At 35.8% G+C, this 143,631-nt stretch overlaps 14 protein-coding genes and 1 pseudogene across 20 annotated transcripts in view; 10 read left to right on the forward strand and 5 right to left on the reverse strand.

The window, feature by feature from the left end:
- The window catches only part of LOC119984462 (probable protein phosphatase 2C 63), a 4,495-nt gene extending 2,549 nt beyond the window's left edge, over positions 1-1,946 (reverse strand). The window contains exons 1-2 of the mRNA XM_038828418.1: positions 1,528-1,946; positions 326-699 (exon numbers count right to left, since the gene is read on the reverse strand). Of these exons, the coding sequence (XP_038684346.1) occupies positions 326-699; positions 1,528-1,786 (633 nt within the window). The 5' untranslated portion in view covers positions 1,787-1,946. The remainder of the gene's footprint in view (positions 1-325; positions 700-1,527) is intronic.
- Positions 1,947-12,403: 10,457 nt separating this feature from the next.
- LOC119983425 (probable E3 ubiquitin-protein ligase RHY1A) lies at positions 12,404-13,166 on the reverse strand (the record flags this gene model as incomplete). The annotated part of the gene is made up of 3 exons (XM_038827111.1): positions 12,404-12,750; positions 12,814-12,836; positions 13,051-13,166. Coding segments are annotated over 3 exons (486 nt in total), but the record flags the coding sequence as incomplete, so codon positions are not given.
- Positions 13,167-22,078: 8,912 nt separating this feature from the next.
- On the forward strand, positions 22,079-29,066 carry LOC119984871 (probable prolyl 4-hydroxylase 9). Its single transcript, XM_038829010.1, has 8 exons — positions 22,079-22,368; positions 22,452-22,580; positions 23,902-24,059; positions 25,375-25,477; positions 26,212-26,307; positions 27,336-27,401; positions 27,490-27,609; positions 28,639-29,066. Exons 1-8 carry the CDS (start codon positions 22,258-22,260, stop codon positions 28,723-28,725), a joined length of 870 nt encoding a protein of 289 aa, XP_038684938.1. The 5' UTR covers positions 22,079-22,257; the 3' UTR covers positions 28,726-29,066.
- Positions 29,067-32,480: 3,414 nt separating this feature from the next.
- Positions 32,481-37,709, forward strand: LOC119983784. Of its 2 annotated transcripts, none has more exons than XM_038827509.1 (5): positions 32,481-32,738; positions 34,761-34,919; positions 35,025-35,197; positions 35,278-37,336; positions 37,434-37,709. In XM_038827509.1, the coding sequence occupies exons 1-5, from the start codon at positions 32,607-32,609 to the stop codon at positions 37,488-37,490; spliced, it is 2,580 nt and encodes an 859-aa protein (XP_038683437.1). In that variant the 5' UTR covers positions 32,481-32,606; the 3' UTR covers positions 37,491-37,709. The 2 variants fall into 2 exon arrangements, with proteins under 2 accessions (XP_038683437.1, XP_038683438.1); XM_038827510.1 differs by having other exon boundaries at positions 32,607-32,738; positions 34,756-34,919.
- A 3,726-nt stretch (positions 37,710-41,435) lies between these two features.
- Positions 41,436-44,222, forward strand: LOC119984775. 2 transcript variants are annotated; one of them, XM_038828884.1, is made up of 3 exons: positions 41,436-41,605; positions 42,245-42,300; positions 43,359-44,222. In XM_038828884.1, exons 1-3 carry the CDS (start codon positions 41,484-41,486, stop codon positions 43,517-43,519), a joined length of 339 nt encoding a protein of 112 aa, XP_038684812.1. In that variant the 5' UTR covers positions 41,436-41,483; the 3' UTR covers positions 43,520-44,222. The 2 variants fall into 2 exon arrangements, with proteins under 2 accessions (XP_038684812.1, XP_038684811.1); XM_038828883.1 differs by having other exon boundaries at positions 42,245-44,222.
- Positions 44,223-45,388: 1,166 nt separating this feature from the next.
- On the forward strand, positions 45,389-50,718 carry LOC119983426 (ATP-dependent DNA helicase pif1-like). Its single transcript, XM_038827112.1, has 3 exons — positions 45,389-45,641; positions 45,729-46,219; positions 50,677-50,718. The coding sequence occupies exons 1-3, from the start codon at positions 45,389-45,391 to the stop codon at positions 50,716-50,718; spliced, it is 786 nt and encodes a 261-aa protein (XP_038683040.1).
- Positions 50,719-54,994: 4,276 nt separating this feature from the next.
- On the forward strand, positions 54,995-58,753 carry LOC119984625. 2 transcript variants are annotated; one of them, XR_005464942.1, is made up of 5 exons: positions 54,995-55,621; positions 56,864-57,092; positions 57,193-57,230; positions 57,904-58,028; positions 58,145-58,155. XR_005464942.1 is itself a non-coding variant. In XM_038828664.1 (4 exons), the coding sequence occupies exons 1-4, from the start codon at positions 55,019-55,021 to the stop codon at positions 58,229-58,231; spliced, it is 1,044 nt and encodes a 347-aa protein (XP_038684592.1). In that variant the 5' UTR covers positions 55,006-55,018; the 3' UTR covers positions 58,232-58,753. The 2 variants fall into 2 exon arrangements, 1 of the variants encoding a protein (XP_038684592.1); XM_038828664.1 differs by lacking the exon at positions 57,193-57,230 and having other exon boundaries at positions 55,006-55,621; positions 58,145-58,753.
- A 1,852-nt stretch (positions 58,754-60,605) lies between these two features.
- On the reverse strand, positions 60,606-66,002 carry LOC119983535 (ATP-dependent Clp protease proteolytic subunit-related protein 1, chloroplastic). Its single transcript, XM_038827198.1, has 9 exons — positions 65,686-66,002; positions 63,639-63,754; positions 63,273-63,470; positions 63,054-63,158; positions 62,851-62,913; positions 62,433-62,544; positions 61,316-61,377; positions 61,033-61,215; positions 60,606-60,945 (listed from the first exon to the last, which is right to left on the reverse strand). The coding sequence occupies exons 1-9, from the start codon at positions 65,924-65,926 to the stop codon at positions 60,856-60,858; spliced, it is 1,170 nt and encodes a 389-aa protein (XP_038683126.1). The 5' UTR covers positions 65,927-66,002; the 3' UTR covers positions 60,606-60,855.
- A 6,340-nt stretch (positions 66,003-72,342) lies between these two features.
- Positions 72,343-73,430, forward strand: LOC119983686 (zinc finger protein ZAT10-like). Its single transcript, XM_038827377.1, has one exon. The coding sequence runs from the start codon at positions 72,350-72,352 to the stop codon at positions 73,229-73,231; it is 882 nt and encodes a 293-aa protein (XP_038683305.1). The 5' UTR covers positions 72,343-72,349; the 3' UTR covers positions 73,232-73,430.
- Positions 73,431-93,078: 19,648 nt separating this feature from the next.
- Positions 93,079-94,647, forward strand: LOC119983427 (annotated as a pseudogene).
- Positions 94,648-95,075: 428 nt separating this feature from the next.
- LOC119984815 (QWRF motif-containing protein 2-like) lies at positions 95,076-104,642 on the reverse strand. 3 transcript variants are annotated; one of them, XM_038828932.1, is made up of 6 exons: positions 103,009-104,641; positions 99,553-99,672; positions 97,721-97,837; positions 97,540-97,629; positions 95,623-95,730; positions 95,076-95,534 (listed from the first exon to the last, which is right to left on the reverse strand). In XM_038828932.1, the coding sequence occupies exons 1-6, from the start codon at positions 104,368-104,370 to the stop codon at positions 95,454-95,456; spliced, it is 1,878 nt and encodes a 625-aa protein (XP_038684860.1). In that variant the 5' UTR covers positions 104,371-104,641; the 3' UTR covers positions 95,076-95,453. The 3 variants fall into 3 exon arrangements, with proteins under 3 accessions (XP_038684860.1, XP_038684859.1, XP_038684862.1); XM_038828931.1 differs by having other exon boundaries at positions 97,712-97,837; XM_038828934.1 differs by lacking the exons at positions 95,076-95,534; positions 95,623-95,730; positions 97,540-97,629 and adding an exon at positions 99,334-99,418 and having other exon boundaries at positions 103,009-104,642.
- An 8,391-nt stretch (positions 104,643-113,033) lies between these two features.
- LOC119984620 (40S ribosomal protein S29) lies at positions 113,034-114,889 on the reverse strand. Its single transcript, XM_038828651.1, has 3 exons — positions 114,728-114,889; positions 113,359-113,458; positions 113,034-113,235 (listed from the first exon to the last, which is right to left on the reverse strand). The coding sequence occupies exons 1-3, from the start codon at positions 114,787-114,789 to the stop codon at positions 113,227-113,229; spliced, it is 171 nt and encodes a 56-aa protein (XP_038684579.1). The 5' UTR covers positions 114,790-114,889; the 3' UTR covers positions 113,034-113,226.
- A 158-nt stretch (positions 114,890-115,047) lies between these two features.
- On the forward strand, positions 115,048-118,506 carry LOC119984481 (interferon-related developmental regulator 1-like). Of its 2 annotated transcripts, none has more exons than XM_038828462.1 (14): positions 115,048-115,359; positions 115,454-115,574; positions 115,676-115,759; positions 115,858-115,940; positions 116,026-116,132; positions 116,213-116,344; positions 116,565-116,665; positions 116,757-117,066; positions 117,157-117,231; positions 117,323-117,376; positions 117,475-117,564; positions 117,677-117,769; positions 118,028-118,108; positions 118,322-118,506. In XM_038828462.1, the coding sequence occupies exons 1-14, from the start codon at positions 115,314-115,316 to the stop codon at positions 118,358-118,360; spliced, it is 1,416 nt and encodes a 471-aa protein (XP_038684390.1). In that variant the 5' UTR covers positions 115,048-115,313; the 3' UTR covers positions 118,361-118,506. The 2 variants fall into 2 exon arrangements, with proteins under 2 accessions (XP_038684390.1, XP_038684391.1); XM_038828463.1 differs by having other exon boundaries at positions 115,679-115,759.
- A 16,579-nt stretch (positions 118,507-135,085) lies between these two features.
- On the forward strand, positions 135,086-135,931 carry LOC119983429 (B3 domain-containing protein At2g24670-like). The gene is made up of 2 exons (XM_038827113.1): positions 135,086-135,307; positions 135,590-135,931. Exons 1-2 carry the CDS (start codon positions 135,086-135,088, stop codon positions 135,929-135,931), a joined length of 564 nt encoding a protein of 187 aa, XP_038683041.1.
- Positions 135,932-141,718: 5,787 nt separating this feature from the next.
- LOC119983837 (ubiquitin carboxyl-terminal hydrolase 14-like) overlaps positions 141,719-143,631 on the forward strand; it is a 2,286-nt gene continuing 373 nt past the window's right edge. Inside the window, exons 1-4 of the mRNA XM_038827566.1 lie at positions 141,719-141,850; positions 141,914-142,062; positions 143,232-143,357; positions 143,472-143,631. The exon at positions 143,472-143,631 is cut by the window's right edge and continues 373 nt beyond it. Of these exons, the coding sequence (XP_038683494.1) occupies positions 141,812-141,850; positions 141,914-142,062; positions 143,232-143,357; positions 143,472-143,631 (474 nt within the window). The 5' untranslated portion in view covers positions 141,719-141,811. The remainder of the gene's footprint in view (positions 141,851-141,913; positions 142,063-143,231; positions 143,358-143,471) is intronic.

Raw genomic sequence — 143,631 nt, forward strand, 5'->3', positions numbered from 1 at the left:
AAAACTGCAGTTTTTCGTACAGGTCAAAAAAAATTGTGCTTCATATAACATAGATAATACTCTCGCACGACACATGCGTCCAACTGTGGCACGTATTTGAAATAAAGGGGAAGAAGCATCAAAAGTCAATACGTTATGCAGCTCCATAAGAACGCAACAAGAAAAGAAACGAGATAGAGAGAAAGGCAACCAAAGGACACCTGAACCCAAAAATTTTATTAATACTGAAATAACAGACATCCAATAATGAAAAACTCTAAGCCATAATAATTAACCAAAAAATATCAGGTACAATACCAAATAAGGAATTAAAGGCCTATCATACCTGGATTATGCCTTTGATCCTCCAAACTCCCCGAGTATACATCACAATATGTGAATCATCTGGGTGAAGTGCTTCGACCTCCTTCCTCACCTCCTCAACTGCAACATTATGATCTGTTGACAAGCGCTCTGCCACCACTGGCTTTTTCTTATCCTCCGAAGCTTTTCGACCAAGAACAACCCTTGAGTCCCCAAGATTAGCCACGTATAGAACATCATTTGAAATTGCACCAACTAGACAACATGATCCCGCTGAAGCAATTTGTGGCTTTATAGGCAATGATTGTTTTACCAATCGATAGAATTCCTCTTCAGTGGCTTTGAATGCATTTTTTATCACATCAGCAGATAATCCACCTTGCTCTGTAGCAAATTCTACAATCAAAAGAAACAATTAGGATAAAACAAAATATTGCTCCTTAAAGTCCCCTTCTGCAGCTAGTGGCACTATGATTGTGCACTGAATTGCCCAATTTTCTATAGGACTACATTAAGATAGTGATACTATGTTGAAACAAGATACGAATGCATATCCTAAAAAATATTTCAATGTATATCACAACACATTAAAATGCCTTTAAAATCCAACTTATTAACTCAGATAATTTCCATCATGCTAAATTGAGTCACTGTATCCAGAGTTTAAACGTAAACAACTCCAGTACACAAGGCTCCCTTAATGAGCAAGGTCGGGGACAGACAAGATGTATGCAAGTCTTACCCCACATAATATGTGGAGAGGCTGTTTCCGGGAATTGAGCAAGGTCGGGGACAGACAAGATGTACGCAGGTCTTACCCCACATAATATGTGGAGAGGCTGTTTCCGGGAATTGAACATGAAACCTCTAGGTAACTCTACCACTGTACCACAAGTTCACATGTACTATCATCAATACAATAAATCATAAATTCAAATCAGATTAAATGTCTTATCCTTTCCAGGGAAAGGCAAGAATTCTAACTAAACCCAGCAATACAGGTAGTAGAAGAAATAAAGCAAACCCTAGCCCTAAACTTGTTAACTAAAAAAACGGTGTAGAATATCAAGGAGAAGATCTAATTGTGATAGATGCCCGTAGAATTACTTTCCATAAACTTTCAATCTCTATAACTCAGAGACCAATACTCCAATTCTGATACATATATACACACATAAACAAACAGATTGCCTCAAAGGGTTTAAGAGAAGGTAAGAGAATTACTATGCATAAAAGGAAATAAATGCTTGTTAACAAATATGGAGGCTTCCGGACCACCATGACCGTCATAAACCCCAACATAAGTTGCAGAGGGAGACGCGAAGACTTGACTCTGATCTTCTAGAGACAAATTGGCCTGCACCACCGCGATAGAGTAATCGCCCGAAGCATGCGGCTTCAATTCAGAGTGCCAGAGCAGCCCATCGCCGCCGCCTCGCCTTCCCAAGCATCGTTCCAACGGCCGGTAACAGGATCGCAACATGATTATTCTCGAACTTGTTCGGGTTTTGCTTCTTCTTCTGTATGTAGATGTTGGTTTGGTTGTTTTGGAAGCGTGGATGGTTTGATTGATTCTTAATTGTTTGGGTGCCGAGAAAAAAACTCGCAAAGTGGGAAAGAAGGAGGGGGATGCCGCGTTAAACAACAGAGACCCTGCATATCAGATATCACTTTGTACTCTACGCGTTCAAAACACGTATCCGCAAACTTATGTTTTTCTAATTACAATTGAATCCCTAGACTCTAATCTTATTACAATGAAAGACCCAACAAATTTCCATAATCAGTTTTGTGATATGGTAGCAATACACATCCCTTACAAATTCAGCCATAATTAGGTATAACATGTAATTAGACAACGTAATAATGAAAGTCATTGTAATTAGACAATGACTCAATGTAATTAGATAACATAATATGTAATTAGATAACGTAATACTGTTATGGTCGGTTATAGAAGAAATTGTTAGGGATATATAGGGTTTTCGTTTGTGATATACCCAAGGTTGTCCAAATCCCGATGTAGATCAACATATATATTCGGATCCCTTAAAAATCGCAAATCTATCATAATCGTACGATTTTACCGATTTCACTGATCTTAGTTAAGTGGAATGGTTATCACTTTATCAACTATAAACAAAAGGCTGATGGACAAATGGGCTTTTATGGGTTATGGACAAATGGGATCAATTACAATTTACAAGTCTCTCTGGCCGCCACGCCTTCATTATCCATCTCGAGTTTAGTAACCTAGGTCAATTCTTTAGCCCTCTTTGTTCTCCAGCGAATCGCGACCAGCAACTTGAAGTCTTGAACAATTCTTTCGTGATCTAGACCAACAACTAGAGCCCTACTGAATTACTTCCTTCCCGATGAGCAAGAGCAATACTTGATTTTCGCGACTTTGTTCATTTGTGTTGGTGGTTTATTGTTTTCGTAGTTCCACAACCTTGTTCAAATAATCATAGTACTAAAATTATGAATCGTTTCTATTTAGTGAGCAACAACGCATGAATGGAATGGTAAGTGCAATTGTGCAAGTCTGTGCTTTCTTTGGTGGGCACCGGGCACACAGCAAGAGGTGCTGGGTTTGTGGGTTTGCCACGCAAAACACAAGAGTTTCTTATTTTCTTATAACTATATTAACCATTAAAATTTTTATTGTCCAGTTTAAGTAAATTTGAACTTTGGGCATTAACGAAAGAAAAGGAAAGTTTGTTTCCATTAAAATTTTTATTGTCCAGTTTAAGTAAATTTAGATTTTGGATATTAGGGAAAGAAAAGAGAAGTTTGTTTCCATATTGACTATAGAAGATGAAAGTATATTGACTATGCCTATGAGCATGATTTTGTAAAATTGCGTGTCGTGTATCTATAAGATATTTGTATCAAATAGATGGTTTTGTGATGGTAGTAATTTATCAACTTGTTATTTTATCCCTGAAAAATGGATATTAGATGTTTATAGTACTAATGCTTGAAATGCTTGTCATGTTTAAGAGGGAATCTTGATTTAGAATAATTACTTTGTCTTTTCTTAATTTTTTATGCAGAATAATAAGTTAATAACTATGAACAGCAATGACAGTACTCCTTCTGAATGCTCCAGAAAAAAGAACAGATGTAGGATGGGGAGCATGGTATCGATGTAGAGAATAATGCGAGAGTAATAAAGTGCAAGTGTTGTGGAAATGTCCCTACGGGTGGTGTGTTTAGATTCAAGAATCATTTGGCAGAGAATCATTCCAATGTGGAGGCATGTCTTCAAGTACCAGATGAAGTTAAACATAAATTTACGAATCAGGTGACAGTTAGTGCTGAAGTATCGTGAAGCAGGAAGAGGTCATTTCGTGATATGGTAGATGATTCGGGTGACGAAAAGGAAGATTCAAGGTCGAAGAAACAAAAGTAAAAAGGCATTATGGAGGGGTATTTTGAAAAATCTACAAAATAAACTACCATAAATCAAGCATTAAAAAAGATATGAGGGAAGACTATTGCAAACAAATTGCTCGATTCTTCTATACTAGTGCCATTCCTTTTCATCATGTGAAGAATCCAGAGTTTGCAAAAATGCTTGAGATGGTTATGGAATTAGACTCAAGCCACCTTCTTATCATAAAGTTAGGGAAAAGTGTCTAAAAGTAGAGGTTATAAGAACTATGAAAATTCTTGAGGAATACAAAAGAGAGTGGAAAAACACTGATTGCACAGTAATGTCAGATGGATGGACCGATAGAAAGAGGAGATCAATATGCAACTTCTTTGTGGAATACCATGTTCTTATCGTATGTAGATACTTTTGAGATTTCAAAAACATCTGAAAAAGTATTTGAGATGCTAGATAAGGTTATTGAAAAAGGGAAGAAATTGTTGTCCAAGTGATAACTGACAATGCTACTAACTATAAGGCGGTGGGTGAGAAATTGATGGAGAAAAGGAATAGGCTTTATTGGACATCGTGTGCTGCTCATTGCATTGATTTAATGTTGAAGGATTTGGAGAAGAAAATTGAGGTGCATTAGGTCACCATTATTGCTAAAGGCCAAAAGATCACAGTATTTATTTATGGAAGGACAATGCTTATAAGTTGGCTGAGAGAGTTCACTAAAGAAGAGATTTGATTAGGCCTACAACTACAAGATTTGGGATTGCATACTTGATATTAGGATGCCTTAATGAGCATAAAGTGTCTTGATGATCATGTTTTCTTCTAAAAATGGAGATTTAGCAGTTTGCTTGAACAAAATAGAGGAAAACAATTAATGGAAGCAATAATCTTGGATAATCAATTATGAAAAAGATATCATTACTTGTCTCAAGGCTACATATACACTTGAAAAAGTGCTTCGAATGATAGATTTAGATCAACCAGCAATGGGGTTTATTTATAAAAAATGAAGCAAGCAAAATAAAAGATCCAATCTAATTTCAATGATATTCGAAAGAGGTAACTACTATACCGTCTATACAATTATACTTTATAAAGAATGTATTTTATTTGTAATTATTCATTTTGCTTCATTTATATAATTATGAACCTTTCCCCAACATTACATGATATTGCATATTACTTGAATCCTCAATTTCATTATAGTCCTCATTTTAAAGTTGATGCAAACATTAAAATTGGACTACATAATTGCCACCAAAAATTCGTACCTGACACTATGGAAAGGGTGAAGATAGATTTGCAAAAGGATTATTTGGTATTGAATCTACCATATTATCAATGAATAAAAAAAGATCCATGTCAGTATATATATTTTCTTTATTTATACCATAATTTACAAGAAAAGAAATTTATTATTTATATTTTACATGCAATGTAGCTAACTGGTGGGATTCTTATAGTGATAAATATCCTGAATTGAAAAGATTTGTTGTTAGAATCATGAGCTTGACATGTAGCTCTTCAGGGTGTGAGCGTAATTGGAGTGTGTTTGAGATGGTAGTGTAGACTGTGTAGATTTTATTGTTAGAAATATTTTGTTGCATTTTACTGTTTTCAGAGTTGCTAACTTTACAAACTTATGTAGATATCAAAAGAAGATGAATGACTTGATTTTTGTAATGTATAGTTGAAAGAAAGGGAAGCAAAGAGCAATAAGGATAAAACTAAAATTTCTTACTTTGAAGATATACCCACAAGATCCATTCCAAGAGGATCAAGTGCTTCCCCAAAATAGAACGTTGCTAGAAATTCTTGATAATAAAGCAACTGATGGAGATTCATGAATAGGTAATGAGAGTGAAGAGAAAATGGTTAATATGGATGCCACATTGTCCACATTAAGTTTAACCACACTACTAGTTTTATCATGTAAACTTTATGGGTTTGAGAAAAATGAACTAAGAAATGTGTTTCACTACAAAAATGTGAGTTATTTACGACACTTTATCCGTGGTGGTTATAAGAAAGCGTCGACACTACTATCATTTCACGACGCTTTTTTAAAAAAGCGTCATTACTATGTTTCACATTTGTGATGCTTTACATAAGCGTCGTTAAAATGTTAAAATAACTGTGTTTTCATTCACAGCATCGTCGATGTCAAATAATTTCGCGCCAATCAAATGGCGCGAATTAAATGGTGGCGCATTTTTAAAAGCATCGTTAAATGTACGGCGTTTTATACAAAAACCGCCATTATATACTTTCTAATTAGCGACGTTAAGAACAAGCGTCGTTAATTGGATATATAACGGCGCTTATCAACTAAAGCGTCGGGAAATGAATCTCCCTTTTTTTAAATAAGGATTCAAATCTTTATTAGGATTGACATACTTATATATTCAAGTAGAAATCAATATGAAGCAATTAGTATACTATATATATATATATATATATATATACACACACTAAGCAATTAGTATAGTATTAATTAATATGAAACAACTAAGCATAAGTTAGGGTTTCAAAATTTCTTAGTTTAGGATTTAGGATATAGTACTATATATTAATAATGAATATCATTTTAAGAATAATGTAAACTTTTACTTGAACATATATGATTAATGGAAACGAAAAAAATTTAGTGTTTGGGATTTTAGTGTTAGGGCTTGATAGGGTTTATGGTTTGGGGTTTGGGGCTTAGGGTTTCATATGAACATATATATATATTAATAGAATGAGTATCATTTTAAGAATAATGTAAACTTTTACTTGAACATATATAATTAATGGAAACTAAAAAAATTTAGTGTTTGGGGTTTTAGTGTTAGGGCTTGATAGGGTCTAAGGTTTGGGGTTTGGGGCTTAGGATTTCATATGAACAGGGACGACACTTATTGATAAAAGTGCCGAAAGTACGTGTAATTTCACGGTGCTTTGTTATGAAAGCGTCGTAAATGTTAAAATTCATCGGCGGTTATAAGACGCCATAAATTTATTGATATCAAAACGACATCGTTTTGAATAAAGATGTAGGCAAATCCCTAAGTTCACATCAAAACGTAGCACGAGTAAACAGACACTTTACTGTACTCCGTCTTCCACCCCACAACACTCCCTCTTCCACCCCACCGCGCTCCCTCTTCCACCACTGCACTCCTTGTTCCACCACTTGCATTATGTCGACACAAGCACACACTTCACTGGACGATTCTTGAACTAATTCGACCACAAACACCGTGAACTTTCTGCAGAGGTTGATTCTGGTACTTCATAAGGTATGAATTCCTATTGTTTTTCTCGATGACAATCACCGACCAGTTGGAGATAAGCATCCGAAGTTTGTTTCGCATCAGGGGGTGATAGTAAGAATATGCTTATTACACCTATATCAAAAGCATCTTGGCGAGGTGTTGAGAAAGAGAAGAAGGAGCGTATGATTGAGAATGTAAAGGCAAGTAGAAATATTAACTAAAATTTTTTGTCCATGTGCAATTAAATTAAGTTCTTCTTCTCACTATGTACTTATATTTGTTGGGCTTTGTGTATTGCTTATTTTTATTTAGGAGAAGTTTGGCATAGGTGATGAGACAGGAAGAGAGAAGCAGATGTTGGCATCAATGGGAAAAAATGAAGGGACTTCCGTTATAGGTTGAAGAAGGACTTCTATGATAAATACGAAACTAATGAGCAAAGATTGGCAGCTCAACCACCTATCGTCAGTGAAAGTGATTGGAATTGGATGGTGAAAGAATATTGGGGGAAGGAAAAAGTCCAGGTGATATTTATTCTCATTGGTTTGTGTTTGTCAAGTATATTTTTATATCTTACATTGGTTTAATGGTAACTTATTTATGCAGGAGATGTGTCAAAAAAATAAGGAAAACTGAGAAGTTCAACAAATGCTCCATCGCACCAGTCGAAAATCATTTGCATCGATTGAGCATGAAGAGGTAAAGTATATATGCATTTCTAAGTTTAAAGTATTGAATATTGATTAAGTACACAATATAATGTATAACGACTAACATGAATTGTTTTTCTATTGTTATTAGACGAAAAAGAGGGGAGTTCGACCTAGTCGCAGAGCTTGGCTATGTGAAGAAAGATGGATCATATTCAAATGCATTCACGCAACAAAAAACTATATGATTTATTTTTGTTAGTCTTATTGTCTAATATTTTTATTGACTTGTAAACTATTGATGCCTGTGTTTTTATATAGGAAGAGATGCGTAATCTGATCGTTGAACGAGAAGAGGGATTGAACTCCTTAGAAGACGAACACATCTTCACCCAAGTTCTCGGGCCTGATAGACCTGGACGTGTGCGTTGTCGAGGACATGGAGTTACACCATCTTCTGAAGGTTTTACTAGTAGGTCTGGATCCTCTCAAGTTGTCTAAGAAGCAAAACGAGCTGTCGAGATTGCACAAAGAGAAGCTGAAACGGCAAGAAAAGAACTAGAAGACTATAAGAGGATGTCAGATGAGAAAGCGAGAAAAACGGAGGAAGATGTGGCTAGGCTTACGCAGGCTTTGCTGAGATTTACAGAAAGGGGCAATGGTGACAACCTTTAACGTGGTAAGTTTAATGAAAAAAAAAAAAAATATATATATATATATATACACACACTTAATAACTATATTGCAAGAAATCTTGTCTACATTGATAAATTTGTTTTGAATGAGCTGTTTGTTTATACTTGCAACTTGCAACTTGCAAAGTAGAAGTTCACTGGTGTTAGTTAAGACTCCCATTTTGATGAGAAATATTATTCTTTTCCTTTTCTCTGATCAAGGGAATTTGGTTTCTTTATATCAACAAATCTGGCTTCACTTTCTTGTACTGCATATGTGACATTTAGAGATGCTTATTATGCGCTACAAATTGGAATCTTGCTCAGTGTAAGTGTATTTTATGCTCCTGAACAATGTGTCGGTGCTTTTCATAGTGATGGAAAATGCATTTGTCATGCATGTGATAGTCCCAGTATGATTCGTTGATTTCATTTTAAATTTGAGAAATAGCTAGATGTGTGCCTTGTCCTTGTAAAAAGAAACCAAAATGAATTTGTTCTTCTTGAACTTCCTCCTAATCGAATGATCCAAGTGCTAACAAATGAAGATCAACTGTTCATATCCTGGCGAAGTAGAATGGGGAGAAAACAACTTTGGTTACGTTTCCTCTGTAGAATAAGAAACTTGTCATACTGTTTTCTTGAGAATGAGTTGATAAATGTTCAGGTAGTGTCTGTGTCATTTTATTCCTTGGCAATTGTTCTCTCTTTGTGAATTGCTAGGTTAAGTTAAAGGTGCCAACTCTTTAAGACTTGAAATATTGCTCTTTGTAACAACTTGAGGTTGCTTTGACACTAGTAATGGCATAAAGATTTAACGAGACATTGGATATCTAGTTCATTATTGGTCCAATGTTTCATGGCTACTTCTACATTTTGGGGAATCTTTTCACTTCTGCAAATTCCACTGTTCATTTGATACATGGAGTTCTTGCTTTCTAAGCAAAAGTTCTCTTTGGCTTTGAAGAAATCCCAAATGTTGCAAAATTGTAGGAATAACTTGATTGCTGTAGAGGATTCTTAACTCTTTAAGTTGCAACTCGTTGTTTGGAATAAACTTGATCTTCTTGTTTGCCTTCTCATTTGTTAACTTCAGGAATTTTTATTTTTTCATGCAGGGAAAGGGTGTTGGTGTTGCCGTTGCTGTTGCTGTGCACTGAGTTTGGCAAGACAATGAAGGTTTTGATTGCTCCTAAGCTAAATTTGTTATTAATGGAACCCTTTTGTTTTGTCTTTAGATTAGTTGGATTGAGTACAAGCCATGTACTTTCTATATATATTTTGGTGCGGATAGTGGAAGTGTTTGATTATCTAAAACTATGATAATTATTTTCTAAAATATGGCAGCATTAGTCCACTTTTATTTCTGCAGGGCATTTTCATTTCTGTTATGCATTTGTTTTTCTGAATGGGGTGTGCATAAATAAGCTACTCTACTTACAGGGGCATTTATATACGACGCTTTCCTAAATGCCGTAAATATTTGATTTATTATATTTTTTAAAAAAATTATATATAAAACGGCGCTACTAAAGTGCCGGCTATTATATAAATTATTTAATATTAAAAGTTTATTGTGGTTACAAAGGCGCGGGTATATATAAGGTATTACATTTTTGGCGCTTTAAAAGCGTCGTAACATTCTATTTTCACGGTGCTTCCCTATACGTGAAAGCATTAATCCTATGGTTGAGATACCGATGCTTGTTCTCGATTTTACAGCGCTTAATTAAGCGCCGTGAAATTAGAACTAAAGCGACGTTACATAAAAAGCATCCCTATGTTATTAACGACACATGTTTTAACAACATTTGTCCGACGTTTTATAAAGCACCCAAAAATACTTTTTACAACGCTTTTAAAGCGCCGGTAAAAACATCACTATTGTAGTGTTTGTTGATCTTAATGAATGTGTTGATAAAAGGGATGGATGAAAATACTGAAAAAGGATAACAATGAAAAAGATTACAGTCTTGAAGTACAAGGAGTCGTTAGGGTGGACATGGGAGACGAATGCAAATGATCTTTTTTTAATATTATGTGTACTTGGACTTTTGATAGAATACTGATGGACAGTGACATGACATGTTTTATTATGTTAGTTTTTATTGGGAATGACTGATATGTTTTGTTAGGATTTACTAGTCCACAATTTCATTGTTTTTTTTGGATAAATGATATTGAATGACTGATATTTTATTTTTATCTTGAAATTCCTTTTTTGATGGATGTTTTTTTGGGTAAATGACATTGAATTATTGATGGATTTATATCAAATATTGTAATGAATTACAGTTGTCATATTTTAGGTACGTTGGTTTTAATTTGTGAGATATGTTTAGCTTGCAATCTTTTTCGGATAGGGAAATACATGATGTGAATAAATTTTTTTGTAAGAGACTTACTAAGGAGGATAATATATAGACATTTATTTTTAAAATTTTGTAAAACTTACAATTTTACGATTTGATTTTATAATTTGATCTTGTCGATCTCTCATCGATCTTGGGTAAGGTCTCGATTTTGACAACCTTGGATATGCATTGTTTTTGCTCCCATAAATTTTTGAGTGTTTCACTTTCAATTAAGTCCGCTTTTAAGAATTTTGGAAATATTATTAATAAAATTATTTTAACGTTGTTAATATAATTATAAATTTGTTTTTTAAAACATAACCAAATTCGTAAAAACAATTAGTATGAAATATGAACATCCAATGAAATTTAAGTAATGATATTTTTTTTGTTATTTTTAAGATGAATTTAAAATCTAACCATTTGAAATCACTTATATTTCGAAAATGTTAAATATCCCAACAAATTTTGTCTCCAATCTTCCCAAATCTATGTGGCATTGTCACCTAAGATGCTAACATGGATAACCATGCTTACAGGTCACATATTTGAAATTCAAATATTCCCTCTTCTCTCACACTTCTATTCTTTTTAAAAATTTGAAAATCAAATAATCCCTCTCGTATTTCCCTCCTCTCATTTTTTTTATGCACAAACTAATGTAATTTCTAGACAGACCTGCAATTACACTTTTTTCAAACCAATGTAATTTCCCTAATAGGCCAAATACAAGTTTGGAAGAAAATAGTCTACAAACCAATCAAGAATAACAAGATAGATACATTGTCTCAAAAGCATATTCATTCAAATGGTATTCACACATTATTATATTTTCTTCAAAAAATTACATCGTTTTTAAAACAGTGTAATTTGCTCGGGTCGTCGGATTTCGGTTGCTTCTAGTCGAAAAATCAATGGATAAGGACCACCTCAACGCGTGGAGTCCAAATATGAGGTTTTTTGTCAGAGGTAGCTGGATCGACGCAATTTGTATTGCGGTAACCTCCTCCTTTGGATGCTTCTTTTTGACAATACAAGCGGTGATGAGTGGTGTGGAGGGTCGAGAAATGATCGTGGTGTTCAGTGGGTCGACAGCTCCGATCGATGGCCAGACAGAAGAGCTCCGGTTGGTGACAGTGGTGTTGTGAGAGTGGGAGGGAGAAAAGGAGAGAGGAGAAAGAAAGAGAGGAGAGAGAGAGGTGGGAGTGTTTATATAGACACTAAAGCTTAGATAGCATGCTAATGTGGAATGCTACATGGGATTGAGACAAATTTTACTGGGCTATTTAGCAGGATTGCTTATATTTTATAGTTATCGATTTTCCAGAAGTTAGATAACAGAAGTGATATAGATCTTAGTAAAAAAAAACATCTCAGTCATCCCAATAGTGGATGTGTCACTATCTAGTTCAATCATCAGGTTTTGTGAACCCCTACACTTACATCAATCAAGGGACAAGATCTACTACTAACGGATAGGTTTGATTTAATCTGGCATTTGGTGGTTGTGAAGACAGTCACTGTGAAAATGCATTTGTTGAATTCATCGCATAGCACCTGTATTATATATGAACATAACATAGAAACAACCACAAGAACAATGACTCACTGTCAATTGTTTAAAAGGGTTCTTACACGAAAAAATATTGCATACTATGCCAGTGGAAATGATGAAACAAACCTTGTATTGTACAAAGGTTAAAAAGTTACAAAAAGTACAAGAAAAAACTTCCAAGCAAGGATTGGTATGTCTCTCTCTACTACTTCGTGATTATGTGTGGACGACTATATCTCTTCGACAATACGGGCAATCCCCACAAGTCAGGACCCATGGATCCAAGCAGGCATAGTGGAACCTATGTCCACAGGGTAGGCGTATTAGCTCATCTCCTTCCATGAAACTTTCCAGACATATACTACAATCCCATGATGTCCAAGATGCTTCCCTTTCAACTTCCTTCTCCATACTATTAAATATCTCCACGTCTAAATAGTCCATGGCCTCGCTACTTAGACCAGGTGGTTTCTTCTTATATGATTCCCCAAAAAAGAGGAATCTTTCTGCTTGAAATGTCAAGTCAAAAAGAGGACCTCGAGCAGGCGAACCTAGTTCAGTTCCTCAGTCCCCCACACTAGCAAGACTCGGCTCATCGCCAAACATTTGCTCCCTTCTAGACACACCTGATGAAGCCCTGCTGCTTCGCCTAAGCATGACAATAAGAACAAATCACTGTCTCAAAATCAACCCAAGTCAACGAGTAACAAAGGTGACTATAAAATTGGTATCAACAAATATAAAAATTAGAATATATAATGAGTAACAAAGCAGAAAAATACGACACTATAAGGCAACTATATTCATGGAGCAGCCCGTTAAGAGCATAAATGGACAAAGCTTAATAAGTATAAAGCACAAACCTGTTTCTAGAAACAGAGACCCCTCTCAATCTCTCAAGAAGCCTAGCTCTTGCGAGCAGCACAGCACCAGGAAGCCTATCATTTCCATTCAACCCTGGCCTGTTTGTGTGCTTAAGCTATCAATGTTGATGTTGTTGCTTGTCTTGATCAAACCGAATGGATGTACGCTCCTGGGTATGCAAAATACAATATCAATAAAAACATTTAGGAATAAAACAAGACGAGAAATTGATGTACATCTCTTGTAGGGAAATCAGAATATCATTTCTAGAAGGATTTTTTTAAATTAGAATAGATTTCATAGAAGAAACAGCCAGAAATAAAGAATGACTGTAAGCATAAACCTAGGAAGCACAGACACTCATGACACTTGCACGACACCTGCCCGACACGTGTCGGCCACTTGTCACCGTGTCATGCAATTCCTTTTTCATTTAATATTTAAAAATTATTTTCAGACACACGGTGCAAGCGTGTTCGACACTTCAAAACAAAAATATTCAACTTTAAATGGTAAACTTTGAAGTTGATCATTCCTAACCCTATTAAAAATAGACAATGATCACTCATAACCCTTTTAAATGATCATTTTTTGATGATCAAATGATGGAGAATATTGAAGAAAATCCAATTGAAGATTTAGATGCATGAAATTAATAATTATTTTTGGATCTTATGATTATTATGATGTTATAGTATTTTGATTTAATGATTTATAGTTGGATATTTATATGAATTAAATTTAACAATATATTTATTAAATATTTATTTGTCGTGTCCTTAACGTGTCATATCCTTAGCATTTTGAGAATTATCGTGGCGGCGTATCCGTGCAGTGTCGTGTCTGACACTCGTGTCCGTGCTTCACAGGCATAAACAAAAAAAATATATGCGTCATATGGCAAAATTGCATTTTCAAGACCCCCAGTCACAAACTTGCCTCTAGTCATTTTTTCGAAGGTAGAAATCAAGTTTCAGTTAAGAGTCTGATTCAAGAAATCCATAGCCATTCTAACCAGGAAGAGAAATTGATACACTCAGTGCAGGCAAAGAACTAATTTGCCCACTAACAACACCACCATAACTACTTAGGCAACCAACATTGATTACAGTCAACAATACATGACATCCGATTTTCATTCAGGCGCTTCTATGTACAAGCCACATTTGCACTATGAAGTTATTCCTTATCAACAAAGAACCATGCTGCGAGCATGCAGAAGCTTGAGTAATTTTATTCCCAAGAACAAATAACCAAAGCCTACATCAAGGGGCTCCATTTGGTACCTTTCCCATAAAAAGAGAATGAACCTTACTAAACATAAATACCAACATTTTTAGAGTTTTATATCTAAACAGTCAGGGTTTTAAGATAAGAAATGGACCAATATCAATATAAACAATAGTCCAAGCTCGGTTGACAATCGACTGGATTGGGCATATGTAGCGAAGGTTCGATTCTAATGAGAAGTATATTTCAAGACAATAAATTAGGGTTGTCAAATGGTCGGTTATCATAGCGGAATTTGCCCCGGCCGAAATTTCAGTTTTATGTCATTAGGAAAACCGACCATTAAATTATTTTTCTTAGGTAAAACCGACATTCGGTTTTCGGTTGGTTACGTTCGGTCTTCAGTTTTCCACCATCAAAAAAAAGCAAACAAACCCTCCTTACTGTAATTATCAGCAACACCGAACGACTAGCGAAATTAACATTTCATATCCACAATTCTATCACCAATCAGCAAAACACAAAAACAAAAGTAAACGATTTCAAATTTTCATCAGCCATAAAAAGATAGAAATAAATCCATACATTCACATGAGAAATTTGATCAATCGCCATTGCTTTAGTCATGTCATCCCTTTTGCTGCTGCTTGAGAACCCCTCACACATCCACTTCCTAACCTCGTCAGCATCGCCATTTATTTTAGCTAATCGCTTCTTGAATCTTAAAAGGCCAGTACTAGCTATTGCATGTGTTGAGATTGTGAGAGACCATGAGGTATTGAGACGGAGGGAGGCCGGAGTGGTAGAAAGTGGCGTTGTGCGATGACTGTGAGAGAGAGTGAGAGGAAAAGGCGGTGAGAGATCGTGAGAGGAAGAGACTATGATTGACTGTGAGAGACCGTGAGAGATAGACTGAGGGAGCACGGTTGAGAGACTTTGTGGCTGTGAGAATCAGAGATGAGATGCCTTTTAGTTTTAGGCTTAACCTAAAATCTTGGTCATTGATACAAAAGATTAATGGTCCATAATCCAGATGATAGAATATTATTTGTAATATATTTGTTAAAAATATAAAGATAATAGTCCAGATAATAAAAGATTAAACAGTACATAATATATATATATATATATATATATAATTTATTAAATAAAATTATTTATTTCGGTCAGTTCAGTTTTAACCTAATGACCTTTACAATAAAATTTGAGCCGACCAAAAATTCATTTTTATTATTTCAACAAAACCAATCAATTGGTTTTCAATAAGATTTATTATATAAACCGCTCAACCGATCAGTTTGGTCGGGCAGTTCGATCTTTTCGGTTAATTTTCACACCCCTACAGTACAAAATCTTATCAGTAAAATGCAATTATTTGGCTTGATTGAAACATATATTACAATGATTGAAACATATATTACAATTTAACATTACTATTCGCAGAATATAAAGATAGTTACTGCATCTAACTACCACTAATTTGAATTTTTACTTATATAAATTATTTTTTTGAATTTTTACTTTGATTGAAGTAGGTAGGTGGGGGACACCGGAGAGGGTCACATCCGTCTAGCTCATGCCGATTATGATGTTGATGTTGATGAGTTCTACAATTTTGATTCAAGAGAAAACTCTTACCAGTAAGTGAGAATCTACGCACGAAGGTGGTCTCCCTAGCCATCTAAAAGTGTGGGTTTCGAAGAAAATCAGTTAGAAATTAATAGCTATTTTCCGATTCACAGTGTATAATTAGACTTTGTTATAACTTATAACGAGAAACGTGAAAGTATCATAAAGATACTACTTGCTATCTCAAATAAACAAGTTGTAGAAATAGGTACTTGGAGTTTTTTTACTTATACGTCAGCGGGTGTTGGTAATGAGCATGATTTTCCCTGTGTGCCCCATCAATAAATACTATATTTCATCAATCAGGAGAGACAGTTAGTCGACATTTTCATAATGTGCTTAAAGCGATAATTCAAGTTGAGAAGATATTTATAAAGCAACTACATGGTTCCCAAGTTCCTCAAGAAATTCTTGCAAACCCTAAATTTGGTCCATATTTTAAGGTGAATGTCAATACTTTAATTTTTTAATTATTTTATTTAGAAGCTTACTCTTAGTGAATGTGAGGATTGTATTGGTGCTATCGATGGGACACACATTCATACAAAATTCGCTGCTTAGGATGCCCCTAGGTTTCGTAGTAGAAAAGATTGGTCAACCACAAATGTCATGATTGCATGCACATTTAATATGAAATTTACCTATGTCTTGATTGGTTGGGAGGGAACGACTTCTGACTCGAGGATTATTAAAAATGTTTTATCAAGAGCATGTGAGAAACCTATAATTCCTGAAGGTAAAATCATTAATTACATTAGACATAAAAGAGTGGTCTTACCACAATCCACCTCGAAATGCTTAGGAGTTGTTTAATTTACGTCATTCATCACTATGTAATACAATTGAGAGGGTGATTAGAGTGCTAAAGAAGTGATTCCCTATTCTAGAAAGTGAGACAAAACATACTTACGATCAAAACACAAAGGTTTATAATAGTAGCGTGTTGTGTTTGCACAACTTATTATTTGGAGTAGATCCATAATCAAGTATATTGAGAGGGCGATTAGAGTGCTAAAGAAGTGATTACCTATTCTAGAAAGTGAGATAGAACCTACTTACGATGTCAAAACACAAAGGTTTATAATAATAGCGTGTTGTGTTTGCACGACTTATTATTTGGAGTAGATCTAGACTCAAGAATAATAGTTGCTGAAGTAGATGTTGAGATTAATGTCTAATTCAATCAATAAGTTTTTAGTTAAAATAGACCAAACTATCTACCTCATTTTAGGTACATGTTGCACATGCTCTTGACATTCCTATTTTGACATATCCCATAAAATGTGCATCTTTAAATATTTCTCATCATTCTTTATGTTTTTACCACAATGTCATCCAATTGCTTCAAAACTTTAATAAAAACTCTTACCACAACATAGCGACTAGTAAACTAATTATGAACTTAGATTAAATTTTACTTTGCGGAAAAACAATGTGCGTTAGGGATGGAGCGGGTGTACTATCTTTATTTCTTTATAAATGATCGACATATGTTTGGCTCTTACAATGACAGACTAAGACGTTGGCCAAAACTTTTAAAGAGATCATCCAATATTCTTTAGGATAAAGCGGGTGAGGTCCCACCCTATGTGAAATTTTATTTTTTAATAAATTGTTGAATCCAGGTAAAAAGAATGGAAAATATACATTTCCTGCATCTAAGCATTTGCACTTACCATAAACAAAATCAACCAAACTCTTGAAAGTCAAACCATGATTAATGAGCAAAATAATTAGATTTATCCAATTAAACCAAATAAACACATTGATAAGGCCTAAAATGTAGTTAAGTAGAGAATTAAAGTTCAACAGAAGTAAACAAAAACCCAGTAAACACCAGAAGTCATGGATCCAAAACTCAAAAACTGAGAAATTGTACAATCGGCTACGTTTGGGAAAAACCTGCAGAAAGGTAATAGCTTCTTATGCTCTACCATCAACTCAGTATTGACTACTAAGAAAACAACCAAACAGGTTAAAATTCAAGATTCTTCTCCCACATAATTACTAATCTATAAATTTAAAATATTTGCAAAGATTGAGAATAGTAATTTTCATTTCTATTTCTCAATAAGATTAAGGTTATCATAACACTTAATGAATTATAACTAAACATTAAAATAGATGAACTTATCGTTATAATATTATTTATCATTTTCCATGTCAAAATGAAATAGAGCAACACCGCATTGTAGTAAATCAAAATAAACAAATTTAAATGCTTCAAAATATAGAACAACTTTCGTCTATTAAAACCATGATGTATGAATAAAAAAACAAAAATAGGGAGAATAAAGATACCAACCTAAAACTTGGGAGAGATTTTGCTCAAACATGACAGAGTCTTTGGGTTTCCTAGTCGCTTACTTTGAGAAAAACATGTAAGATCAATTTCGTTGAGGGGCGTTCACGCATGGCAAAATAAACAGTGATCTAGAATGCGATTTCAACCTAGAGTCGAACAAACGAAATGAATGAAGAGAGAGCGAAAGATAGACATTTTATACCATTTGGAGGAAGAAAAGTAAGAGCAATTGTAATAGTTACAATATATTGGGGCATGGATGTGTTTTTTATAACTTTTGTTAGGCCATGGATAAAAGGAATGGTACAACAATGCCATTTTGGTGGCCTCTTTTTTGTTGGGCCAAACATAGTTACATGACTTTGGATTTTTTTCTTATTTAGCATCCGTACAGTTTCTATTTACTAGTTTAGCATCCGATTCAACATATTTCCTAATATACCATTCCAATCCTACGTGACTAAATGTATAAATTCTTCTATCTTATGGTGTATTTCACACTGTACGAATTCACTTTTCTCTCTCTTTGTCAAAAAGCATGCAGAGAGGGGTTTAAAAACATCTTATTTCTCTCTCTCATTATTACAGCTTTACTTTTATGCAGAGGCCAGAGAGAGCTCATGTCATATGCATGGAAGTGACTGATGATGCCTTACTTTTTGCAGCATTATTTTGAGTTATGCACTCCATGACTTCATGTTTTCAACCATTTCAGCTTCTCATTTGTATATATAGATATATATATATATATATATATATATATATATAGATATATGTATATGTATATATATGCATATGTATATGTATATACATACATATAAGCATATATAGGTTTAAAGGAGATTGTCTTCTTAAAAAAATCACCCCTCCCCCGACTCTCAAACCTGTCAAGCTACAAGGCAATATATATTATTTATGCTTAGTTGTTTAATTGTTTATATTGATTATGCATTTGATTAGATTGGCATACTTTCAGCCACAATGATCTTCGATTTGATGATTCTGAAGAAGAGGATGAGATCTTAGAGAATGATCTTATAATGTATTTGCCTTTATTTAAATATTTAAATATGTATCTCCATGTGTCTGCTTTTATATATATATATAGAGAGAGAGAGAGAGATAAGATGTTTTTAAAGCTCTCTCTGCATGTGCTTTTTGACAAAGAGAGAGAAAAGTGAATTCGTACCGTAAAATACATTAAAAGAGAGAAAAAAAAGAATTTATGTAAGCTTTGAATGGTATATTAGGAAATATGTTGAATCGGATGTTAGACTGGTAAATAAAAACTATACGGATGTTAAATAATTTAAAAAATCCATGACTTTGGTTGGCTCCCATGTTGGCTTACTTTTGTGTCATGTTAGGGCACCATTTGGAGAAAAACAATTCTGTGACCAAAATATTTTCATTCCTTGCCATGTCACCGAAGAACAATTTTCAAAAAAAATCTAATGGCGACAACGGCCCATTCACCGTTGTAATTGCTCCAAGGGTTGATGTTGTCAATCGACAAACCCACGGGCAGAAAACGTAGAGGACTCAAATTATTTGGCAAGTATATTAAGACTGCCCTACTAGTTGAAAGGGTTTTGGAGAAGTTGAGAAGTTTTTCACGACACCCTAAATATGTTTGTATTAATATTTAAAAATAATTGATTAAATTAGGAAAGAAGTATCATATTTTATCTGCCTAGCGCTTAGATTACTTCTTTTGGTTTATTATTGCGTTAAACTTCCTAAAGTAATTTTTTAAGTTACATTCAAAATTTTAACTCATCATAAAATATAAAATAATTAATTAAGTAATATTCAAAATAATTAATTAAGTAATATTCAAAATAATTTATTATGATATATTTTACCATCAAAATTCACTTAAAATTTCAGCTCATTTCAGCTCACCAACAGTTTTATTCATCCAAAAGTTAATTTACATATCAACTAACCTCACCATGATCTTACCTCACCACGATTTTTTTAAAATGACATGTCAAATAATTTTCCCTCAATATAATTCATCTCATCTCTCAGTTTATCAAAATACACATCTCTCCGGAATGGACCCATCGAAACTAAAATCAAATTGGGTAACCGAATCCACAATTAATAATAAGATCACACCTAATAAAAATTTAGATCGCCTATATTGAATCTATCTATACATTATTGAAATCCTGAAAGTGAGAGAATATAAAACTCTGATTTGGTAGCGCCACATTAGCTTTAAAGTGTCTCTTCAATCATGCCACCTGTGATGAAACTTACAATTCAAAAAAATTATTAGACTTCACAATTATAAAATGAAAATAAACTTTAAATGGTTATGGATTTACTTGTCTTCTGAACTTCAACAATTATATCAATTGTAATTACAACCAATTTATTAGCTTTGAAATCATTCAAGCCCTTAAAATCAAAACCACAAAAAAAATAAACCTTTTGAATCAATTAAAGCAAATAAAAAATTATGGTGTTAACCTTGATTAATTGTACTAAAGAAAAAATACTCACACTTCCCAAAAAAATGCATATAAATTTAGGAAAATCACACATTAACTTGACTCTTAAACTTCATCAAACACATAAATAGTGGTCTCATTCAGTTTACTAACATTAAAATCAAATAATCATTAAAATGAATACATTAGTGATTAATTGTATAATGCCTCATTCATTTATCACACTTGAATAATCTAATATGTTATCACGTTTCAATGATTGTATTGAAGTTGCCTTTGTTGTGAGAGTTCATATCCCAAAGAAAACGAAAAAGTACAAGAATAATTAATGAAGATCATGTATTTGTTTAAACATTCATGAACCTACTACACTATAAATAAGATGAACATCATTGTCGACAACCTCAAGCCCACAGGCACAACACATGATGGCTGAAAACTCTCTAAATGCCAAACCAACTAACGTTAATTGGCATGAAAAGTGAGGGTTACCAGGAATTGGAATTCAGTCAATGTCAAGAACGATAATGAATTGCTTAGTGTGTTACTTTTAGACGAAGAGGTATGCATGTTGAGTACCAAAGTTTCTATACAGTCTCAGAACTTCTTTTCCCAAACTCTTGATTGATGTTATTCAAAATTTTGAATCACATGATAGACTTATGCAAGCAATGATTCATAGACATCAAGCAAACCACTTCCGACACAAGCTGAAAGAAGGAAGCATTTACCAAATTTCTACTTTCAAGTCACAAGCACTAAGGCGAAGTACAAGCCAGACAAAGGAAAATTCATGATTATCTTTCTACCTAAAACACGAGTGGAAGAAATAAGAAATGATACTGCACTTTCGAAAGCACAAATTTGATGTCCAATGACTAGAAGATAATAAGGATCAACTCAACAACAATGTTGTATCTTCATATGTTTGTAAAAAAAAAAAAAAACTTCAAAATTATATGAAATTATTAGATAATTTGTGAAGCACTTATCTGATATACAAAATAAAAACAAAAAAAAACAAATGCATAGGCCAAATGTTGTTGGCATACTTATAGTTCAAGAGAAAAAAGTTGAAAAACTGTACATAGGATTTGAAGTTGAGAGATAAGCCCATTTGGACTATGATTTAACTTGTTTGATTAAAGTTTAAGTATGCTATAAAAGTAGTTAAAACTTTCTGTTTTTTCATGTACTAATGACCTTGCCTATGCTAGTGTCAAACTAGTGCTTTCGTTAAAAAAATAATCTATATTGAATTAAATTGAGGATTTGAGATCCAATTAAATCGAAATCGATAATTACTTTTCATTATTAGTTTCATAAAAAGGGAAAAAAAGTCAGAGAGTCACATCGTCAGCAGCCGCGTTCTGTACGTCAAAACGAAGACAGAACAGGCATCCGACTCCCGCCATTGACGACTTGTCGACAAGCGATCAACAGAGCAACCAAAAAAAAAAAAAAAACCTAGTTTTGTACTCTGCAATTATAGGAAAAACTCAGAGGCAGGGCCCCCATTTTCACATAAACGAAAGCCGAAATCAGAAGACGAAAGAATCCTGAAATCCACAACACAGAAAATGAAGGGGAAATCGAAGCGATCCAAGATCAATCTAGGGTTCCCGAGCATCTGCCTCTTATGCTTCATCTTCTTCCTCGTTGGCTTCTACGCTTCCTCACTCCTATCTCGTGTATGCGCGCCCTATTCGTATATATGGTTGTCATATACGTGTGTGCTTGGGCTTGATTTTTGTGTTTGATTTTTGTATTTCAGGATGTTCCACGAATTAGACCGAGGTTGAGAATGCTTGAACTGGATAAAGAGAGGGAGGGACAGGAGCTTGATTGGATAATGCCGAATGGCGAAAGTGGAGACTCATTTTTGAGTTCGATTCCATTTCAGGTATTTGATTTGATTTGTTTTCACATGCATTTCTTGTGTATGTGTGATCTTTTTTTTTTTTTAAGGGCTTTAGCGTCTGTGTACTGGAGAGGGGTTATCCCGTACTTTCTGATGAGGTTGGAACTGCCTGCAATAAGGTGGTGCGCAATTTCTTGTACTCTTGGTATGAAGGCAAGCTATTAGGAATGGAGGAAAAACCTACCTGTTTCCTTTTGTTCGTGAAAACAACAAAGGCCGGTCTTAAACCTTTGTAGTCTTTGTGTAGTCGTGTTATCGTGTACCCTACTTTTCATTTTCTCAATATTGTGTGAAAAAAGAGTTTGATCCGGAAATTCCTGACAAAGTTAGTCACTTTCTTGGCAAGATGCCCCTGAAAGATGGGAATCAACATCTATAGCCAATAGTCTAGGGTCTGAGGCGGACTGCAAGTCTGTAAAATCTATGGACTGTCTGGAGTGATGTGGCTGATGGCAATGCCGCCATCGTAGAAAATTTCTTTCTCGTCAAAAAGGGCATCTGAGTAAATTTTGGACATGGAAGGGTATGCCAAGACATTTCTTAATGCTTCACATGGAATGTCTGCCATGGCATGAATACTATAACTTTTGAGGTATCGGAGAAGACAGCTGTTGATCTTATGCTTATTTCTAGAGAGCACTTCTTACTTAGATGTTTTTAGTGAACAACCATTTTTTTTTCCTTTTCTCGAGATTTTAAATGATTTTCATCTTTGGGTGCCTCTCTCTTTTCAAATTTATTCTTATTCTTTGTGCTTATGAGAAGAGTATTATCTTGCTGCACCATGCACATTCTTTGTATATAAGTATTGCCTATCAAGCAAAACAACAAATATATGCTGACTCAACTGAATAATGGCAAGGAAGATAGGAAATCACAATTGAAAATTTGTGTGACTTAAGATGGATTGTGCCATAAGGTCCCCGCTATAATGAGCATCAATTGATGCTTTGGAAGGCCGACCCAGTTCTTGGTCCTATGATTGTTTAGTCCACAACTTTTTTTTTCGTTATAAGTCATCTGTTTTTGTTATTATTATTAGCACGAGAGGTTACTCAAACCTTGTCACGTTTCAAGTCCTAAAAAGTATGCTACCACTGTAATGATGGATTGTGCTATCAGGTCGCCGCTGTAGTGAGCATTAATGAATGCATTGGAAGGCCAACCCAGTTCTTGGTCCTACAATTGTTTAGTTGGCAGCTATGAAGCTAGATACGAGAATGCTGAATTTTTTTAGTGCCAACCTGTGAACATCTTTTCTTATCCGATTCTGATTTCAATTTGACCTTAATGGTAATTGCAGGTTCTGAGTTGGAAGCCACGGGCTCTTTATTTTCCATCTTTTGCAACTGAAGAACAGTGCAAAACCATTGTTGCTATGGCAAAGAAACGACTTCAACCATCAACCCTGGCATTGAGAAAGGGAGAAACTGAAGAGAGCACCAAGGGCACTAGAACAAGGTATCTTTGTACATTATCATTTCGCAAACTAAAGCAATGTAACTCTTTCAATATTTGTCTAAATTGATCTGCTTGGCCTTTTCTTATTCAGTAAACTATTTGTTTATGTATTTTTTTTTATTTCATTCCATTTTTCTCATTTGTGTAATATTTCCATTATAAGCATTTTTTATAATTTTCACTACTTCAAACCGTTCAATTGCTCTTATTTTCCTTCGTACTTCTCAACCGTATCTTTCTTTGTCGTGAGTAATTTGTTTTTGTTTTTCTGACACCATACCTATATTTCTAAATTGTAGTTTTTTTTTTTTTTTGCACGTTCTTGAAGGTGGTTCTTGCATGTAGGACCTTTTTTCCACAGATTGAATATCCTTTCTCATTGTTTAAGATATCATAGAGGCCATTTCTTTTTCTTGGATGTAGTCAGCTGGTTGCAGTGAATGTAGGACAAAGCAGTTGATATAACATGTAGTTAGCCTGATTAATTTATCTTTTAAATGACTTTGTCTAGTTTCACTGTTCAAAACTTGGGAAAAGTAGAATGAATATTTCTGGGGGTGATAAAAACAGGAGAGAACTTCGTTTTGTAGGAGAAACAAGTCAAGGGAGAGGAAAAGTGAGAGAAGTAATTTTGTCCTTCTACATATCAATGCTCGATAAGGTAGGAGGATTGGAGGAAGGATAAACATTAGTATTTATAATTTAACTATTCTCCTTTTCTATCTTATACCTCTCGAAGCATTCTCCCCTTTGTCATAGTCGTCATGTGGCATTGGGTAACAAATCAGTAGTGTGAGAGGAGATTAGGATATAATTACACATTAAACCCCTGGCGCTTGGTTTGTCAAAGTTGACACAAGTTACTACTTACTTGTTTGCAGTTTATTTGCGGAATTAATATTAATCCTTTTGTTGGCATCTTTACAGAATACTCACTATCAAAGGCTGCGGAATTTTCTTTTTCAGCTATCATCTTTAGAATGTTTGCACCATTTATGTTCTACATTCATTTTGATGTGTGCAATATTTAACACTTTTTGGAATCTCTGTCATTTCAATCTGTGGTATGTGATGCCTGCAATACTTTTAGTTCGCCGCCCGATCGTTCCTTGGTTTCCCCATCCAGGAATTCTTGCAGCTTTGGTTTCTTCTCTTTTTTCTCAAAGAATAAAGTTCTCGAATGTTAGGTCTCGTTATTGTTGGTATTGCATTTGCTTGTTAACTTCATTCGTGGCCTCTTTTTGTTACTCCAAATATATTACCCATTGCTGCTTTGAGAAATCCTCTGTTTTTTTATATTTTCCTTGGTATACAGTTCAGGCACATTTATTAGTGGATCAGAAGACACAAGTGGATCCTTGGAATTCATTGAGGAGAAAATTGCAAGGGCTACAATGATCCCTAGAAAATATGGCGAGGTACTTGTCGCTGATGAATTACTTGTATCTTTTGTTCTTTGGTAGTAAAAAGTTCTGTGGTGGAAGTTGAAAAAATTTGATTTCTATAACTTGACTCATTTGACTCATTGAAGTGCTTTTGTCAGTTCTGCTGATAGTTTTTATATTTCATTTTCGGATAGATATGCTAAATGTGAGGTAATAAGTTATTCCCCACTCCCCACCCAAAAATAAAAAAAAATAAATAAAACAGTAGCAGATGATACCAGTTATGTTTTTACACACACACACGCATGCATCCTCACATACTGAATATGGTCAATTGCTTAATACACTCAAATCCCAAAACTGAAGTATAAGCTACATGCAGCACGCATCCAGCACCAACTACGTCATCAGGATACAATTATGATATAGCACAAGCCCTCACAAAATCATAGATCACATAAAGAATGCAAACTTTGCAGGTTTTTTTAGGCCATCAAACTATATGCATCATCTATGTACAGAAACGCTTGAGCCAGTGTGTCATGGCAGCAATAATTTGATCATCATTATTTTGAAGTTTTGGCAATAGGCTCTTTCGTGCCAAGTTTTCCCTATAAAAACAAAATGATTTCACTCTATGACAACTAAATCAATACCATAATCAATGTTGTTTCCCTGTGAATTCAAATATTGAAGTAGCAAACCTTTCTTTACATGTAAGTTCTGATTTAGTCTGAGTAATATGAGGGTGTGTCACCATATTGCAGGCATTCAATATTCTGCGATACGAAATCGGACAAAAGTATGATTCGCATTATGATGCATTCAACCCGGCTGAATATGGCCCGCAGACAAGCCAAAGGGTACTTACTAAAAACTTTCCATCAGATCGTATTTGTTTGTTATGCCACTTCCTGGCTTTTGCACATGCATTCTAATTGTTTGAGAGGATCAAAGAATCCCAGAGGAGGACAAGTGCTTGGTTCTTTTTGTGTCTGTTACCTTGCATTTGATGTGGAATGTCGTCTTGTCTTTGGAAATAAAATTATTATGTTTGTGTTGCAATTATTTTTTTGTTCTCATACGCACTTGGATATAACCAAAACATTTTATTTTAAAGAAAGTGGAACCTCGCCAAGGTTGGGTAATACTGGATGCACCCATTGTGAGTAAATACTATTAGTTATTTGCAAGCGACTAGTTTCATTTTAAATCCTAGATGCACCTGGTGAGATTCAAACTCAAGACTCCCAAGTTCTGCGCTTGTCTCCAAGTTACATTCCCTTTCCATTAGCATCAGAACATTTGTTTGGTTAAACCTGAACATTTGTTTTATTTCTTCTCATTAGCATCAATTGACTACTATATATGTATACAGTAATATGTAGAATTAGTGATTTGCAGTTATATGGCAAGAACTCTATCTATCCCATACTCTTGGCATACAAGAATTATACGTAACTTGGATGACAAAATTCCATACTCGTCTAGAAATCTAGGGTAGGAATTCTGTATATGAGAGTCCTGACTCCTGACATAGTTTCTGCATAAATTTGTCTGGCTCACGCGTGAGAGACAATGTTGAAATGTTTATTAATGATAAGATTCACGTCTCTTAACACCCTAAGCTATTGGCAGAATTTCTGATATAATGACAATTTTAAAGCTTTAAGTTCTAATCTTCCAGTTCTTATCCTCGGTACTGCTGCAGATCGTCACGGTCCTATTTCTCTGAGCCACTTAGATATTGGAGAGCAGTGTCATTAGCATCTGCAATACTTAAATGTAAAATAAATAACTGAAGAGGATATTTTTACAATGGTTTTATGTGTTCTTTGAGATGCCATTACTTTGAAAATTAGAATATATTGTTTGATGAATCCTCTTGCAGGTTGCCTCTTTTTTATTATATTTATCTGATGTAGAAGAAGGCGGAGAAACCATGTTCCCTTTTGAGGTAGAGTCGGAAAATTTTGCACCCTATTTCTCATTATTCAATATGTACTTATCTTGGGTATTTGGGGTGACTCTTCTTTTTGATTCAGAATGGTACAAGAATAAGTTCTGGCTATGATTACAAGCAGTGTGTCGGTTTAAAAGTGAAGCCACGGAGAGGTGATGGACTTCTCTTCTATTCACTGTTTGTGAATGGGACAATTGATCAGGTACTTATTCTTGTTTCCATTCCAATTTACGAACTGCACTTCTGCTAAGTATTCAGAATGACGAGTTATGAAAGGCCGGTAGTTGGATTTGTTGAGGAACTTTTGAATTTTGATACCGGTATGGATTATGGCATCTAAGTTTTAATTGCATAAGAATTTAGAACTTTCGATTTCAATGACAAAATTTTTAGCATATGGCTCAGGCGAAAACTTCTCCTCAGTGTGAATGGTCCTGTGCAACACCTGTTGCTTAGCTGCATAATTCGTTCTAGTTTTCTCGAGTGATTAAAGATTCATAACTCATAAGGTTTCAAGTTCCATCTACAACACTATTTTCTTTTCTGTTCTGTTTTTTTCTTCTTCCTTCTGGAACTTTAAGATGGCCCAATTGGATCCAGCCCTGCAGAGTTCACCTTGGATAGTAGCAATCACCTGCAATCCGCTAGTAGCCTAGTATCAAATCACATCCCAATCCAACATTATGGTTCCTTCGAATTCTGGAATTATTTTCATAACTGTTGGATTTTAATACACAACTTGTGGCGGTTATCCCCTGCAGCATCCATTATCAATTACTTTTATGCTTTCTAGACACTAAAAGGTACAAGTCAGTTGATTGGTTTAAATGAGAGAGTGACAATTGAATCACCCTAGTCCAGGTCAACCTTTGTTTTGTGTACAGTGCAAGCCCGAAATGACATATTTTCAAGTGTTGGACCATTTTCACATCACTTTTTGTTTTAACATTGTCTTTGCTTTAATTCAAGATTACCAAATTTGGTTAAGTTTCTATTTATTTTTCAATTATGGTTCATTGATGGTAATTTCTTGAGGCTGATTTGCAAGGCTACGCAATGGTTTTACGTTTCCCTTTTCAGTGTATGATTTAAAGTTGTTGAAACTTGAAAGTGATGTAACATTGTAATTTGAGCTCTCTCAAATTCTTTTCCATTCATTGAATAAATTATATTTGATGTAGCTTTTGTATTTGTTGGCTCATTTGCGTGGATCGTTGAACATTTTTTTCAGTTATCTCTTCATGGAAGTTGTCCTGTGATCAAAGGGGAGAAATGGGTAGCTACAAAATGGATTAGAGATCAAGAACAGGAGGACTAAGTATTGCTGCCAATACCATATACGTGATCTGATTCGATCGACTGTCGTAATCATGACAACGTACTTTGGTGAATTGAGGGTGCTCAAAATTCTCACTTCTTGTTACAAACCTTCTTTATGTAATTTAGAGGAACCCTTGTAAACCTTTTTGCTTGTACTTTTTTTATGGTGCATTGATGTATAGATTTTTATGTAAAAGACTTCTAGAGATGTAGCATTGTAAGAGATTGTTAGAGAGAACAACTTTTATCACTTGCTCTCACATCATTTTGTAGGTAATAATATGGGGTGAGTAATGTAGTTTTAAACCGCATCAACTAATATTTTCCTTAACCGTAAAATGTATTGGGGTTATAACTTATTTGATAACTTTTTTGATTTCCGTTTCAATTGTTGGAACATTTTAATAAATCACCTTGATTTTCATTTCAACATTTACATTTACTTTAATGATTTATTTACTTTTAAAGTATATTAATAATTTGCTTTCAACTTAAAAGTATATTAATAATTTGCTTTCAAAACATGTCTGTCAATGATTGAAATTTGTGTTCCTATGATTTTCACATGGGTGTCTAAATCTATATATATATGTTGAAATGAATTATTAAAATAAAAGTAAATGTATTTTTAATAATTAAAATTCAAAATTATGTTAACTGCAAGTGTAGTGAATTATGTAATAAAAAGTTCATCATAAGAAGTAAAATTACGATGATATCTAAATGGTCAGTATGTCGCACATTCACTTGAACCGCTTGATAAACGAAGATCTTCCGTCATTTTATGATTTGGTTATCTATGTCGAATTTTTTGTACTAAAACTTGTTACTCTATCCCATACCGAAAGGATAAATCAGAGAAAGAAAGAGATTTGTCCTTCTCTCACTTGCTTGACTAGCCTCTCAATATATAGAGAGGCTCTCGAAAAAAAAATTTAATTTTAATTTTTGAAAATATATTTTTTGCATTATTGCTGCAAACAGTCACTTAAACAAATAATGCATGTTTGAATTGACAGCAACAATTATTGCTGTAAACATGTCTATTCTCATAGAGAATCTTTCACTTTTTTGGTAAATAATTGACGTAAAGTTTCAAATGGTGTTGTGTTAAATGTGTATACAACCGATTTAAATTATTGAATAGATAATGCCTAAGTATATAAAGATGAAAGTACATAACGAATAATAATTAATTAGAAAATAGAGACAAATGCCCCGTTTGGCAAAGCATTTTTGCTTGTATATAGCATAAATGCTTTGTGCATGTCAAACGATCATTTTCGGACACATAATCCAAGACAATTCTTGAGTAATATTATGCTACTTTTGGAATGCTCATCTTTGGGACAATTTTGATAGCATTTTTCATTTCCTCCCCATATTGTCCTCACTCTTTTAGTGTTATCCCCCTAATACCCTCAAATCAATATCGCACTAATTAATTAATTAATTATATTTAATCTATAAATTACTTAATGATCATTATTTTATTTTAATTAATAATATTTATTTTATTAATTAATAATATTATATTATTAATTAATTAATGATCTTTATTTTATTTTAATTAATTATATTTATTTTATTTTAATTAATTTGTGAGGAATCGACAACAGATAACCATGATTGGCACTATCGTCCATCTATCTAGCAATTGGAATGGAAATTAAGAAGGTGGGTTAGTAAAAAAAAATAAAAAATGGGTGTGCACAAATTGTGGGTCTACTATGTACTGGGTAAACTCATGATTGTATGGGCCAAAATCCATCCGCATGAAACTCTACTCAAGTACTCAACAGGACCATAACAGCCCATCCGACATGTTGACCCGCGAGAGCCATGCTCGATCCCATCCGACACGTTGGTCACAAGGGCCATGATCAAGCCATCCAACACGTTGGCCCACGAGAGCCATGGTCGAGTCATCTGACACGTTGGTCCACGAGAGTTAGAGGTCACCATTTGGTCCGTGGGCCTAGGCCTGGCCAGAGCCTTGCCTGGACTCGCGGGCCAAAGCCCGACCCTATGCCTAGGGTGGGCCTGGGTTGTATTTCTGGGGCCGGGCCCAGCCCGAAGTCTGACATCTCAGGCCAATATTGACCCGGCCCGAGCCTGAAGCCCCAGTCGAAGCTCGACTAGACACCATACATTATTTATTTATATATAAAATATGTATATATATCTACATATATATACATGTGCAGACAGTGCATATATGTATGTGTATATATGTATGTGTATATATGTGTGTGTGTAAATATATATATATATGTATATTTATGTGTATATATATAAACTGTGTGCAATGCGTGTGCATATATACATATATATATAGAGGAATTCTCCTATAAATACTCAAAGTAAAGACTTAAAATAAGTACAGCTTTTTAACCGTTGATTTAAAACATGTGGGATTCAAAACAATGGGTCCCATTAGTCATTTCACTTAAATCAATGGTCAAAAAGCTGTTCTTATTTTAAATCCTTACTTTGAGTACTTATAGGAGAATTCCTATATATATATATATATATATGTATATGTATATGTATATATGTATGTATGTATGTATATATGTATATATATATATATACATACGTATAGTTAAGCTCGGCCCTCGGCCTGAGGCCCGACTCATTTGGGCCTGGGCTTCCATTTTCATCCCAAGCTCGAGCCCAACTGGAAGCCCGAATGGTAAATCCAGGCTTCAGCCTCATATTTTCGGGCCGACCCGACCTGGCTCGATGTCGAGCCCTAACGAGAGTCATGGTCGAGTCCATCCAACACATTGGCCCACGAGAGCCATGGTCAACAAGCTCAAAGCCCATACTGTGGGGAAGCTCTACAGTCAGCCTAATTGCAAAAGGATCAAGCTTGCCAACTCATTAGTAACGTGCTCATCACATGACCAGTGAGCCTATATATACTTGAGGTCTTAGCCTCATAAAGAATCAACTACTTGGTCTCTCTCTCTCTGAAATAGTATTTCACTTCTCTCACTAAATATCTTTCCATCGTTGACTGACTTGACCGTCGGAGCTTTTCTGAGGGCACCACACCGATGCCCTAGCTTCATGATTTACATTTGATGTGATCTTTGAGGGTTATCAAAGGCTCCGCTTGATACTTCTTTGATTCCAGATCTTCGGGTCTATAATGACATCGTGCAATGACTCCCTACCCCAAAGGCCCAAACCACACATAATAGATGATTATTTAGTTTTTATTTTTTATGAGGCTAGGACCTTGAGGTGCAGGGTTTCATTCTCACTAGACGGTTGAAATTTGGGTAGTTTTCATCTGCTGTGATGGCATTCATACCCCTCGGGTATGTGTGTGTGGTCTTATAGGCCTTTAAAAAAAAAAGAATATTTAGTTATTTGTAAAGTAATAATTGTTTTTTTTATAAAATTTACATTATGATTTATGTATGTATTGCACTTTTATCAATTTTTTTACATTCTACATGATCTGCACTATTAAATGCAGTGGGTGTGATGTTGCAAATTCAACGCATGGTTTCATTGGATGGTGGAGTTCAGGTGGAATGATTCCAGCCCCCACATACCAAGAAAGAAGGTTCACGTAAGTCCACGCGTTGTATTGATGTATCTCTGTCACCATTCTCTTGCACACTGTTATGCATGATAGTAACTCCCTAACCCTGATTAGGAAATGAACCGTTGCGACCAAAACCCTCGCCTCGTAACGGCTAGTTTAGATATTTAAAATGACATAAAAAAAAACTAGTCAAATACATCCCCCTCTCTCTACTAAATAATTTTTTTCTTCCATTCACTCTCGATTGAATTTTTGACTGAAGATTCTCTTCTTCGATCTCTGAGCCTTTCAATTCTTGTCAGATTACAAGTCCCGTCATGGATCTTGGGTGCTTGGACTTGGGTTGCATCTCTGTGTTGGATAAGAAATGTTCTGAGCCTGTTCTAGATTCTGAGAACAAAGAAAGCAATGCGAATGACTCGGGAAGCTCAGCTTCAAAGGCCGGAAAGGTGAGTTTTTCGTCTTCGATTTCAAGATTAGGATTCTTGTTGACACTTGCATGGTTTGAATTACACCGATTTTATAGATGTGTTTGATTTGGTTGAAAACCCTAGAAATTGAGTTCTTCTTCATTAATTCTCTATGGATTCTGCATTTTGTTGTCAATGCAGTGTTTGATTCGACTGAAAATCCAAAAGGGCAAAACCCTAGCAATTGAGTTCTTCAATTTGAAGTCCTATATAGATTCTGCATTTTGTAATCGCTGAAAGATATGTAATGCCTACTTTAACAGATAAATGACATCTACATATTATCATTTATCACATTCAGACTTTGAAATAATTGAATTGTAGTGCATTTACAGATTATTTCGTTTTGATTTTTTTCTTTAATATCTTTGTTGTTCGTTTTGGTGGTGGTGAGAATGCTGGACTTTTGGAGCGGTAGGTTGTGATTCATACGTTCTGAATTTCAGGGGAAATAAGTAGCTAAATGAAATTTGATGTTTGTTTGTTTCTTATGGAGTTAAATGAAATTTGATGTGATTGTGAAATCTATCAATTAAATCTAAATAAAAATTTCATGTTTCTTCTTCAGATGCAACGAAGCCAAAAACTTACATCAAACTAGCGAACTTAGACAATAAACCTTTAAAGTAACATAGATTAAGTGTCAGTAAATACTAATTTGCTTTTACGTCCGTATTCATCTCTTTTTTTGGTCAAGTCTAAAGAAAACTGAATTTGTTTAATAATCTGTACAAAGTTAATTTTTTCTTGAGTGAACAATAAAAAGTGCTGATATTTTTTGTGTCAGTAAATGCTAATTTGCCTATACGTCCATCCGTATTCATTTCTTTTTTCGGTCAAGTCTAAAGAAAACTGAATTTGTCTAATAATCTGTACAAAGATAATTTTTTCTCGAGTGAACAATAAAAAGTGCTGTTATTTTTTGTGCTTCAAATGATCTTTATGCAAACTGGATGAATTGCTTTGAACTCAATAAAATGGAGATGGACATATATGTTTTGTATTGCAGGTGTTCACCCCTACTATAACATTGCCTTTTAATCTAGTTTTGCATGGAGAAATATGCAGAATTCAATTTGAATATTGGATTACTCTGGATAATTTTGATCCTGTCTTATCTTTTGTTTTCATCAAATTTGCTTCATATAGTAGCCAAATTTAATGGGTTAAGTAATAATTAATATGTTTTCTGAATTTGGATAAAATTTCCAACAATTCCTGTACAACTTTGATGTTCTTTCCAAAGAAGCAGCCCTGTGGAAGTTATGGTTTCTAGTTGCTGTAAGGAACGAGGTTCATGTCTTTTCTTTTCAAATGAGATGCTGGAAGGGGTTGGATGTGGTGGGGAGTAAGAATGACAAGGTGCTATTCCAATGTGTGTTTTGTTTGACAATTCTGCTTCCTACACAGTCCTTTCCGCATATAATTTCACCTGGTCTTTTTAATGAGGTGAATGGCGTGTTGGATGCTAACATGCTCTATTGCATGTTCTCAACTTTTCCATTTCTGTATGCCAATGTGCGATCATCATAAGCTTTGATTGAACTGTTAGTGTTGTGGGTGGAAAGCAAAACATGCCACTCAAACATGGTGTATTTTTTAACCTTCATGAACAATTGTTGACTGATCCAATTTATTCTTTCTATAATGTTCTTTCATGCCTATTTTCTGTTAGTTGGTGACAGTAGTTGAAGGCAGCCACAACTGATCTGTGTTGAAATGCTGGTTTACATTAAACACAACATCTACGTCATTTTGCCAACCTTTTATTATTCATACATTCTTTCATTGAAGTTCTTTGATAGTCCAATTTTGGTTACTTTTTTTGTACATAATTCATGCATTCTTTCAATTGAGCTTCTTTGATAGTCCAATTTTGGTTACTTTTTTCGTACATAATTCATGCATTCTTTCAATTGAACTTCTTTGATAGTTTGATAGTCCAATTTGGTTCCTTTTTTTCTGCTTCAATTTACCCCAACTGTCTTTGCAATAGTGCAGAACAAATCCTTCAAAGAGGCAGGTCAATCAACACTGAATGCTCTTAACAAATTTACATCACAAATTAAAAAGCCTCCCCATCGAAGGAGTTCTCCCTTGAACTGGTTCCCTCGCAAAAAGGTTGATTCGTACTTAAAGAGGAAAATTAGAATGCTGCAGGTTTGACAATATATACTCAATCTTTGTATGGCTCTCTTTGTTTCTTTAAACCAAAGAACTTAATAAAAGAGAGAACAAACCATAATGTTTATCTGCCTATTTCAGGACGTAGATGGGATGAACTTGACTCTTGATGAGACCCTTGGTGATTCAAATCCACACTACTCAAGAGTACTCAGAGAAAAAATTGCTGCGAGAGATGCTGCACACAAGGCAATGGAGGCTCGAAAAGCTGCGTTGGTTGAAGCATCCTGGTGTCGAATTCTTCGGACAGCCAGGTGACTTTCTCAACGCATTAAGAACATGAGTGTATATGTATTTCTTTTTATTCATGCAAATTGTCCCTTCATCATTTTAGGATTCAAAGCAAAGAAGCAGAAGCAGAAGCCCTGCTGCTTAAAGCTGAGAAAACTGCTGCTGAAGCTTTTGAAGCAGCTACTGCTCTTGGAGTAATCATGTATGACATACCAAACTGCCCTAGGAATCCATGTCAAATAGAAACATCCTCTATCCATGGTGGGAGATCAACCACTCATACTGTTGCAGCATCTTTTGAAACTGCTTTTGATGTGGATAAAAAAGTATCCACTGCAGTCAAAGCAGCATTCATTAGGCTTGCACATTGCCCTTCTTTTCAGAAAGATGAATTTAAGGATCTGCTTTGGAAAATCAGTCAGAATCCAGATGCAAATTATCATAGTAATCAGGAAATTTCGGAATTTTCTTCAGAATGTGAGACAGAGTCTGGGTCAGAGTGCGAAACTATATCTCAAAATGATGATCTTAGCTCTCATGATGTGGATTTTAAGGTGCCAGCCCTAAATGAGAGACGGCGAAAGTACAAGAAGAGAAGACAGTCTTTGGAAAAATTAACTATGACGAAGCTTGTGGATATGATGCTTTTGAGGATTAAGTGTTTGCAAGAAGATGAACTTTCTTCTCTTGCCACTATAGTAGCCACTTGTGGTTTAAATACTGTCTTAGCTGAAGAAGAAAACTGCAAGCACCATGATGCCAATCACTCCTCTGCTCCAGCTCTTAACTTTCCTCGACGAATGTCTTCCTCTGGAGCAGGATTAACCAAAAACCTAAACCTTGAGCGTAGTGTGGATGGGCAGCAGGTAAGAAGGAAGCAAGTTGAGCCGGAACTCCCAAGCTTAGACAAGTTCTTGGTTAAGCACACAACAAAACTTGAAAGAGAGGTGCAAGAGGCAAAGAACAGCAGAAAGAATCAATTTAGGGAAGGAACTACTGATAACAAAGGTCAAACTGATGATGGAAAGGCCAGTTTGGTTAATAATAGAACTGCATCAGAGGCTATTCCAGACTTGGCAAGTATTCTCATGAAGCATTCATCTAAGTTTGAGAGAGAGATTAAAGAAGCAAAGAAGAATTCAGAGAAAGATTTTGAGATGAATCATTACAAGAAGCCTGCCAGAGAAACAACTTCATTTGAGGCATTATCTGACTCGGGATGTGTATTGATAAAGCGTCCTTCAAAACTTGAAAAGGAAGTTGAAGAGAGAAGGAATGATGGTCAGTCTGTTGAACAAAAATGGGGTAGAGCACAAAATAGGTTAGTCAATCGTAGAAAAGAAGATATTCCTGAAATTCCTAGCCTGGATAAGTTTCTGGTTAAACATGTTTCAAAACTTGAAAAAGAGGTACAAGAAGCAAGGAACCACGGGAAAATTGATTCGGAAAGAGAAGTCAGTGCTAATGAGTTGCTTGAAGTTGATTCGTCTACTTTAGTCTCAGCAACTCAGAAGAATGTGAACTCCTTTTCTGATATAGAATTAGCAGGGAAAGAGAATATTGACTTAAATAAGGAAGAGGGAAGAAATGACATTTCTAAAACGGAGAATGAAGAATGCACAATGAACTTGCAGCTGCCAGGGGAAAAAGTTGATCAGAATCAAGAGGCAATGCTTTCAACTCAGGCTGGAAAGAATGATGCAGGAGATGGCCTAGAGAATATCTTGGTCAAACCAGTGCACAGATTGAAAGCCTTGTCAATGGAAAGTGATCATGGAAATCACAGGCACCGAAAGAAAAATGTAAGAGGAAATACAGCCACTGACTGTGAGGGGTTGGACAAAATTTTAGTGAAACATGTTTCTAGGTTGCAGAAAGAGAAAATGAGGTTCAACTCGATGGAAGAAGAGATTAAGGTGAAGCGGAATGGCAATGTCGTACATTCACAGATGAATGAAGAAGGTAGTCTGGACCAAATATTGGTTAAACATAAACCAAAACTTGAACGAGAGAAGATGGCTGCTGCTCAGCAACCAAGAGATCAGATTAGACAATCCGTATCTCGTAGAGAAGCAAGGGAGAGAGAGTTGCAAGAGGCATGGGGAGGCTTGAGCTTGGGGAACTCAATCCGGCCACATCTTTCAAAACTTGAAAAGGATAAGGCGAGTTCTCTTATTATTTATTGTTTTTCTTTCTAGGATTGATCATGGAAACAAAACACCTACAAAAGAAAATTATCCTTATCTTTACATTTTTCAGGCTGCCTGGATTAAAGCTGAAGAAGAGGAAAGAAGGCTCATGAAGGAGGTGGTGTAACTATATTTCAACCTTTGTTACATTTCACATGGAGTTTCTGTCTCATCCTGATCTGGTCAATTAAGTCTACATCTACCTACCGATTTCAATTTAATTGAGATTGTCAATACCATTCATATTAGAGTAACCTCCTCATGCTGTATAGCTTGATTTTGCTGTGTGCTTGTTGTACACTTTGTTGAGGCTTGGATTTTCACACCAGTTATGTTCAACTCTGCAGCAACTCCCTTTTTATTTCTTTTTAATAGGATTAAGAAATGCTTACAACTGTCATACTCGCTTGGATACATTGAAAGGGAAGCTGCTGAACTAAAACTCCATTTCTCACAAGAACAAGGAGAACACACCCAAAAATAAACATGTCAAACTCCAAACTAAGCCTGAATCTTGTTATTGCATTGTTTGATGGATTTGGAGGAAAAGCTAATGGTGTGTACTGCAGTTGGAGCATAGGAGGAAAGTCTCATTTATGCTCTTCAATTTTTGGGTTGAGCATCCTGAGTTTCTGCCTTTGGTTCACTGGTTTTGGGAGTCTTGCATTCATGAGACTCCGATGTTTGTTAAACAGGCGCTAAAAGTTATCCATCTGCGGGCTTATAGTGACATTCCTGTCCCAGTGAATGATGCAAAGATTATTCGGGAGACTGCCATTGGAATATGGATGCTAATCCATCATCTGGTATCCTTCAACAGGAGGAGAAATCCTCCGCATTGAATTATAGGAAGCTGTTTAGGGAGGAAGAGGCATTTTACAAGCATAAGTCTCCTATTAGTTGGTTGTCCTTGGGTGACAATAATACCTGTTTTTTTTCCCCACAAATCTGTGTCTCATTGTCAAACTCAAAACCGTATTACTTCTCTTGTAGCCCCTGATGGCGGTGTTAATTATGATCCAGATGATATTGGCAGTATGATAGCAGGCTATTTTGAGGATTTTTGCTCAATTCTGACTCGATTTTAGTTACCCCTCCAAAATCTTTGTTCACTCACATTCTCCACTTCTTATCAAAGTTCTGGGTTGATTGAGGATGTTACTGATCCTAGGTCTGTTTGGTAGACAATTTTGATAGTGGCATATATTGTAGCATATATTATAGACAATATATGCTGATAGAAAATGGTAACATATATGGTTCCTGAAATGTTGGTAGGTGTTTGGTGCTATTTTTACTTATAGCATATATAGTGTTAAAATAGTTATGCTAAATTACGTGCGGGGGTATCATGCATTTAAGTTGTAATAAATTAAAATAAATAGAAAATAATTTATTATAATAATAAAAATTTAAATTAATTGAATAAAATAGAAATATAAGTTAGATATTTCTTTATTAGGTCTTTTATATGAAAACTAAAACTAACACCTACGTTGCCATCACTTTCGCTTTTGATAAGGCAATGAGAAATTAATATGGATTCCATATGCAGAGTTCAATTGCAGCCACTACAAATGTGTGAGCTGGAAATCTCAAACAGACGAATCTATTTCGGATCATTCATTCTCAAATGTGACTTCAATTACAGATCATTCATCCTCAAAGCCAAATCGATTTGTACGACGGTCGGCCATTGTAGATGCTGTGACGAAGCACTCGATGCTATGACAAAGGAGAACCCAGTGTTTTGCGAGAACGAGAGATGTCGATAGATCTGATTGAGAGAAGAAAAGGAAGGGAGAGGTCAAGAGAAGGTCCGGCCAAACATCGATGAGGAGAAGTTCTGGTCAGACTGCAACTCATCTTAAGGGAATCACAGGAAGAGAGAGGTGAAGAAAGAGGGTATTCAAGTCAATGCAGTATAAAATCAAGGGCATAACAAGAAAATGGTAGCAAAATTGTCTCAGAATTGTTCAACTTTGGACAATTTCAAAAGTGTCATAATATGGTCATAAAAGTGTATCGGGATTCGAGTCCGAAAGTTGTTGTTTGGTGCAGCTGAACAATATATGCTACTTTAACCATATATTGTGGTCCAAAATGGTTAACCAAACGGGCCCGTGACGTCTCTGAATGATTTTTGTCCCATCTCTTGCTTCAATACGGTTTACAAGTGCATAGTGCATTAGTAAAATCATGGCTTGAAGAATTAGGAGAGTGATTTCAGACCTAATTAGTCCAGCATATCTAAGAAAATATCCTGCTTTCTAAGGAACTTCTCAGGGACTATCATTTTGATTCCTTAACTCCCAAGGTCTCTCTTAAGGTGGACATTCGGAAGGCTTTTGACACCTTAAGATTGGAGTATATTATCATTGTTTTCATCCATTGGATTTGTACTTGTCTTTCCATGACGAAGTTCCCCTATTCCTGTGAATAGGGGTCTCTATGGTTTCTTCTCCTAGTCCAAAGGTGTTAGGCAAGGTGACTCGCTTTCACCTTACCTATTTGTTCTTGCTATGGAGGGTCTTAGTAGGTGATGAGGAAGGCCTCAACTCATCTGGATTATTTGTTAGGAAATTTACCCCAGACCCTCCTTAACAAATAATATCAACACGACAATAGAGAAATTGAAAACCGAGAAAAGCAACAATCAACAAAATACAAGAATATATGTGGAAAAACATCCAAGACCGGAGGAAAAAAAACACGACGTTGTCAAAACGACAACCAAGAGAAAATCTACTATGAAGAAAATTGTTACAACTACACACTCAATTTTCTCTCACCTTGAACCCAATTAAACCCTAAGAGATAAACCAAGAAATAAACCACAAAGTTTCCCCCAACCTTGCTCACTCTCTTTCTCTCTCCTAGCCGTCTCTCAAAACCTTGAGAAACTTATAATTGGAATTAGGGTTAAAGCCTAGAAACAAGTCCCCTATTTATACTAAAATAGTGCAGGCCCCCGACACCCGTCTTGACAGTTACTTATGCCGTCCGGACATCTAGTCTTTTTTTGGCCCACATTCACTTGTTTCCACACTTGACCATATTGCACTTACTGGACAACCTTCTTCGAGGAAAGATCTCCAGTAAGCCTCCTCTAGCTCTGCCACTTCACTTACTCACCTGAGAACACGTTACACCGCTGTAGACTTGACTCTACACTCGATTCGGCCCGAATATCAAATTTATGATCAAACCTAACATTACTGGCATTGTGACAAGCTTAGGCTTACTCATCTAATTTTGGTGACGATATTATGATCTTCAGCCATGGGGGCTCCACTGTTGTTCAGCTTATTCAAGAATTCTTTGACTTATTTGGCTTTTTCTCTGGTTTGGTAGTGAATCTATCTAAGAGCAATGTTTTCTTTTCAGGGTCTGATGATGTGACAAAGTAAGATGTTGCGCTAAAATCACCAATACCTATAAAATTATTATTACAAAAAATGACGAGGGAATAGAAAGGAGTGATTGGGAGCCGCCGTAGCCCAATTTTTGAGCCAATTTTTTTTCCTTAAAATTATGATTATATAGCATTAATTCTAACGAATACATATTTTTTATTCAAAATAAAAATTAAATTATTTTGAAAATGATATAAAATATTTTGAGTTTATGTCTAATTGTCCATAATTGTGATGTATTTTTTATGTTGAATTTCAATGGGACGGTTAAATACACCGTAGTTTTTGTTAATACAACACCATAAAATTTTTATAATTTGTGGACAATAATGTCCCTTTACAATATGACTAAAACGTACATACTCCTTTTGGTTCGGACTATCTTAGGCTTAGAATTTTTTGTCCATTTACCAGTAGTTAGCAAGTGGATAATTTGTGTCTCAGCACCTCAGTCAACAATCTATGTAAAATTCAATTCTAATAGGGAAGGCAACTTAGTGTATTTATGGGCGACTTCTTAGCTCTTTTCCTACTCTCGCAAGTGTTTAGTGGTTCTCCTACTTCACGTGGGTCCCGCACATATGAGTGTTTTTTACGAGTTTCTGCCTTTTTGAGTGATTTTCCTTCGTTGTTCATATTGCTTTGTAGAACAGCTGTCCTTTTTCTTCCCTTTGTGCGACACCTGTTCTTTTTCTTTCTTTGGGATGGACTTTGGGTTCTTCTCTGATCAGTGGTTATCTAGACTTCAATTCCTCAGTCGTGTTGTTTTTCAGTTGTCGATAGTTCGTTCATATCAAATTTTGGTGAAGACAAAGACGTGTCTATGGTAATTTCTCTTATTTTCTCTTATTATGTGTGATACTATTATTGATTGTTCCAAATCTCCCAATCTTTCAAACATGATGAGCTACAAAATTTGTTGTTTACCGCAGCAAGGTTTTCCCGTCTCTATCTCTCTCTTTTAAGGGTTTTAGCCTCTTCTTTCCCTCTCATGGCCATCCCCTGCTCCGCTTCTCTTGCAGACCCAACAGTCCCAGTCTTAGTTAGACCACAGTAGTATTAGAATTCCACTTCTCTTCGTGTGTTATACATATCCACAGGAAAACAAAATTGTCATGTAATTAATTAATTGTGGCTGTCAAAAAGTGCAAATCTTGAAATCCATATAATATATTTAACCTGGTTTGTTTAGAATGGCAGAGAAAGGAACAAACAATATATGAAATATCTTTGTGTGCCTCGTAATACTCCTACCTAGCTAGCTGACCATACGATTACATATCTTCTTTAAAACTAACCTAAAAAGTCCGCTTGACAAAATTCTCAGCACATTTGTTTTGCTGTCTCGCACTTGCAAGTTACAAAGAGCAATGCAGAAAGCGCGCTACATAAAATTTTTTATTTATAAGAGATGAGAATATTAATTATTTGTGTATTTATTGTGTTACATGGGTTGTTTGTGTAGGTTTTTGTCTGAAGTTTCATTTGTTGGTTCGCTTAGTGGCTACAGTGTTTGTGCCGGTAAGATTTTCTTCTCTTATGCATGTATTCCCTTTTCTTCCATGTTTTTTTTATGGAGTGATGAATTTTTTCCCATTTGGTGTTGTTGAAGTTGTGGCGTGTTGTGTCTGTTTGTGCTTGTGTTCCCTCATTCAACATTTTGGTTTGCATTAGTATGGAGGTTGGGGAGCGCAGTAAGATAAATAGGTCTAAACGGAGAAATTGGTGAACGAGTATTTGTTTAAGAGGAGAAAGATATCTACTTGGAGTTCTGTTCCTGGTGTTCACAATAACTCTGACTTAGTCTCTGACATAGCAACAAATGACCAAAACCTTGATTATGTCGTTGAAAATGATATTGTTATTCACTCTGGCAGCGAAGTTAATAAAATTTTGAATCTTGGCTTGCCAGACTTAACATGTCAATTTTGCAGTGCCATATTTTGGTATGCTGAGCGTGTTAAATCTAATTCTTTGCGTAGGCCAGTTTATAATAAATGTTGTCGAAGAGGGAAAATAAATCTGTCTTTGTTAAGATCAACACCTTTGTTGCTTGATAAATTGTTAGATTGCGAAGGGCCACCACGTAACAAGAAATTCCAAAAATATATTAGAATTTATAATTCGATGTTTGTGTTTACCTCTCTTGGTGGAAAGATTGATCGAACCACAAATGATTCTCAAGGACCTTTTGTTTTTAAGCTTGGTGGGCAAAGTTATCATCGAATTGGATCTTTGCTTCCTATGGATGGTGAAGCGCCAAAGTTTACTCAGTTGTACATACAAGACACTGACCATGAAGTTTTTGATAGGATGATGGTTGTCGGTTCTGATGATAATGATTCTATAGAAGGAGAAATTGTTAGGGAGTTAATGCATAGATTCATTTCAATTAAGATCCCAAATGAATCAACTGAGTCATTGATATTTGAGACAGTCAAAAAGTTTATGGTTCATGGTCCTTGTGGTGTGGCTAGACCTTCATCACCGTGTATGTCTGATGGACGATGCACCAAGCATTATCCAAAGTCTTTTCATCAGGAAACAATGACTGATGAAAATGGTTTTGCTCTGTATAGGCGCCGAGATGATGGAAAGACAATATTCAAAAATGGACATGCGTTGGACAATAGATTTATTGTTCTATATAACAAGGTTTTGTTGCTTCAATATCAAGCCCATGTTAATATTGAGCGGAGTAACAAATCTACAACTATTAAGTATCTTTTTAAGTATATAAATAAGGGACCAGATAGAAGCAGAGCAATGTTGGAAAAGGATGTTTTGCTGAATGCTCCAACTGAAGAAAGATGAACATGCATGGTTATTGACAAAATAAAGCATTATATGGATTGGAGATATTTAACAGCGTATGAATTAGTTTGACGCCTTTTTGAATACCATATTCATTTTAGACGTCCATCTGTTGAGCGGTTACCAATTCACCTACCTTTTCAGTAGAATATTTACTATGATGATCTTAGAAGTTTGTCAAGCATAATTCAACAACCAGATGTCGAGAAGACAATGTTGACGGAGTGGATGCGTACGAACCCTTTGAGTGAATCAACAAAGAACCTTACTTATAGTCCATTTCCTTCAGAATGGGTTTGGAATGCTAAATATAAGGAGTGGATTCCAAGGCAGCGAGGGCAATCAATTGACAAAATGTTTTATGTACACCCAAATTCGGGTGAATTATACTATCTTCGTTTGATGCTGAATGTGCACAAAGGTCCTACAAGTTATGTGGATATTAGAACGGTTGCAGGATTTGTTCATTCGACATTTCAATCTACTTGCATGGTACTTGGGATGCTTGGTAATGACAAAGAATAACATGATGTAATGGATGAAGCATATGTGCTTGCAACTGGGCCACAGTTGAGACAACTCTTTGTTACGTTGATTATTTTTCTATCATGTAAGTGACTCATTAAATCTATAAGATAAACATTGGATGAACTTTCAAGATGACATACTATATAAACTGAGGCACCAATTAAATTTGTCTTATTTGAATGTACCAGATGTTCAGCTAAAAAACCACATACTTTTAAGCTAGAAATGTTGTTCAATAAATCAGAGAGTTCTCTTGTTGAACATGAACTGCCTATGCCGAATGGACAACTCCTCGATGAATTAAATAATCGACTCCTCAGAGAAGAGATGAATTATGATATTAATCAGCTAAGACATGAGCGTAAAAATATGGGGAGACAATTAAATGAGGAACAGAGAGTGATATATGATGTGATAATAGATAAAGTCAATAACCAGGAAGGTGGTATATATTTTGTGTATGGGCATGGAGGAATTGGGAAAACTTACCTATACCAGACTACAATTGCAACTGTTAGATCTACTGGGAGAATCGTCCTAGCAATTGCTTCATCTGAAATATCCTCTCTTTTACTTTTGGGAGGTCGTATTGGGCACTCAAGATTCAAAATCCCTTTGCAAATTGATGAACAATCTGTTGGAGAAAAATTTTGACAATGTAGAATGTTGGAGAATTTTTGACAATTTAGATTTTGCTTCAAGGCACCAATTAACGCTTTTCTTAAAGTGTTATTTGCCTCCACCAATTGGTGTGCACAGGATAATAGCAAATATACTTCCAAGATACAATGAAGCACCATGTATTTAATGTTTTGATGTTCGGCCTTTGCACAAAGGAAGAACATCCAAGAAAGACCAAGAAAAACAGAATTTTAACAAGTGCTTGGAATTCTATTTTGCAAGGATAGAATCCAAGTTTGAGAGTTTTTGAGATGATTTTTAGATTGTAATGGAATGTCTTGGAATGATATATTTATAGAGAATAACACACCTTTTGGTAAAAGGTTATGTCCAAAAAGAAACACACCTTTTTGGTGTAGGGTTATGTCTAAAAAGAAAGATATCTCTTGTCAAAAGAAACACACCTCCTGTGAAGAGTTGTGTTCAAGAGAAGTGTTGTGTCCATTGGTATGAAACTACCAATGTAAAAATTTCTTTATTATTTTGAAAATATCTCAACACAATCAATATGTCATATTAAAAAGGTACTCAACTGGCAAAGTTAATAGCAAAGGCAAGTCTTATTGTTTGGGATGAGGCATCAATGATGCATAGGTATTGTTTTGAGGCTATCGATAGAACATTACAAGACATACTTAACATCAACGACAATGAAGAGAATTGTAAACCATTTGGGGGGAAAACGGTTTTATTAGGAGGTGATTTTAGGCAAATAATATCCGTGGTTGTTAATGGAACAAGATATGATACTGTTAATGCATCGATAACAAAATCACACTTGTGGAAACGTTGTAAAGTTTTATCCCTCAAGCAAAATATGAGGCTCCAAGCTACTGGACGTACTGTTGATGAAAGAACTTCTATGGCGGTGTTTGCACAATGGATTTTAGATGTAGGAGATGGCTAAGTTCCTTATGTTTCCATAGATGATGGTGAGGAAAACCCAAGTTGGATTAAAATACCCGATGAACTTCTACATAAATCTAATGGTGACTTGCTTGATTCCATTATCGCAGAGATTTATGATAACTTGGAAAACTCATATAATAACACCAAGTATTTAAATAAGAGAGCCATAACTACTGACACAAATGACATTGTTGCTATGATTAATACTCGTGTGTTGGCTCTTCTTCAAACAGATGAGAGAACCTACTATAGTTTTGATTCAGTGTGTAAAACCTCAAAGAATTCTATTGCATTAGATATGCTCTACACAACTGAAGTCTTGAATTTAATGACATTTAATGGAATTCTGAACCATGAATTAACTCTCAAAAAGTATGCTCCAATTATATTGCTTCGGAATTTAAATCAAGTTGATGGTTTATGCAATGGAACAAGATTACTCGTCACTCACCTTGGTGATAAAGTTATTAAAGCAAAAGTGTTGAGTTGTAGTAATGTTGGTGACAATGTATGCATTCCTAGAATAGTTATGGATGGAAAGGTTCACCAATATCCATTTATCCTAAAGAGAAGACAATTTCCAATGAAATTATGTTATGCTATGACTATTAATAAGAGCTAAAGGCAGATTCTACAGCAAGTTGTCACCATATATTGATGTAGGAGTAAAATCAATGTTCAGTTCAATAGAAAGTGTCCTCTTAGATGCAATGATATTACATGGAGTCTACTTTGTTCATTTCTTATCTACAGGCTTAATCTGTAAACATCTAAGTAACCACTTTTACCACTCTCCTATTCCCTCTGAACCCACAAGTTTACAAAGAAAAATTCTTTTACTTTCCCTTTGTGCATGAGGGACAGAGTGGAATATTTGGAGGAACTAAGAGTGAATGTTGACTTACTTAAAATGAATTGTAGTTTTTATTTCCATTCAATGTAAAATATATAGATATCGTTTCCTCTTATCTTTTAAGAAGTGAAGTAATATTTCAGGGCTGTGCTTCACGAAGGAGATGTTTACTATTTTAGTAATTTCTCAGTGTTTCTAGTAAGAAATACTTATCTGCCATGTCCAAATAAATATGCTCAAATTTGATAAAAGAACAAAGATTCAGAAAGCGGTTGATGCAAAAGATATATTTCCTCTAGAAAATTTCATTTCATTAGTGTTAATGAAATGGAATCCAAAATCCGAAACAAAATTTACCTTATATGTATTTAACAAATTATACAATTCAATAATAATCTCATTAGTTGGAATCATTTATTTTTCATTTCAATGCAGATATGATAGGACAAATAGTGAATGCTAAAAATCTCCAATAAGTATACACTAACAAGAGGATGGTGCGTCTCAGAATGATGAAATGTACGTAAAATAAATACCCAAAAGCAAATAGATTGTCATTAATATTCACTGTAAGTCATCACAACTTATGTTCATTGTAATTTTCATTTGAAGGTTGAGTACCATATCAGCTACACTATGGGGACAACTAGCACTGGAGTTTGATAAGCAAAAGGTATTTGAGAAGATAAAAAAAAATCGATCATCATTATTTGTGCAGGCATGACGATAACAACATTTTCAGGTATGTTTGCATAAAAAAATTGAGCAAAGTTCATAAATGCTGTAAAAAATGTTTACTTGATGTGATATTTTTGGTTCACTTTGTTTCAAACTCAGGTAAAACCATCATGAGTAGCATATCTGCATCGAGGGTCTATATTGATTTGAAGAAAAAAAAAATGTAAACCATGAAATCTTTAGATTTGTTGCACAATCTAAAATAAAAAAATAATGTGCACTGCAGGATTATTCAACCTAGGATTCTCCAAATTATACTACGTACTTAGGTAACCATTACCCACCTTGCTGTTGAGATGAAAAAAATACAAAGACAGTTGTTGAACTATTGTTGGTAGACATGAAGAAAGATATCGTGAGTAGCTCTACTTTTGACCAATAATATACATTTTATGAGCAAACAATAAAATAAATTTGAGTGATACCCCTCATCTCAAAAATCTGTGCAGTATAAAAAATTCTCATGCATGGCAAAAATCAAGAACATTGATGGCACTAATGGATGGTGATATCCTTCTTGTCCTACTTGTGGTAGTGCAACAAAGCCATACGAAGATGCAAATCTATGCTCATTGTGTAGTGTCATTAATGAGATACCAATACCACGATAAGTACAATTCAAGTCTTTAAGTAACTATTCTCTTCTCACAAATTTTGTCGTTTGCTATACAGATTTTTTGAGATAAAATATTTATGAATTTTAGTTACATACTCAATGCAACTATCATGGATGAGATTGGAGAAGCATTGTTCACCTTTTTTGAACGTCAAGCGGAAAAAATGATTGGAATCTCAACTGCCACTGTAGCATCAATGGAGGGCTCAGATCGATACGTCATTCCCCAAATAATAACTGATGTCTTTCCAATTTATTGTGTTTTCCAAGTGATGATTAACCAGAACAACAAAAGAGTGAGCTCCATATGTTTTAAGGTGTCAAGCATATACGATGACAAGATATTTCTCAATTAACTTCCAGAGAGTTAGCAGGGTATGTTGAAATTGGGAAAAAAGTTACTCAACAAAAAAATACAATCGATGTATTGTCTCAAGAGTCTGGAATATCAAATACTTTCGTTAGTGGTCAAATAATTGGTTTAGAATCAGATATTCAAGTCCACACTCCTCATAAATCAAGGTCAAACATAAGGAGACAAGTTAACCAATTGAAGTTGAAGGATTCTGATGCATCTCTCTCTGATAATGAGCTCATATCTATGTCATTGTAACACAAAGGCAAACAACAAAATAAGTATTCCAATATAAACATAAATTATTTCCATTGGTTTTCACAATTTCCTTTCTTCATAGGTTCATGAATCTCCAACTATGATTCAAGCAAATCATTTATATAACTTGAATTCCTTAGAACAATCACCATAAGGGAGCCACATGAGAGCACCAAGAAACAAAAGAAGACTGATGTTCACAGCAAGAATAAAGGCAAAAAAACCAACAGACTAAATGACATCGTTAACAACCGTGCATATAGTCTTTTATGAATAAGCTTTTGTGTGGTTCAACATGATGAGTAAGTCTTTTGTGTACATAACTTCTGTTGGTCATTTTGACTTTTGTCATTTTGGTTCAACACCCATCATTTTGTCACTTGAAGTTCCTGAACATGTTCAGGATCAATGTAAATGCAACATCATTTGCCAATCATGGGATTACTATGTTTTGTAAATTATACAGTTGATGACCAAAATGTCGAGATAGTATTTTTACGCAGTCAATGTCGTGTTACTCTAATTTTGTGTTTCCATTTTTGTGCTCTATTATGGGCTCTGCTTATATACATTTTAGTGGGCTCTCTTTATATACATTTTAAGCTCTTATTATGTAGCTTAGTGACATCTCTTCCTCATATAAACAATCTATCTCTGAGCTAAATCGAGTATCTCAACCGAATTAACCAGAAGATTCACTATTTGTGGCGATGTGTGTGAATGATCGGAGGATAGAGTTGACTTGTGGGTATTGTTTCGACAACACGTGTATTGTAATTTTGCTTCATCTTCTCCTATGTTAAACACATGTTGAAAGAAAGGTTTATATGCATTCCATGCTTTTCAGCCTCTTAAAGTTCTTGCATTCAGATTATGATTATGAAACTTTTTAATTATTAGTTCATTCTGACACATGATTTTCACTGCTATTGAAACCAATAGTCAATTTTAATGTTGACATCATGCACAAATCTACCAAATGTGAGATCATGCATCTGCTGCACCTTATTATTCGGGCTTTTTATTGAAGAATTATTTGGTTTCGAATATTTGGAGATAACTTCTAATCAAGATCTGGAAATGTTACCTAATTAATAATTGGAAGCAGGAGCAAGTCAGGCATAGTTTTAACGGGAGGTTTATCGATAATAATACATGAGTGGAAATATTTGATTATATATATATATTTAAGCGTAAATAAACTACAAACAAAATATTTTATTACAAAGATAAAATTGTAATTTATTTTAAAAGGTTGAAAAATACTATCAGCATATTTAGATTTAATTGTAAATTATGTATGAAATTCAAAAGAATAATAGTATTTATATAATTCACTCCAGAAAGATGAATATCATAATAGTACCATGTTAAAATTACTATAAGGAATCAAACGTATCACACGTGTCACAAATAAAAGACACTCAAGTTGTAGTAAGCTGAGAAATCTTCTTATGAACAGGAAAGTACAAGAAACAACTGCATAGAACAGTAACATATAGAACACTTGTCTAAAGCCCGTTAAGTATTGATAAAGGTAAATTTACGGGACATGATAAGAATTGTAGTAGCGGCAAACACTTGGATTTGTGGGACAAAGATAAGATTGCCTATGATCGGTGATGACTGCAAAATTACATTGATTTTATACCTCTCTTTCTTAATTTATTGCTTTGTTTTCAAGTTAAACTTGGGTGTTTTACGTTATTTTTGTTTGCATTTCAGTTAATCGAATCCTAGATGATGAATTATGTCAATGGCAATTTTGACAATGTTATTGGACATGTACATGCGAGTCTTGGTAATTTTAGCAAAATCTGCCACTGTTCAGTCCAGCCCACTTGTGAAGGTCACCATAAATCCTTTGAGAAAATCTGGGTTTTGTGTCATATACCGTTGAAAAGATATGGAAGTCTAGTTTCTGAAGAATTTTACAGTTTGTGATTCTGAGTTTTGTGGACAGAGTTATAACAGTTTGAATATGGACTGCGCAGGCCAGAAAATCAGGAATCCGGGCTCATACTTAACAATATTGGTTTGAGACTTCTTGAAAGCCCAAGGACGTTTCCAGCCTTTGAAGGAAGCTAATAGAGCATCAATTTATGATTTGAATGAATCTTTGACTATTATGATTCAATATTTCAGCTGGAGGAAATCTTTATGCAAGAGGAAACTAAAGGATTCTAATTGTACTAGGATTATATTGTTTCCTTTCATACGGATGACTTTAACCTAACCAAGGATGATATAAAAGGGGTTGGCATACACAGCAAGAGACGGAAGACCTAAGGGAGGGACTCAAAAATCACATAAGGTGAGGATATTGGAGAGGAACATCACTACGAGAGAAGAAAGCAGCAAGGTTCTTAAAAGGGGAATCTTCTTCACCAAGCTTACTTTGTAAAGGGTGTTCTTTTTCTTAAGTTCTTGATGTTGTTCTTTCTTGAATTGTTGATGTTTCTATATATTATGTGTGGTAGACTCTTTTACTAGGGATTCGATGTAGCCTAGCATGACTATTCTATGTCTTAGTTAATTCGTTGTCAATTCAAGTTTCTAGTTTTATTCATTGTGCTTCATATATCATGTGTTGATTTAATGACTGATCACCATTATTTAGATACATGTTTGAGACAAGATTACACCACGATCAATGGGTAAACTTGATATAGCTCTTGTGAATGAATGAGATGTTGTTGAAGCACGATCCATGCATAAACACTCTTGGTTCTTGATGTTCTTCTTGCACTCAATGCATTCTTGTTTGTAATCTTGACCACAATCAATGGCTAGATAACAATTTAAGAATAGTTGATCTTGACCACAATCAATGGCGTTTCATATTTTAGATAAGAACGAACCTTAGAAACGAGAATTGAATCTTAACCAAATAAGACATAGAATAGGATTGCTATGGTGAAATCGAAGTCCTAGTTTGCATTCTCTTGATTCAAAACACCCTAAATCTTTCTAATATTCTTGCACTTTCTCGATTTTCAAATTCACACAACTTCTCTTTAATTTTCAGAAATAATTTAGTTTTATCTCGAGACATTCGAATTGAGTAGAAATTGGAATTACTTGACAAATCTCCGTGGGATCGACCTCGCTATTGCATACCTATGCTATAATTGTATTCGTGCGCTTGCGAGTTAATTAAAATTACAACAATCGGCACTTGTCTATATAAATTGGCCACAAGGTAACAGTCTAGTATCCATAGCAAGACATAACCAAAAATCAAAATGGATAGGGACTTTATTATAGTGTCTAAGAGAATGATTCTGGAGGACTTAGTCACTAAACTAAACCTGCCTCCACCTAGCTTTATGTACACTACTCTTCGTGACTCAATAAAATTGACGTTGGAGATCACAGATACACGTCAAGGGATTAATCATACGGTTCATGAGAAAACCATGCCCGGAGAACAAATTGTGAAGTTAATGGAGCAACGAGCCTCTTGTACGATGCTAGATAAACTACAGATAGTGTACAATTGTGAAATTCACGACTACAATTGTAATAAGTATATGTATTATTATGATGGATTAAACAAGGCCAGTTTGCAATTGGAAGAAGCTTATGTCGAGATTCGAAATTTACAGCAACAAATGGAGATCAAAGAACAAACAAATCGCAGCTACCATGACGAGAATGAATTACTTACCTATCAACTCCAGAAGATACAAAGAAAGTATAAGGACCTAATTAGGAATGTTACCAGAACAAGTACTGGATCAAGCAAAGCATGACATGTGTAATAGTTTACAAGCTTGATGGGCTAATGTTGGATGTGAATACGTTAAATATTATGTAATATTGTTAATATGTATAATAAGTTTAGAAGTATGACATGCATAATAGTTGTACATAGAAATAAGAATGATGTTTTGTATACACTAAGTTTACTTTAATTTTAAAGTTGATCTTTAAAGTTTAAGTAGAACTCTTATTAAGTGTATCTCAAATAATTAGAAGAGGCTACTCTTTGGTATTTAAAAATAATATCCAATCCCAATTAAAATCACAAGAGAAATAATGAAATAAATAGTAATCACAAAGTTGTAAATTTTGAAAAACATTTCCATGCAGGACAATAATAACAAATCATAAAACATATATTTTCTCACCAACAAATACTCCTCCAAAACTAATATAAGAAAAATGTCAAAAAGAAATTTACCCGCTTAAAGTGCGGGTGGAGAGCTAGTTACCCTTAAAACAGTCCAAACAGTAGTAGGAAATGTGCAAGTATATATCTCTCGACAAAGGCAAGGGATTTGATTACAACAAACTTTTTAACCCAAATATGAGACCCGATCCAAGTTTCAACTCCTCCTTCGCGGAGACGCAAGAAGCTTCTGGCACAAACTGATAAAAACACAAGGAATATCATAACGATTTGGAATTAAGTACAAACCATAATGAAGAACCTCTGTTACGCGAGGAAGAGGGGTCTATTATTGGATCCGTGTGGGTCTTGGTTGAATTGGGTTAAATTATATGTTCAGATCTCAACCATTGGAGTGATCCAACGGCTGAGATATAAAGCCCGTAAAATGAAGAAAATAGGGGCGTGCGCATTGGAGCCCCTATGTGTGTCTATATATATATATAAATTGTAGAGGATAGGAGTAACAAAAATCATAGGGCTTTAGTGATCAAAACTTAGGATTTCATACTAGATTGTGCAAGTTTAATTTTCTCTAATAATAATTTTAATATATTTTTTTAACTCATACACAAACATCTCACATCGAGAAATTGAAATACTCTTACAACCATGACTCTTATAAAGACTCTGAGAAATTGAAAGAATTTTACCACCATGACTTCTATAAATAAAGTCTTAGTTTTTCGTCAAAGTCATTATTAAAAAAATCACTTGAGTGCTCCTTTTGGAGACTTCATATATTAGTTAAATTTTTATTGTCATTTACCTATAAATTTTAAAAATTGATTTTTAATTTTAAAAAATGTGTAAAGTCAGTTTAACACCAAATCAACACTGTAAAACTGGTTGATTCAATTGATTTTGACTAGCACTATTCAACTTGATATTTATTGCTCATTAGGTTTGTGGATTTGGAGATGGGAATGGAAAGACGATGCCAGGAAAGTTATCTTTCTTGGCATCCTCATTCCTTGTCATTGTTTGGATCACACTGTTATACTACTTTCCTAACATCATTGATTTCCTTGGTCATGTTTGGTTAGAGTAAAAAATTACAATTATTTCGCATTATATGAGAAATTTAAATTAAAAATAACACCTTAATTTGAATATCCAAATTTAAAACTATAAAAAATATAAAAAAATTTTATGTTATCAAATTTAACGAATGAGAAATGAAATAATATAAAAAAATGACATATTCAAAACAAATAATTATGGGATATTGTTAAAATTATGTATTTTCAAAATGATATTATAAGTATTTAATTAAAAAAAAGTTAGGATTTCTCTCTTTTTGGGAGGAAAAGAGAATTCCTTGGAATTCTAAATTCAAAGAATTTCACCGGCCAAATATAGAAATTATTGGTAAAAAGAAAACTCTTATTCTTAGAAAGTTAAAATCCATGAACCAAATGAGAGTTTAAAAATAAATCGTATCAGTACCATAGTTTCCACTTTATCCCATATCTTTTAGGAAATAGATTGAATAAGGTAGTGACTCCCCAACATTTGATACTCGTCATTCAATTTTATTATTTTTGGTAGTCATAGATATATACCTTTTATTGTCCCTTCTAATAGACTAAAACAAGCCAACTCTTAAAAAAGAGTGCTGACTATATTTGTAAGGTCTAAAACAAAAAAAGAAAAGAAAAGAGCTATTACTATGTTTGTGGGGTCTGAGTTCCAAATGAGTCCGTCCATTGTAATATAATTGGTGGGGTTCACAACCATGGTTGAGAAAAAAAAAAATAAAAGTTAAGGAATAAGGAGGGACTAAGTTGACTAAATTGTCATTTCGGTGTGATCCGATGTTTGTTTGTTTTTTTTATTTTATTTTATTGTTCTTGAGTTTTCGTGTCTATTTTTCTTGGTTTTGATTCAGAACTTTCTAAGCTACTTTCGTGGCACTAGGTGTAATTTTACTATTATGAAACAAATTGTTGAGACCCTTTAAAAAAAAGTTGGCTAGGCATGAATAATTCTATGTGGCGCCTACATGACATGGCTAAACTTTTGTCAGCTTAACACATGACACGGTCGTGTCACACAAGCGCCACCTTGACTTGGGATGGCTTGGGCTACCAAATACTTGGACTCTTTTAACATTTTCCTCTTCCATTATGTCCAACTTAGAAGTTGGATGACTCGGATACCAATTGAGATCTTTATCTTCTTTTTTTTAAGTGATCTTTATCATAACTAGTTAAACAAAGCATTTATATAATTAATTGTCAACATACATGTCGGGTGTCAGTTTAGCTGGTTCCCATTCGTGTATTTCCACCCGGTGGGTAAGGTTCGAACATGTGGGTAGCATTTGTGTGTATTTGTGAGAGAGTGTGTGAGCTGGAGGGTCATATGTGTGATGCATGTGTATTTCTTCTATTACCAGGGAAAACAATTGTCAACATAACTTCTTATTGGCTAGAAGAGAGAGTACAATTTCATTCTATACTCGAGAAAGTATCCCACCTCTTGTGGACTTTTTATTTTAAGGCTCCAAAAACTTTTGGTTTCTGTCTCTGTCCCTCTAAAACCCCACCAAAACCAGCAGAAAGGTCAGAGATTTGCAGAGACGTCGACAGATTGAACATCATGAGCATCGCCCTCCTGAGGAAGACTACCCTTCAACGTCTATTACATGGACATTTGAAGAACCCGATCAGAGATACCCATCACATTCTCGGTACCCAAACGCCCCAGTACAGAGCTTACCTTCGTTTCCCTCATTTTCTCAGGAGAATTAGGGAATATGAGCTCTATCCTTCCTCGTTCACCTCTTCGACCACCTCGTCTTCTAGTGTTGGGTTTGTTGGGTGGTATTTGGGGATGTTGAAGTCATGGCCTGTGTTCACTAAGAGCGTCACGGCTGCCCTCATTTACACTGCTGCCGACTTGTCATCTCAGGTGCGTAAAGTCCCTCGATTTGAAATGAACATAGGATTTGCTTTTGTATTGGAAAAATGGTGGTCTTGATTTTTTTTATTCTGAAGACTGCTATTGGGTCAAAGGTTCTATTACGTTTTCTAGAAATGTTTCCGTCATTTTCATATACCTGAAGTTTTGTTGTTTTGAGCAGAATGTCCTCTTGGAGTGCATAGTTATTCATTCTTGATTTTCTCTGGTTGCAATCGAGTAGGTCAAGTTAGGTTTGCATAGAAATGCCCTATGGAAATTGATGGAATCTACAGATGGATTTAGAGATTTTTTTTTATTTTGTTTAAAGTATTTGCGTTCTGAAGCAATGTTGATCATGTTTGGTTCTCTGGTAGACTCTTTTGGATGAGATATGAGTGGGTGCTTATGTTTGGACCATGGAAGAATAATTGCTATGAATTCTATTATGGTTAAAGACTTGTTGCAGGTATATGCCAAAGATGCTTTCTCTTCCCTTTCCTCTTACGTATGCTGATGATTCATTTAACTGATATGACTATGGATTTTGTAATCAATATGAATATGAACATTGTATTGGAAATTCCGGTGATTGCATATTATCTTATATGGAGAAACTGAGTGGAAAGGCCTCATCAGTGTCCTTGTTTAAATTTAAATTGATATGATTTTCATTGGAATCACTTATTGCATTAAGTTTTCTGGGTGCTGAATGGGAAATCATATAAATCAATCGAAGGAAAACGCATATGCACGACCATGTTTTTTAAGGAGGAAGAAATCTACATGTTTTTGTTTGATAGAAATCCTTGCAATAACATCTCCCATATAATCCAGGATAATTTGTTTTCAGTCCATACCTTTTGTTCTGGAAACCTAATCTCTTTGTTGGTTAGAGACTTACTTGTTAAAGTTTTTAATGAAGTACTTGCTGTATCAAGTACAGTATACACAAAATTTCTTAAGGCTAAACTTGGGAGGAGGGTTCACACTTCACAGTAGTTGAGGAGGGGACATTTCGAGAGGGTTCCCACAGAAAATGTAAATTTCTATTGAAACCCTCCAAACTCTCTCCTCGCCAATTTCTATAACTTAGTTTATATTGATAACAAGTTTCCGCACCAATCTTCAAACCAAGGTTGTGATTCATTCACAAAAGTATATTCATATGCGTTGGTGGTCATTCTTATAATTTTTATAGTTAGAGCAATGATTTTGCTGTAGACTGTATTATTCATAAAGAATTTTCATCAGACAATTGCAGGGTCAAGTTCAGAGTCTTATGATCTGGTGAGGACATTACGCATGGCTGGATATGGGATGCTGATTTTAGGACCATCTCTGCATTTTTGGTTCAATTTAATATCAAAAATCTTTCCAAATCGAGATATAATTAGTATATTGAAGAAGATTCTCATGGGCCAGACACTCTATGGACCTTCCATGAATGTTGTTTTCTTCTCTGGAAATGCATATCTGCAAGGTGAGTATGATTCTTTACTTTTAAGGTGTGTGTTGCTTGGCTTATAAAAAACAGGTGGGTGTTGCTTGTCAAATGATTGTGTACACTGTTACATTGGCAGTTTGTTGCACTTCTGTGCTGTTTCCTCGTGCATGCCAGGTATTTGGTCCTGTATATAAGTTACTCGAGATGAAGATAAATTTTAAGGTTCTTTCTAATTTTATTTTAATCGTCGTTGAGTAACGACTTTGTTCCTTCTGTATTTTTGCTAATTGTGCCATTACCAATAATTTCACTGAATTATGAGTGTGAAGGCGATAATGAAATTAGGTATATGTCTCTTTAGGTGGTTAATACTAGCGCTAAGGTGATTGCACACCTGTTTACTGCTGTATCCATGATGTAAAAATATTAAATTTGCTCATTCTGCATATCAAATTTTCAGTTCTGGGTTAGAGCTTTTGAGAGTAGAAATGGATATACTGTTTCCAGGTGAAAATATGCGTGTTGACTCCAATTTCATGTTTCCATGATTTACTTCCAGCAAACAATAGATTTACCATCAATCAAGTTGTACAAAGTTCTTTTTGCAGCTATGGTCTCACCAATGCAAGGTTCTGACCAAAAACTCTTGAAATGATCCTAACCTTTGACAATTTTTTCCCCCTGAGAAGTGTCCTTTATCAATGGGAAACATACCTCCTTCTTAGAGTTGAGCATGGAAACCCTATCTTACTCCACAGAATCCTTCAACAACTGTGTACTATTTTAGCAATGTAACTTTTTCCATTGAGATATGTGTTTACAATGTTACCATGATTTCCTGGCACAGGTGAAAGCAGCACAGAGATCATTGCTCGGTTAAAGCGGGACTTAGTCCCAACGATGATAAATGGTGTTATGTACTGGCCTATATGCGACTTTATCACATTCAAATTCGTTCCTGTTCATTTACAGGTATCATCCTTCTGGAGGAAAACAAGGGCCTTTTTCTCACTTTTTCCTGCCTCACACTCAAATACAAGATGATGTGGTTTTGAACTCATTTCTGTTTCATGTTTTTGATTTGGCAGCCATTGGTTAGCAATTCATTTTCATATCTATGGACTGTCTACATGACATATATGGCGGGTTTAGAGAAAGTGGACACCTCCAGCTGATGATCGATTCAATGCTTGTGTGTCTCCCTTCACCGTCTCTGCTTTGGAGACACAGCGGGACGGTTTTTGTGCAGGATCACACAAGCCAAGGATTGTCAATATCAAGCATGCTGAAACAATGCAATGATTCCGGCGAGCGGGGGAGAATGGTAGAAGGAAAACAAACTTTCAGCCAAACTCCCATCTCTCGGAAGGATTGAGCAGCAATCTCATTTAATTTGGTCACCCTACGATTTCAGGGGAATCAACTGTGCAAACTGTGGTATTTTTAAGCAGTCTATCAGTGTTTTAAGACATTACTTGTAAAATTACTCTTTTTTTGGTTACGTAATACCCATCTAGCTGTCCACTAGACAAATGGTTGGTAAACTCATTCATCTGTGTGCACTACTCATCTGTGGGGAAATTTGATGTTTGAAACTCAAACAAAATTGCCGGTATGGGTGTCTAGGACATGCCTAGTTGGTTAATACGCAGGTTTATCAACTTTTCTTGTCCAGGAATCTGCAAAAAAAAAAAAAAGATGTTTGAAATACTAGATGGACGTATGAAGTTTCATTTAAATTCCTAGACCCTGAAGCTTGTAGATAATAACCGATACCATCGATGACATTGATGCATTTCTACAGGCAAAACTCTTCTCCCTGGGTTCCTGAGACCAAGAACCTAGATAAAATGATTTCACCACATTTTGCATCTTGTACTTACAATAAAGGCAACCGCATTGCGGATTGCAAGCTACATCATCAACGAAGTTTTTATTCCAAAAATTTGAGATCGATTACATGAGTAAATGAAACAATTAATAAGAATCCACTACATATATTCATTTCCATCATTCATTTACATGTATTCGTTTTCACTATTTATTACCATCTACAATCATATTTTCATCAACTTTTATTGAATCCATATCATTCTTTACTACTTCAAGTCATGTTTTTGTACGTCTCCATTTACGCGGATCACAAGCTTTAAGCTTCAATAGAGAGATAATGCTTGAGAAATTCAAAAAATGACTCTAAAAAATTCGATTTTAAATGGGTCCTACATGCCCTACACATGTATTGTTAATCAATGACTATTTTAACACCGCATAAGTTTGGAGTCACAAAATACATTTTATGCAATTATATAGCCACTATAGATCAATCATGGAGGAGATCAGATTAACGATTTCGTCCAGCCTCGGAGATGAAAGGGAGGAGAAAAACGAAATGCCGAGGCAAGTTTTTCCCTTCCTCCATTAAATTTGCATTTTATGCCATTTCCAAAATGGCAAGGCAAGTACCAGATTCAGTGATAGCAAAGTAACCTTAAGCTATATGTATATCCTTCCTCGACATAGAATTAATACAAGCTTTTGGTTGAAATACACAAGGGTTAATTATACTTTTAGTCACCGAAAGATAGACGTTGTTCACTTTTAGCATCGAAAGATTTTTTGTGACAAAGTGGTCATCCATTGTTCCAAAGTGAGACATTTAAGGGATTCGGTCATAATTGCTACAGTAACAGGCAGGATCAACGCTTAGGTGGCAAATAATCAATGTTTACATATTTGGATGTGTTTATGTGACAATTTGACATGTGACTTAAAAATTCCAACTCAATTTTTTGAAGAAAAAATAATAAAAAATGACGTCATAAAAAAATTAAAAAATACTATACTTTCTCTTACCTCCCCTCTCTCTCCCCTTATTTGCAATAGAGCAGTATGGAATCCCCTTATCAACGAAGTCTTAACAATCACTATGGTTACTTGTTACAGATTTCAGACTATTTCGATTTGACATTTTTGAGGCCCTCAAGAATCCGATTTGGAGAGCAAGATTCGCCATTCATCCTACCTTATAATCCGCTTTGGAGTCCAAGAACCAAGATGTATACGAACGTGAAGAAACAAAACATCACTTGATGGGTATCTACCTACCACTGCCCTCAAAGGACCCATCATTCTCCTAATACACGATAACACTGTATATACACCTATTTACAAGAGAGATTTTCAGGGAAATGGCCAAATGGGTATGATAAAGTAGCAGCTAACACAAGGGTTCTAGATTTGGAATATTTTTTGAAGAACTCTGTTTCTTTTTCTTAACATCTTAGAAGAAAAATCGTGTTGGATGCTAGGTTATTGAGTGGATGGTGGGTTTCTGTGAGAGAGTAGTGTTTTAGAGAGAGATGAGATAGGAGAAGGTAGAGTGAGTTTTTTTTTAAAAAAATTCCAAGTCACATGCCAAATTGCCATGTAAGTATTTTTGACCAATGATTGTTGATTTAATGCCACATCAGCAAGACCCCTAACAAAAATAGTCTCAAATCTGACCGAGTCCTTAAAAAGTCTCATTTTGTAATAATGATTGACAACTTTGTAACAAAAAAATCTTTCAGTGTTAAAAGTGAACGGCGCCTATCTTTTGTTTGATATACAGTAAGTAGAAACAGAAAATCTAGCTTAAGCTACCTGATCATATAAGAGAGATCGTCGCACTGTTATGACAGGATCAAATAAAAAAACCCCAAAATTAACGAGGCTTTCATGGCCTCATATACCAAACACGAGCAGTCTAGCTTAAGAACCTACATGGTATTATAGCACGATGCTACTGCTTCACCATTTACATTTTACCAAATCCTGATGGAGCTGCTTGCGGACTTTGTCCCGCTCTCTTCATGGCATTTGTTTGAGCAAGCATAGCATCATAATCCTGATAGGCGAGAAACAGGTTATAAAGTTGGATGTGGATGCATAATTTAGAAAGATAAATAGAATATATTTGTAACAATAGCGCTACCCGTTTTTCAAATGCAACATCCTCTGTGCTAAGTATCTTGTCTGCAAGGCCATAATCTATGGCTTCTTGTGCTTGGAAATATTTAGGTCGCTGGATGTCCTTGGCAATCTCTTCCTTGGGTTTCCCAGTTGCTTTCGCCAATAGCTCAATGTAGTAATCGGCATTTGCATCCAATTCCTTAGCCTGTCAAAATTTTGCCAGAAAAGTTGAATCAGGAGGAGGGGGAGGGGGGGAATCAGGTTGAAAGGATGAGGGTGGGTGTTGCTAGAAAGATGTGTAGCACCTTAATCCACATATCTATTGCAGCTCCACTGGATTTGCTGACTTTGGGTAAATATAACTTTGCTGCAATTAACCATAAACAGTGTTAACACAAACTATATGATACTCCATGTCGCATTTCTTACAACCCATACCATAACCACTGGGGAACTGTAGAGCAATTTCATCAGTAATTGCATATGCATAAGTAAATTAATCACCGCCAAATCTGTTTAAAAAGTTAGAAAAACAGGCTCAACTATTTAAAAATGGATATGTGGGACTGTGATAATAAAACCAACTATGTCCAAGGGAATTTACAAGGAAAGGAAGAGAAAAAAGTGAAACTCCTTGAGCACAGAAATAAATCCAGTTGTATATAACAGTAGTACCATGGTGGTGGAATATGCTTGAAAAATGAAGATGCTTAAAGAAAAATTACAATTTGTTCAACAGGTAATTATAGCGGGCCTTTGCTTCATTTGAAGAAAAGATCATAATCTGCTTATAAACCAAATTTTATTATCATAAATGCTATGCAAACAAATAATTTTTCTCAGCATGAGTCACATACCGAAGTCATCAAAAGTTCTTTCAATATAATTTACGGTTGCTTCACTTACTGTTTCAAATCCCTCTATAACGGCCTCACTAGGTTGCGGCACCACTGGAGTCAGAAATTATTATTTTTAAAATTATGCTTCCAGAGGGACTTCAGTAGTCAGACCCTGCTGGCCAACATATCAAATTGGTGCCTCTAAAGCAATAAATTGATCATTATCATCTCTGATTCTCAAATGCTTTTACGTACTCTCTTCTAAATTCACTTTATCATTCCTCTTTTCCTTACAGTGGCAAATTTTTTTAAAGGCTTTTACAATTACACAGTTTCAGACACTATTTTCCGGTAGATATTATTTATTAATCATATTTTATAAAATTCCCTAAAGATAGGGCTTGATATAGTAGAGATTCTTAAATATGTTCCCATAAGACATAATTTCTGGATCTCAACAAACACTAATCACTAATGAAGTATAAAGCCGCAATGAGTTGCATACTTTTGCAGCTTCTAAACTGCAAAATACAGTTGTCAGAGATGTTAAACAAATCTACTACAGTGAGAGTTTGAATCATACTTGATGAATTTGGCAGCACACCACGAAAACCCTTGGTTCCAGCAGAAAAAATCATCGCTGCTTGACCGAACGCCATGCCACAGTTGATCGTGTATACATCTGATTTACAGTACTTCAGGCAGACAGGAAAGACATGACAGTTAAGGCCAAAGCTCTCACTAAAAAAATAATCGTCTACTTAAAAAACTACATCAGCAAGAAAAATATTAGCCACCTTAAATGGGTCGTTGATTAAACTTTAACACAATAAAAAAATGTGTTAGTCACCTTTGTGGAAGATTCTAAAACACGTACTGTTACACTAGAAACACTACAATAGATCACAATTCTTGAACCATGTGGATCATTTTATCTTGCTTGAAAATGTACATCAGTGATGAGAAAAATAATTCCACTAGCACTTCATGACAAAACTTACAGAAATGGTGTCAGCAATAGCAAAGGCATCTGTTTCAGAACCAACAGTCTCCTGATTCTCATCCTACATTGCATAAGGATACCAGAATCAACACAGGTATACAGCTCCAAAGTTAAAAAATACGAATTATGTATCCTACAAACATTAATACACATGATATCTCACAGAAGGAGATATTGGCATTGAAGAAATTCGAGGCTAACCTGGGTTCCAGTTGAATTTATGTATAAATATATAGGCTTCGAAGGGTTATCATAATCCAACCACATAAACTGAGCAGCAAGGAGCTCAGTCACTTCTGGTACAATCTGCAATAATTGAACAGGAATGGCAAGATAGTGAAGAGTCAAATGTACTGCGAAGGCAAGAAATATGAGAAATGTTTTAGCTGGGAAGAAATGAGAAAGAATGTAGGAGCTTACCGACATGCCTAGATAGATTATCCTAGCATCTAAAAGCAAAGAAGGCAAATCAGGAGGAGCAGTTTCAGGTCTTCCGTATCCTGCAGCACCTCCACGATACATGCTCACACTCATATCATAAGGCCCCATATCATTTTTGCTAGACAGGCTCCACATTCCCCCCTGATCCAAATAGTTGCTTGCAGATGAAATGCTTTCCTGCCCAAAGTTGTAAGGAATTAAAATGTGTCTCGACACTCAATAGCGAGACACCCCATAGAAAACTTCAAAAGACAACAGATTTAACAATAGCAATCCACTCAACTCATATTTATGACATTATCTAGACATTTAGATGATAACAAGAAGTAGGTGAAGAAAGACAACCTCTGTAACTATTTCGGACTGTCGGCGAATTGGACCATCTTCAGTCATAAACATGTCCATCTGTGAAGGAGGAAGACCATATAGGTATTGGGGTGCATTTTTGTAATTTTCTATCACTACAAAAGAAAACATGTGCAGAAACGTTAGTAAAACTCAAATTTACCATCCTTCTGGATAAATCTTGAATTTTTCTTTACAGTGAACCAAGAAAAAGGCAAATAAGATATTCATCATCAAAGCTTTTGAACCAATATGAAAGTACAAAAGGTGTCCTTATACTCATAAAGAAAACTAGAATGTCAAAACATAGCGTAGCTGACAGATTCAATTTAATTAATAGTCTTGCTCACAGATACAATTTAATTAGACTGATGTCCTCTTTTGTCCACATTCAGGAGAAGGATAATAAACACCAATTTAGGCTATTCAGTTCAAGAAGTGATGATGCATAGAATGCTCCCATGCATGTAAAGGTAATTCTAAACTGTAAGATATCTAATCTAATTATGGCAAGTGGTAAATAAATGTTTGCATTGAAAATACATCATAGTTAAAAGTGTTTATGGGACAGGGAATCAGTAGCTAGAGAGTATTTTTATATGCATACAGTAGATCCAGATCTCCTATTAATTTTTGATAAATAAAAAAAAAGGCAAGGCTTCCAAACCTGGAATTCGACAGGGGTTCACCACGAATCAGCATTAAAGAGGTGGCCATGCAATAGGGAGTGTGACAAATGGATTGGTATTGACATCTTATGTCAGACCCACTAATATGGGCCATGCACACAAGCAGCTTATCAAGGAACAGTACACCGTTCAGACTGAGGATACTTGGGTAAATATTCTGATGATAAGAAGCTTTTTTCAGCGAGTAAGGTGGTCCTGATATAGAGGTCAAGTATGATGTCTCAGGCCAATATTATGTTGAGGTGGTAGACAAAGATGATATAAGCATGGATGAGATTGAGAGGCCAGCAAAATAATCAGGGTCCAACGCATGCTGGATTAAGCAAGAAAGAAGATAATTTGTGTTTCAAGGGCATAACAATCATGATGAGCTAGTCTCATTGCAAACAACAAGACCTCAAATGGTTCTGTTGAGTCCTCATATGAAACTCTGGGGGAAGAAGTATGAGGAAGCCATCCTTGACAAACCACATTTTTTGAGCACATCTCAACCTTCCAGCAATATCATAGGAAGATTTCAGTCGACGAGTTAGATTAGTGAAGAATGACCCAATTAATATGACATGATTGAAGATAACAAAAAATTTCAATCAAATGTTTTCCAATTTAAGCAAACGCAAGTGTGCGCCAAGGCAAACACAAACAGTTGAATAATCATTTGCAGAGAAATATAGGTACAAGACTGCAGATGAGTCCAAGAGGGAAGTGAGTGGTAGCCAACTCTTTACACTTTCACAAGGACCAAGGTTTGGTTCCCCCCTTCTTCATAAAACTAAAAATATAACCCCATAACTTATCCAAAAAGAGAGAGATAGAGAGGGAAGTGTGTGTGCATTCTCCTATGGTTCAATTACTATTAAAGGGAAAGTAAAAATGTCCTCCTCACCTAGCCATCTTAGAATGCTAAACAAATGTTCAAAAATGTAAGAAGACTCTCAATGCTCCTATGGTCCTATCACAGTCCATCAATTAGGGCCTCAGTTCCTCCTTCATAGTCGCCTCAAATACAATGATTATTTACGATAAATTAACTATGTAAGCTTCCCATCACGCAGTTCTTTCATCTTGCTATTGTCCTTAAACTGTGTGATTGAGAACACACTCCCTTCACTGGCTTATAAAATACCCGAAAGGCGAGCTCAAAGCCAATGAAAGAATTCAAAACTCAATAATTCAGTATCAACACTATTTCATCCTTTTCCCAGCAACCAAACAGGTTCCATAACCAAAAAGAAAATTCACAAAACAGAACTATGTAATAAATGAAAGAAACCCAACAATCTACAACCAACTACAAATCGATTAAACGAACAACCCAGAAACGGTGGAGAAGGGTGAATAGTAAAATTGAGACTCACATCCATCCTTGAGATTCTCCTGCCTGAACTTCTTCGGTATGTGGTCAAGGGACTTTGCAGAGGGAGATTTATAGCATCCACGAAGTCCTTGTTTCCTGGAGTGAAAAGCAGATGGAGAAGAAAAGGATGTAAAGAAGAAAAGCTTGGTGTTGGAAAGGAAAGGGGACTTCCTGAGACCATGAGTGGTTCCCCCAATTCCCGGATTCGGGACTGAGACAGGTGACAGTAGAGAGGTTGCCATGTATAGAAAAGCAGAGAGAGAGCGAGAGGGGGGGAGAGATTTCAGTAGGTTCAGAGGAATGATGATACCAGAAGAGGGACGATGGGTATGTTTGAGGTTTCTGTGGATCGGGCCGATTTTCGATAACTGACATGTTAAATTGGGCCTGGCCCATCTCCTTAAAAATTTCACAATTGTGAGGCTTACATTGTCCCACATAAATGAATCTCATCGTTTCACACTAATTCACGATTCAAAGATAGTGGTTATGGGAAATGAGTTTTTTTTTTAAAACAACGGTGCTACATAGTGTTACATAGCCTATCTTTTGGTAGCCTAAGGGAGCTTAAATCTCTTACATGGCATTTTAAAACGTTTTACTCTCAAAATACATATTAGATTTTTAAGAAAATTATATATTCGCAATTATCTCATAAAGTTCTTTCTAACAAGAACTATTGTCGATAAATTTTATCGGGTGAATCTTAATTCCATTATTTTTTTCAATGGAATTTCAAAAATAATAGATTCAGAACTAAAACAATGAATCATAAACTGTGCTTTAAAAAACAATGAAATCTATATTAAAACAATAAATTTTGGATAATAAATTTTGGGATAAAAGAGTGAAATAAAGCTATTCCATTTTGGGATAATAAGTTTTTGTCGTTTTTTAAAAAGGGGAAAAAGGAGTTTATGTCATTTCTCTATTCTCTTTTATGTTTTTCTCTCGCCTCCCTCTAGACTTTTAAAATAAAAATTTTTCAGGAGAAGGCGAGGAGGACAAACGGTGTTCAGCCTCTCTCGCCATTCTTTCTTTCTAGATGTAGATCTACTCTCATATCCTTGTTATGTGTTGAGTAAGGTTATGATTCAAGATTAATTATTTACTCAAAAACTAGATCACATCCATATGTCGAGGTTTCTTAATCATTGATTATTTTTAGTGTGTTACAACGATACTCATTTGATGCACAGTGATGTGGATACTTGATCCGATAGAGATCAGTATCTCTTGATGAAGGAGAAGTCAAGAATATTGATTCAAAACAATTTTTGTTTTGTGTGTGTTTGTTTGTTTAGTCTATCCGTGTATATCTCGGTGTAGTCCAATGTAATAGAGTATAGTTCGATATTGTCCGGTGTTTATTATTTCCTAAGTTGTTTTCGTGGCACTAAACTTAATATACGTTTATTATGATCATAAAATGCAATGTTGGGTTTCTAACTCTTTTCAAAATTGAAAATATTTTTATGTTAAAATCCAATCGCCGAATGATATGCTGAATCAAACCAAAAGGAAACAAAGAGGGAGACTTAAAATGAAAATGCCCCAACAAGGGTTGGTTGATTGATCTAGAAATATCTTGGAGTTCCTTCAGTAATGGTATGCATTGGAAAAGTCAAAGTCAAGATAGTTTTGTATAAGCCAAGTGAGATACCTTGGTTTGTTTTTAATTATACTCCATGTTAGAATCAAGAATTTTATAACATCTATTATATTAGTTGAATAAACAAAGGTCACCCATAGAAATCAATTTTTAGTCTAACTAGTTAGGTGGGAGTTTTTCCTCTAAGATGTAGCCGTGTGTCGATTCCTATTGAACTCATATATAAAATTCTCATCGCTTACTTAGACCACGTCATTTATGAAGTATTGCACGGGTACATATCCGAAATATAATAATTGTGAATTCCTATGTAATAATTTTTTTTGTCCTTTTTTAAAAAGGTCATCCATGACAAAATATGTGGTAATAGTCTTACTCTTTTTATTTTCAAATTCCCATTTGGTTTCCAGGAAAGTCGATTGTGAGAAAGAAAGATGCAATTTGACATAGAAAACCGGTTAGTAAGAGGGATCTTGAACTATAATAATGGCCTTGATTAAGAATCTAAGCACTCTTGGAAATAATCCTTGGCATTATGGTATGTGCCAAACTTTGAGTCTTTGAGGCCACCAAGCATAATCTTTTATATTGATTTAGTATCAAGGCATCAAATGTACTGTATCACAAATTGGATTCTTTTTTTTTTTTTTTAAACACGTCTCTTCGGGAGAATATGGTGGGAAAAAAAATGATATTTCTTGACAAGGCATGGGTTGAATAAACGTCGGTTAGATATATTGGCGGTATAGCTAGGATAAACAAAAGGAATGGTGGCTACTCATTCTCATTGAAATTGGGTAGGTGATTCCGGGTTCCATCCTCACGTCCACTAAAATTTAAAACTAAATATAATACAGGTTACTTAATTAACAACTAATACAATCCACTTAACATAATTTTATTTAAAAAAAAAAAAAAAAAAAAAACTACAACAAGTAGCCTCTCTCAAAACTAGGGTTTTGATGCAATAGGGAATTGGTGCACATGTGATGGCTGGGCCGAGTATAAACCATTTTGATCTTAACTCTATTGAGGCTTTGTGATTTAATCAAGTACACCCCATTAACCCTTTAAAAATATATTAGAATGAGGTGTACTTAGTTACAAATAGGGTGTATATAGTGTTCATACCCTATATGTGAGGTGACTCTATGCATGCCTTCTGAGAGCTATGCGTTGAACAGAATCACACTGGTATCAAACAACACTAATTCATGAATCAGTGAATCTTTGGACATACATGCACCATTACTTAGCACAGGCATGATGCTTAGTATTTTTTTTTTTTTTAAAAAGCATTCAGCTTATCATGAGTTATTGCACATATTCATAGTTTCTTCCATGATTATTCACTTTAATGTCCATAATAAATTCTAATAACTTGTTCAAACACGATAGGGGAGCAAATAAATCCAGTGAACCTGGTAATTTAACCAAAAGATATGGCGACGTGTCAATAATCAGTTCTCCAAAAATCCGACGTGGCCACAGCAAAAGAAGCCATGAGTTCCATAACACTTAAAGTATATGATATGATATGATGCTAAACCGTCCTAAACTATTTTATCTCATTGCCAATACCATCTATTTAACAAATTTTCCTTAATTAAGTTATGTCGTGGATTTTATTTTTGCTCTAGGCATACATAAAATTTTCATGTACGTGCCTGGCACACATGGTTTACAAATTATTGCACATCATATAAATTTTTCGGATACACACTCAAAAGATAATAGCTAAAAGTTTTATGTTAAAAATTTGCAATATTAGCATGCGTTTTTAAAATGCCAACATAAACTTGACCTTGGTCACAAGAATTTGGGTAGGGGGTTGGACCAGTGCGCCATTTTGGTGCACCAAAAATTTTAAAAAAATTTGTAAAAAATTATATATGTATAGTGTTTAACATGACGAATCCAATGATATATTTTTTTGTTCGGAAGAAATTAATCCATCATGATCAAAAATCGAATGTTTTTGAGTTTATATTTAATGATTTAGAATTACCGTATTTTTTTCATGTTGGATTTTATTTTTATTTCGAGCAAAAAAATGCTATTGAATTTATCATGTTAAATATTATACATTTATAATTTTTCCAAATCTAAATTTTTTTGATGCACCAAATGAGTGCCCTGGTCAGCTCTGATCCTCCCCCGATCCAAGAATTATCGTTTTCATGAGAAAACAAAATTAATGGAAATGCAGTTACTTCACAATGAAAGTAGACGTTGAAGGTGCCTGCATCAGCCACCTCGCCAACTGGATAGACACTCTCTTCGCGAATGGTCGGCTTGATGTGGCTATTATCAAATCGCTTGTCGGTTATCTTTTGAGAAGAGTCGGTTATCTTTAACGTAGCTAAAAAGGCCCGGATTAAAGTGCCACATGTCAGAAGGTAAAACCGGGAGCGCGTTCGAAGCTACTGTGTACAAACTCTCTCCGGTAGAGTGAACTGACTTGGATCCAGGATTTGACATAAATGCCCTCGCTCACCTTACTCTTTTTAAAAAAAAAAATTGAGAGAACCCCAGTTCAATGTGCTACTTTGTGACAATTGGGTCAAATCCAAATCTTGGATCATCAACCCACTCTAACAATGGTCACGATTGGATTTACCCACCGTTATCGTGGTAGTTTTGTGAGAATATATTACCAAGGGAGCTCTCGATGAGAGTAGAACTTGTGACCTATACCTTTTGATAGAGTTTCACATCTTATAACTTAACCAACCTCTCTTTGGTCCTCACTCACTTTACTTACTCCGCTTCATTTCTTTTTTTAAAAAAATAAAAAGCTTTTTTTTTTTTTTTAAATCTTGTCCAAAAAAAGGCTGTTTTAATATTTTGGTTTAATACGTGTAGTTTTTGAAAAAAGAAATGGTGGCATTAGCATTTGTCGAGTGAGACACGACTGTGAAGGAAGGAAAGAAAGAAGAAACTTGTTTATTCTGGAAAAATAAATTAAGAAGGAGAATTAATCAAGGTACAGCAATTACACAAGTGGCTAATCATGGACGTTTATCAGGAACATTAGCTGTCCTTCTAGAAACCCAACAAACAAGGAAGTAAGGAACTACCAAAACAGACTATAGCCAATAACTAAATCCCAACCCTACTCCTATCAAATATATTATTCACTTTAGATTTACCGATTTTCATGGATACTCACACGATTTTATTCCTATTATATGATATTTAAACCCAAAAAAAAAAAATCTCTTAGTTTGGTAGAGACATGAGTTTCGATATATACCATATGATTTGTGTTTCAACAAATCGATCGATACGACCCGTGAGGAGGGTGATATCGATGTACTGCCATAGGTAGGAATCGGGGGTCCTGAAACTGAAAGGGAAATATTGATAAGATTTATTTATTAGAATTATTAATATAGTAGAAGTAAGAGTAGTGGTAGGGGGACTGAAAACCTTGATCTATACGTAAGTGTAAGAACTATATACCAACGTCTGGCATGTTGTTGTCAATTGTCATAACTAAATTGGTAATTGTTATTTGTTGGCTTCTTATCAATGTACAAAAGTCGAACCAAACTAATTGTATTAAAAAAAATGTATGGAATATAATGACAATTAAGAAAACACATTTATTACAATTATCATCCCAATCTTTAACTCGAAATTTTAGAATCGATTACATGAGTTTATTGAGAAAATTAACGAGAATTCACGTGTATTTGTTTTAGATATTCATTTTTTCTAGTATATCATACTTTCATCGATCCTTATTGAATATGTATCTTTTCTTATGACTTTAAGTCATGTCTTTTTCTATCTCCCTCTTCGCATCCTCTATCTCTTATACATATTATCTCGATTCTCCTCTCTCTGTTTTTTTCTTCGTAACATCAATTTTTCTCACCACCGTACCACTATATGTACATTGTGTATGTCCATACTATCTTACATATTTTTGACAACTTATCTTCAATAGGTGTTACTTCTATCTTAAATCTAACAATATCATTTTTATCTTACCTTCACATTTATGCTATATGTATTTTTTGAATATGTTTTCTCTAAATAACCCAACACTCAAGGCCATACATCATTGAGATCGTATATGTAGTGAACAAAAAAATATTATTGAGAATATAAAAAGATTAACGAGAAAGAAAATCATGACACAAGAATTTACGAGGTTTGGTCAATTATGCATACTTCAATGGATCTACAAAGATTTTTACTTTTCATTTATAACTTGCGTTTTCAATGTCTCTATATCTTTCACCCACCCACTTAGTCTCATGTAAACTCATTATATTTAACCTTACGTCTAATCATGGTAAATCAGTTAATCTACCTGTCAGTGACACTATGTTCCAAGTGTATATCCTAATCCCATAATCATGGACTAACTTTTTTACCTGCACTAGTTCATATATAACGCGGAATCCTTGCCTATGTCTCACCACATTCGAGCGCTAATGCAGTGTGTCGCTTGCGGGCAATGCCTTAAGCATGCCTTTCTCATTTATCACTATACTCAGGGTCCCATGCAACAAGTCGTGTGCATGAAACTCCCTAACAAATTTCTCATTTTGACTCACGTTTATAAATTTGATAAAATTTTATGCTGACTATCAACCTACCGTAACCCTCCTCCTCTCTCCGGACTTGGGACCGACTGCAAAATATTAGTAGGTGAGGGTTTGGAAACTGATGGTAATTAGGTGAGGTGGGTCATAAATAGTTAATTAGGTGGGGCTAATAAGCATGCACACAAAGTAAGCGCTCCATATCTCCATACATAATACGTAATTACACCATATCACATGTGCAAATTAACCATAACAAATAAAGAAATTAAAAAGGAAAGTAAAATTGAATGGCTCTATCTTGCAAGATATGCCAAGATTTTTAGATTAGGCAACAATTTCTATCCAATTTTAGTGAAGGCCTCATTGCTGACCTAACGTTATTGAGGAGACGTGCTTGACACTTTGGGAAAATTACCTAAAAGTCCATCTTTTACCACTTATATTACAACAATACCCTCAAGCAGGCAGGCGTGTCACCGTTTTGACTTGGAATGAGTCATCAAATACAGAGTTCACTCTCTCTCCCTCTCACCAACTCTCCGTTTCCCTCTCTACATATAAATAACCAGCTACCCCTCTCAGTCTCACACACTCACTCAAGAATTATGGCTCTTGAAGCACTCAATTCCCCTAACACCACTACACCAAATCCTTTCAATGCTGCCCATGAAGACTCCCACTCCCACATCAAGCGCAAACGCTCTAAACGACAGCGTAGCGAGTCCCCTGCATCTCCTCCTCTTCCTCCTGCTGCTGCAGAAGAACCACAGCACACACCCACCGAGGAGGAGTACCTCGCTCTCTGCCTTATCATGCTCGCACGTGGTAACACCAATAAGGACAAGGCGGCGGCGGTGGTTCAGACGCCGCCGCCGCCAACTTTGAAATTGGTGTACAAATGCACCGTGTGCGACAAGGCCTTCCCTTCTTACCAAGCACTCGGCGGCCACAAGGCCAGTCACCGGAAATCATCATCCGCCGCGGCCGCTGCTGCCGATAACAACAGTAGTAACGATCATCCATCCAGCAGTGTGACCGCCGCGTCGAGGGGTAGGGCCCACGAGTGCACAATCTGTCACAAGAGTTTCCCCACCGGTCAGGCTCTCGGTGGACACAAGCGATGTCATTATGACGGTACCAATAGCAACAACAACAACAACGGGAGTGCGGTGACGTCATCATCGAGTCACGGCTTGAGTCAGCAGCAGCACCGCGGCTTTGACTTGAACTTGCCAGCTTTGGAGATGGAATCGGCTTGGCCAGGACACATCATCATGAGTCGCGGGTGTGGTGCCGGCGAAGAGGAGGTGGAGAGTCCCCTGCCGACGAAGAAACCGCGTTTCTTGCTTAATGGCGAAGGATCAATGAATTAGGATTTGCCAGATTCAATGGATTCCGTGGATTCCAAGAATTCTTTTTTTTCTTAATATATTTATTTTTTTGGGTCAATTGGCTTTGTACAGGGCATGTCTGGTAGTGACATTATCTGGTGTTGTAGTCATTCTTTTATTTATTCTAGCTTATAAAGTAATTTATGATTTACGTTATTTTTAAAGGGTTAGAACCCTAGCCTTTCATTTCTTGATAGCAAAACTTACATCTAGTGTCACGAAAATAACTTAGGAAATTTCACCACTTGCCTAAGTTGATAGTAAGTGTTAAAAGTCCAGGTCATTGCCGTGAAAGGGTACAAATAAAGACGAAGAGCAGTTGCAACAAGGCCATGTTAGATTCGGGAAGTAGAAAAAAAAAAAAAAAAAAAAGCCTGTCCATGTGGGTTCATGCCCTTGTTGGCATCATCTGGCAACATCTTCTTTCTTCTTCTTTTTTTAATGAAATTTGTCATTTATGGCACTTACTTATCAATTAATTCACGCTAGCATTTTTTTTAAGGTACCACAGAGAAGTATTTTCCAGTTGGATTCGAACATTGGGAACACATACGTTTAACTCAATCGATTGTCAATCAAACCAACTCTCACTGCCAACCAGGCATGTCCAAATATTCGAATTATATTATTTTAATTCTGGATTGCTGTGAAATTAATGCAAATCATTGTTGTGCAAGAAAAAAATTCAATGTTTTTAAGGATAAGAAGAGTAGTGGTTGTTTTTGTGTTGTGAATATGGAGAGTCGTGTTTGACGGTTGGTCCAAAAAGAAAAGATAAGACTTGAAGGAGTCTTCTAAGCGATGATGCGTGCCGTATGGTGTATGACTGGGACCAATTCAATTCAAGTAAACACACGTACAAGAGGAGAATTGGAATATTCTTCCCTGCCTTGTGGAGTAATCCAGCTGCCAATTGTGGAGTAATCTTCGCCGCCAATTGTGTTGTTACTTAATACCAGTGTTTACAGGTCAGCTCAAAAGATACTTCCTTGGTTGATACATTCGCTGACTAACTGTTCTGGTGTACGTAACTGGCCCCATCACACATGGTTTTTGGGGTGACAGTGGGCATTGGGTAGCCACGGTATGTAAGTGTGGCAAAACTCTGTTCAAGTTCAGATGATGGAATTTGTCTGATCCGAATTAAACTAAGTTCAGACATAAGTGTTATATGTCCGAAATCTGAGTTCAAACATTAAATTTTTATCCAGTTTAAAACTATGTCTGGATCTAAACACATAAATATTGTCGATTTTAGTTATTCAGACCCTAATCCGGATTAAATTATTGTCTGATTTACTTATCTGGATTTAAACAAATCTAGGTGTGGTCCATTAATTATGTTTGAAATATAATTCGAATTAGGGTCCGGACATGTAAATATTTCGTAAGCACGTGATGTTGTCTCACCCAAAACTGTTTTTTTTGTCACCCCTAACCGCCAAGAATGTAGTTAGGATTTGGGATTAGGGGGGCACTGTATGGGTTCAAGGCGGTGCTCACAAATTATTATTTTTTTGACTATTTATATGTCGTTTGTTAATATACAGTACTGTAAATATAACTTGATATGCAAGAGTAGAGACATTTTAATTGAATTATATATATTAATTTATATTAGTAAGGGAACAAACAAAAATAAAAACTTATTTTATAATCACTAATTTTAATGATTGTGAGTTACTGTATTTCACCCAAAATAGAGCAATTTATAAAGTCATCCATTAAAGAGTACATATTATAAACAAACACCTATCAGAACATATATGTATATATCTCCATTACGATATTAAGATTTAGCATTACTACTTTAACATGTATCTTAGGGTCATGAAAAAACTCTGTCTCACGGAGCATGTTTAGGAAAGTGGTTGAATTAAAGTCCTATTATCGCAGCAATAGCCGCAGTTGAGTCCCCTGAGTCTTTGAGAGAAAATTAACCTAAAATGCTATATATGACTAAACTTAGAGAAAAAAATCTTTCAATTTTTTTTTATTTGGATAGTTTATAAAAACTTAAGGGAAGGTATTTAAGATGAATTGGGGGAAGATTTCATTAAATTTTTGTTAAAATTCTTCATCCCCAAAATGGAGTCATTTGGAGGGAATGAATGACTAATTAAGTTATTTATAAATTAAAAACCTATTTTACCATTGTACATAATATTTTAACATAAAAATAAGGATAAATTAGTAAATTAAACCAATTTTCTTTCCTTACTTTTTTTATCTATCCAAACATGAGAGAGAGACAAGCATTCTCCCTTCGCTTCTCTTCCCTTCTTTTGCATTCCCTCCGAATCCCTCAATTAAAACACACTAACATATATACGTAGGAACTTTTTTTTAAACAAATTCAGGGGCACATGCCCCTTGGAGGACCAATGTGGCTCCATCCCTGGCCATAGTTGTAATTTTATTGCTACCTCGCCAATTTTTTTTTAAAATTTTGAAAAATTGTAATTGTAATTTTATCATTTTACGAATTCAACGATATATTTTTTGTCCCAAAAAAAATCAAATTCAACATGAAAATGACATGGCAATTCTAAACCGTTAGATATAAATTCAAAACTTTCAATGTCTCTTTTGATATGAATTTAATTTCTGTTTAGGACAAAAAAATACCATTAAAGTCATAAATAAAATAAAAACAAAATAATAATTTTTTAAAAAAAATTGACGAATTACAGCAAACCGAATGGACTCGGTTTTTGGAGGATGATGTGTCCGAGTCTAATTATGTGTTGGGTCACTTCGTTACTGTTTGGATTGAGTGATTTGGAGGGAAGGGAAGAGAAGGAGGGAAGGGAAGAGAAGGGAAATGGAGCTTCCTTTCAATTTCCTTGTTTGGACATATTAGAAAAAATTAAGGGGAGGGATTTGAAAGGAATTGGAGGGAAGATTTTATTAAATTTTTGTCAAAATTCTTCCTCCCAAAATGGAGTCATTTGGAGGGAAGGGATGACTTATCAAGTTGTTTTATGTTAAAAGCCTATTTTGCCCTTCTATATAACACTCTAACATAAAAAATAAGGATAAATTAGTAAATTAAACTAGTTTTCTTTAATTCCTTCCTTTTTTCTATCCATCCAAACATGAGAGAGAGAAAATTATTATTCATTCCCTTCCCTTCCCTCCCCTCCCCTTCCCTTCCCTTCCCTTCCCTTCCCTTCCCTTCCCTTCCCTCGCCTCCAAATCCCTCAATCCAAACACACTCTAAAAGACCAATCGATGTGAGATCGCAATATAGCATGGACTCTGTGGTAAATAAAATCTGATCACCACGTTCACCGAATGCTCCTCCGTGATATGGTCGGCCTTATCCTGAAAACAAAGATTGTCAGTGGACCCGACGGTCGTTGTCTGATCGTAGGCACTCCGACGCTCAAGTTAGCTTCCAAGGTAATCTCCAACCAATATAATCACAATTAAAGCTTAAGGAAAAAACACTTAACAATTTACCTCCTTTTATAGTGGAAGAGATTCACTTCATGTATAACTCTATCAGAGCAATTTTAGGAGTTTCCTCAATTAGTAAGTTGTTGAACTTAATTGGAAAACAACTCCTGATATTATAAACCTGTTAATAATAACATGATTTACCATCGAAAAAAATTAATAGAATTATGCCACGTGTCTTGTCGAAATATTCCTCACATTTGCCCCCCCAAAGGCATGTTCCGAGATATCTGAACTAGGCTTTGCTGAGAAATTCTCAATTGACTTGGGGTAGGTGCTTTCCATACTTGTGAGTTTGATTTACTCCCTGGTTATTAACCATACCTTTCCTTTTTGACTATAAATTCCTTTACTAGTGTGTCTCACTCTTTTACAACTTGTCTTTATCAATCCTCTTGTGTTAAAAGAGAGAGAATAGAAAGATTGAGAGATATTCGGCACCAATATCGGACAAGAATTTCAGCTCGATCGGACACTCAGACCGGCCAAGAAATCAGGTCGGCCGAGCATCCAGACCTGCCAAACACACCAGCCCGGTAGTAAAGCCACGCAACTTGGTCGGATACTCCAGCTCGAACACGCCTCCAGACCAGCTAGATCGGTCTAGCACACAGACCGATTAGCTCAGCTGAGCACCCAGATCTGCCAGATCAGCCAAGCACTAAGACCGGCTAGCTTGGCCGAGCACCCAGACCGGCCAACAAAGCCGAATACTTCAACTCGGCCGTGCAGATCCACTGCGCTTCCACGCAACTCCAGTCCGGCTAGTGTAACTCCTCGTGGGTTCAACCGTGCACGAAAAATCCGACCATGGCTCCTACTTAATCTGGACTTCATTCGGACTTCCGCTCGCTCCAATTTTTGTGCGACATCTCTTTAAATTGTGAGGTTCGATTCTGATTTTACCATCTTTGTGGATTTTTTCTGGTATTTTCTTTGAGCTTCTGGTTGCTGGATTTCCTCTTGGATCAAACTTTTCGCTGTAACTTTTTCGCCCTTTACTTTTTTTGGTTGACTTTTAGGTTTCGCCTCCTATGGGTAAATACGCTAGTTTTGTTGGAAACTTAGTGGAGCTCCGTAGATGGACAAATAGTTATGGTTTTCCTGCTGATTGTGAACTCAAAATTGGCCCAGAGGACGATCCTCCTCCTGGATAGGTTAAGTTTCCCATAGTCACCGTAGTCGAAGGCGACCTTCGATTTCCGCTTTCGGAGTTCTTTCGGGAAACTTTATCACTTTATGGCCGTGCTCCTCATCAACTTAACTCCAATTTTATTAGAATCGTCAATAGTATGGATATTCTTAATAGAGTTTATGGATTTGGTGTGAGACTGACTGATCTTGAAATAGCGTATATTATAAAATGCTGTAGCAGATGGCAAGACAAATTTCATCTCTTTCCGAGGGACAAAGACCAACACCTCATCCACTGCCTCCCTTCCACTGCTAAGCATAGCAAGTATGAGTTCTTCTTGATCAGAGGACCCAGCTAGGAATTTGGTATTAATGTTAAGAGCGGTCTGAATGCGGTTTCTCGAGTCAATGGCTTACCAAGTTACTTAATTCTCAATTCAAGCTATATGTATATATTTTTTGTAAGTGAATTTATTTATTTATTTTTATAAGCTAACCAAGGGATTTATTTCAGGTCCCACCCCTACCTTTTGAGATATTAGGGCTCGAGGAGACTGCTTGGCCTTTGATGAGCTTTGTAGGCATCTCGAACCTATTGGGATTACTCCATTTAGTCGTTCCGCATCATATGTACTCAATTATAGACCGACCGTATCGCCAGATTCTACTAGTCCTCCAGAGACTTCTAAGGTGGCAATAATAGAATATTTTAAAACCTTTAATCCTGAGGATGGGCTAATCCATATTGTCTCAAACTCCTCAAACGAACCAGCCTAGTCACTTAGTTCAATTGAACTGGGGGGGTTCTATCTTGGACTTAGATAATCTGGATGTTGAGTCTGGCAATATCGGTCTTCCTGATTATGATTTTACTTTGGATTACGATAGTATGTTATTCAGTTGTTTGATAAAGTGTTGTACTCTTTAATATTCACCTTTAGGCTAATTCTTACTTTTTTCTCCCTTGACAGACTTTCCTTCGGTGCCATTAGAAGACAAGACTAGGCCTTTAACTTCACTTTTCACTAGGCCGAATCCTGAGGCTCGATGAGACGGTGGATCATCTTCTACGGCACCTCCATCAGTTGCACTTCCTCTTCCTCCACCAGTTCGTTCTAGAAAAAGGCTTAGGGATGAATATTCACTTCTTTATCCATACATGGGAAGGACCTTTCCATGCGCTGTGGTAAAGAGACTCGAAAAAAATCAATTTCTCCCAACCAGCCCGGGATAAATGATTTGATACTAACTCCAAGGATCGGTGACCACCCGGTTTCTAAGAATTGTTCGATGAGGGACCCCGGGGTTGGTCACACCCTTCTATCGGCTACTGCCCTTCCGACATATCAGAGTCGGTTGGAACTTCTCTCCGGGGCTGACCTCAAGGAGAACTCATCCCGATATTATATACAGGTAACTTGAAGTTCTTCTTGCTCCTTTTAGTTTCTCTTCTTTTTTATGACATGGTTACAGTGCTGAGAACTTCTGTCTCGTAAGGTGCCTAGTGTCTTCATAAGAACCAGAGGAGGTACGAAGTTAAGTGTGAACAGAATGCACGGAATCTCAGGAGCTATGACAGTGTGAAAACCGACATAGCTGCTCTTATGGCATATCTGACCATTTCCAAAACTGAAACCTCTGCTAAGACTTCTGAGTTGGAAGCATCCCAATCCATTATCGCCAGCTTGGAAGAAGACAAGAGGAAACTTCAGGCCAGCTTGGATGAGACATTATCTGCCATTCTATCTCATGAGAAGGCGACTGCTGACAAGGCCTCTGACGATGCTTTTATTGAGTACTCACAGTTTTTGAAAGATCAAGGGAACACCACCTACCTTATGGGACGATTTGAGGCCTTATTAGAGATTGGTATCCCGAGAGACTCTCCTTTTTTACGTCAAGACAGCATCAGGTTCCCTGCCTTAGATGGAGCTAAGGAAAACATACTGGATTACTTCCCTCTTGATGTCAATCCCATTCCTACAGTTAAGGCTTCCCAGGTTGATGTTGGAGTCCCTTCCAGAACCATCCGTATTGATGTTGATGATGATTCCTTGGCCTAAGAGAGGCTCGGCCAGGATAGCCTAACAGAAGGTAGCATGGAGTCGAGCTCTACTCCTGATTCACAGAACGTTCATTCTCGAGTTGTGACTGATCGGGCCCATGATAACGGTGTTGACCTCGTAACTTAGCTATTTCAATTTATCTTTTCATGTATTCAGGGTATTAGTATGGATTTTATGCACCAACTTTATGTACTAATTTTTCTTGCTTAATAAAGACTTGTGCACTTCCAATTTCCTTTAATTCCTCTCGCTTGTTGGGAAAGTTTTTTTTTGTCTTGTCCATTAGTTTTTGGCCAATTCGAGGACTTAGCCTTGTTACGGACTCGACCAAAGCTAAGTATTTGGTCTTTCTCGAGTCTTGGCCTAGCTGAATATTTGACCTTTCTCGAGACTTGGCCTAGCTGAGTATTTGGCCTTTCTCGAATCTTGGCTTAGCTTACTATTTGACCTTTCTCGAGCCTTGGCCTAACTCAGAACTTTTTTTTCTTAACCCAGGTTACTTGGGAAGTATCAAGGACTTTTTTGGACTATTGGCTTTGGTCGTTCTATCCAAACCTTGGTAAGGAACCCCTTGATTTTTTTTTATCAAACGAAGTTACTTGGGAAGTCCCACGACTTTTTTAGACTGTTGGTCTTGGTTGTTCTGTCCAAATCTCGGTGAGGAACCCTTTGGGTTTTTTTTATCAAACCCAAGTTACTTGGGAAGTCCCATGGACTTTTTTGGACTGTTGGCCTTGGCCGTTCTGTCCAAACCTCGGTGAGGAACTCCTTAGGTTTTTTTATCAAACCCAAGTTCCTTGAGAAGTCCCATGGACTTTTTTGGACTGTTGGCCTTGGCCGTTCTGTCCAAACCTCGGTGAGGAACCCCTTGGGTTTTTTTTATCCAACCCAAGTTACTTGTGAAATCCCGTGAACTTTTTTGGATTGTTGGCCTTGGCCGTTCTGTCCAAACCTCGGTGAGGAACCCCTTGGGTTTTTTATCAAAAAATTTTTGATTGCACAATTATAGATCTAAACTTTTAATTTTATTCATGATAGTCTAATTAAAAGAGTATAGATACGCCGAATGGGCACCTCTATTTATTACAGCAAGAATTGAAAAACTCTACGCATAAAATTTCCTAAGGTTTGCTGCATTCCTAGGCCTCTAGACTGTCTTGCCTACAAAATCTTCGATCTTGTACGCTCCAGGTCCACAAATGGAAACTATCTTGTACGGACCTTCCCAATTTTTCATCCTAGAGATTCTTGGTGTTACCCAACACTTTCCTGAGGACAAGATCTCCTGGATGAAAATTTCTTGCCTTCACCTTTCTTTCATGTACTTTTGCCAACTCATGTTAGTATGAAGCCAATCTCAACGCCGCTTGCTCTCTTTTATCTTCGAGGAGATCAAGGTTGACAGCCAGGGCATTTTCATTCTCACCTCGCTCAAGTGTCAATGTCCTGATGGTTGGTAGGCCGATCTTTAGGGGAATGACAGCTTCCGTCCCATAAGCTAAGAAGAAAGGAGTCTGCCCAGTCGACCTCCGAGGGGTAGTTCGTTGTGTCCATAGTACACTTGGGAGTTCTTCCACCCACCTTCATTTGGCAAAATCTAGACGCTTTTTCAGTCCATCAAGAACTATCTTGTTGGATGCCTCAGCCTGTCCATTTCCTTGCGGGTACGTCGGGGTTGAATACTTGTTTCGAATACCGTAACCATCACAAAAGTCTTTGAAGACTTTGCTATCAAACTGAGTACCATTATCTGACACCAGAACATAGGGATTGCAAAAATTTTGTGATAATTGACTCCCACAGAAACTTTTTTGTCTCAAAATCTATGATTTTGGCTGGGCCTCTATCCACTTGGTAAAATAATCTGTAGCTATTATAATCCATCTTCTATCCCCATTCGCTCTGGGTAGCGAGCCTGCTAAGTCGAGACCCAATTGGGAGAATGGCCATGGACTTGTCAGGGGGCTTAGCTCTGTTGTCGGCTGTCGAGGTATGTTTGAGAACTTCTGACACTTCTCAGACCTTCTAACATATGCTTTTGAGTCTTCATGCATCTGCGACCACCAATACCCCTGTGAGATAGCCCGCTCAGCCATCGACCTGCCCCCAGTATGGGACCCATAGCTTCCCTCATGGATTTCATACAAGAACTGAACTTTCTTCTCTTGATAGACACAGAGCAAATACGGGATAGTAAACGATCTCCTGTATAATTTCTCTTTAGGAGACAACGAAAAATGTGATGACTTCATGGTGATCTTCCTAGCTTCTTTTTTGTCTTCCGGAAGGGAACCATCTTTCAAAAAATAAATAAGGGGATCCATTCAGCTTGGGCAGAGCTCAGCTTGAGACACCTTGACTTGCTTAGCTGGTACACTCGGTTTCTCCTGTATATCGATTATGATAGTTCTTCTTACTTTGTCCTGATCGGCTGAGGCTAAGATTACCAAGGCATCTGTGTGACTATTTTGCCCTCTTGGGATTTGTTGAATTTCAAAGTCTTCTAGCTTCTCAATCAGTTTCTTTGCTTCGATCAGGTAGGCAATCAACGCCTTAGTCTTTACTGCATATTCCCTAGTGAGCTGACTGACTATCAGCTGGGAGTCTGAAGAAATCTTTACTCTCTTCACCCCCAACTTGGGTGCACTACGTAACCCACATAATAGCGCTTCATACTCAGACTTATTATTGGTTACGTCGAACCCCAGCCTGATAGCCTACTCAATGGTGAGGCCTTCCGGGGAGGTTGGAACTATCCCAGCTCCGCTCCCCTTTCTGGTTGATGAGCCATCAACCATAATTTTCCAAGTACTTCTAGGATTAGTCTCCAATATCCAAACCTCCTTAACTGGCAGTTTTGGCGGACTGGAAAATTATGCTATGAAGTCGACTACGACTTGGCCCTTGATAGCCGTTCTAGGGACAAAATGAATATCATGTTGCCTGAGCTCTACTGCCTATTTAGCAATTCTTCCAGAGAGGTCGACCCGACTCAAGATTCTTCTGAAAGGGTAGGCAGTAGCAACTTCGATGGAGTGATCATAGAAATAATGATTGAGTTTCCTAGAAGCTATCACCAAACAGTACAACAACTTCTCTAATGGTGTATACCTCGTCTATGCATCTAGAAGTGTTTTGCACCCCGCAGACTTTTGAAAAAATGATGACATCTGTCAGAAGATTTGTTAATGAATCTATTAAAGGCAGCTGTCATTCCGGTTAACTTTTGCACTTCTTTAACTGAGTTTGGGCTCCTCAAGTTTCTGATGGCCGCGATTTGGTCTAGATCGGCTTCGATTCCCCTTCAGGCCACTAGGTGTCCAAGGAACTTTCTGAAACTAGCACCAAAAGCACACTTTGAAGCATTAAGCTTAAGTTTGTATTCTTCCAGGACATCCAATACAGATTGGAGATCTGAGAGATGGTCGTCCTCTCTAGCTGTTCTGACGACCATGTCATCGATATAAACTTCGATTGTGCACCCAATCATTCCTCCAAACATCTTCGTGACTAAACGTTGATAGGTTGCCCCCGCATTTTTTAGTCTGAAAGGCATTACTTTATAACAGTAAGTGCCTCTCGGAGTAATAAACGTAGTTTTCTCTTCATCCTTTTCATTCATGGGAATTTGGTAGTAACCTCCATAGGCATCAAGAAAACTCATCCTTTGACTTTCTGAGACGTCGAGTCTAGCAACTGATCAATTTTGGGTAACAAAAACAGATCTTTTGGACAAGACTCGTTAAGATCCGTGAAGTCTACACAAACTCGCCATGTTCCATTCTTTTTCTTAACCACCACTATATTTGACAACCACTCTGGGTAATCCACTTCCCGTATGGCTCCTACTTCGGTCAATTTCTCCACTTCCTTTACCACGGCTTCGGCATGGGCCAAGGCCAATCTCCTAGCCTTCTGGATGACCGGCTTTGAGTCAGGCCGGATCTTCAATCTGTGGCTCGCAACCTTCAGATCGATTCCCAACATTTCCTGTGGAGTCCAAGCAAAGACTCTGATATTTCTCATTAACAGTCCGAGGAGGGACTCTTTTTCTATTGTTGGTAAATTCTTGCCAATGAGAAAATACTTATCAATATTGGATCCGTCAATCTGGACTTTTTCAAGTTGCTCAGACGAATTATTTTCTAGATCCATTCTCGGCTCATGCTCGACAAATGTCTCTTCTACAAGAGTGCCTATTTGATGAGTCTCTTTTTTGGGCACTAGCTACCTCACTATTCTGCTCTTGCCGATCTCCCTTCACATCATATATATCGCTGCTGTTGTAAGGAAATTGGAGAGTCTGGTGATAAGTTGATGGTCGGCTTCCATGGCATGAAGCCAAGGTCTCCTAGAATGGCATTATGAACCCTTGCTCGAATTGTTCCCAAAGGATAAACTTGGCTACCATTAAATCCAACCAAGCATGTCATTTCTGGAACGAGATCGACCTGTCTCAGTCCCAACTTCTCAAACATCGGGTAGTATATGATATTGACGGCACTTCCTTGATCAATAAGAACTCGCTTAACATCATAACCACATGCCCTTATAGTTATCTTAAGAGCATCATTATGTGCTGGGTCCAACCCGGCTAAGTCCTTGTCTGAAAAGGTAATGTCTACTCCGGTTCTTCTTCTTTTCTTTGCTTCTTGGCCCTCTACCATCTTCGTTTGAGCAATCATGTTATTCACAGAGACCACGTGTCCCTACCTTTCCAACGTAATCACATTAATTGTGCCCTTTGGTTCATCATTATCATCTTGCCCCCTGCCTACAACAGATCTCCCGGCATTATTTCGAGTCTTATTGTTGTCTTTTGTCTTGTTCTTCAAATACTTTGCTAGCTTCCCTTGTCTGACTAGCTCCTTTAGATGTTCACGTAAATTGTTACACTCTCCTGTCATGTGCCTGACATTCCTATGCACAGTACCTCTTTTTATCCCTTCGATCTGGGTCCCCTGACATTTTCGGAGGACGAACTATAAACTGTTTATCCCTGATCTCGTAGAATAGCTTATGGATTGACATGTTGAATTCAACAACATTGCCAGAACTCTTCCCTGACTTACTGTGTTGGCTCGGCTTGAGGATTTTTTGTCATCTTGTACAAATCGACTATTTTGGGTACCCTTTTCCTCCCTTCTTAGAGAGGACATCTGTTTAGCCTTTGGAACTTCAACTTTTGCATATCTCCTGACCCTGTCCTATGGGGTAGCTATGGTGTTAGGCTCATATAAGGTTAACGACTCCTTGAGCTTACAGCCGTCTGGTAGCCCAATTTTAAAAAATGTGGCAGTCGTCCGCTCATCACATCCTTCAACCTCCGCACACACGTCTAAGTACCTAGATAAATAGTCAGAGATCTCCTCTCGACCGTTCAGCTTCATGGTAAGTAAGGTACTATGGGTATTTGGTTCTCGACTTCCAACAATAAAACGGTTGATGAATAGTTTGGCCACCTCACGCCACGACGAAATCGAGTTTGGGGGTAGTTGGTGAATCCACCGCGATGCCATCGTTCCCAAAGAAGATGGGAAGACCTTGCACAAAATTGGCTCATCTCCTTCCCACAAGATTATTTTTCGCGTAAACTGGTCCAAGTGGGTGACTGGATCAGTTCGGCCATTGAACTGTTCAAATGTCGACATGACGAGCTTTCTAGGGACCTCTCTTTTTCTGATCTCCCTTGTAAAAGGGGAAGTTGTCATTTCATCGAGAGCCTTCATTGCTCTCTGCTGGGCACCATAGATGAGGTCCTTCTTCATCACATCTAGCTCGTCACTGTACTTGACCGGCCTCTCATCGGGGTGCTTGATCTCCCGGGGTCTACTGTCAGTATGATGAGAGTGTCGATCATCCCCATACTCTTCCCTCCTCCTCGACATTCTTTATGGCTCTGCCTTTCGTATTCCCTTCTAGTGTACGAATGTCAGAGTGGTGAGTGCTCTCACCTAGAACGGGAGTCAGCTCTTCTCTCGTGGGGGCGCTAACCTTTACGCCTGACCTTAATGAGCCCTTGTCTCAAGGACTTTAAATACTCAGTGGTGCGACGGAATTCTGCCTCAACCTTGTCCTCGGTTGGGAGCATTCCCTTTGAGACCTGATCGACTTGAGTCGGGTTGACGCCAAGATTCTGGTGAGCGTCATCCCTAGCCTCCTCATGGTTGTTTCGTGCCTGGGACCCTCTTCCCCAGTCACCTAACTCATATCGTACGGTTGCCGTATTGCTTTTGGTCTCCGAGGAAAATAGATCGTCTCCCCCTGATATTATAAAGCTGTTAATAAGAACCTGATAAGCCATCGAGAAAAATTAATAGAATTATGCCACATGTCTTGTCGTAATATTCCTCAAAGACTTCACATCAAAATTGTCTTTCATTTTTGCCAAAATCCATAATCCTCCAACCTAACCCTAATTAGCCAAATTTATCAACAATTCTATTTGTAAGTATTCTACTTAGAATATGTGTAATGATTATTTTAGGAAGGTGCTTGTTGGGTCTACTAATTTAAGACAACCAATTAAGTGTGTGATCCATTTAGGAAATTTAGAGTAGGTCTAATATAAATAGTCTACAAGTTACTTGATAATTCACAGTGGAGAAAATGAGAAAATTTGGACAAACTTGCCCGCTGCCAAACTTAACAACTCTCTAAAGTAAGAAAAATAAATTGGTGATATTATTTTTTTTAGATTGAGTGTATTGAAGGTCATTCGTCATTTCCTTGGTGGCTGGATGGTTAGGCTCTCCCCAGTTTATAGTCTTTTGGGAGCACTAGACAAAAAGTAACAATTGTGATCTTCTCTTCACATTCCTCTATATTTATATAGATATTAAAACAATGAGAAGTGAAGTCTCGTAGTGACTCACATTTTCTTTGTCCAGGTTCAATTAATTTGTTGGGATACTTCTCAGTTATGTTGAATACCTTAATTATTAAGCCCTTTGAATAATGATATATTTACTTCAATTTTCTTCTTTGAATATAATTGATCTCCTTATGCAGTCAAATCCAATAATTAATCAGAAAGTCAACCAAAAAATGTAAGATATATATATATATATATATATATATATATATATATATATATATGTGAGAATTGTCTAATTATAAGCAGTCAATGTATCTAGATGGAGTTGAATTGTTCATAAACAAACTTGTATGTATTACCTCTTGTATTTCGTGAATACCAATTTAATGAAGATTTATGGATCCTTGTGGTCTCAAAATCCCATATTTACTACAAAATTTCTTGACTTTTGCGGAAGTGAAGATAGAATTTTATTGTTTTCATTTCAAAGTAGAAAAGGGTTATAATTATTGGGGGCAAAACCTTGTAGCTCAAATCCTTACCTAATCAAAACAAGAATTCTCCACAGGAAATTGATAAACAAACCCCCCCTATTTTAAACCCCCTCCCCCTAGGTTGTCACTATTTGTCTTGTCATGTCATGTCTTTTCATCATGTCTCATCTCATATACATACACATATATATATATAGATATATACATACATAGTAAGAGGCAATGGCTTACTGCTTACGAAAACTATATATATCCCAGCAATAAAGTGGCCCAGCACTTTCCCAATCTAGGTGTCAGGATGAGTCAACATGCCAACATGACATGATTTTTTAAAAGAATTTTCTCTCTCCTTTTTATGACTAATTTGCCCTTTTATCTCTATATACACATTTCCTACTGATTTGATTTTAGGCCAGAATCAGATCCACACCTCCAAATCAAAGAGCCTCTTCGCCATCAACTATAATGTTGTTTTCTTCGACAGCATCCGAATGTGATACTCCATCTCCACTCGGGAGCTTCCACACCTTTTTTGCTCCAAGTACATAACTCCTAATTTTTCTTATTTTTCAATCCCTGACACATTGTTTGGAGGATGAGGAAATCTGAATTCTTTTTTTTTCCTTAAAACTAATTTGGTGAAATTGAAGGTGATATTAGAAAGCTCTGTGAAGTATTTGTATGAGAGAAAATGTGTGTAAGGAGATAAACTATGAGAAGGAATCCAATACAAAGTAGATGGAGGCAATGAAGATGTCTCCCGAATATAGAGTGAGTTGGGTCACGACTTTTTTTGCTTTTTTAATTTTTTTATAGATAATTAGATATACATAAAATCCAAATCATTGTTACATTGTTTTTTTTGTACTGTAGGTCGTATTACATTGTCTTTCTATGTTCAAGATAATTAATACATTATCTTTTAGAAAACAATGTAATTACAATAAAAATACATGACACAATGTATTATGTATTAAAATTGGTTAATTCTAGTTGTTTGTCAATATATTATATGTTAAACTATTAAATTTTAATACTAAAAAAAACAATGAGATTTCTCATGTCTTTCATTTCATTACAATGTTTTTAAAAACAATGTAATTTCAATAAGAATATAGAAACAATTATTTATGATTCTTTGGAATGTCAATTTAGTCCAAAATTTTCATTTTAGGACTAATTTCAATGTTTTAATAATTTTCATTATTTTTGAATAACATTGTAATTCCACTTTTTTAATATTACATTGTTTTTTAGTGTTCCAAATTGTTATTACATTCTTGTCAAAAACAATGTAATTAAGAATGGCTCGATAAAACATATCGACAATGGATCTTGTTTTAAAGAGGATTACATGTTGATTCTGAATTTATAAAAAAAATTTAAATCTAACATGTATTTTAAGAGATAAATAGTTTTGAATTTTCATTTAAAAAAAGAAAAAGTAAAAATCAATAATGTCATTGATGATGTCAGCATCTTTGCAGGAAAAGAAATTAGACCAATAAAGAAGGGTATTTTTATCCCAAAAAATAAACTTTTCATGTCACATAGTGATGTGTCATTACCACATAGATTATGATATTTTTGGGACATTTTTTGTTGGGATATGTAATGCTACCGTACTGCTTATTGGAATATTATAGTTTGGGGTGTCTATTATTTATTTGTCATAATATCGAAGTTAAATCCAGGATGGCATATTAGGAGTCAAATATATTTATATGAATTCAAATTAATGTTAACAGGTCTATAAAAAGAGAGTTGCAGAGGCGAACCTATGCCTGGGCCAATGGGGCACAGGTCCCCCAGTGGCCAAAAAAAAATACCACTAACTATAGCATAGGTTAATAACAATTTGTCCATAAGCCCCCAGTCAAAAAGACCCCCAGTTTACTAAAGCTCACCCTACTCACTTAGCCCAATCCTCCTAAGCCCTCACCCATCAGTGTGTTCTTTAGCTCTTATGTGTGCCCTGACCCAAATTTGACTCAACCCCTCAATCTCTCATTCTCTCCCCATCTCTCGTCCACTGACAAGTACAGTGATCACTGCTTTGGTAAATGGTGGTGTTCGTCTCATTTGGAGTTCGTAGTCGTATCACTGAATTTTGTTTAATTACGTTTGTGAATGTGACTTTTGTTGAATCTAAATCCATTACACAAACAACCCCAAAAATATGTTCGGGGGTGCTGCCCCCAAACCCCCGTATAACTTTTGTGCTCTCAGTGCTTCTAATTCCTAATTCCTAGGTCCGCCACTGGAGAGGACCATAGTTAGGTCACTTAAGTCAATCAAAATGAGGAGAAGGATCGAACGGTGGGAGAGAATCCTTATTCTCTTGCAGAGGATTTCGTCAGAGATGATGGAGAAGAGAAATTACTAAAGGAATAAGTTCCAGCCATGTGGTGCCACTGGGGACCTGGCGTATTCACATAGACGTCAATTCAGTTCTTCTAATCCCTCCCATGTACGTCAATCCAGTGCTTCTAACCCACGGTGGATGCTTGAACCTCACAGTGGAGCCTGATGTCATTGTGTCTCATATTTCTTCCTTCAATTTTGAGGAGGAAATTTATTCTAGAGAGAGAGTGCTAAGGTTCTATTGGGGGCTATTGTGCTAGGGGATCCATCCTCCTCGTCTCTGCTAGGATACCCTCTAGTCCAGAAGGCGAAAACTCAATCAGACAAGGACTTCTCTGCAATCAATTTGCATAAAAAATTCCGTGAGTCGTGGACTTCTTGGTGATTAGATTTTTAGAGGAGACCTTTGTGTTTTTCTTTTGAATTCTCCTGTAACCTTATTTGAAATCAATAAAGACTTATGATTTTAAATCCGCCATGTGTCTCGGTTCAACATTATCGATCTAAACATGCGTACTTGAGTTATCACTTCTATGACTGCTAAGATGGGGATCTATTCGTATGCATCCCCCATGTGACCCTGAGATTTCCAACTAAGCACTATTATGAGTACTAACGCTTCTACTCATATGGTTGCTACTCGGTTCGGATCAAAATGGGCTACTACACACTCCATTAGATTGGGCCGAGTTCAGCCCAACAAGCTATTTTTTTAAGCTTTAGCATTTATGAATTTTTCATGGGCTTAATCTCTTCATATTCAGTAGTCAACCTGACTTCAACAACCCATTAAGCGGAAAAGTAGGTCCAGTGACTTGCATCAAAACTAATTTCGATTTAGTGCCTAAAGAACTATTAATGAATCAGCGACCTTTATTATTACGAGTGCGTTTTGAGAATCCAGAGTACCTCATATTACACTCATGTATGTGGTATCTCATAAAGGTTTCAAGTTCGATCCTCTCCATCCTCATCTCTTGTATTAAAAGAAAATGTGTTTGGATTGAGAGATTTGGAAAAAGATGAGAAAAAAAAGTCATTAAAAGTATGTTAAGATTTTTTATAAGAAAAAGAGATAATTACATATTTTAGGCTTCCTATAATTCTCCCAAATTTTGAGTTTCCAATTTTCCAATCACTTTCAATAAAATATATTAAATATATTTATATATTTAAATATTATATATTGTATATTATACATATTATTTATATTAAATAGATTAATAGAATTATTTGTTAATAATTATAAAGTAATTAATTTATTAAAATGAAATAGATATAATAATTAATATTTATATTTCAAATGAAATAAATGAAATTAAAAAAATACAAACAAAATATATTTTACACAACTTAACCGCTGACAACAGTTAACCTCTTTACCAAACACATTACAGCTTATTTCACAGTTTTAAGCTCAAATTTTTTTTCACAGCTTAACAGTTGGAGTTGAAAATCAATATAATCACTCTAAGCAAACACACACATTATGGGTGTGTTTAGTGTGTGAAGTAACATATATGCTACCTTGTCACCAAACACCTAAAGTCACATAGAGTAGCAAGTAGCATAAAGTAAGAAGTAGCATAAAATAACAATTTGAGGGCCATTTTAAATACTTGTACCATGTTTTACCAAAAAATTATACTTCTTTTCATTGATTTACATGAAATACCCTCGTCTATTTTTTTATTAATACTTTCAATAATTCAGTAAATCATTTTTAATTAATACTTTTGAACTATTATTAATCATAATATTATCATTAAATAAATAAATAAATAAATTTGATAGGTGTGAAAATAATTAAATTATTAAATAAGAAATTATTTTTGTTTTATTTTAAATATATAATATATTTTGTAATATAAATATGTAAGACTTAAGACTATGCAAGAATTACTTGAATTGTGAAACAATTAGAGATTTAATTGATTTTATTAAGGTAAAATGCATATTACCACCGTAGGTAATTTGTCGCAATATTTTAAACAACATATATGATACTAGCATAAATTGAACCAAACAATCTCAACATTTCAAACAACACATATACTATAATTTAAATCAGATTATATACTACCAGCATATATGTAACTTTCAAAATTGTCTACCAAACGGATATGTTAAGTTTCAAATACTCAACACGGAATAAACCCTTATAATGGTTTAGAATTTAAAAAATAGGGATTTTCATAAAATCTATATATACATAACAATATGAGTTACAATGACTAATTACAAAACATTAAAAAAAAATGTGTCTCATTTGGAAATTGTTTGTTTGTACAAAATATTTTGGTTTGTGAGTTATTGCGCTGATTTACTGGTTTAGTGCTTACTTGAAAGGTTGAAGATTAGAAATATTGTGTAATAGTGTTCACATTGGAGTCTATAAGACAGACTCAAGTAGCTAAAATACAAGATTTACCGTACATATTGTCATTTTGATGGCTGCATTGATATCTGGAGAGGATCTTAAAAATTCAACCACCTGTAAACATAAAATAATAATAAAATTAGTGGTGGTAAAACTCTGTCCAGTTTGGATTATCGAATTTGTCCAACCCGAATTAAACCAAGTTTGGACAAAAGTTATATGTTTGAAATCTGGAAACACAAATTTTTGTTCGATTTAAAATAGGGTTAATGTCCAAACACAGAAATCTCATCCGGATCCTAACCCGAATTAAATATTATCCGATTTAGTTGTTCGGATTTAAACCAATCAGAATTTAATCAATTAAGTACATCCAAAATCCAATCCGAATTAGAGTCCGAACATATAAATATTTCTTAAGCACGTGCTCTTATCCAACCCGAAACCGGATTTTTTTTCACCACTCAATAAAACCATCTTTGATTCTCTGTATTTCCCTCTCGAGCACCTTTTTTTCATCCCCATTTTCACTTCACTTTTTTTTTAAAATTTTTTTCCTTAATTAAAATAGTATTAAAGAGATAAGACCACATCTTTTTTTTTTTGATAAACTAAGACCACATCTTATTTGTCTCTAATCTTTTTTAATTTTATTTTCCCATAATATTAATATCTCATATATTTATTCATTTGTTATTTTTCCTTTTATTAATATATTTATTATTTGTCTCAACCTCCCATTCTCTTCCATAGCTTCTTTGGCGTTTGACAATGCCTGTGACTCGGCAATCTTCAGCTTGTCCTTGTCCGAACGGAGATCACGAATAGTGGCCTTGTACTGCTTGACGTTAGTCACAATACACGATGCATTTCTCGTCGAAGGACAACAGTAAACTCGAAGGCCTGCATAACAAAACCTTAAAACAACAAATTGAAAGTGAGCACAAGAAATAGAACACGTGTCATTGCACGACCAAGAATTACCTAATAGATCTTGGATCCATAGAAATCTGTGATCACGCCATGGCTAATGTCGTCAGATCGTTGCTCGGGAGTGGGAGAACGATCGACATATATCGACAACAGCAACAACGTCTTGCTGCCCCTCCTCGATGGCAGCGACCGACGACTCAACAACCGTAGCCTTCCCTTTCTTACCTTTGCTCTTCCAGGAAGAAGAAAATGTGGATGTTTCAATTCTGAATGATCTCAGACACCGATCAGTACCCAAAGACTGGTGGGCTGGAGATTTATGTGAGCTTCAAATTGATTTGTACAAGCGTGTAATCGTGAACACTAACACCAGTGCAGCAGTTCCCAACGAGGTCATTGGAGAAGCCTTGAAAGCAGCTTATGCCTACATGAAGTTGCCTGGTTTAAACAAGGGAATGATTCAGAATGGAGAGGCGCATAAGTATCGACCAATTGTAGATACTATTGTGTGGCTGTTGCCTGCAGATAAAGGCTGTGTATCTACTAGCTTTTTGCTTTAGTTAATGAAAGCAGCTCTATGCATGGACTCGGGAGATATGGTTAAGGGACAGCTAATACGGAGAATAGGACAGCAACTAGAGGGTGCATCCATAAATGATCTTTTGATACTAACAGCAGAAGGGGGAACTGTGCTTGATGTTGACACTATAAAGAATATCGTAGAAGAATTTCTGATGCAAGATTGGAGTAATGACATTGATTCGCCAGAAGAGGCCCAAGAGGTTCTGGAGTTGAGAAGACCGGGCATTTTATCAGATGCTTCAAAGCTAATGGTGGAAAAACTGACAGATGCGTACCTTGCAGAAATTGCAAAGGATCACAATCTACCCCTGTCAAAGTTTGTGGAGCTTGCCAATATGGTGTCTGGAATACCCCGGCCTGCTCATGACGGGCTTTATTGTGCTATTGACATATATCTAAAGGTATTAACATCTAAATTCATGCCATCGATTCAGGTCATTGTGTTCTTTGACGTAAAAGGAAAAATGTGGTTTGCATTTTGTTGTGTACTCAGATGCTGCTAATGTATTCCCGAGACATTTAGATTCACTATAGTGGAAGATTTCGGCATAGGAAACTTATATAAGCTGCTGCTTACTCTTTATTGTGATTCGATGCAGGAACACCCAGGAATCAGCAAGAGCGAAAGAAAAAGGATCTGCAAGCTGATGGACTGAAAGAAACTATCTGTTGATGCATGTATGCATGCGGTGCAAAATGAACGACTACCATTGCGGGTATTGTTCAAGTACTCTTCAATGAGCAGGTCAGGATGGCTGCTTCATCTGGGTGCAGCACTCCTGATCCACATAGAAGCATCAGGGATCTAAACTACGATTTTCGTGGGAGCTCAAGGTCAGCAACAACTAACCCAGAAGAAGAGCTGGACCCGGCTGCGACAGCTGAGGAGCTCAGAGCCCTAAAGAGGGAGCTAGCTTCGTCGCGGTTGAGCACTGGAATGGCAACAATCGAGAGAAATGGAGAGTAAAAATGGAGTAGACAGAGCTGCCATTGGTAAGATGAAAGGGTTGCTCAAGTCCAAGAAGATCCTCACCAAGCTCTTTTCAAGCAAAGGTGGACATAGTGAAAATAGCAGCTCAGATTCTTTAGAGAGCCTTGGATCAGCCACCAACTTAGATGAAGCTAAATCTACTCCATCCAGAAACAGGAGGTATTCAGTCTCCTAGAGAAAATTAGTTACATAGAATAGTTTTCTTTTCTTCCTTGTTTTACTCTTTTCTTTTGTTGGCTTTTCTGGGCTATGAAGCATATATAATATTGCAGAAACAGTATACCTTGCTCACGAGCATAAAAATGAAAATGTAGGCTTTCAGACCTTTGTCACTGCATTAGTTCATTTAGTGCACTTGGTTATGAACATGTTCTTTTGTAACTGTACTTTCTCCTATTATACTTCTTCGTTTTGAGTAGGAAATTGTTCAGTATATGGATGAGCATCATCATATGTAATCCCCTCTTATTTTATCAGACCTTGGGAGTTGCCATAGTAAATCAGACAGAAAATTTTAGAGCAAAATCTGATACTGTTACTATTCATTTTGCCAGTCCATGGTGTCCATTGCAACTCCGATTTCAAAAGACTCAGGCAACACGGTTTATAAACAAAATATACTCGAGAAAAGCAATTGCATTGGTCTCATCATATGATTCAATGACAATCACTCATGGCAATACAACATGTTAACATGGGAAAAAAAACACATTACACTATACATGCATTAAATTTCCATGCAAATGCGAGAAGAGTAACTTGTATAAAGCTAACTAGCGGGCAGGGCCACATCCGGTTATCTTCAAAACTTACACATACCAAACACGTCGTGGAATGGTGTAACCTGCCAAATTTTCAAAACCAAAGCTAGCTATGATAAATCCATTCTTATTACCTCCAGAGCGCCACCACCCGTTGGAAAAACAAAGGGCTGGGCATTGATGTTAGCATTTAGCGTGAATGTGTCAAGTAAGATCAGTTCTACACACGTGTTGTCAGATTGCTCATAGTTGGTACACTGTTCAGTTGTATTATATGCGTCTTCAAGCTACAATCCTTAACCTGTTAGTGGAACACCAGAGCTCCATGAGCAGATGAACGACAGTTTAATGATAGGATTAGCACCACAATGAAAAAACCAGATTTTTACCTGCATGCCTGCTAATGAGGCCAAGAAATCTTTACATTGCTGAAGCAAAGCCTTTTCTTTCGCAGTTGTATTCACGAGTTCGGACACTAAAGTGTTCATATCCTCCACCTGTGGATGACAAATGATTTTAAGTATACAAGGCAGCCACTTCTTTTTTTGATTATAAAGGCAGCCACTTCTAAATCAGCTGAGATGCAGAAAAAAATGTTTTTCATTCCAAAGTTTTCAGCATTTTATAATGCCTTGAGCTAGTCCCTTTTTTCGCCGAGTAGAAAGGAGAATATCAGTTTTGAAAGCTTAAATAAACATGGGTTACCAGCTTATCCGTACATCAAGATGTGAGATTTTGAACCCACAAAGTGCTGCAATGATTAATAGGCTACCACACCAACACCAAGAAAACTAAAGCCTCAGAAAATTTGAATTTTTTGAGCCATAAAAACGTCATGGACGAAAAAGACCCTTTAAAAACGGCATCTAAACAGTGGCTATGTTGGTGGGTTTTAGAACAATCAGCCTATACCGTATCATGATGATGACCTGAATCAAGAAGTTTTTTTTTGAATAGAAAAAGTTTTATTCAAGGCTTTCAAGCACCAAGGGGGTGCAACCCAAACAAATTACAAGGGGGAGATAAACAGATCATCAAAAATGTTCCCAGAAAAGGAAGTGCCCCAGAACCTAAGGCAATCAAACCAGGTGACTAAGAAAGTGTCTATGGAGGATTCTTTGTTTTTGAACACTCTGTTATTCCTCTACAGCCATAGCATCCACATCACAGAAATTCAAGAAGTTTCAACCATGAATTGGCTGATACACAAAAGGCTCACAAGCAAGTAAAGATAGTGCCGCGAGAGGCCAATGGTTTACGTTTGAGAAAATATTTTGGAACCTTTTTTTTGAGAATAACATATCATAACTTGGACTTATCTTTTTTCGACAAGCATTGTCCCATTCCGATAAGCATGATATGACCTAGAAACTTAAATCACCATCATTTTCACAGGACGTTTCTCGGTTTAGTCATATAATAACTTAAAGAAGGTGGTACTTACCAAAAGAGAACTTAAAGAAGGTTGGTGCAAATTATTGTTCTTAACAAAGGACGTAGGCAATCAGAATTTGTAAGGAGACAGCGTCAGAACGAATGATAAAAATAACTTTTTTTGCCATGGAAAATCTAAACAAGCTGAGAGCTCCAAATATCTTGCCAAAAAAACAAAAAAGACCAGAAAATTTTCGTTTAAAAAAAAAAAAAACCACCTATACTGCTACAAAAAATTAGCTAAATCAACATAATTTTGACGTCATTGAAGACACATCAAACCCAACCGACCTGCTAAACCAGCAAACCAAACCAAACCAAAATATGGTATCCAGTGTTTATGAACTAAAGCACCTAATCTTAATGAACAAAAGCAACAAAACACAATTCAATCCTTTTCTGCATTAGCATATTCCTTCAAAGTACCATAAGTTCCATATATCTCCTTCCAAACACCACACTTTGAAAAGAAAAGAAGAACCTCACATAGGATCCAACACAAAATGTTAAAAGGCTCAACCACACACGAGAACAAGTTATTCTAGATTAAAACAAAACTTTGAAAGCAAACAGCAAAAGGGAGAGGAGTCATCTACCACCAAATACTAAATAAGTGAATATCGATCATTCTTCAATACTCTTAGTTCATGTATATTAACCCTGGATAAAACATTTTGGAGAAGATTCCCCATATGACTCTGTTCCTCATGTGTTACCACTTTTATAAAAGCTAGTGAAGCATTTTATCATTAAATCACAATGTTTGCTAAATAATTGATAAACAAATCCACAACCCAATTAAACTTGACAAATGACAATGTGATTTGTCGTTTACAGCATTCTATTCCATAATGGTACAATAATGAATTTACCTTTGATGATAGAGGGCATATAGAGGATGCCATTGCATGCATAACATCAACTGCTGAACCCACAGCATCCTTCAAATCTTGGATGTCCGCCTAGCAAATGGTGAAAATAATAAGGGCAAATTTTGTCAACCTCAATTATGCCAGAGTTTGAGCATTAAAAAAGAGATCTTAAGGCACATACTGTCGTTTTTCCAACGACTGGAAGACGAAGAGTGGTGGCCTTTAAAGCTTCGGTTGCTCCTTGCAAAGAGCTAAAGTGCTCTCTATCTAGAAGATCCCATTCTTCTAGATAGTTTATCTAAAGCATGCAGTAAAATAACTTCAGCTATCAAGAAGAATGAATGATGCCACAAAAACTAGTAGGCATCAACAACTGCATCTAAGAATGGAAGTTGCCACGTGTAGATGCAGTAATCAAACGGAACCCCTTCAAATTGTGTTTATCAAGACTGAATTAATACACGGAAAATTATACTAAATCCTGCCATGTACACCCTGCATGACAAGAATATATTGCACACTTACGGTAGAAGTTTGACTCTTTAATAGAAATGAAGAGAGCAAAGTAGAAAAAAATCTGCAGCACAAACATGATAAATATACTCCTTTTCCATATTTTAAACCTTAATAATCTAAGCATACCTCTCATGTATCCTAGCATAGCACAAAAAAATTTGAAATACTGTATTTTCTGTAGTTGATTGTAGATATTGTCTTGATGGAAAGAGTATACAAGAATAAGTAGTACTAAAACGGAATACATGAATTTTAAATTTAGCAAAGCCATGTGAAGAGATGAGAAGCCAATTAAATTAGATGGGAAAGAGAGAACAAACTAATCTTAGGTCAAAGTTCAAATGGGTAAAGAGATTAAGGATGTTGTGTCTCACAATACCAACTTGCTCAAGAGAATAAATAAATAAGACTAAAGCTAATTAGATGAAGTAAAAGATTGCATCCAATGTTTTGTGTGAACACATGATAAATTCAAGGTCAAAAGTATGAAAAAACTATTCTTCCTGCAATGATGTCACATAATGTTGGACCATTAAGTGAGAACATGCTCAAACAACGAACATAACAGAAATCACTATGTAGCACTAGCACCAAATATACAGCTACATAATGATAGGATAAGAAAAAAAATGCTATCTGATCTAGGTTAGGGTCAGCTTCAATCCGATCAAAGTAAAATTAGACAAAATTGTCTTCTGGTTTGGCATGTGCAAAGCAAAGATATTGGTGTTCTGCTGTGAAAAGTCAAGAAAATTCGAGTAGGAAATACTAAAACGTAAAAAGAGAAAAGGGAGGTCAAAAAAGATATGGATGGCACAGAAAACACAAAACATGGACATTACAGGATCATTATATAGCGCACAGTTTCAGACTGAAACGAATTGTGAAGGAGAACCAACAATTAATTCTTCTTATGGATTCACAAAGCCGTCTTTGGGAAAAAGGCCTTGACGAAGATGATCACCACAATTTTTAATATGTTTATACAGTTGTGTACATATACATGCAGAGATTTTTAAATTCAGGATAAATATTTCAAACAAGTTCTCTTAACGATCAATATATGTAACATCTTATGCATTGCACAGATCCAGTAGTTTTTTAAGGAATATTGCATAACCGTGACAGACAACAAAGAAGCAACAAGTAAAAGATAATTAGTCCTTTGTACTTTTTCAATTTCCAGAGAGTGGATACATAAAATATGTCACCCGAAAAAACCTTCATGAAAGATGGATAGCAGCAGCCTCAAAGCTAGTTTAACAACAAAATTCCCACCTTCACTTCATAGGATTGATTTTCAAATGCTTAATTTAGTTTACAATCTATGTAGCCTATAAGCTGTAAGCTTCTCTTGTGTTATCTGTATTAAAAGTCAAAACATATCTCACAATTTTAGCAAACAATTATTGAGCATACAAGGAAGCTAAGGTACATGTCCACTGAAAAGAACTAGCAGAATACAGTCTTTAATAAAGGTGAAGCTCTGAATCTTACTTGTTCCTTGAGAATTGAAGCTAGCTTCAACTTTTGCCGGAGCAACATTAACTTGAATCTTTTAAGAGTCACAGAATGCCGTAGTTCGGAAGTTGTTACCCATGCATTCCACAAAATTTTCTGGTACAAAGAACGACATTTAGATTACAAAACCTTTGCATTACGCAATGTTATATAATTCCTGAAAGAACAATACTTGAGACCCCCAAAAGACCTCCATTTAATGTGGAGTGTTGGATGTGAAGTGGGCCCTACATGTGTGTTTTTAATCAATGGCTATTTTAATGCCACATAGATTTGGGGGACTTTTGGGGGTCTCTAGCATTGTCCTTCCTGAAATTTCAGTAACAGTAAATTATTTTTCAATACACAGCAGTGCAGCCAAACATGCCACTATAAACAATGCCTTTGTTGCTGTAACAATAAGTCTTTGAATTAAGAACAATAACTTGAATGGTCAAATAATAACTGTCAAGCAATGCCTGTCGACTATTGTTAGATGAAACAAAACCATTAGGTGCAAAAAAGCTCATTGCCACCTACAAGCTTAGAGATCTGTCCTACTGAACATAAATCAAGCCTCACTTACATCAACTGACCCAAGCCAGGCTTATTTTTCAGAAACTCAAATTCAGCCTCAGCCAGACCCAGACAAGTACACTAGTTCATTCATGAGCAGAGGCCTGAGTTACGCAGATCATATGAGGCCTATCTGGACATAATCTAGACGCCGCATACGAAGCCTGATGTTATAGAATGTAACTTCAGAAACTAGGCCATGTCTGGTAAGTGGTAACAGATTTTTAATGAAAGAAAGAAGAAGAACGTGGGAATTGCACCCTTTTCTTTTTCTTAAAATGCAAAATAATTGTACCCTTTTCAGTGTGAGCGGACTGAGAACAAGAGAATGGGGGAAATTAATTGGGTCGCCTCAGGAACAATTAAGGAGGTACTGGAGGCTTTTTCTTATTTATCCAAGAAGAATCGAAAGGGAGTACGACATGTTGCCTCTGATTACCTGCTGTACTAAGTGGTTGGAAAGGAATACCAAGGTTTATAGAGGGTTGAACCTCTATAATATTGAGAAAATGTTGGTTTTCAACATGCTTTCCAATTCTAGGGGGGTGGTGGGCGATGATCGTAATGCGACAGGATATGTGTTTAATTTGTACAAAATATAATGTTTTGTACCTACTTGTTGACAGCAATAAACACAATAAAATTGTAATGTACTATTATATTCTTAGCAATGAATTTATATCAGTTTGACTCAATTTAAAAACTTTCCCTCCAAATTATGGGTTTCTTCTACATCCCAAAGAAGTCTTACGATATTTTGGAGAAAAAGTTTATGTTGGAAGAATAGACTAAATATAAAGCTCTCCCCTTCCCAGGATACTCTGTCTTCCCCGTTTCTTATATCCCTCTTTCTTCCTTCATAGACATCTTTCTCTCCCAATTTTTTTTTTTTTTGCCTCTCTCTCTCTTCCCTGTCGTTTCTATTCCCTACTGCCCCTGAGTAAGTGTCTGCTTTGAGTTTGGCAAGGTTCTACATCACTGACCAAATCCGTGCTTATTCTTCATGAATTCTAGTTGAGCCAGACTCAGCCAAGTACACAAGTTTGTCTATGAGCAGAGCCTGAGTAATGCAGGTCCTATGAGACCTATTGCGACATAGTTGACTTGAGCCACTACATGCCAAGCCTGATATATAGGCCGTAACTTGTTTTGCTTTTAAAAAAGGCTTATGATATTTCGCATACAAAATTTATAGATAAGTTGAAGAAAGGGACTAAATATGAAGTCCTCAATCTCCCTCTGCAGGCTTCTCCTCTTCCCTATTTCTTATCTCCCTCGCACTTTCTTCCTCCTCGTATCTCTCTCCTCTCTTGCCCACCTCTATTATCTTCCCCGTCCTTTCTATTCTCTACTGCTTCTACACAAGCGTTAGCCTTGAGTTTGGCACAGGCACTACATCACTGACCTAATAAGGCTCGCATACCAAAATGAAAGAAACACCTGACACTACCAACCACCATTGTGAATTATATCTGCTTCACTAAGTGATACAAAAACTTGCACCGATTTCCAAAATCCTATCAAAACTCGAGGGAAAAACATAAGCAACATTTTTGGCCTAGTGGTAGCTACTCCTTAGGACTTCGAACAAGTGTGACAACTAATAATGAAAATAACACTATTCATCCCAAAAAAAAAAAAACAGTGGCCAGCTCATACATTTCACATTTCTCATTGAGGGGTTTAGTGGGCTTCACTAGATCAGCATACAAAAGGGAGGGGGGGGGGGGGACATACATGCAATGAGTAATTTGTAGTTCAAAGTTCAACATTCATGCCATGTCATACTAAATATACTATGAAATTTCTCTGAAGCTACCGTGACATTCATAACCACGAAAGCTTCGCATACCCTGTGATTAGGCGGTATAACTACAAACTACCTACAGATAACCATATGAAGTTCTAAACTCTTCAATCTTGCAGAAAGTAACCATTACCTAATTATCAGCCCAGTATGAAAATTTTAAAACACCTAATTATCAGCCTAATTATCACTCTGAAATAGTTGCAATTGCCAATTCCCAAATCACCTTAAAACCATAAATATTTAGATTATTCCATCTAAAATATCTGCTCCATGATTATCCTAAATTAATCCTTCAATGCCATGCTGTCACATCCATCAAATCACATGAATTACAAACCAACTTGCCCAAATTATATTGAATAGTGAAGATCTCCATTCAAAAAAATATTGAAGGTCGCAAAAAAGAAAAGAAAAGAAAAGAAATTGTCAAATTGGATATCAATGGAGATGAGACAACCAGAAGTGGATAGAAATTGGACAAAGACAATGCCCAACTGGGCCCTATGCGGCTATGCCCCATTTTGGTAATACTTGTTCAAATACTTTTGTTCCTTGACACCTCAACATTCTGAAACATCACGTATTGCTGTTGTATCACCATGAGTGGCTCATGTTCAATATGAATGGTAAAACTGATATTGCGGTAAAGGAGTTGAGTGGAATTTGCCTAATAAGGGTCAAAGTGTACAATTTGCCTAACAGATCAAGGTCGTCTACGTTGTAACCCTGGAATTTAATCAATTTATCATGTTGTGAATAGAGTAGCTAGCATTTAAGTTTCAAAAAGAATAAAGAAACCTAAATTCCAATCCTTTTGTAGTTTACTATTCAGGAACTAAAAGAGTAAGATGAGAAAAAAAAGATTTTTTTCCCCCTTCTAGACCGTGAAGAAGACAAGCTATCATTATCTTCACAAATGCTAATCAACTTCCCACATTGACTATATATATCAAATTGAATTTCCCATATTGACTATATATCAAACTGAACAGTACATCAACCACAAATAGAAGCAACATTTGTTGAAATCAATCAAATAAAAGTGTAAAACAACTCAATAAATTTACCTCTGCATTCAGTCTCTGCACCATGAAGGTAGCATCTGTCCTTGCATTTGCAAACCTCCATTGCAAGTAACGGTTATACAAAAGCCGCAACAGGTGTGCATCTATAATTCTATCCTCTCCTATTTTCCCTCTCCTTACATCAACCGAAAAACTGAGAATGGAAGGAGTGTTAATAGAATTAACATTCAACAATCCACCGACTGCATTCCTCACCCTAGCAGGACTAAGCCCTCTCAAAGGAGATGCTGAGGAAGCCCAAAGCTTACTTGGGGAAGCAGGTCTTGTAGCTCCCATAGCAGGAGAAGCTATTTTCCGCGGAGATGCCAGTGGACCTTCACTACTGAACCTTTTGGACTGAATAACCTTTGATTGCATACCCACCCTGGAACTGGGGCTTGTAGACAAAGGTGATCCTGGGTCCTGCAGCCGTCGCAAGCGGCTATTTGTCTCCTGCCAAAACCTAGAAGAAACGACGATGCCACAGGAACCATTCTTGTCCTTCGAAACCCCATTGCCATTGCATTCTTGAAAACAAGAAGTGGCACTAACAGAGGACACACTATCAGTATCAGATTCATGCACGAAATTCCCATCTTTGTTTTGCTCGACATTACCCAAATCCAAGCTCAACCTCCTACTACTCTCATCAATCAATGATTGCTGCAAAGATTTACCCACCAACCCAGATCCAAACCCAATTACCTTACTCTTATCTCCACTATAATCCAAACTCCTCGACAAAACATTGTTCGTCCTTAAATTTATTTCTCGGGACCTACTAGGCCACCGTTGCTTTTCAATGGGCTTCGAATTCTCGGTCTGATCTCTCACTGGGGTCGCTCTGCGCCGCTCAGGGGTGGGCTTCCTGTTCGAATTGGGGGTTGTAGCTGTCTTGGCCTTGCTAATCGGGAGTGAAAAAGCCTCTCCTTGAAACGAGACAGATAAGCTTCTGCTGGAAGTGACCAGCATCTTCGTCGCCTTAGATAATTCATTTGCGCCCGCATTGCCTTGAGAAGTCACCGGCCGCGTCGCAGAGACCGGCCGCCTCCGGTCTACCGATTGGGAACGCTTCGGGAAAGCTGTTGGGGAAGGTACAGCATTCGTAGACCGTGACAAAAGAGGAGAAGGAAACCTTCTTGAAGAAGACGAAAAAGAAGAAGAGGAAGAAGTTGTTGTGGTGGTTGTTGAGGTAGTGGAGGAAGTGGAAGTGGAAGGAGAAGGTGAAAGATATCTGGAAGGGACTTGTTTAGCTCTAGGTTTTCTTGTTGGTACAGACCCATTTCGCTCTTTCTCTAAGGAAGGCAAAAGAGGATGCCTTTTTGGGTTTTCAGTGGAAGCTGGTTCGGGAATGGCAGCCAACATTATCGTCGGAGCTCTGCTTTATTCCCTCACATTGAAGTGGGTTCAGTGCCTTCCCTAATCCCCTCCATAAACAAATGGTCAAGTCGTGCCTTTCATAGCCAAAACCTGCAAGATATGAGAAACCCAGAAAATGTTTCTTCAAGATTCTGCATTTTCAGTAGCAGCAGTAGAGAATTGCTACAAGGGATCAGAGAGAGAAGGTGAAAGGGAAGATTTGGGAATGGAGTTTGTTTTGGGGGTTTGGGTTTTTGGTGTTAGAGAGACGTTGTTAGGTTAATTTAATTTAATAATTACACATTTCCTAAGATTTGTCCCTTTCAGTTTCAATGGCTATTTTGTTTTTGTTTACTTATTTATTTATATATTTTTCTATGTCAAACAACATTTTACCAAATATTACATGTTGAGGCTCTGACTCGAATTAGATTTCGGACGTATCTAATTGATCAAATCCAGATTTATTTAAATTTGACAAATAAATCGGACAACAAACTAATTCGGGTTAGGATCCGGACAAATAAACTAGTGTATTTAAACCCGGATCCCATTTTAAACCCAAAAAAAAAAATTGTTTGGACCCAGATTTCAACTATATATAATTTATATTCAAACTTGATTTAATCTGAATCGAACAAATTTAATCATATGAACCGGATAGAATTTTGTCACCCCTAAAATTAATATTAATAAAACATGTTGTTATTATTATTATCAAGTACAAGTTTAATATACGTATCATGTTATTATATTACAATGTGATGATCAACTACTTTTCCTTTTCAACTTATTTAACAAAAAGTATTTATATTCTGCAGCTAAACTGTACCTAACTGTTCAATCACATTGTTCACACCCAAAAAAAACAACAAACTGTTGAGTCACATTAAAATATTTCTAAACTGTTCAATCACATTGTTCACAACCAAAAAAAAAAATGTGTATAATCATCACATTAAAATATAGTTGTCAACTGTTCAATCACATTTTTTTTTCCCTTTTAAAATCAAAGTTGTATGCAGCAATTTTCTTTCTTTGACATAGTCAATGACATCCAATTTGACAATAGTGAACCAAACGTCCCAGTTAACCCATTATTTGTTCCATGGCTCACTTGATCCATAGAAGTTGTTGGAATTCATGTATTTGAGCATTTGATTATTGGAAATCATGTGTATGAACTGAAATCTATAGATTTTTATGTTGACAATGGAAGTCAAATATTCACTAAATCGAATACATTATATGATAGGTGGGAATGGAAAGTAGCTTCAATGTGTCCTGCTTGGACATGAAAAAATGGTGCAGAGTGAAAGTTGCATAAACGACGTTTGGAATTACTGAAGCGGAAACAGATGTTTTAGATTGTTTAATTACCTAGAAAACAAGTTGTTTAAGAGACTCTAAAGTTGCTTGAGCGACTTTGTCAACTGACACACTTTTTGACAGATTTTTTCCAACAAACATGTCTTCTATCCAAACATTGTGAACAAGAGACATGTTGATTCGTCAACAATCCTATAAATACATGTTTTTATGTACATTTGAGACACTAAACATCTAGAAGAGGAAATAAAAGTTTCACGTACATGTGCATCATATTTGCAGGAGAGAATACTTTCATTGTTGTTCCCATTAGAGACACAATAATTGTTGTTTCCTTTCTCGTGTAGGAGAGATCATTTTATCCTGGAAAATTGTTGTTTAATTAACAAAAGCAATTGTGGGGACAAATCAATCTTAAGGAGACAGTGTTCAACGTTAGACTTGATCATATACGCGTTCTTGATTTAATTTCCTTCAAACAAGTTTTATTCCTATACAATTCTTGTTTGATTTCCTTTTTATTCATGTTGTTATATTGTATGTGATACAATACAATAGCTGGGTTATCAAATTCATTATACAATCTATTTCCCCAACTTTACAATCTATTTCCCCACTAAAATTTTTCCAATCAATCAAAATACTATTCTTCTAATGTCATCCCACCCCGTTATCAATTCCTAGCTCCATCCCTAGATGTATACGTGTATAAAATAAATAAATATATATATATATTTAAACACCTTAAGTTTGAACCCCTCTCCCAAACAATATTTTCCTCAAAAAAAACCTCCCCTCCTTAATCTTTCTCAACCCTTACCTCACCAACCTTCCACGTCCCAACCATTCCCACGCCTCTTGCCAAACAAAACCCTAATGGTGCGTTTGGTACGAGGGTAATGGGGTGTAATAGTTACAAGAGTAATTAAATTTTAAGTTTACTTGTGTTTGTTACGTCAGTATAACTTTTACTCCTGTAATAAATTTTAGTAATTGAGTTTATTTTTTACACATAAAGTTTACTAGTGGGGGGACCTGGGTAATAAAAAGTAATGAGAAGTTTTACTCCAACCTATTACCCCTTTAAATAAAAAATTCTAAAAGCCCATAAGTTATATATACACATATATATTATATATTATATATATGTATATATATACACGTATATATTATATATTATATAGATGTATATACATATATATATACACACAGACACACATATATATATACACACACACATATATACACACACACACTCACATATGCACTGTCTGTGTGTGTGTGTGTATATATATATATATATATATATATATACACACGTACACACACATACACATATATATACATACACACACATATGCACTGTCTGTGTATATATATACATATATATATATATACACATATACACACACATATATATATACACATATGCACTATCTGTGTATATATATATACATATATATATATATATGTATATATATATATATACACATATACATATACACACATATAAATATATACATATGCACTGTCTATGTATATATATATATAATACACATACATATATACATATACACAGACAGTGCATGCACTGTCTGTGTATGTGTGTGTATTATATATATGCATACATATTTTATATAAATATAAATATAAATATAAATATATACATATTATATATATATAAAAATAAATAATGTCGGGTTTGGGTCGGGCTCGGGCTGAGCCAAAATTGGCCTGAGGTGTCTGGCTTTGGGTTGGGCTGACCCAAAAAATGGAGCTCATGCCCGCCCAAGGGGTCGGGCAGGGCCGAGCTTGGACCTAGGCCCGCGGGCCAAATGATGACCCCTATTCTTGTGTTACGTCTTTGTCATGGATTTGAATGTTATCAGATTATTTTGTTGAAATTGTTAACAATTGTTATTATATATATATATATATATGTCTGGCTGTGTGTGTATATATATGCATATGTATCTATATTTTTAAAATTTTGGTACATGATAGTCGTAACAATAAAAAACATAATCTCACTTTTTTCTAGTTTGGTTCATTACAATAATAACAAACAAGGGTAATGGTATTACACCAGTAATGTATAGTCGTAACAAACAAGAGTAATGAATACTTGGGTAAATTTTACCCTTCTTTACCAAACAAGGGTAACACTTATTCTCCATAATTATTATTCGGAAGCACTACATGTCCATAATTTTGGTGTCCATAAGTATCCATAATCTAGGTGGCATGAGGAGAAGTGTGGGGATCATTTAATACAACATGGTCCCCCACATTTCTCCTCATGCCACCTAGATTATGGACACTTATGGACATCAAAATTATGGACATATATCATTTTGGATTATTATTACCCTTGTAACATTTACATGGGTAACAAATTATACCCCAAATTCTTACCCTCTTACCAAACGCACCCTAAAGTTTAAGTCATGAGTATTTATCAATTATCAAGAATTGAGTTAGTTTCCTAGCATCATTTTTTCAATGAAAAAAACCGAATCCATTCAATGTTATAAAACATTTATGAACATAAATAAATGAAGTTATTAGAATATAGAGGTTTTTTTTTTTTTGAAATTCCACAGAGAAATATGTTTGCGATTGAAATCAAACTTTGGGTACACATATGTCTAACACAACTGATTGCCAACCAAACCACCTCTCTCGTTGGTAATATAGAGGACTAAATAAGCCACGAAAAATACATTAATAAAGTTTATTTTTAGTGTTCATCTACTCATCTTGTATCCATCATTAGCTCTTCTTGTATATATATTTTGTTATTTACCGATTATAATTAACGCTAAAAAAGTTTCTAAACTGAATTATAATTCTATGTAGTACATATATGTATGTGTACGTATACTACATCATGAAAATGTACGGTATTTATGCAATAAATCAAAAGAGGAGGAGGAAGATGGAAAAAGACATGAAAGAACAAATTAACCTTCCTCCATGAAAAGAGCTCTTAAGCAGAACAAGTTGATATGTTGTCAAACGAAAACACACCCAACTTTATTATTTCAAGAAAACAACAAATATATTAAAAAGTAAAGACAAGATTTTTGCAAGCTAAGCAATAATAACTCAATTATTATTTTAATTAATTAATTAATTAATAACTTTGTTATCATAAGATGCCACATCTTATTCGACATACATTATTATCTCTTGCTTTTAACGCATTTTTTTTGGCCTCTTAACGTTAATACTTCTCTTGTAATAACTAGCATATACATTGCATTCCTAGGCTAGCACCATCAATGATGATATATATTGATCATGACTTCATTAATTAAGACAATCTTTATGCATCTACTTTTTTTATGGCACATTTATGCATATATGATTAGAATCTAAATCGAGGTTCCAATATCCTTTAATTCGAGTATTCTAATATTTAGCTAATGTATTTTAGTGTGTTTAAATATATAGTAAGGTAGTTTAGGTTAGTTTCTCGCTCTAGATTTCTTTATTTTTCTTAGTTCCACTCCTTGACTTTGTGTAAACACTTCTTTAGATGATAATAAGTTAGATGTTATCATCAATTTCATGAGTGGCTAGTTCTATTTGGTCTCTAATCCCAAAGGGTGGATTCAATTGCTCAAGGTATGTGTATAGAATCATAACTTCGACTTCTCTTTCAATTTTTTGATAATTATGTGTTGGGTGCATTTGAATGTGCATGTTTTTATTGTGTTTTCTTGATTCGAAGTGTGAATCGGGTTCGACGACTAGGCTAGGCCCAAAGGAGGAACATTAATTCATAAAACTTGGTATATTGTGTGCTAAGTATTCATCGTGAATCTAGGACTTCAATTTAGTATGCTTGAATTGAAGTCTTGAAACTAGGGTGCTCGCAAAACTGAGCCCCAAGGGGAAATATTAATCCATAAAACTAGATGTCCACCCCTTTGCGTTCATCGTAAACCAAGAGGCCCAATGGCCTCTATGTTGGAATGGAAATCTTTATGCTCAATTTTTCTTGCATATGCATGATTAATAGTATCACACAATTTCATTGTGCATGGTTGTGTGTTTACAATACTACCTTGAGTATGAGAATTAACCATCCACCAGGAAGGATTAGAGGTTAGAGCTTTTTATTTAATTATTTTCGTAAAATTAGTTTTTAGTTTGATACTTGTTCACATGCTTGTCTAGTCATTTGACCCATTTTTACTTTACTCGCATTTATTTGTTATTTGTTGCGTTTAGTGGTCAAGTTAGGTTTGCATTTCATCGACTCCAAAATTGCATTTTGCTTCCTTGTGGTTAACTCCGGACTCTCAGATTTTATTACTTTTCGACTATTCTACACTTAGAGTAAGTACACATGCACTATTTGGTATCGGTCAATCTACTTATATATGATCAAGATTGAAGAGATGGAGGTAAACTAATTAATTAATTACTTTCAAGAGTAGTGAAATTAAGAATGATGGGTCAAGGAGTATGAGATGAAATGCCAGATACATTGGGTCCTGTTTTGCCTCTCAAAGTCATGAAACAAAAGGAGAGAAGGAAACAAAATGATGATCTTCTCTCTCTTTTTTTCACATTTTCTCGCTCTAACATATACTAGCTCTTGTGTTTTGAATTGTGCAAAATCCTTCGGGTTACGTTTGGTACAATCAAATCATTTTGTTGTCAATATAATGTCTGGTAACTTTGATTGGTTTTAGAAGCATGGTAATGAGAATGGTCATTCGATCTCTTGATCAATGACCATTCTCATCTCATACCCCATGAAAGGTCCTTTCCACAAGGAATGAGAATGATCAACTATTGATTGTTTTCTATATTATATCCTTTTATAGACATTGTTTTAAGGTGTTATATTGTACAATAATAGTCCAAATAATTTTTTGTAGTGTCTAAAAAACAAAAATATAAACAATATAATATATATTTTCATAGTTCAAAAAATTGTCTAAAACACATAAAAGTATTTAGGTCAATAAATATTTTATTCTCATTCCATTCCAATAAATATTTCGCATATCAAACGTTGTAATCCTTCAATACTATCATTATGTTTTATGCAACCAAACATATCATTATAATGATCATTCCTATTTTAATTATCATTTTAATACCCTATGACAACCAAACGAAATCCACGTATTTGAATTGTCCTAATCTTTCCAAAATACCTCTCCAAATACATCCCAAAAAGGAATGACAACTTTTGGAGCAAATAAACCTTTGCAAAAATGTAATTTCAATCATGTCAAAGTATATCAATGATGCCAAAGTGATGATGATTTTTTAGAAAATAATAAGCTAGTCAAGAGTCTCCATCTAATCATACTTTTAGAGCCACACTCAGAGAGAGAAAGATCATTATTCAGTTATTATGTGTTACATTGTCATTAGATATGCAAGCATAGCCACCCAAAATTAAATAAAAAATAAATAATTAGCATCTTTGGTGCAAAGAAAAAGCTCAAAGTATTAAGAACCCTAGCTAGTTGTTAGGCTATGACTGTATAATAGACTAATATTGAATCCCATGTCACTTAAAAGACACTCCATCTAAACAACATTTAGTTTAAAGGTAACACATCACTGAGTGGTGATGGGTTGTTTAAATGGTACTATTTGGTTAGCCCTAGCTACTTTTCAAACTGATAACTTATAAGTTTGCAAGATTTAATGATTCTGTCTGAATATTGAAAGATTGCTTCTCCTTTCCACTTGTGGGACTAATGATACCCAGTTTGTCAATGCATCAAATGTGATCAAAATATTTAATATGTGGATGCGTATTTTAACATTTGAAGTTATCAAGTATTGTTCGTTTTGGAGTGTCTGTGCGGGTTTTCTTACCCTCCCCTCATGATTTTATCCTGAAAATATTCTTATTTTCCCGCCTCCCCATTGCTATAACCCATAACCTCTTTAGTTATGGAGAATGAGTACACATCTTACCACCACAACTAAAGAGGTTATGAGAGGCGGGAAAATAAGAATATTTTCTACGATAAAACAGTAAGGGGAGAATAAGAAAACCCGTACAGGTACCCCCGAAGCGAACAATACCTGGATGATAAAATACGCATCCTCATGACACTAGTTGAGACTACATTTTCTTAGAATTTAAGATAACTAATAGAAATTGATTGGAAGAAAATTGTGCTTTGCTACTGTCAGATTTGTGATGGATGACCAACAAATTAAGGTTTGATACATAGTTACTCACAAAACCCTACTTTCCTAGCTAGAAAATGAAGTGGAGAAGATCAAGTTGAATCCTGCACAATTTTGATTCAAATCACAATTTGTTTAGGTCTTAATTAACTTACCCTTTTTGTAGATCTTAGTTCAAAAGTAATGCAAAAGATGGTTAAGAAGAGCCAGAAATCATGTCAAAGTTCACAGGGAGAACCTTATGCTTCCAAATCTGAACTTCTCACATAAATTGGTAGGAGAGAATTAATCCAGCCATCACTTTCACTCCCTGCTGGTTGTTGGTCCTAAAAATGAAATTTGGTTTGAAACCAAAAACCGAAATAATTAATATGTTAATAAATTATATATTATATATATCATATATGTGTTAGTAGTATGTTACTGTTACTGTTACAGTTATATTTATGTGTGTGTGTGTTAGTGTAACACTGTTAAGTGTTAAGTGAGTTGAGAAATAAAGTAATGATTGTAATTTTGTTAATTTTTTTGTAAAATAGAATAATTTGTATGCCTTATGTGTTTTCTTCAACCCAGAAAAAAAAACGAGACTAAAACCTTACTGTTCTTTGAACAATTTAGTTCGATTTTAGTCATAAAATAGTTCAATTTGATTTTCATTTTTCACAAACTAAAAAATTCTGAATTTAGTAAAACCAAACCACCACCAATCCTTCTTGTGGTGATCTCATAGTTCCTACGGGGTGAAGACAATTGGATCAATCCATGAATTTTCTTTCCTTTTGTCGCATTTTACTCAAAAGGGTTGATGAGAAATAATGCATAAAGCTATTCACATTAGCCAACTTACTCTCTTCCCCAAGGATCTCGATGAGGTAACCCTAGGAGCCAGATGAAGGGACCCTAGGAAAGCCGCCGATGCCAACTACCATCAATGTACAATTCATACTAGATCTAACCAACCGATCACCCTTGGTTGTTGGCAATATCATCCAACAATAAGGATGGTGAACTTTAGGAACCACAAGGGTACCCAAAATAGCTACCCCAACATCAGAACCTACCTTCAACCTTTTGTAGGTTGTGGAATTGTAGTACTCTTAATTGGTAATATATGAAAGCAACTTAAATGAAGTGAACATGAATTTGTATTAGAAAAGATAACATTGCCGAAGAACGGGTAACTGGTAGTACCCAACTTGGACACTACAAAGAGTTTTCAATCCATTTGATAAATTCAAGTTCAACAATTTATCATTAACAAAAGACAGCATCTTAAAATTCATTCAGAAAGAAAAAAGATTGCCATGATTGTTCTCCAGCAAATTCTTCCACACTAGTGGGAAAGCCAAATCTCCTTTAGCGGTACTGCAAGGGAAAGAACAATTTGAAAAAATGAGATTACATGATACAAAACAATGACCAATATTACATCGACGTGTCAAATTAATTACAGCTATCAATATAGTCAAATTTTATGGAAGTTTTTACCTTGATGAAGCCAATTTCCTTGGCATTACTACGGAAACACTGTCTGCAGCACATGAGGCCGTACTTCCGAATGATCCCATGGGGGTTCCCACACACACGACTGAGAAGAAAAAATAAATTAAATTATTAGTATTCCTTCCCCTGTAATTAATTATTTAATTTTTGTAGTGAAAGTATACAATACAAATGTAACATCACAGAACTGGTATAAAGAACAACAGCAACATTAGCAACTACATTGAGCAGTTCTTTGTGCAAAGCTTTGTATAACAAACAGCTATAATTAAAGCAATTGCCGACTTAAAAATATATCTAAAGTCAAAATGGACTTGGTTCAGGGTAGACATTAAATTGTTAAGAAAAAGGAGGCAAAAGCTTATAATGAGCAGGCAGTTCTTCATGATATATCTAAAACGCCTCGACAAATAAATTTCTTCTTGAACGGCACAATAAAAGAATTCCCAGAAAGTGAAACCAGAGATACAAAAGCAAGCTGGAAACACCAAGAGTAGACAAATATTTGACACACTGTTGATGCCTCTCTCTCTCCCCCCTTTTTATTGAAGAGCTGAAAAGTGAGTTTGGGCATGAATTATGTGTTCAATAAAGAAGAAAGCTACACATGTATTTTCACATTTAAAAGGAGTGCAACCCAAATATGCTACATGGAAACTTCCTAGTTACCAGACACACTGTTGAATTTTTTTCTGAAAAGAAGAATGCAAAAGAAATTTGGTTAAGAACCAACAAGGGTGTGCAAGCCATTGATGTTCAAGGTCATATTCTGATAAATAAGGATGCCAATTGCCAAGTCATTCCATATAATATACATTCACAAACAAGAAGTCTAATACTTGGATCATCACAATTCAGAACAAAATTAAAATGAAGATTAATGTCCATTTTAGAACACTAACGCAGAGACAAGTCGTAAGAATATAGAAAGGATCGTTGATATTAAGATGATTCACTCTCACATTTTGAGATCACTGGGGACGAGTCCATTACTAGATTTCTTACCAATAATCTTACCTCACCAATATATACAAAAAATTTCACGCAAATCAGCACAACCACCACATCAACTAACCTCTCTATCACCTTATGTTCTACCACTGGACAATGAAATTCTGCCCTAATCGGACGCCAACTTGGGATAACAGATACAAATACAAAGAGTCTACGCATGAAGTAGAAGAAATTTCAAAACTACTTTGATTGGCTTCAACACTATTTGAACTTAGCGGATGATTCTCATATTCAGCTTAAATAAATCAACAAAGACTTAATTGCGTGTGCTAATGAACGACAGAATGAAACGAGAAAATCCGAACCAATATGGAGAAAATAAGGATGATGTAAACTTTACCAGGCACGAGATCCAGGGCCATAGCTCTTGGGATGAGAGTTCCACACGTTGGAGTGGCCCATAGCTTGCTTGCTTGCTCTTCAGTCAACTCTGGGAGCTGCGGACTGCAGAGTTCGTCTGGAAACCCTAGAAATCGCAGCGTGGATTTGCAGGAACTAGGAAGGAGTATTTAAGGCGCAGTCAAAACCCTAGGTAGTAGTCATTGGACTGATATTTTATTGGGCCCAGATCCGATCGAGGCCAAAATTCTAGCCCAGTTTTGACCTCATGAGCCCATTTGTTTTTAAATTCTGGCCCAATCACTGAAAAACAACAAAAAATCCAGGGATTGTTGGAAGAAACCAGAGCTTGCCCTAAAACCAGCTTTTGTCGGTCTGTTAATCAATTCGACAACGGTCGGGAAATCCCAGTTGTGTTGGGAAATCCTAATTTAAGACAGCAACTGCATTAGTTCCTACTTATACATATACAGTTTCCATGATTTCCTTAGTTGCTGTTGTCGCCTACTTTTGTCGAAGAGAAGATTTCACTGTCCCCCATTCAATTCTCTGCCGCAGCAAATCCAGAACAGCTGCTGCGATCCGCCATGAGTACCAACGGAAAGCATGTGCCTTTGAATGGCAGTAAAAAGCGTGAGTTCTTGATTACATTGTGTTTTGGGTTGATTTAATGCTGTCTAAAGCTATTCAGATTTCTTGATTTTGTTTGTGGTTTGCGAATTTGCAGGTACTGGTCACACCAGCTGTAAGGGAAGAGGTACTTATAGGGTTGATGAAGATGGTAATGTGAACTTTCGGAGTAAGCCAAAATCTCTATATGAATATTATGGTGAACTTTGCAACTGCAGGTGCTTTGAATAATTAAAATACCTTTTCACTTCTTCTTTCTTTTTCTCCTGTTGTATTATAATTTTTGTTGAATTTGATTAGTGTTTTGATTTCAATATAGAAGGGGACGGTTGAGAGAGGAAGCATTGTCCTTTCTAGTTGAGGCTTTATCCACGAGAGTGGAGAGAAAATTCGTCGAGGAAAAGTATGTATTTCATCAATCTGCAACTGTTTGTATGTGTGTGTGTGGTTTCATAGGTAATTTCATCTTGTATTTACCACTGTTATATTTGTTTGTTGCAGTTTTGTCACATTGTTTTATCAACTCTTAACTATTGTAAAGAAGGGCTCTGCTAAAGAGATATTGTTAGCTTCACATGCTATAGGTTTGTCAATGTTCTTTGTAACATACAAATTTTTTTTTTATTTCGTATTTAATTTGTTATGTTCATAGTTTTAAGTTGTCATTAGGCTTGTTGGCAATTGTCATCAATTCTGACGAGTATGCCCATGAAGCATATGAAGAGTCTCTCACCGTACTGTCACAGGCTGTCAAACCTGGTTCCAAGGCCTCAAAGGTATAATATTAGTGGATGATACTACTTAAGTTATTTTTATTTACAAAATTGGGGAGGTAATTCTTTAACTATTTGTGCAGATTTTCGAATGTTTAGGAATTGTTACTTTTTGTGGCTCGGGGAATTCAGAGGAAACTCAAACTGCCATGCAAATAATTTGGAAATTCATTAATCCAGGATCAGGCTTTGATGATGGACCAGTTGGGAAAAAGGTATATTCATGGGCTATGTTTTCTACTTTAAATTATATGAAAGATGTTCCAAAACATCGAATTAGGCAATTATTTATAGATATCTTGTTGATAATCTTTTGTTGCTGTAATAGCATCCCTATTAGTTTAATCATTCCCTACTTCCATAGTATCTTGATGCCTGTGGCTATTAAGGTATTGTTGATTTGTTGCTGATTCATGGAAGTCTTTCTCCTTTCAGCCAATTGGAAATAAACTTGTACTCACTACAGCAATAACTACTTGGTCTTTCCTCCTGTCAACTGTAGATGGATGGAGGTTGAATCACAAATACTGGAAAGGGTAAAGTGCAATTGATTTCTGAAATCTAAAGCTTTAACTTTTTAAAATTATTTATAACAAATTTATTCTGAATGATAATTATGGGATACAGAGCCATATCTTACTTCTCAAATCTACTAGAGGATGCTGATGAATCAGTTCGTATGGCAGCTGCTGAAGCATTGGCTCTTATAGTTGAAACTGACTCTCTTGAGAAGTTTTCAAGTGAAATAAACAGTGGGACTGATAGTTCCAATCATGGAGAAAACAATTCCTTCAAGTCATTCAAACAAGAACTGAAGGAAAATATCATAATGAAACTAAGGACCTCCCTGACAAAAGTGGATTTGGATGGTGATGAACATTCTGCAGAAACAATAAGAATGTCCAAATGTAAATTAAATATTTTGAGACATTTGCAGGTATTGCTTTTACTTTCCGTTTCTCAGGTGCTCATATATGTTAGCATTTGACCTGTAATTGAACAATGATCTAAAATCATTTCATATCAGGATGGCTATTGTCAGGAAACATTGAAAATTGGTAAAGATAGACTAATTTTATCAACATTGTCTCAAATAATTCAGGTATTTGTGTCTTAGTTGTTTGCTTATTAATTTGAACGTCTGTGATTCTGCCAAGAAGTTAATTGCTTTCTTACTCTTTTGCCCTCGGCAGCTGAACTTTATGAAGAATTTTATGGGAGAAAGTGTATTTATCAAACACATGATGGTTGGTTTTCCCACTTAGGCACTTAGCTATCATTTCTGCCATTTTGTTAATAATTCGCTCTCAATTGTTTTTTGCTTGTCACGTTACTTTTAAAACAGGAAAATGAGCACCTCCGCAATGTCTTTGAGGTTACGCCTAAGGCAGAGCCTCGTCCAGGGGTTGCGCACGATGCACCCATAAGAGAAGAGGTTAGTTTATGTACTAAAAAATTGACTGGTCTCTGCTTGTGTTAATGTAAATTGATATGCAATTTCTTTCCTGTAAAATAAAATTGTGTCTAATGTTAATTGAACTAAATAGATTATTGTTCGCTTCGTACGCCGTGAAGTTGTAAGACAGAAGGATTGCTCGCTGTTACCTTTTATAAGCAGTGAACAAAAACAGCTAATGAAGGTAATTTATCTAGTATTATCAAAATTTCTATAGCTTTTTGATAATGATTTTTCTAGCATTTGATTATATACTAAGAATAAGATACTGCCAAACTGGAAGTTGGAAATCATGTTTTGTGGGTCCTCTACAGAATTAGCTTACTCAAAAAGTTTGCACAATATTTAACCGTTGCAATTAATTTTTACCGTCTGAATCTTTTTCCATGAGTTCCTATTTCGTTTTCTCATTTATAGGAATGCTTTTAATTCTTTTGTGCAGAAGATGACAAAGTCCCCTAACTCCTCCTTAAGCAAGGCGAGGACTATATTGCTGAACAAGAATCGTAGTGTATCATTGCAGGTAGTTTATCCCTTATTCCCTTTATTCATCGTTTTGGGTCTGATAATCTTTACCTCCTTACCCCATGTGTTAAGTTTAAATAGATTGCAAAAATTGGTTATACAATTGATGATAGCTGTATGGAATCCAATTCATTATGCTATTTAGAAAGTTATTTAAACGTATTTGCCTCTTGTAATAACTGTCTCTTATTGTTTGCTTTGTGATATGCAGGGAAAGATTATTGGCGACTTCACGTCTGAAGATGCATAAGATGTCGAATAAGAATATTTGTCCGAAGTTTTGTCGATCGAAAATTGTCGGGTGAGATTTTGTATTTTTAAAATATCGAAATTAAATTTGAATATACATTTCTTTACATTTAAAATGGAATGGAGATCCTTTCTGGTTTTTGATTCTTTGGAATAGTTTCTTTTATTGGAACATCCAAAGTCTGAGTCTGCTAGTGTGTTTTGCAAAGCATCAATTTCAGAGCGTGAGATTTAGCCCATTTCCGGGTCGATACCTCGACTGGCATACAGGGTTTGCATTGGTTGCACTTGAAATCGCTGACCGACATCAAAGTGTGTGTACTTACCTCAAGTGTAGGGTATCGACATGTAATAAACCGGTGAGTTCGGTATCGATCCACGAGGAAGCAATGTAAATTTGATGGTGAATGATATGCAAATGACCAACTAATACTAATAAATGCAATGAATATCAAATAAAAGTAAGTAAAAGTAATGGGGCGAATGACTCGATAGCATGAGTGATTTTGTAATCAAAGTAAGCACGAATTAGATTTAAAATAATTAATTAAAAACCTAGTTCTTAATCCATCTCGGTGGCTACTCGGTCTCATACTCAAGGTATCATCACAAACAAACACAACCATACACAATGCATTGTGAGATACTATCAATCATGCATATGCAAAGAGAATTGGGATATAAGACTTCTATTCATACATGGAGGCCATCGGGTCTCTTGGTGTACGATGAACGCAAAGGGATAAGCTCCTAATATTATGGATTAATGTTCCCCTTGGGGCTCGGCTTTGTTAACACCATAGTTTCACACTCAAAGACAAATTAACCATAACTCTCCCATATACATTCCTAAAGTAACCCAAACCCCATCTTCAATACATATAATTAATAGATCATGCATTGGGGTTTAACACTTCTAATTCAAGCACATCGAGTTAAATCTCTAGACTAGACAATCTAAGAATAAAATCAATATGTCATTCTGTTGCACCCAATCACACAAATATCATGAAATTAAAATAGAGGAATCGAAGCTACGACCCTTTGAACATACCTTGAGTAATAGAAACCTTACACCCACCGTTCGGGACTAAAAATTAGAAAGGAAACTTAGCCACTCATTATAATGAGAATAAACATAAATTTTATAGATGAAAACCAATGTTTACAATCAAAAGCACAAGAACTAAGTAAAACCCTAGAGAGAGAGAAAAAAAAAACTATGGAGGCTCAAATGTCGTGTGTTGTATAATTCAAGTAGCCCCCCAAATCTTAGGGTTTTCGCCTCCTTTTACAATAAAAAATACCTAACTACCCTTATACAATTATCCCCCATTGGTTACATATAAGATTTGCCCCAAATGCCCCTGAAATTTCAGTGCAGAAAGTTGCAGAATCGCGACAGGTGTCCAGACGCTTGGTGGAGGTGTCCGGACACTTCATGCATGTTGAGATTTTGGGAGCCTCTGACTCTTATTGTGAAGTGTTCGGACTACATTACTGGTGTCCGGACAGATGTATTTGGTGTCAGACACCTGATGAATTTCCAACTCTTTTCTTCAGCTCCATACATCTCCAATTCAATCATTTTAACCCGGTTTATTACAAAACCAATGAGAGGCAACCATAAGAGTAAAATTAACTAAATTAAACATAAATACACTACTTAAGTGCTAGAACATCCTAATTAAAGGACATTAGGACCTCGAAATAGAGGTCCGGTCAATGGCCTCTTGCAGGAAATGCTGCTTCTTTCCCTTCTCTGTTTCTGCAATACGTAAAAATTGAATAACTGTGTTCCAATTGATCAAAGAGACGATAAAACCAGCCATCTAAATCTTATAATGAAAGTACCAAACAAAAGACCAAATCCTAGGAATGTGTTTTAAAAACCATCAAAACTATGACGCAAACAAAATACAGGGCCACTTTTTTTTTGAGAATAATAATAGAACTTGTATTAAACAAACCAGGATACACAATACAAAGAGGAAACCCCTCTTAAAACAGAACAATACAAATAAACTCCTAAATCAAGAACAAGTGATAGATCTAAAACAAAAGCATTTGCCACAATCAGAGGTACTGAGAGATAATACTATTTTTCAGAGACAGGCAGGGGTCTTGGAACAGCAATGGCGCATTATTGAAGAGCTGTCTTAAAACCTGTCCACATAATGGAGGTGTTGTAGCCTTGAACCATATCCTTAGTCAACTTGATTAGAGTTGCCATAAGGCGAACAACGCTGCCGCCAAAACACACAAGATCGAAGGGCAAAACCCTTAGATATGTGGGTCAAACCACTAGATCTAAAGGTAGAACCACCATATCTGTGGAATTATTGGACAACAAAAATAAAACATTCACACACAGAGAAAACAAAGATGAACCTGAGGGGAGGGGAGTGATATGTTGTAGGTGGTATGGAGAAATAGGGGGAAGGGAATAAGGGGGAGGTGAAGGAAGGGAGGGGGAGGCGCCCAATATGCCGTTTTAGTTGAGAGCAGCAAGAGAGAGAATTGAGAGAAAGTGGAGAAGAGAGAACTCACTTAAGCTAATTAGTTAGAATAAAGCAAACAGGGCCAACCTTAAAGCTTCTAGTTTTGTAATTTTTTCCCTCTTAAAAAACTAGTTTCAACTAGACTAAGGAGTCCAAGATTAACAGGGTTATCTTTCAGGCTTCGACCCAGAATAAATCATACTCATGACTTTCAAATTTGCTGATGATATATGTTAGAATATTTATAAATGATGTGAAATGTCCCTGCCCAAAAGGTAGTATTTCTTCTTATTACTTCAAAACAAAACACAGGTTTATATACATTATACAAGTAGTAACCCTAATATGAGACAAAGGTAATTATAGGGATACAACATAATTATAGGGATTGTATAATAAATACAAAATAATATACAGTTGACTCAATATTCTAACACCTCCTCAAGTTGGGGCACATATATCACATATTCCCAATTTGTCTAAGGAATCAACAAACAAACTACTAGCCATGGCTTTGGTTAGCGCATCAAATAGTTGGTCTTCAGACTTTATAAATGGAAAATCAATGATCCGTGCTTTAAGTTTTTATTTGATAAAGTGTCAGTCAATCTCTACATGTTTGGTCCTATCCTGTATTGGATTGTGAGCAATATTGATTGCTGACTTCTTGTCACAGTATAGATTCATAACGGTTCTTGGTTCAAATCCTAAGATAGATAAAAGACTCTTCAACCACAATAATTCGTAAACCGCAAGAGCCATACCTCTATATTTAGCTTTAGCACTCGACCTATCCACAACTGGTTGCTTCTTACACCTCCAAGTTACAAGATTCCCACCTACATATGTGAAGGATCATGAGGTTAACCTTCTATCATCAGTTGAGCCAGCCCAATCGGCATCAGTTAGGGTTATCGATAGTCGGTTTTGTCAAAATTTACAAATAGGCCGAAATTTCAGTTTTTAACACATATAAAAATCGTAAACCAAAAGATCATGTAATTGCTTTGACCATAACCGACCAATCGGTTTTAGTTGGTTTGGTTGATTTTTTCAGTACTGGCCAAGCCTTTATAAAAATGTGCATAAATTCCATCTTATCGGAACATTTTGAAAATGAGCCTAATACATTAAGACATCTAAAGCCCAACAAACCTTACCATTATAAAATGTTCCACATTCTAAGTCCCAAAAAAAGCCCAAACTAAACAAATATACTTTATCTTTTACATTCCAAAAAACGAAAGTACATTTCAAAATCCAAATTCTCAATAGTCTTAAGACTGCATATTTAGCATTTCAGCCACTGCAAATTTAGAACATAAGCAAATATAACCGATAAGAAAAGTAGAAAAATTCTTATTAGATTCAGTTATTATCACACATGGAAACAAAAAGGACTTAAATCAAATGTAACAACATGGCCCAATAATCAGTAAACACCATCCTTCCTGCTCGCCCTTGCTGCCAAATGAAACACAAAAATCTGACTTATTTTTAATTTTCATATAATATTATTGTTATATTAGAATTTGATATCATTATATGTTAAAACAGATATCAAGGATGTTGGAGCAGATATTCAGGATGTCAAGGAGAGTAATCGGGACACAGAAAGTTGACTGAAGATATGTACATCATGACGTTGATTTGTTTACTTAAGTAGATATTTAGACTAGGAAATGTCCATATATGTAAGCTAACATTTAGGCAGTGATCAAGGATAGAAAACAGGTCTTTGACAGACCTTACTTGTATATGTACCAGCACATAGACGAAGAAAATAACAAACTTTACAACACCAAAATCGTGTGTTTGTTCCTGTTTTCACATGGTATCGGAGCAGGTTCGAGAACACACTGCATAAACAAGACTAGCAACAAACCATCTTCTTCCATCACCACCAACAGCATCGATGGCCAAGAACAACGACGGCACTGCAGAAAAACCTGAGATGACCAAAGTTCAATCACACAAGTATGATGATCCAAGCAATCCTCTCTACCTTCATCACTCGAACCAACCTGGTATCAAACACTGAATCAAGACAACTACCCTCTTTGGAGTCATGCGATGCTCATGGCTCTCATTGCAAAGAACAAGGATGGTTTCATTGACGGGACTGTGACTAAACCACCTGCGGAGTCGTAGTAGAGATGAAACAATGGATTCGATGCAATCTTCTTGTCAAAGGATGGATCCTCAACACAATATCACCTGATATTGGGCAAAGCGTCATGTACAATGAAGACGCGCACGATCTTTGGAATGAACTGAAAGATCGACTTGGTCTTTCCAACAGTGTATACTTGTTTCAAATTGAACAAGAAATTCATGATTGCCTACGAGGTACCATGAGCATCGATGAGTACTATACTAAATTGAAAAGTTTATGGGATAAGCGAGATGCCCTTTGTCCTATGCCATCTTGTAGTGAAGATATCGCCAAGACACTGCTGGAGTACCAACAAACACAGCTTTCCATCAAGTTCCTCATGGGACTCAATGAAGTCTACGCAACCGCACGTGGACAAATTTTACTCATGGAACCTTTACCTTCAGTCAACAAAGTGTTCTCCCTCATTAACCAGGATGAAAAACAGCGAGTCGTCTCATCCCAAGTCTTGGGAAAGGCACCTGACGCAACAGCCTTTGCCGCTAGGAACAGTTTCAGTTCGGCTGAAAAGAGATTCTCGAAAAACAATAACAATGTGCGTTGTCACCGCTGCAATCTCATGGGGCATACTACTGAAGACTGCCGTGCACACCTCAAGTGTGAATATTGTGGTCACAAAGGCCACACTGTTGATATTTGTCGAAAATTGAAGAGAGCCAATACTCACGGTGATAGGAACAATCAATCCAATGCCAACTCTAGCTTCCACTCAAAGGCACATCATGTTGATTCCCAATCAGAAAGAACTGATACAACATCCACTCCTTACAATCTCACGGCAGAACAATATCATGATCTCATTGCCCTCATAGATCAAAGCAAAATTGGAAGCATGGCAAGTCAAGTGAGTGCAGCCACCACCATGAGCAATATGTCAGGTAACAAAGTTTGTGCAAACAATTTCATTCCAGATACACAATGGATTTTTGACACAGGGGCCACGGGCCATATGGTATGTTCACCGACTTTTCTGACCACCAAGACACCAGTTCTTAACCGACATGTACATCTACCCAACCATGCCTTTGCTCTTGTAACACACATCAGGACTATCCAGCTTTCCGATACATTTGTTCTCTATAATGTGCTCTGTGTTCCTTCCTTCAAGCTGAATTTAATTTCCGTCGCCAAACTTGCTAAGACCTCCTTTTGTTGTGCAACGTTTTCTGATACATCTTGTTTTATTCAGGACCAACGATCGGGGAAGATGATTGGGATGGGAACTGAGCGCAATGGGCTTTACTATTTGGACGTCTCAAAGATATCTAGGTGTCACTCTGTCACCACAGTAGCTACAAACTCGTCCAATCTCTGGCATCAACGTTTAGGTCATTTGTCCAATAAAAGCCTACAAGCTATTTCTTTGTCTACCAAGAATATTGGTTTTTGCTCTATTGATGATTGTGTTATTTGTCCACTTGCCAAACAAACTCGTAAGCCCTTTCATTTAAGTTCTATTACTACAAAAGTACCATTTGAGTTAATTCATGTTGATATTTGGGGGGGCTATCACATTCCAACATTCAATGGAGAAAAATATTTTCTTACCATTGTTGACGATTTTTCTCGTTGCACATGGGTTTACCTTTTACATGCCAAACCAGATGCACGCAAATTCCTTGTTTCATTCATCAATTTTGTTGAAACACAATTTTCATCTTGCATCAAAATTATCCGTAGCGACGATGGTCCAGAATTTTCAATGCAAGATTTCTTTTCTAACAAGGGAATTTTACATCAAACCAGCCGCGTTTCCACTCCACAACAAAATGGAGTCGCCGAACGCAAGCATCGTCACCTCCTAAATGTTGCCCGTGCACTCCTTTTTCAAGCCCAACTTCCCAAAACATTTTGGGGGGATTCCATTCTCACAGCTGCTTACCTTATTAATCGGACACCCACCTCTATCCTTAAAGGTAAAACGCCATATGAAATTCTCTTCAAGCAACCACCCTCCTATATGCATTTGCGCGTATTCGGTTGCTTATGTTTTGCCTCCACACATCACCATCGTCCTACAAAATTTGATGCCCGTTCCATCCGTTGTATATTTCTTGGATATCCATATGGAACAAAGGGGTACCGAGTCTATAACTTGGAAACTGGGAAGGTTTTTATCTCTCGGGATGTCATATTCTATGAACAAATATTCCCTCATTCCACTTCCGCTGCCATTCCTCCCACTACTTCCCCTTTATTTCCTTCTCCATCCGATACTTACCAAGAACCCAATCCTTCTCATGCAAACATCCAATCATCAACACTTTCTATCCATGATCAGCAAATACATTCCTATCCTACATCTGACCCTATTTCACCCAACACCACCACATCTGACTCTACTTCCCTACAGTCCCTGCCTTCTACTCGATCACAACGCCCAACTCGAGTGCCTAGCTATCTTCAAGACTACCATGTTGAAGCCTCATTGCCCGCTCGGTCTCCACCACCATCAACCCCATCATTGGTTGGACAGGCAGGTATTTTTCACCCCCTATCTCATGTTGTTTCCTATAATAAATTGTCTCCCTCCTACAGAGTTTTTGCTACTTCCATTTCTGCCATCAAAACACCAAACACCTTCTCCCAAGCAATTCAGGATCCTCAATGGCGTCAAGCTATGGATCAAGAGCTTCGGGCCCTTCAAGATAACAACACCTGGTCACTGCAGTCCCTTCCCCCACACCAGAAAGCTGTTGGCTGCAAATGGGTCTACAAAATCAAACTTAATCCTGATGGTACTGTTGAACGCTACAAAGCCCGATTGGTTGCCAAAGGGTACAATCAAGTTGCCGGTTTTGACTATCGTGAGACCTTTGCCCCAGTTGCTAAACTTGTTACAGTCCGCATTCTCCTCGCTGTGGCAGCCACCCAACATTGGCATCTTCGCCAACTTGATATCAACAACACCTTTCTTAATGGTGATCTTGAGGAAGAAGTTTACATGTCTTTACCTCCGAGTTTCGGACGAAAGGGGGAGACTCGGGTATGTAAATTGCACAAATCTATATACGGATTGAAGCAAGCCTCTCGCCAATGGTTCATTAAGTTGTCTACTGCACTCAAATTGGCTGGTTTCTCTCAATCTAAATCGGATCACTCACTATTCATCCGAACTTGAGGTAGAAGCTTTACTGCTTTGCTTGTTTACGTTGATTACATAATCCTCGCAGGAAGCAACTTACAAGATATCGAAGAGACCACAACTGATCTCATGAGACAGTTCAAACTCAAGAATCTCGGTGAATTGAAGTATTTTCTGGGAATAGAAACTGCTCGCTCCAACAAAGGGATTGCAATTTCACAGCGTAAATATGCTCTTGAGTTACTGGAAGATGCAGGTTACCTTGGTGCCAAGTCGGTTAATACTCCTATGGAACATAATTTGTCACTTAGCAAGAATGAAGGAGAGTACATCAGTGATCCCACTTCCTACCGACGACTAGTTGGAAGATTAATATACTTGACGATCACTCGACCGGACCTGGTATATGATGTTCATATACTTAGAGCATCCACAGCAGCTCCTCTTAACAGATTCTCTAAAATACAGTAAAATGAGTCATTTTACAGTTTTACAAAATCACAATTCAACAGCACTCCACAGCAGCTCCTCTAAATCATCTTCTATAATTTAAAATATTCATTTCTCCAATCACTTTTAAAATCTTTTATGTTTAATTTTTATCAATTACATTATACAATAACAAATATATTTTTGACAATATCATTTTTAAAATAAAATAATATATTAAATATATATTTTACCAGAAATTTTGATTTTTTCAATTTAGTCTAAAAGTTTACTCGAACGGCTATATTCTCAACACTCAAAATTCCAACGGTCATATATCAAACGGCTATATTTACAAATATTTGAATGGTCTAGAATATTCTAATGACATATTGTAAAGGATCAGAATATTCCAAAGCATATTCTAAAGGATCATAATATTCTAGTGGCATATTCTAATGGTCAAAATTTCAAACGTTACTTTTCAACGGTCACATACTTTTACTATAAAGAACTAGTGTCTCATAACTTCATTTACAACTCTCCCAACTCTTCTTCATTATATTATATTTTCGCAATAAATTCTCTTTTGAAGCGTATACAAAAAATTTATGATGATTCATCCTCAAACTCGTCCTCTGAGGATGAGTTTGAAGATCTTTTATTTTTGGAGTATGAAAGAAAACGATTCGAGCGAGGATCAACATCACGTACCGGTTCTCATCGACAACGTTCGGTCATTAATCGTAATCGACTGCAAGGTCATGAACGCATTTTCAATGATTATTTTGCAGAATCACCAGTCTATAATGATGCTATGTTTAGAAGGAGATTTCGCATGAATCGAGCTCTATTTCTTCGCATTCAATCCGCAATAGAAATGCATGAACCATATTTTCAACAACGAAGAGATGCAGCCGGTAGACTGGGGTTATCTTCTCTTCAAAAGATAACTGCAGCATTGAGGATTCTTGCTTTTGGAGTTGCTGCAGATTTCATGGACGAATATGTAAGAATTTCAGAAAATACTGCTATTGAGAGTGTGAAATATTTTGCAAAAGCAGTTATTTCTGTCTTTGGTCCTGAGTATTTGAGGTCTCCCAACAGCAACGATATTGAACAACTACTAGCATTAAACAAAACTCGTGGATTTCCTGGGATGCTAGGAAGTATAGATTGTATGCATTGGAAGTGGAAGAATTGTCCGACTGCTTGGAAAGGTATGTACACTGGACATTGTCATGAACCAACAATTATTTTAGAAGCCGTTGCATCATATGATCTATGGATATGGCATGCATTTTTTGGACTACCAGGGTCCCATAACGACATCAATGTGTTAGAACGATCCCATGTTTTTTCTGAACTAACTCAAGGGCGTGCCCCTATAGTTAATTATTCAATCAATGGTCATAACTATACAATGGGATACTACCTAGCTGATGGTATATATCCTTTCTGGGCTACGTTCGTGAAATCGATCCCGCTACCACAAACTATGAAAACCAAACATTTTGCAAGGTGTCAAGAAGGTGTCAGAAAAGATGTGGAACGTGCATTTGGAGTGCTACAATCTCGATTCGCAATTGTACGTGGACCTGCTCGTTACTTTGAGACAAAAACACTTAAAGAGATTATGCTTGCATGTGTCATATTGCACAACATGATCGTTGAAGACGAGCGACATCTACACCTTCAACCAAATATGTCCTTCATATATGATCAAATCGATGAAAGTCCTCCACCAATAGAAGTGCCAGAAGACCATGCATATGAACTTCAGGATTTCATAGATCAACATTTTCAAATCAGAGATAGACAAGTTCATTCTCAGCTCCAAAGTGATCTTATCGAGCATTTATGGAATATTTATAGTGAATCGTAGTTTGTACTATTTTCATTGTATTCTAATAAAAAGTTGTTATTTATTTGTGTGTTTATAATTATATATCAAATGAGTATCAAATTTAATTATCAATTAATTTCCTGATTTAATTATTATTTAATTTCTTAATTAAATATGATTAAATAATTCCCTAATTAATTAATTATCAATTAATTACTTGAAAACTAAAATTGATATCGGGAGAGCCGAAGGGGGAGAAAGGGGAAAAGGAGAGAGAGTAAATAACAAATAATTAAAGAAAAGTAAAAGTGATATTTTATTATTAAAATAATGATACAAGAGCTACAGTGGTCCGCTAGTTGTAGCGGATCACTGTAGCAACTGTAACTTCTACCGCTAAAATACAAGAGCCGCTGTGGAGCGTTTTTTAAGCTTTTTATGGATTTTATCCTTTAAAATACAGTAGAGGATCAGTTTACAAGAGCCGTTGGAGTTGCTCTTAGCCAGTACATGGACAAACCATGTACTCCTCATCTAGAAGCAGCTCACCGAGTGTTACGTTACATCAAACAGGCACCAGGACAAGGAATTCTTTTTCGGCAACAAGTCTCATGCAGATAAATGCTTATTGCGATTCAGATTGGGCAAGGTGTCGTGACACTAGGCGCTCAACTACGGGATATTGTGTCTTCCTTGGACATTCACTAATCTCTTGGAAAACCAAGAAACAACACACGGTTTCACGATCAAGCGCAGAAGCGGAATATCGCTCCATGGCATCAGCATGCTGTGAGATAACTTGGGTACGGTACATTTTGCATGACCTTGGTATTGAACATTCGCAACCAGCAAGGTTGCATTGTGACAACCAAGCAGCCCTACACATTGCATCAAACCCCGTGTTCCACGAGCGAACCAAGCACATAGAAATTGACTGCCACCTCGTGAGGGAGAAGATTCAAGCTGGATTGATCAAAACTTTCCATGTTCCAACGTTGAAACAGCCAGCAGATATCTTTACAAAATCATTGGGGATTTCACAATTCTTGGCCTTAATTAACAAGTTGGGAATCATCAACATTTATTCCCACTTGAGGGGGAGTGTTAAAATAGATATCAAGGATGTTGGAGCAGATATTCAGGATGTCAAGGAGAGTAATCGGGACACAGAAAGTTGACTGAAGATATGTACATCATGACGTTGATTTGTTTACTTAAGTAGATATTTAGACTAGGAAATGTCCATATATGTAAGCTAACATTTAGGCAGTTATCAAGGATAGAAAACAGGTCTTTGACAGACCTTACTTGTATATGTACCAGCACATAGACGAAGAAAATAACAAACTTTACAACACCAAAATCGTGTGTTTGTTCCCGTTTTCACATTATATATATATAACACATATTACACACACATATATAATCCAAGGTTCATGAAAATGTTTTAAATCGTGGTATATGTGTAAAAATAAAACATATATCAAAGATGTAAATGGCCATGAATCCATCTCAATATCAACTCTTGAGACACGTACTGAAAGTTTGAAACATAATGTAGATGGAGCCATTAATGAACAACATAGCAACTTTCCAAGTACTTTTTTCAACAAATTATTTATCACAAATAGATGCACAAGATAGGAATTACCAAGCACATGAGTCATAACCGAGCAACATCTTGATCTTCTCTCTCATTTGGAACGCAAAATTTTTCCCGATACTCTGCATACGTAATTATGACGAAAGTATAAGACATATAGAAACTAAAAGGTAAAGTAATACGAGTTCAAGTATTGAATATTTAAAATAAATTGATATTTTCCGCTCTCAATCTTTCGTAATATTCAATATCATCCATGGTGTCTTGAAGACTAATTGGAGTAGCAATGAATGTATCTAGTTTTGAGTACAAATGAGGGCTTCGACAGTGTAGTAGGAGACAAAGTACTATAGAATGGATCAATAACACGCCCTAGCCTGTTGAAAGTTGACTTAGAAGCCACTATAGACACGAGAATTGCGAGGGATTAATGAAAGCACACAGTATCTACTCGCATTAACTTTGACCATGTAAGTATATCAAATTTAGGACTTTCCTCTTCCAAGTTCTCCAACAAATACTTCTTATCCTCAGACTTGTTTTCCATAAATTGAGATTCCTTCAAGTGTTTGTGAAAGTGTGCTAATCTTATTGCCCTAGTATCCGTAGGAGGCAATTCGTTGTACCCCAACTGTTGACTCGTACTTCCTTGTGCATTAGAAACTCCGTCACCATAAAGATATACATTATAAAGGTGAATCAAAGTATTCTTTACTTTCTATGCAATCCCCATCATTTAATCAAAAGAGAACTCTATCATCTTCAACTTGTATCGAGGATCATGCACAAGTGCAACAAACAACAAATGATTCATGTTATCAATGTCTCCCCAATACTTTCTAAAAAGAACCACACTTTTTAACCTTTCATTTCTACCATGACACTCGATCTCAATTGCATCTTAAATTGTCAATAATTCCATAACAAAATAATTTATTATGATAAAATTAGAGCCTGAAAATCGTACAATTGCATCATGAAAAAGCTTAAGAAACTTTGCAAACAACCTTACTTTATCCCAATCATCATCGGTGGGAACCCCAAAAAGAATTTTCCTTTCTCCGTCACCAAGATCATCCTCAAAAGCGATTGCACGTAAAAAGCTAGGATCTTCCTCCTCTAATCTTTCATATGCTTTTTGATATTTTTTTCTCTATCTATAACATTTCGTAAGTGTAGTTGCATCTCGTAGGTACATCTAAAACCAAATTATGTTTGCATGACAACTTTTCTTTCTCTGCACATAATTTAAACAATTTGATCTCTATGGAGATGACCTAACATATTTCACTACATTTCTTACCTTGACTGCATAGTTAAAGAACACAAGCTACTGGCTCGAGGTTTGCCTTCCTAAAAAAAACTTAAAATGTCTGGAGTGTCAATCTGGAAAAAAGCAAGAAAATAGAAGACTATCTTCTATTGGAATGAAATGAAAAATAACGCATTGCTGGAATGCATCAGAATCTTCATTGAAAAGGGATACATCCTGGGATGTAGGCGTGCTTTACAAGCTTAAATTTAGGGGTGTCCACAACCGATCCGCAACTGAGAAACCGATTCGTAATCGTGGTTATTCGATTTTCGGATAAGGTTTCTCAGTTATGGTTTCGAATATGGTTATGATTTTAGTAAATGTTTGGATATTTTTGCGGTTATGATTTTTTCGGTTACGATTATGGTTATAACCGAAAAAATCGAATAATATTAACATATATTATATATATCATATATGTTATATTATATTGTATATATTATATAAATATCTATTAGATTATATATATAAAAGTTACATATTGGGATATGGGACTATGGGAGGCCAACTAAGTAGTATTTGTAAAACTCTGATTATATTTTCATAACAAATTATAAATTTAGATACCAATTAACCTAATAATTAGACAAATTATAAATTAAGATTGATTAGTTGAAACTCATGGTGACTTTATCATTTTAAAATTCATATAAATTAAGATTGATTATTGTTAAAGCGAAAGTGGGGAGACATCTTCATGTATCTGCCTGTTTGGCACAGCAGAAGTGGCAGCGGATCCGCTAACGGATCCGCTTCCGCCTTCCGCTGTGCCAAACAGCACAGCGGAGCCAGTGGATCCGCTGGTTCCTGGCCAGCGGATCCGCTGGCACAAAAGAAGCTCCCTAAGGGAGCTTCTTTTGCGTTTCCGTTGTGCTGCAGTTTTTGTTTTTTTATTTTATTTTTTATTATTTAATGATTTAAATATAAGTATATTTTAATAAAAAGTATAAATTAATTAAAAATACAATAAATGTAACAAAATTTATTTGATTAATTAAAAAATAAAATAAATGTAAGTTTAATTAATTTGATTAATTAAAAAATACTTAAAATTAATTTTAAATATTTAATTTAATTTGATTAATTAAATTAATACTTAAAATTAATTTTAATAAGAATTATGTTTATTAGATTAATTTTGATAAAAAAATAAAAATTAATATTATAATACTTTATTTCAATAATTTTTCCGCTAACGTCAGTTTTTAGTTCACCAAACACCTCACAGCATATTTCACAGCTTAAAGCTCAGCATTTTTTTCACAGCATTTCCGCTAGCATTGAAAATCAAGATTTCCGTTGTGCCAAACGGAGCCTATGTTTTTTTTTTTTATCATATTATTGCTCTCGGTCTTGTAACTTTATTTTTCTTTAATTGTGATGAGATAATATATTTATTATCATTATCATGAATTTTTATCAAATTTTTTTAGATGGAGTTGGAGTCGATCATGGGCTATTTTCTCACTCTATTTGAGATTTATTCATACTTTTCCATTTCTTCAAAAACCAAAAATCGATCCGATCCGAAAAATATGGTTATTTCGGTTTGGTTATCCGAACATATATGGTTCGGTTATAGATTCTAAAATATCATAACCGAATTGATTCAGACATTTCGGTTATGGTTAAAAACCGAACCGAAAATCGAATGGACACCCTACTTAAATTAATACATAGCCATAGAGGCTGGAAAGATAAATCTAAGTACTAGTTGGCGTAGAGCCATGCTAAATAAAACGATAAGTGGTCGGAGCTATGCCTAAGAAAGCAAATAAGGATTGAAGACGCTAGGTTTGTGTTTGACGTAGGGTAGTTTGCTGTTTTTGCTTCCTTTTCTTTTATTGTGCCAAGTGATTGACATTTCTTCTATTCTACTTCAAGTATTTTTCGTGGGACATCATGAGAATCATGGTAAGACCATTCTCTAACTGCTTGTTGGAGTGACTGGGTTAGTGGGCTTCATAACCGCAACCTTCTTCTGAAAAATGGGAATGATGACAGTGTCTCTCTGGTCGTGCTTCTTCTTTATGGAGGAAATTGACTCTCTTGGAAGTCGTGGTAGTCTTTGCTTCGCAAGTCTTCAGGCCTGATGGTCGAAAATATGGGAACATGGCTCATGGCGATTATTTCGTTGTTGCCTCTGCCCGAATGATCGTGTAAAAATGTGAACTTCTGAGTTGTGTAGGACGAATGTGGTTTACGCCTCGTGGAAACAAATTTGAGATAAAACTGGGACATTCAGCTAACATATTTTCGCTTCTCCGGGACTCTCTTTGATGTAATCCTGTTAAAATCTCGATAGTTATCCAACAAACCACGTATATGTTAGGACCAAGACTCCCTGAATTATAGCCTTTTGGATAGCAAATCTTGGACAGTTCTGATTTATAGGAATTAATCTCTAGATTTCAAACTAGCAACCAATTAGATAGTTATCCAACAAACTACGTTTGAAAAGAATTTATCTGTTAATCCTGTTAAAATCTTGATAGTTATCCAACAAATCATGTTTGAAAAGAATTTATTTGTTAGGACCAAGACTCCCTGAATTATAGCCTTTTGGATAGCAAATCTTGGACAGTTATGATTTCTTGGAATTAATCTCGGGATTTCAGACTAACAACCTATTAGAAACCTACAAAATGAGGATCGGTTAGTATAAAATTACCCTTGCCTCAACCATGTGTGACCAGGTGATTAACTTTTTTTATGTATTATGAGTTTCGCCTTGTCACGTGTCAGCTGACCTATAAGATTTTATTTTGGTACAAACAACACTTAATGAATTTTTTTGTTTCGGACATGAAGTTGACGTCACAAAGCAATCTTATAATTTTCAAATGATTCTCGGTCGATTCTTGTCAACACCAATAAAAGTAACTACCAAATTAAAAACTATTTTAAAAAATACGGCATACTAGTCAAAGTTTCTATGTTGATCATACTATTCACACTTTGTCTTTTTCTTTTCTTGATTAAAAAAAATGAGGTAATACAAATTTTGATCATTGAAAGAGTTTGAGCATATCCAACTTGATAATCAATTATTCAAACATTATAACTTGATAATCTAAAAATTGAAAATTATTCCAATATGTACATGCGACATAAAAAATACATACAAGACATCGGCCCAATAGTGAAAAATACGCCGTCACGTGCATATTTAAACAATTATTAACTTTTGGTTTATAAATCAGAGTGTGTGTGCACGTTCGGTTACTACAAGGACCTACCAATTTCGGTCAGACGGTCACTACAGGATCCACTGAGACAACGAAGTCAAAAGGTACCGAGTGTGTGGTCCCTTCTCCGGCAAACCCAATTGGCGAGTATTTTGAAGGCACAAAGACCTCTATTCCTCATAATTGTCCATAAGAGGACACATGGAAAACCAGGCAACGGCATTCCCAGTTACATCTACCATCACCACCACTTATCTATATAAACACAACCCCTCTGCAGTCTTTCAAGAGAGAAATCAAAATCAGCGTTCAAAACTCTTGTTCTAACAAGGTTCATAATGCTACAAGGAGATTCCTATTTGCACTTGTAATCATATATAGATACTCAAACAAACGGCCTCAAAAGAAACTTCACCGTGTTTGGCTGTCATGGGTTTTGGAATTCTTGGTTTTGTTTTCTGGGTTTATTTCCTCGTCTTCTTTTTTGTCAATTTCTGCTGTTGAAGACTTTTTTTTTTTTTCCCCTTTCTGGGTTTGATTAATCGTCTCCTTTCTTCAATTTTCTGCTGCTGAAGAAACGAAGATGGGAAGAATACTGCAAATTGAGGATTTGAAAAGCATTGATGGTGGTTCTTCTGAGAAGAGGCAAGAAGAGGCAAGAGAAGGTGATAGAGAAGTTGAAAAGGCTGCAAAGATTTTGACAGAGATGGCATACCACAGCTTTCCCCGAAGCACAAGGAATACAAAAACAGAGACTGTTGGGTTACAGAGTAGGAAGCCAAATATTGAAAACATTATTTGGAAAGTGAGAAAATCCAGAAATTTAAAGAGAACCCAAGTTCGAAAGGCAAATAAAAATCCTAAATTTTACTCACGTTCCACCAATCACACTGGGAAAAAACCATTCAAACAAACAGAGTTTGCGAAGAAGAGAGTTTGTTCATGGAGTGATGAGAAAGAGAAGAGGAAAGCCAAGAAGCCAAAGACCAGAAAGAAAGAGACAATTGAAGCATCACCAGAGTTAGCTGACCAATTCAAGAACAAAATTCAAGAGATGAATGGCGCTGAACCAAAGCTTTTGATGCAGAAGCAAGTCACAGAAACAGACTTGAATCCACATCATAGGCGTTTTGCAATGCCAAGTGGAGAGCTCAAGACTAGAGAATTTCTCAAAAGAAAAGAGCATACGATTGTAGATAGAAAACCAGTCGGGGGCTCAATTGAAGTAACACTGCTGGTGCTGGACCCTGTTCTTGAAGAATTCAAAGTTAATTTCAAGAGATGGAAGATGCGTAATTCTTTCACATACAACTTGACCTCTGGTTGGTTAAAGGTTCTGGATAAAGCTCTGTTGAATGTAGATGATTGGGTTCAGATTTGGTGTTTCCAGAGGGACTCCAAAACCTGTCTGGCTCTCGTTAAAATTTGAGTCTTGGTGGCCATCAACTTTTGTTATCAATAATTGTATGTGTAGTGTGTTTGTCCTTATCAGTTGATCAGCAAATCAATACAAATTAGTCCATGTTTGTTTCATTGATTATGCCATTAATAGCCACTGTTTTCACAACCTATATATATAAAACTGTTAACATCAATACATAATATAAAGCCACCCAATAATGTCATGGCACAATGGCGTTCCTACAGAGCTAAACTCACACTAATAATGTTACAAAAAGCCACCCAATTATGTCTCGATTTTCACTTTCCAACGATCGATCGTCGGAGGAATATGCACAATTGTCGACGGTGACACGTCAGTGTTACTAGAGAAAAAAAAAGAAACCCCCCACTCAGTTAATCCAACTCAATAAACCGAAAGCATGGTTCCTCACAAGGCCTAACCCAATGTCATTAGAACCAACCAGCGCATCGACCCTTAAGGGTAAGTATTGAAGGTTCAATCGATTGGTTCGAAGGGTCAGGGATTAATAGCGTATTATTTAAATAATTTAAGCTATTTATAAATAATAATACTAGTATGATAAATATTTTTTAACTAATTATATATGGTTGTGTGATTTACACTAAATACTACATATCAAATAGTTCAACAAAACTAATTAATTAATTTGAGATTGAAAAGAAAAATGAATAACAATATAAATAACATGTCTCACGGATGAATAAAATTAATTGTAAAAATAGTTATAAGATTTTAGGAAAAAAAGAAGATAAAATGACGAATCCGAAATTTTAATTAATTAAAACATTCAGATTTTTATTTTTTATTTTGACAAAAGGAACCCACCCCTACACAAGCCTGAAAATGACAAACTGGTTTTATTTTGTTTTTTTCCTTGAAAAAGGGGACCCACATCACACAAGCTACAAAATGGCAAACATGGCTTTGTTTCGACATTTAACCGAAAAAACGGAACCATCCGATCAATTGGGCAGTTCATATAATATATGTAAGTGAAAACAGAATCGATCGATTATGTGAAGTTAAAAAAATCAAAAATTTGGTCGGCTTTTCATTTATCAAGACAAATCGACCAAATCAACCGAAATTCTATATTTATAAATATTATATATATATATATAATATAGTTGTTGTTTTAAGTTTTACAAATTTACAGTTTTATTTATAAATTTATAATATTTTATTCTTAATAATTTCTTATTACTAATAACTTAAATACTTAAATATATTATTATGACAATTGTAATCTGGACCATTGATTTTTGAATCAATGGCCTAGATGGAGTCCTTAAACCTTAAATTCGTTTTGGACTTTAGTCTTTTAATCTTTCTTTGCTTCTTTGGATTATGGATATTGGATGTGTTAGGTTGCACTATTTATGCCTTATGGGCATGAGCCAAATGACTATTTAATTTTTCACATATTTAACTAGTATACTAATTTAGTGTATAAAACCCAAATATTTGACTCAAAAACCGAAAAAATAATCATAATAACCGAAAACAGTTGGACGAATTTTATGTAAAGATAAACGTGACTGTTGGTTATTGGTTTTCTATATAAAAAAAAAACCAAATTTCGACCCAAATGTTCCAATATAAAATAACCGATCAAACTAACCGATTGACATGCCTAATGTTTGCTATGCGAATTCCTATTTGCAGCCAAAGAACTGACAAAGGTGAGTACATAAAGTTGCTACAGCTTGATTTCGAAAATGCCTCAAGTTCCACCGGTTAAAGTGGGCCAAATGCATGTTTGAGCTAACACAGAACCGGCCTGGCAATAGTATCGAGTTTCGACATTTGACTACAAATTAAAAAAAAAAGCCTCCGTATAGGCAATAATTTTTCTCAGTCAATAAATTTTACAAGATAGGAAGTGTCCTTTTTTTTTTTTGGAAAATTAAGGTTTTTTAATGATGTAGATTTTTTCTTACCGAAAATGACAAGTGTATGCCATCTGTCATTTCGGTTGTCAGTTGGACAAATTCTGGCGCTGAGTCATTGAAAAGTAGAAATGAGGATATAATTGGAGAGAATGTTATATCCCCATATAATTTGATACAATGATGTAAATTGACTGATTTGATTTTTGTGTAATAGAAATGGGACCGAGTATTGATTTTAATGTAAAAATATGTATGTATATGTTGAAGTGGATCCCATTTTAGACCAGATGAGCCAACATGGTAACAATCCAAACACACTTCCCCCATGTTTGGCCCATTAGATTTGAGACAATAAAAGATCATTGTTGTGTTGCAAGGTGAGTCGGTGAGTCCGTGGGTCAATAAATTTCTAATTTCTAGGATCCATGGGCCATTAAATCCTACCCATTGCAAGTCCTCTTAGGGCACTTGCAATGGTAGAGTTTTGCTGGGCCAACAAAGATATTGTCTTTTGCTGATATGACTGTATTGTGAAACGTGTTTTACATATGTGGTTGTATTGAGAGAAGTGTTTTGTTGATGTGGATGTATTGGTATTTTGTGTTTTGGTGTAGTTTTGTTGTGGATAATATGTTGGAATAGAATGTTGTCGGCCTCCATGTTGGGTGGGAAGAGAAAGTGTATAGAAATTTGTACTTTGTTGATATGACTGTATTAGAATACGTGTTTGACTTGACTTTTTGTGTAATAAAGGTGAGACTCAGAATTAATTTTGTTGGGGACATTAACACTTGCCTCATTGCAAGTGCCCAGTCAAAATAAACCGTGCCTTAAGCCTACGAAAAGTCTAAATATCCCAGTAATATTTTGTCCTAACACCATCCCAGTCTAAGAACAATATGTGATAATAGAAAACAATGTAATTATAGTATGACAATAGAAAACAATGTAGTAAATATGTATAACTCAAAAACAACGTAACTATTATAATTACATTGTCTTCAAAAATAATGTAATTAAAAATGACTCGATAAAACATGTCGACAATCGATCTTGTTGGGAAGAGTTTTACATGTTGATTCCGAATATATAATTTTTTTCGAAATCTAACATGTAATTTGAGAGATATAACATTTTGAATTTTCGTTAAAAAAAGGAAGAGTAAAAGACAACGACAGCAGCATCTATAGGAAAAAAACAAAAAATATACTTTCCATCATGTGTCAATGCCCATAGACTGTGACGTTTTGGAACATAATTTGCTGGGAATATGTAGTGCTCCCGATTAAGCCTGGCATCTATATATTCAAACAAAACGGCCTCCAATGAAAAACTTCATAACTGCACTATCGAGCCATCCAATTTTTCTTTCAATCTGTGTTTGGCTGTTCTGGGTTTTCGAATTCTTGTTTTCCGTTACTTGGTTTTGTTTTCTGAGTTTGATACTTCGTCTCCTTTCTTCAAATTTTCTGTTGTTGAAGACTTGCTTTTGCTTTCTGGATTTGATTCATTGTCTCCTTTCTTCAAATTTTCTGTTGTTGAAGACTTGTTTTTGCTTTTTCTGGATTTGATTCATTGTCTTCTTTCTTCAATTTTCTGTTGTTGAAGAAACGGAAGATGGAAAGAAAACTGAAAATTGAGGATTTAAAAGACATGGGAGATGATTCTTTTGAGAAGATGCAAGAAGAGGCAAGAGAATGTACGAGAGGAGATCCTGAAAAGGCTACCAAGATGTTGACAGAGATGGTCTTGCACGATTTTCTCTCAAGCAGAAGGAATACAAAAACAGAGACTGTTGGGTTACAGACTAGGAAACCAAATGTTGAAAACATTAGTTGGAAAGCGAGAAAATCCAGAAAATTTAAGAGAACCCAAATTCAAAAGGCAAATAAAAATCCTAAATTTTTCTCACTTTCGACCAATCACACTGGGAAAAAACCATTCAAAGAAACAGAGTTTGCGAAGAAGAGAGTTTGTTCATGGAGTGATGAGAAAGAGAAGAGGAAAGCCAAGAAGCCAAAGACTAGAAAGAAAGAGACAACTGAAGCATCACCAGAGTTAGCTGACCAATTCAAGAACAAAATTGAAGAGATGAATGGCACTGAACCAAAGCTTTTGATGCAGAAGCAAGTCAAAGAGACGGACTTGAATCCGCATCATAGGCGTTTTGCAATGCCAAGGGGAGAGCTCAAGACTAGAAAATTTCTCACAAGAGAAGAGCATACGATTGTAGATAGAAAACCAGCCGGGGGCTCAACTGAAGTAACACTGCTGGTGCTGGACCCTGTTGTTGAAGAATTCAAAGTTAATTTCAAGAGATGGAAGATGGGTAATTCTTTCACATACAACTTGACCTCTGGTTGGTTAAAGATTCTGGAGAAGAACAAGGATAAAACTATGATAAGGATAGATGATTGGGTTCAGATTTGGTGTTTCCAGAGGAACTCCAAAACCTGTCTGGCTCTCGTTAATTTGAGTCTTGGCGGCCATGGACAAGCAGCAACTTCTAGTGCCACTAATGGAAGTGATGGAGAGGGTACAAGTTTTGATGGTTATATATATTAATTGCTCATAAGTATTGCAATCAATTTGTTCTTTAAGTTTACTGAGTCCCTTAATCAATTATGTGTTTGATCCCAGCAATTTTGTTTTCAATAATTATGTGTGGTGGGTTTGTCCTTATCAGTCGATCAGCAAATCAATACATATTAGTCCATGTTTGTTTCATTGATTATGCTATTAATAGGCATTGTTTTTACAATCTATAAATATAAAACTGTTAACATTGAAGTCTTTTTGGCATTAAAAATAACAAATCAATATTGAAGAAGTGATGGGAAGAGTCAGACCACATAGGACTTGCGTATCCCAAGAGGGAAAGGGAGTAACCTTTTGTATTAACAAATTTTTAGAGCCTTATTAAATTTTCTCATAATTCCAGCTTATCAATCAGTTACTACCGATTACTGAGTTGAATAATTGACATTAAATATTTTAGAAACTACCCAAGTTCTATCTATAAAGTAATTAATTTATTTTCAACTTTAAAAAATTATATGAAAAACTGAGTTTGAACATGTTTACAAGCGTTGTTTTCAGTCGAGGCCTTTTCTCCTGTGCTTGGCTTGCATAAAAAATTCGGTAAATGTTTCTCCCTCTACAAAAATAAGGCATTCACCCTCTCGATGATAATATTAAACAAAATTATTTTTTTTTGAAATTTGATGGGAAGTAGACTCTTCATTCTCTTCCCTTACATTAAAAAGCCTCACCTTTGTAAATCTTCGAGACTATCACCAATCTCTACTAGTGCTTCTTGACGGCTTCCTCATCACCATCTAATATTAGTGTCGTCGTCTTCCTCATCATCGGATCTATGATGTCATCTATAGAAGACAAAGAGAGAGGTTGCAGATGGAGAGTGGTTGGAGAAAGATATTGTAGATGAAAAGTGATGAGAGTGAGATGTTGCAGAGTTGTTGGAGGAGAGAGAGATTGTAGATGTAGAATAGTTAAAGAGAAAGAGGAGGTTGTAGATAAGTATTAGATTTATGTGAGAGAAAATTTTGAATTTCAAAATATTATTTAATTTTGAAACTACCATATCATGTGGCTGATGTGGAGTGACAGGGGATAGTTAAAGATTTTTGGTTATGTACATTTATCATTACAGTAAATAAAATTAAGCCTTTATATAGATAATAAATTTTCCAAAATGATATATGTTCATAATTTTCTCATCCATAAACTTACAAACTGACAAGTCACATAGGCATATCACATGTTTATGTAAGTTTATGAATGTTTATGTAGTACTTCCGATAAATTTTTCTCAGTCAATAAATTTTAAGAAGTTTATGTTTAATGTTAGATGAGTTAAGTTAGCTTCTGAATTACGAATATACCAAATTAAAATGCACTTATTTACATTTAAGAAAATTCGAGGTTTTCCACTTTAAGCAAAAAAAAGTCGAGGGTTTTGATTCCTTCAATGGCGAAACAAGCTGCCTCTTCACTTCCTCCTCTACTGGTAATCCCATTTATTTTCTCTTTTCCTTCAGATTGAGAGGATTCAAATATTTCATTCTTGCAGGAACTTGGTTTTATAGAAGACTTGGAGGGTGACTTAATGGAAGAGGGAGCGGAATCTGGTTGGGCTGAGGCCCGTACATCGTGCGATCACTTGGCTTCCCTGTCTTCTGATCTTTTCCACATACCCACTCCTGATACGCTTTGCAACAGGTAATATAATTTGGCTTCACTATCCCTCAATTGCAAAAGCCCCCAATTTGAACCCTAATTGATTGTTCATAAGAAGGGAAATCGCATGTAACTGAGCACCGCATAGCAAAGAATTCATATATGTTTGATTGGGTTTCTTGATACATAATTTTGTTATACTATTGTTAGAGGAAATGTAGTTGGCATGTGTTATTTATGCCTAGAAGTTGGAGGTGGGGGAACTGGGCAGTGCTTTGTTAAGTTAGTCTTATTCTCTTATTTTCATTTTCTTTCCTGATTATGTTTTCAATTGAAATGAGAAAACTTGACTAGACATGGATTGGTTTTGGCAGCAATATTTTCCGAGAAGCTTGTTTTTTAGTATTCAATAAATGTTATTTGAGTTTTTTTTTCATGATTCTATTTTCAATCGAAAAATGAGAAAAATTTCTGACAAGACATGGATTGGTTTTGGTGGCAATCATCATCATCATCAAAGCCTTTATCCTAAAAGTTTGGGGTCGGCTATATGAATTTATAAGAATATCAACAGGAACCACCACGTGAATATTTTCGGAAAAAGCTTGTTTTTTTTAGTATTCAATAACTGTTAAGTGAGTTTTCTTTTCATTTTATTTTTCCTGATTCTTTTCAATCGAAATGAGAAAACTGGCTGAGAAGACATGGATTGGTTTTGGTGGCAATATTTTTGGAAAAGCTTGTTTTTTAGTATTCAATAAATGAGAAAAAATTATTTTGGTGCAGTTTTGAGAGTTATTTTGAATTGTTTTCCTGCCCTTGTATAATTCTTTTAGTTACTCTCAACATCAAAGTTCATGTAGATCAAAGTTCTAGTAAGCACATGAAGTTTTAGATAATTGGATTTGGGAGGTTTGATGTGTGACTGTTATATTAGTTATGACTCCCCTACTTTCAAAACATTTAGTATATGCATGTTTTTCTCCTCTGTTGGATTCCTATGATATAGCAAATAAAAAACCAAAACTATTTCCAAACACACCCTTAGTATATGCATGTTTTTCCATTGTTTTAGATTGAGAGGTTTGATGTGTGACAGTTATATTAGTTATGACTCCCTACTTTCAAAACATTTAGTATATGCGTGTTTTTCTCCTCTGTTGGATTCCTATGATATAGCAAATAAAAGGCTACTTTCCTTTTGGTACAAGGTGCGAACATCCTAGGGAGAATTGGCTATGTCTTCACTGTAAGGATGTCCTGTGCAGTCGTTTTGTGAACAAGCATATGCTTCAGCATTTTCAGCAAACTGGCCATTGTTTAGCACTTAGCTATAGGTACATGATTCTTCTTGGTTCTTTTTCATTAATTTTAAGTTTTTTCTTAGTGACATTTTTGTTCTGTTATCCCCTTATTTCCCTGCCATTATTTGTATTTCCTTTTGAAAGCAGTGACCTCTCAGTTTGGTGTTTTTCCTGCGATTCGTATTTGGATGCACAAGTGATTCTGAAATTGCGGCCAGTTTATGAGACTGCTTATGTTATCAAATTTGGAGTGGCACCACCATTTCGTTCAGTTGAAAACTCCAATGTCCAAGATGCTGGTGCCGAG

The sequence above is a fragment of the Tripterygium wilfordii genome, chromosome 18, assembly GCF_013401445.1.
Source record: "Tripterygium wilfordii isolate XIE 37 chromosome 18, ASM1340144v1, whole genome shotgun sequence".
Lineage (NCBI taxonomy): Eukaryota > Viridiplantae > Streptophyta > Magnoliopsida > Celastrales > Celastraceae > Tripterygium > Tripterygium wilfordii.

Coding starts and splice junctions, on each gene's coding strand:
- LOC119984871 (XM_038829010.1), top strand. CDS start 22,258: ATGAAGGGGAAATCGAAGCGATCCAAGATCAATCTAGGGTTCCCGAGC. Junction 22,369..22,451: donor CTTCCTCACTCCTATCTCGT/GTATGCGCGCCC, acceptor TTTGTATTTCAG/GATGTTCCACGAATTAGACC. Junction 25,478..26,211: donor TCCCTAGAAAATATGGCGAG/GTACTTGTCGCT, acceptor ACCATATTGCAG/GCATTCAATATTCTGCGATA.
- LOC119983426 (XM_038827112.1), top strand. CDS start 45,389: ATGCATAGGTATTGTTTTGAGGCTATCGATAGAACATTACAAGACATA. Junction 45,642..45,728: donor GAGGCTCCAAGCTACTGGAC/GTACTGTTGATG, acceptor ATGTTTCCATAG/ATGATGGTGAGGAAAACCCA. Junction 46,220..50,676: donor GTAGTAATGTTGGTGACAAT/GTATGCATTCCT, acceptor TCAATATTTCAG/CTGGAGGAAATCTTTATGCA.
- LOC119984625 (XM_038828664.1), top strand. CDS start 55,019: ATGTGGGTAGCATTTGTGTGTATTTGTGAGAGAGTGTGTGAGCTGGAG. Junction 57,093..57,903: donor TGGAAATGCATATCTGCAAG/GTGAGTATGATT, acceptor TTCCTGGCACAG/GTGAAAGCAGCACAGAGATC. Junction 58,029..58,144: donor TCGTTCCTGTTCATTTACAG/GTATCATCCTTC, acceptor TTGATTTGGCAG/CCATTGGTTAGCAATTCATT.
- LOC119983535 (XM_038827198.1), bottom strand. CDS start 65,926: ATGGCAACCTCTCTACTGTCACCTGTCTCAGTCCCGAATCCGGGAATT. Junction 63,755..65,685: donor GGAGAATCTCAAGGATGGAT/GTGAGTCTCAAT, acceptor TTTCTTTTGTAG/TGATAGAAAATTACAAAAAT. Junction 62,914..63,053: donor TAAATTCAACTGGAACCCAG/GTTAGCCTCGAA, acceptor TATGCAATGTAG/GATGAGAATCAGGAGACTGT.
- LOC119984620 (XM_038828651.1), bottom strand. CDS start 114,789: ATGGGCCACTCCAACGTGTGGAACTCTCATCCCAAGAGCTATGGCCCT. Junction 113,459..114,727: donor GGCCCTGGATCTCGTGCCTG/GTAAAGTTTACA, acceptor TTTTCTTCTCAG/TCGTGTGTGTGGGAACCCCC.
- LOC119984815 (XM_038828931.1), bottom strand. CDS start 104,370: ATGTTGGCTGCCATTCCCGAACCAGCTTCCACTGAAAACCCAAAAAGG. Junction 97,630..97,711: donor GAAAAACGACAGTATGTGCC/TTAAGATCTCTT, acceptor ACCATTTGCTAG/GCGGACATCCAAGATTTGAA. Junction 95,535..95,622: donor CCTCATTAGCAGGCATGCAG/GTAAAAATCTGG, acceptor TTCCACTAACAG/GTTAAGGATTGTAGCTTGAA.
- LOC119984481 (XM_038828462.1), top strand. CDS start 115,314: ATGAGTACCAACGGAAAGCATGTGCCTTTGAATGGCAGTAAAAAGC. Junction 116,133..116,212: donor CTGGTTCCAAGGCCTCAAAG/GTATAATATTAG, acceptor CTATTTGTGCAG/ATTTTCGAATGTTTAGGAAT. Junction 117,770..118,027: donor AACAAAAACAGCTAATGAAG/GTAATTTATCTA, acceptor TCTTTTGTGCAG/AAGATGACAAAGTCCCCTAA.
- LOC119983686 (XM_038827377.1), top strand. CDS start 72,350: ATGAGTCATCAAATACAGAGTTCACTCTCTCTCCCTCTCACCAACTCT.
- LOC119983429 (XM_038827113.1), top strand. CDS start 135,086: ATGGGAAGAATACTGCAAATTGAGGATTTGAAAAGCATTGATGGTGGT. Junction 135,308..135,589: donor TTGAAAACATTATTTGGAAA/GTGAGAAAATCC, acceptor CTTTTGATGCAG/AAGCAAGTCACAGAAACAGA.
- LOC119984775 (XM_038828883.1), top strand. CDS start 42,907: ATGTTTGTGTTTACCTCTCTTGGTGGAAAGATTGATCGAACCACAAAT.
- LOC119983784 (XM_038827509.1), top strand. CDS start 32,607: ATGGATCTTGGGTGCTTGGACTTGGGTTGCATCTCTGTGTTGGATAAG. Junction 32,739..34,760: donor CAGCTTCAAAGGCCGGAAAG/GTGAGTTTTTCG, acceptor GCAATAGTGCAG/AACAAATCCTTCAAAGAGGC. Junction 37,337..37,433: donor CAAAACTTGAAAAGGATAAG/GCGAGTTCTCTT, acceptor TACATTTTTCAG/GCTGCCTGGATTAAAGCTGA.